Source organism: Delphinus delphis, chromosome 11, assembly GCF_949987515.2.
Source record: "Delphinus delphis chromosome 11, mDelDel1.2, whole genome shotgun sequence".
NCBI lineage: Eukaryota > Metazoa > Chordata > Mammalia > Artiodactyla > Delphinidae > Delphinus > Delphinus delphis.
In genome coordinates, this window is record NC_082693.1 from 18,366,672 (window position 1) to 18,496,026 (window position 129,355).

At 36.6% G+C, this 129,355-nt stretch overlaps 1 protein-coding gene and 1 pseudogene across 1 annotated transcript; one reads left to right on the forward strand and one right to left on the reverse strand.

Annotated features, from left to right (window-relative positions):
- Window positions 1–30,894: 30,894 nt before the first annotated feature.
- On the reverse strand, window positions 30,895–31,870 carry LOC132434464 (S-phase kinase-associated protein 1-like; annotated as a pseudogene).
- A 3,738-nt stretch (window positions 31,871–35,608) lies between these two features.
- ETNK1 (ethanolamine kinase 1) lies at window positions 35,609–104,449 on the forward strand. The gene is made up of 8 exons (XM_060024434.1): window positions 35,609–36,024; window positions 59,351–59,610; window positions 68,895–69,035; window positions 73,452–73,594; window positions 82,585–82,668; window positions 84,455–84,615; window positions 98,335–98,408; window positions 98,738–104,449. The coding sequence occupies exons 1-8, from the start codon at window positions 35,869–35,871 to the stop codon at window positions 98,808–98,810; spliced, it is 1,092 nt and encodes a 363-aa protein (XP_059880417.1). The 5' UTR covers window positions 35,609–35,868; the 3' UTR covers window positions 98,811–104,449.
- Window positions 104,450–129,355: the final 24,906 nt, after the last annotated feature.

Genomic DNA, 129,355 nt, shown 5'->3' on the forward strand with positions numbered 1-129,355 from the left:
TTATAAAAACAAGTTTGACAGTAGCAGAAGGACCCTTTTCATTTCTGAGCAAAACTGCATTTCGTTATATATACTCTCTCCTAAAATGAATAAACCGGTCACTTAAGAATGCTCTGTTTATTTCCTCTATTATACTACAACATTCTCCATGCCTTTGGAAAAAAAAAATATTGTGCAGGAACTGTGGGATAAGCATGCATGTGGATGGAGCAGCACAATTGCACTGGTTCTTACAACTCACTTCTAGATAAGGAGAAAGTGTTATTCATTAGTATGGCCCAGTCTTAGCCAATATTCAGTTTGGAAAGACACTGGGGTAAGATCAGAATAATCTGAAATTCCAAGTTCTAGAATTGATGATTTTACATGCCATTGTATTAGTCAGGCTTCTTTTCCTTTTTTAATTTTTATTGGAGTATAGTTCATCCACAATGTTGTGTTAGTTTCTACTGTACAGCAAAGTGAATTGGTCACACATACACATATATCTACTCTTCTTTACATTCCCCTCCCATACAGGTCATTAGAGAGTATTGAGAAGAGCTCCCCAAGCTACACAGCAGGTTCCTATTAGTTATCTACCCTTCCATACAGTAGTATGTATATGTCAATCCCAATGTCCCAATCCATCTCCCCCCACTGCCCCTTCCCCGCCTGCCCCCCCCACTAGCAACCACAAGTTTGCCCTCCACATCTGTGACTCTACCTCTGCTCTGCAAACAAGCTCTAGTCAGACTTCTTCAGTCATTAATTACAACTCAATTCAAATAGGCTGGAACATATACACACTACTATACATAAACTAGATAACTAACAAGGACCTACAGTGCAGCACAGGGAACTATACTCAACATTTTGTAATAATCTATCTATATATATATATATCACTTTGCTGTGTACCTGAAACTAACACAACATTGTAAATCAACTATACTTCAATTAAAAAACTCAAAAAAACCCTAAAAAATAGGCTGAAGAACAATTTTTATTTATTAAGACTTAATAATGATATATAACAATGAAAATAATAATCAAGAACTAATAATGTATCAAGAAAAAGGACTGTTACTGACTGATACACATGACTGAAAAGCCCAAGTATGGCTAGATTCCAAGACTCAGATGATGCTATCAGGATTCTGCTTCCCTCCATCCCTCGATTTGGCTCTATTCCCTCTAGGATTCACTTTCATGCAGACTCTCCACATACGTGGTAATAAAAGTGGCATTCAGCAGCTCTAAGCTTAAATCTACCAGCAGTAACTCTGAGACAAATAGCTTCTCTTTTTAAAGGGTTCCAGTACATTGACTAATTGGCCTGACCCGGTTCATGCACCAACCTCGGAATCAGTCTCTCTGGGCAGGGAAAGTGTGATGCATCGAACCTGGGCAGGGTCACGTCCCACGGTAACCACACTGCCGATTTATAAAGGATTCATTTCCCCTAAGAAAATTTCAGATACTGTTGCCAGTTGAATAGGGTAGATTCTGGGAAGAAAACAGTAGCAGATATTCATTACTCTTACCTTAAGACCATAACCACTTAACCATATTTCTCAGATAAAGGGGTTTACTGAAACAGCTATGTGTGTGGTAGTTAAACTATTACTTTAAAAAGGGACATCGAGTGATTAAGTCTGCACCAATGTATTCATGCAGGTAGTCTCAAATGCCCACAAACAATACTGAACACAAGAACAAGTGCTCAACTTTGGCTTGTCACAATAATAATGACAATAAAAAATATACAAAGGACCAAGAGCAGAGATTTGAGGCCTAAAATCCATATCTGTACTATAATTTAAAAGTAGAAACCTCTTAAGGCCACCTGTGCTTGGATGTTCTAGAATCTCAGTTCTTTTTTTTTGAAGTATATTTGAATTACAATATTGTGTTAGTTTCAGGTATACAGTAAAGTGATTCAATTATATATATGTATTTTTTCAGATTATTTTCCTTTATAGTTTATTACGAGATTTGAGTATATTTCCCTGTGCTACAAAGTAAATGAGTATTGCTTATCTATTTTATGTATAGTAGTTTGTATCTGTTAATCCTATACTCCCAATTTATCCTTCCTCTCCCCCTCTTTTCCCTTTGGTAACCACAAGTTTGTTTTCTATGTCTGTGAGTCTGTTTCTGTTTTGTATATAGATTCATTTGTATTATATTTTAGATTCCACATATGTGATATCATATATTTGTCTTTTGCTGACTTACTTCACTTAGTATGTTCTTTAGGTCCATCCATGTTGCTGAAATGGCATTATTTCATTCTTTTTTATGAATGTGTAATATTTCATTGTATATATAGTCCACATATTCTTAAACCAATCGTCTGTTGATGGGCACTTGGGTTGTTTCCACATCTTGGCTATTTTAAATAGCGCTGCTGTGCACGTATCTTTTTGAATTAGTGTTTTTGTTTTTTCTGGATATGTACCCAGGAGTGGAATTGCTAGATCATATGGTAGTCTTATTTTTAGTTTTTAAAGGAAACTCCATACTGTTTTCCACAGTGGCTGCACCAATTTACATTCCCACCAACAGTGCAGGAGGGTTTCCTTTTCTCCACATCCTCTCCAGCATTTATTATTTGTAGACTTTCTTATGATGGCCATTCTGACAGGTGTGAGGTGACACCTCATTGTGGTTTTGATCTGCATTTCTCTAATAACTTAGAACATCACTTCTAATACATTCTATAGGTCCATGTAAATTGTAATCCAACCCATCCAATCCAATCCCCTTTTTTAACTCTCACTTTTCTCTTGTAATACCTTATCATATGTTGTTGTCAGTAGAAACCAATTGGCACTTTCAGTGTTCTGCCTGGAAAACTCCATAAAGAAATTTATAGGTTCACCGAGTACTTCTTCTCTTCCAAGTGACTACAGCTATCATGTTTGCTAATTGTTCTGCCACCACGTACTTCGACTTCCTCTTTCCTAGTCCCCAGTAGTAATTTCCTCATTGCCTTTCCAGTCTCCACGAAGTGTTATTCTTGCAATTTCTCCAGCCTTTATTGACAGCTTCTTCCCTGATTCTCCAGCCTCCCCCAACAGTCTCCTTGCATCGTTCCCTCCTCTGTCCACCACCCAATCCCAAAACCAATGCTGTGTATCTTAAGGTATTTGTTGTGACTGGACTCCACGCCCAGTACCAATTTCTCTTTGAGTTATCTATTACTGAGTACCAAACTATCCCAAAACTTAATGGCTTAAAACAATATAATTTCTCATGATTCTGTGACTCCACTAGGTTCAGCTGAATGGTAACTCTGCAAACCTGGTGTTGACTAGGGTTTCCCTTATAGCTACAGCCAGTTGGGAGCTCAGCTAGGGCTGAAAAGTTCAAGATCACTCCTTGAAGAAAAGGTCCATAACTGCCCGGTAAAACTGTACAATATACCTTCTGCCATATTTCATTGGTCAAAACAAGTCATAAGGCAGTTTGAATGAGAGGAGCAGCATGTGTTGTACAGGATGGACAGGAATTGCTGGCAGTCATTTTTGGAGATTATCTCTCAAACCCCTCACAACTTATTTGCTTTCGTTGACTGTACTATTCAAGAAGTCACATAGGCTTGTGTACATAAGTATCTTACATTCTTCCATCTCCTTTAAACCTAATCCAATTATTGACTATCCTAATTTATGTAAAATAGTTCAAAATATATTTTACAATTTCTATTCTCTTAGTTTCTATCCTAGTTTAGATCATGCATACCTCTAATTATGAGCAAAAAATCAGATTGCATGCCAAAAATATATAAATACTCATTCTATAAATTTTCTACTATAACTAAAATAACACAATTTGACGTATTCAATGTTTGTGATCATTACTGTACATAAGGATTGTGAATCATAAAGGCTAAGCGGCTCACACAAATAGCTGTAATTCATCATACACAATCAAAAATAAATTTTTTTTCCCTCTTATTTCTGGATTCTTCCTCTCTCTCCCCAGCATCAGTGTCTATGACTTTTTGTGATACCTATAGCATCATCATCATTTCATCACTATTATCATCATACGCCACATCATAGGTCTTCCACATTAATTCTTGATATTTGATGTCTGGGGAGCTGTTTCTCCTTCTCCATCTCTAATGTTGGGACCCAGGGTAGGCTGTCCCCAAATATGTCTCAATGGCATATTGATTATTTTAAATTAAAGTTTCTTAAGAAACTGTCAATGAAAGAGGGAAACCCTGGCCCTCCTTTCTGTCAAGCAAAAAATAAATGTCTCATGTGCAAGGTGCATTCCCAGTCTCTGGAGGAGGACACCCTTATTGACAGAGGTAGGAAATTAAGGCTGAAAAGCCTCTATAAACCAACCTTGTTACTACTTTTTTTCCTTTTTTATTTTATTTATTTATTTTTTTGCAGTAAACGGGCCTCTCACTGTTGTGGCCTCTCCCGTTGCGGAGGACAGGCTCCGGACGCGCAGGCTCAGCGGCCATGGCTCACGGGCCCAGCCGCTCCGCGGCATGTGGGATCTTCCCGGACCGGGGCACGAACCCGTGTCCCCTGCATCAGCAGGCAGACTCTCAACCACTGCGCCACCAGGGAAGCCCGTCCTTTTTTAAATTATTCCAGTTCTATTGAGATATAATTGAAAACCCTGTTACTTATTTAATTAATTACCACAGGACTAAACTCTATTTAGATTCTTCACCAATTAAGCACCCCAAACATAAGTTTCTTTGTCTTGTCAATTCCTCACAGTTTTACTGTTTCTTTGTCTAAAAAGTATAAAACCTGCCTCCCCTGTCCACTTCTTAGGTCACATTTCTATGAGACCTCTGTGAATCAACATTTGTTCCTTTTACTCCTGTTAATCTGACTTTTGTCAGTTTTACTCTTAGTCCAGCCACGAGAACCCAAGAAAGCTAGAGGGGTAAATCTCCCCCTTCCCGACACCAATCATGGCCAGAGCTAAGCTTCTCTGTGTCCTGCCCTTTGAAGCCTATCCTTTCTATCCTCTTCTGTGTCCATATTCCTGGAAATCTTAGTGTAATAGATAAAATAAATGTTTCACAAATATTCACTCTACCCCTCTTCCAACTTGGAGTGGACTCTATTTTCCTGCTCCACTGATTTGGGGCTTGGCTATGTGATTTGCTTTGGCCAACAGAATATAATATGATAGGAAATTGTGTGAGCACATGCTTTATGTGTGCTTACAGTTTGTCTTGTCTTCTTGTGCTTTGGTGATTTGACCTGGGTAGCTGCTGTAGAAACACATAGAGTACACCTGCACCCAACCTGCAACCTGGAGCATTTGCCTTTCCATCTCCATGTCAGTTGCCTTCCTCCTCTTTGAAGTCCCAAACCACCACCCCCAACATCCTCTTTCGTCTTTAGCTGAAAATGGTATCTCTGCTGAGGATGTCAGCCATTTTTGTGAGTTACTCAGTTTTTCTGGGGCTCTCCCATTTATGCATGCTATTAAATTTTTGTTTGATTTTCTCCTGTTAATCCATCCCATGCCAATTTAATTCTTGGAGCAGGCAGAAGAACTTAGAAGGACAGAGGAAAATTTCTTCCTCCCAGACATCTGTGACTAATATTCAATTTGTTTAGAAAAAAAAATATATATATATAATATAATATATACATATAATATTAAATAAAGAAAGAAGGATAAGGCAAATGTTAACAATTAACAATTATTGAATCTAGATGGAGGGTATACAGGTATTCATTTGCACTATTTTTTCAACTTTTCTGTACGTTTGAAAATTTTCAAAATAAAATATTGGAAATTAAGATTGAAAGATGAGATTCATAAAATGGGAGAGAAGTGGAGAGGGTATTTGAAAAAAATGGATAAGAATGAGAATGTTATCATGACTGAAATAAATCTTACCTAATTCACCACTTTGTGGTGAGCTAATCCCCTGGTTCTACCCTAACTTAGGTTATTTGCTATAGGTTTGCAATGTGAAACTATATTTCATCTAACTAAACTATACAAAAGTACTTATGAAGTTTATGCATCAAAGAAATGATCAGCTAAACCCACTTTCTCATTTATCTGTTCTATAAGTCAAAATTTGTAAAAACTATTTTTTCTTACAAGAGTGTGGAGGAGATTGCTAGCTGCTTACTAAAATTCATGTAACATAGTTATATTTGGACATGCAGCTACCCAGCTGAAGACTACATTTCCTACCTTCTGTTGTAGCTAAATGTGGCCACTGACTAAGTCCTTTTGAGCAGAAGTAATATATGCCACATCCAGAGTAGAACTTTAAAACACTGAGTGTGAACTTACTTATTTGTACGCTTCCCCTTTCTGTAAGTGACAACACTGAGCTGCCTAGGACTCAGCTTCAAGCCAAAGAGATACCCTAGAGCAGGGGTTCTTAATCTTAGGTTCATGAACATGAATGGGAAAATATTACATCCTTGTCTTAACTAGCCATTAGCTAAAATTAATATTTTCAGTTATGAGTATATACCACAAACCACAGTGTGATATTGATTCCTATGAATTGGCCACCCAAAAGAATATTTTCATATCACATTATCATTTTTTCAGATTTTCCTAAATAGTATTTAAATATCATAACTCAGTCCTACTTCATAGTTATGGTTGTGATTAGACCCATTGATCACGTTGGGTTAATGAATTAACAAGTATATGTTTTTGGAAATTCCCTGGTGGTCGGGGGATTAGGGCTCTGCGCTTTCACTGCTGAGGATCTGTGTTCAATCCCTGGTTGGGAAACTAAGAACCTGCAAGCCGCATAGCCAAAAAAAAAAAAAAGAAGAAGAAGAGTATGTTTTATTGTATCACAATTTAGGACGCTATTTAGTTAACCATAATCCAGTATAATTGGTTTCCTTTGAATCCAAGTGCATTTCATTTTACACACTAAAAAACATTATTCTGGGACTTCCCTGGAGGTCCAGTGGTTAAGACTCCACGCCTCCACTGCAGGGGGTGCAGATTCGATCCCTGGTTGAGGAACTAAGATCCTGCGTGCCTTGTGCCTGGCCAAGAAATAAAAAACAAAAGAAGGGCTTCCCTGGTGGCGCAGTGGTTGAGAGTCCGCTTGCCGATGCAGGGCACACGGGTTCGTGCCCCGGTCCGGGAAGATCCCACATGCCGCGGAGCGGCTGGGCCCGTGAGCCACGGCCGCTGAGCCTGCGCGTCCGGAGCTTATGCTCCACAACGGAAGAGGCCACAACAGTGAGAGGCCCGCGTACTGCAAAAAAAACAAAAACAAAAACAAAAAACATTATTCTGAGAGAAAGTCCATACGCTTGAGTAGAGTGCCAAAGGAGTTCACGGCACAAAAAATGATTAAGAACTCTCACCCTAGGCAATGTTGGAGATGCAGGCTGAGGGAAACAGGTTCATTTAATGACTTGTTGTGGAGCAGAACCGTCCAGAAAACATGGCCCAATCACCCCAGGGTTTTTACATATGAGAGCACTAAATAATGACATTTTAAAGCCACTGTATATCGGGGTGTCTTTTTTTTTTTTTAACAAAAGCTTACCTTAAGAAAAACACAGGGCATAGGTTTTGCTACTAACTGAAATGATACTTTTGCAATTTTGATATCTATGTAATTAAGAGGCATAATCAGTAAGCAATAAGAGGAGTTTCAAAAAAAGAGATGGCATGGTGGGAACTAGTATTTGAAGAGATAATAAATAAGATACTCCAGACATAAAGAAAGCCATAAATCTTGAAAATCAGGGAGTATACCAAAGCCCAAAATAAAATATTATAAAATAAAATAATCTACACATAGACCAATCATAATGAAAGCAAACTTAGATCATCTTAAAAGTAAAAAAGGAATTCAATGTATCTGTTAAAAAAAAAAAGTTCTGTTAACATAGGACAATCTCCAAGATATATCATTAATGAAAAGTCAAGGTCAAAATAGTACATAAAAATGCTACCATTTGTGTAGTATGTGTGTGTGTAATTGTATTTAACGACCAGCCAACAGATTTCATAGAAGTTAACAAATGGCTCTTCTGGGCCAGTATAAATTGTCTCCAGCATACCATTAATTATAACCTTTAAAATAAAATACAAATCCACAATGATGGCAAATACATGGTGTCTTTCCCATCATCACTTGTCCAACTCTACAACATCAACCAGGTGGCTACAATTCAACAATTCAGTTTGGACAGTAACTACCTAGTACTAATATTAGACTCCTCAGATTTAAGGGCTCAGTCCCACAAGACTGCCCTCACTGCAGATGTCAGTCACAAGTTACACCCAGGTTATCCACAGTTCTGTCCAATTTGGCCACAAAGTCAGTTTCTTTAAACCTTTCCTCAGTTTCAATAATTTGCTAGAACAACTTGCAGAACTCAAGAAATTGCTATACTTACTATTACAGTTTATTATAAAGGATACAAATAAGTAGCTAGATGAAGAAGTACATAAGACAAGGTCCAGAAGGGTCCTGAACCCAGGAGACTGTGGAGCTGGGGTGCGCCACCCTCTTGGCACGTGGATATATTCACCAACTTGGGGGCTCCCTGGGCCCTGTCATTTGGGAGACTTAATGGAAGTTTCACTGTGTAGGCATGATTTTGGCCACTGGTGACTAGCTCAGTCTTTAGCCCCTCTTCTCTCACCTGAGGTTAGTGATGGGTGGGGCTGAACATTCCAAGCTTCTAATCAAAGTTTGGTCTTTCTGAGGACCAGCTGTCATCCTGAAACTATGGGCCTGCCGAAACTCGGTGTATTAGAACAAAAGATGCTCACAACACCCTTATCACTCAGGAAATTCCAGGGGTTTTAGGTGCGCTGTGCCAGGAACTGGGGACAAAGAACAAATACCTTTCTTCTTATTCCACAAGTGGAGAGGGAAAGCTCTTCTTTACCGGAGAACTTTAATTAACAAATGTAGAAAGCATAGTGCAAATAGAAAATAACAACGTGGCAAACACCATGGTAATAATTGTTTCAGACAAGTGTCATCGATGGATGTAGGCAAATGTATATTGAGAAACAGGATATTTACAGTCTTAGAGTACCTTTCCATAAGATACATATTAATTACAAAAGGAAAAATAGAAATTTTACAGTGGAGAAAGCTAGCAGACATTATCTTAACCTAGTGATTACAATCAACATCACTAGTGAGATATCAATATTATGCACTTCCTGATAGGATGCACTGAGATGGACAAAACATCACTTATGTTGTATTCTTGTCAAAAATACATAACCTGAATGTCATCATGAGGAAAAATGAGATCCAAGTTGAGGACATTCTATGAAACAACTGTACAGTACTCCTCAAAATTGTCAAGGTGATAAAATACCAGAAAACTGAAAAATTTTCAGAATTGAAGAAAGTTAATGTTCTAGATTGAATCCTGGGCTTAAAAATGACAGTGGGTAATTGGCAAAATTTAAATAAACTCTACTGCTTAGTTAGTAGTATTGTGTCAGGGTTAATTCTCTGATTTTGATAATTGTATTGTGATTTTTCAAAATGTAAACAGTTAAGGGTTTTGTGAAGGGTATATAAAAATTCTTTGTACTAGATTTTCAACTTTTTGCAAGTCCAAAATAATTTCAAAATAAAAATTCATAGAAATACAGTTATATGCTGATAACAAAACAACATGAAAAGGCTGAAAATAAAATGATGGAAAAAGTTAAACAAGGAAAAATTAAGCAAGGAAAATACTATGCAAAAGACAGTTGATATAGAAATATTAACAGCAGACAAAAACTTAAGGCAAAAAATTTAATACTGTTACAAATGAATGCTGCATCATGAGAAATAATTGACACATGAAAAGTTATAATAATGAAGATATTGGTATATGTATTTCTAGCAATACATTTCAAGAAAAAACTGTCAATGCTATTGGAAACTGAAGAATCAAACAAATGTAATTCTAAAGGATATAGAACATTTGAGTAATACAAGTGAAAGAGTTTGATTCATTTTTTAATAGACCTACTACACACAATAATCAGAAAAATGTATATTTTTAAGCACACATGGAATACTTACAAAGAGAATAATAAAGCAATGACAAAGAAAGTAGAAATAATAATGAGTAGAAAATAATGAGAAAAAAGAGACAATAGGTAAATGGAGAAGCTTATTCTTTGAAGAAATTAATAAAGTAGTATATCTCTAGCAAAAATAAAAAATAAAGAGAATGGGCTTCCCTGGTGGCGCAGTGGTTGAGAGTCTGCCTGCCGATGCAAGGAACACGGGTTCGTGCCCCGGTCTGGGAAGATCCCACATGCTGCGGAGCGGTTAGGCCCGTGAGCCATGGCCACTGAGCCTGCGCGTCTGGAGCCTGTGCTCCGCAACGGGAGAGGACACAACAGTGAGAGGCCACAACAGTGAGAGGCCCGCGTACCGCAAAATAAATAAATAAATAAAATAAATACATAAAGAGAAGCCATAAATAAATAATATTTGGATGAAAAGAGAATATAACTATAGATACAGTTTAGACTGTTAAATGTATAAGAAAAATATTGTGAATCACCTCATCAATAAATATAAAAATATTGTTAAATGGGTAATGTTCTGGAAAAGCTAACTTTCCAATATTTATTGAAAAAGTATTCAAAACATATCAACAAAACAAAGGTACTCCAGTGATTTTAAAATGTGAAATGAGTTCTGTTGTAATCAAACTTTTAGAAATAGTAATAGAAGGGAAGTTGCCCAAATCATTTTTTAAAATTTATTTATTTATTTTTGGCTGTGTTGCATCTTCGTAGCCGCGAGAGGGCTTTCTCTAGTTGCAGCGAGCGGGGGCTACTCTTTGCTGTGGTGCGCGGGCTTCTCATTGCGGTGGCTTCTCTTGTTGCGGAGCATGGGCTCTAGGTACACGGGCTTCAGTAGTTGTGGCTCACAGGGTCTAGAGCGCAGGCTCAGTAGTTGTGGCGCATGGGCTTAGTTGCTGCGCAGCATGTGGGATCTTCCCAGATCAGGGCTTGAACCCATGTCCCCTGCACTGGCAGGTGGATTCTTAACCACTGTGCCACCACGAAGGTCCCCAAATCATTTTATGAAGCTGTGTAACCTTGGTACCAAAATTAAGTGTTCTACAAGAAAATAACATCATAGACAAACCACATATGAACTAGAGCCAAAGATCATAAACAAAATGTGTTTCTAATCTAGTAACTGAAAAAAAGTTATGCCCAAATAAGATTTATTTCATGAATATAAGCATGGTCCAACCCCAGAAAATCTGTAACAATTTATCATATTAACGTTTTTTTCATGTTCAAATATATACGCTAAAGGGATTCTCACACATGTTCTCATGTAAAAGTTATTCACTGTGGCTTTTTTTGGTATAATTTCCAAAAAATTGGAAATAATCTAAATGCTTTTCGATAAGTAAGCAAATTGTATGTTATTCACTCTATGGAATCCTATGCAGCAATTAAAACGAATCTATTAAATAGATCTGCAGGCATCAATCTCAAATACAGGTATGCCCCGCTTTCCAAACGTTTGCTTTATGCCACTTCCCTTTCACCAAAGACCTACATTAGTATGTGTTTACACTAATCTAATGAAATCCAAAGAGGACTTTTACCTTTAGGAAAATGGCAAAAAGTGAAAATCGCCTTCAGCATTTGTTTTGCAGCCAACGATTATAGAAGCAGTGTGTGCCAGAGCAGTGAGAATGGCACGCCAAGCTGCTTCCCTGGGAATTCCACTCAGCATCAAGCCGCCATAGCTTTGATCTGTGTGAGTATCGTGCTTTATCTCGACTTAATTTGTGCACCCCGTTAGCAGGATGTGTCCTGAGGAAACTGTTTCTTCGCTTTACAGAATTTTGACTTAGGAAAGTTTTCACAGGAACGGTCTATGGACTTTCAGACAGCGGGGGAAACCCGTGCATAATTTTTAATGAAAAAGCAGTTTGCAGGATACAGTGCATTATATAATATTTGTGTAACATTTGTGCATTTGTAAACATGCAGAATAATACTACATAGCATATAATGGATATATACATACTCTAAAAAGTATAAAAACATGTATAAGAAGAATATACATTTCAACTTCAGGATAGCTGTTCTTCTGGGGAAAGAGGAAAGAAAACCAGGTAAGAGGGCTTCAACTCAATAATTTTTATTTCTTAGGAAAAATGGCTAAATGCTAATGTTTGCTAAATCTGGCTTATGTGAACATGGTTGGTTGTAATATCGTTCTTGGTACTCCTCTATATGTCCTCATTATTTCATTTTTAAAATGCTAGAGATGTTTGTTTGATGTGACTGAAGTAAAACGTTTGACTATAGAGAGGGCAATAATGGCTCCTCCTGTGGCCAGAAAGCCACGGTTCATTATACAGTAGTTCTAATATTGACATATGATTCCAATTTGTTGGAACTGTGCTCTGTTTTAGGACTACCTCCTTTGTTTCATTCATTACCATATCAAAAGGGTATGTCTTCAGAGTTTGTATCCTTGGGAACCCTCCTGGTTGCTAGGTAAGCCAATAAAAGCCCTAAGATTCACATTCGATTGTCCGTGCTGGTTACTAAGCTAAAAGGAACCAAAGAGGGGTAGGGGAAGAACGCATGTGTTCTGACCAAAGCAGAGTTTTAGTCTAATGTTCAGCCTATGTACAAAACATCACATTCAACCCCTTGAGAGCTCAGAGAGATCTAGAAAGCAGTCACTGCTCTCAGAAAAGTTCCATTTCAGTTCAGATACTTAAATGTAACAATAGAGAAGAGTATGAACGTAAGTGGTAAATGTGATAGGAATTTGGAGGCAGAAACACATCTCTGTGAAGGGAGATGCTTGGTGAGATTTCAAGGCAAAAATGGGACTTGTGGGGGGAAATCAAGAGTGAGATCTATTCAGAACTATTCAGATAAGGAAACAAGATTGGAATTAAGTCAGGTTTTAGGATGAGGAAATCTGTGGCTGTGGACAGGCGGTATGGATTTAAATACCTCTTGCTTTGTCCACTGTAACTGCTCTAAGTTAATTTCCTTTAATTTTAAAATACAAGCAACACTATTTTATACACAGGTCATTTTCCTAAGAAAGTAGAGTTATGGTGTAAAACAATAATTGAGAGCTAAATTTCCAGAGGTACAAGAGCAAGAAGAGGGGTGATGTGGGAAGTGGGAGAGAGCTAGTGAAGAATCTTGGAATCAAGGAGCAGTTTGATTTTTCACTTGTAATAAAAAATGCATTGGTGTTACTGTTAATGTCAAAATATATTAAATCTGATATTTATGGTATACATGGTTTTTTTTCTATCCTTGGATGGTTACAACATTTTCAGATATATGAAATTTTCAATGCTATTCTGCATAAATCAAAAAAATCTTCATCGATAGAATGTGAAATCTGATTCTTTAAAGCTAAGAGCTTGAAATTGCCTTCAATGTAACTACTGATTTTAATCCTATTATGAAAAATTACAAACACTCACAAAGGTGGAGTGGCTAGTATAATGAACCCTAAGACATGCAACACAGAGATTTTAAAACTTATCAGTATTAGCCATCCTGGCTTTATCCACCCTCCTTTTCTTTCTTTTTATTGCTGAAGTATTTTAAAGTAAATCCAAGACCTCATGAGACTTCATCCCACCTACTTACAATTTTACTGAGTTTTAATTGAATTATTGATTAAGTAGTTAACAGAAAACAGGATATTACAGGAAGTATCTAGTGTGGTGCAAAGTACAGCAATTAATCTTTTCTCATTTAATCAAAGAGAGCAGCAGGGCTCTAGTGATATCAATTATGTTTAGAAATGGAAATTTTTTAAAAAATCAAAAACAAGGAAGCAATTTAAAGTATTTTTAAGTCCATACTTCTGTTTTACTTCCTCTTGACATATTCCCTATTAACAACTGGCTACTTCTCAGCACTCTGACCTCTCAGTGTACCTAGGATATATGTAAATCATACTTATGTGACAAAGCAAGGGAATGGCAGGATCCTAGGACATAGTTCCAATAAAAGTTTTCATTTGTACCACAAAATCCTTGCCCTTTCGGCGGGGAGAACTTTCTAGTGCTTTATATTTTAGTTCTTCCATTTATGTTACTATTCTTGTAACTGTGCATTTATCAGTATTTGAAAATAATTTTTTCTAGTTTCACATGAAAAAAGAGACAAAGAAATAAAATACCCAATGTTGATAAAGGCTTATACGATGGATTTCTAGTGCAAGTATTTATAAGTTGATACATTTAAACAAACAAAAAAAACAGTTTGATAATCATACTTGAATACCAAGTTTCAATATTTGGAACTTGATAACAAGTTTCAATATTTGATATCTTAAATTCTGTTAGCATGTTCATAATTGAACAGGATAAAAAAATCTTAGTGTGGAAATGACACTCCCTCTGCTAAAAAAGAAAATGCTGACTTTGTTTTTGTTTTGCTTTGTTTTGTTTTGTCCTAGCGCCCTGTCTTTTCCTCCAGAGAAAAGGTCACTCTGCTAGGCTGTATTGATGGACTTTTGAGATGCACAGTTCAAGATTAGTAAGGGGCGGGAAGAAGAGAAAAGCTAATTGATGTAGGGTAATTTAAAAATAAGTGACAGGGACTTCCCTGGTGGTGCAGTGGTTGGGAATATGCCTGCCAATGCAGGGGACACGGATTCGATCCCTGGTCTGGGAAGATCCCACATGCTGCAGAGCAAGTAAGCCCGTGCACCACAACTGCTGAGCCTGCGCTCTAGAGCCCGCGAGCCACAACTACTGAGTCCTCATGCCACAACTACTGAAGCCCACTCACCTAGAGCCTGTGCTCCGCAACAAGAGGAGCCATGTCAATGAGAAGGCTGCACACCGCAGCTAAGCGTAGCCCCCGCTCGCCACAACTAGAGAAAGCCCACAAGCAGCAACAAGACCCAATGCAGCCAAAAACAAAAAAAACCAAAAAAAGTGACAAAGAGGCATGAACAGAAACGCAAGACAGTTGAGAAAAGGGGAAGTGTGTTGGAGAGTGGCTTGTAAATAAGAGGATCCAGAGTAATATGGTTTACAGAAAATTGAAAAGGAGCGAAAAAGAGATATAGGAAGTGTTACTGGGGTGTATCAAAGGGTAGTTATTAACAATTTTAGAGGAGAGCCAAGGAAATTATTAGAATTCCTTAAAAAATATTTGGCTGCTTGAACTGTATTTCTTTGAGAGTGTTTCCCTTTATCAACAAACATTTTTCTATACTGGTACACATTATTTGAAACATCTTTTCAATGAGAGCATAAGGTTCTATCCAATGAATATACTGTGGTTAATGCATCATTATTCTACAATTGGATTGATATTATTTCTATTTTTCTACTATTTAAAAACCACTATGATGAATATATTGGTACTCACTGCTTCTTTCTTATTGAACATTTCCCCAGGACAGATGCACAGAAACAGAACTGAAACCTAGTCCACCTAAAACCGAGCTCTCCTGCTAAGTTTATGACTAACCTCTCTGTCCAAAACTTTATTCCCTTTCTTGTCCTACACCTTTTCCCCTCAGAACCCATGTCTCATCATGGTTCTCTTTCATAGCATTTGTGAAGGTTAATGATATTCACAAAGTGTGCAGACCACTGGCTGGCATGGAGTAATGGTCAATAAATGTTAGTTCTATATTAGTAACTACCGTTATTACTTTAGCTCCCAGGGAGCACAGATATAATTAGCCTAGATTTTCTGGTTATGTTTATCCACATACTCATTAAAAGAGTATTATTCTTTTGTCTTTATATTAATGGCATTATAAATTAATAACAATCCTATAAAAGTCTGATTTGCACTCAGTTCAGTGGAACTATTACTTTCCTTGTTCAAGTTACCCATCTATGTGCGGAAAACATAGTTATGTACCAAAAAGAAAGAAAATCCTTTAATTGCAGCTCAGTTTAAGTACTCTTAAATTGTAAAATAATTAATTCAGAGTTTGGTTTTTTTTTGACAGAAAAACAAAAGATGAACAAGACAGGAATAAATGTCTAGACTGTTGCTAAACTTGGTTTTCACTTAGTACTACTTTGAAAATATTTCTCCTTTATTTGAGAAAGTTTTATATTTACATTAGACACATTACCCAAGTCAACAGAGATGAAGATACCTGTAGCCAGACTTGTAAAACTAAGAAAATAGCCATATTAATACCAATGTCACTTTTAGTTAGAATCTAAAAGATATACAACCATATATAAGAATCTGCACAAAACAATATTAAATTAGCTTTTTTAATAGAATATTTTTTAAATTCATCACTGTGTCACCATGTTTATTTCTTTGAAGAATTATTTCCGTGCACATATTTGAGTATGTGCCAAGTTGAAAGTTCCCTGTTATGAGAAATGAGTCACAAAACAAAGTTCAGATGAAGCCTTTACAACCCTAACTGCACCACATTTGAAGTTTGGATAGTTACACACACAGTGAAAAATGTGAGGGAATATCTCAGTGAATGAAAGTCAACTCAAGCTGTGTAGCACTATAACAGTGTAAAATTGTGAAGGATTTCCCATTTCCAGAAACGTTTATTAGTCTGCTTAGTTCTTTCAGAATCATCATGCCCTTTCTATTTGCAAGGCAAATAGTTAATGAGTTACTTGAAGAAGTTAAACACCCGTGTAGAATTGCAAGCCTTAGGTCATATTCCACCATTGAGCTCACTCTCACGTTACTGGGAAATTAAGATCTCTTAGAACTGTTCGTTGACTTAGTAATAAGTTCGCCACAGCCCGAAGTAAACAGAGCAACCTTTAAAAAGCCAACACAATTTAGATGCTTTTTATAATTTTAGCAGCTGTGTTAGTGTCAGCAATTTGGTGGGTGATAAAGTCAATTATCAGCTCTGTTAGGTAAATCTCCTGTAATCTTATGAAAAAAGGTCTTAATAACCTAGCACATTCAGCACTTCATGATCACAAACATCGATTACTTTCCCAAAATGTGCTAGTTATCCAAAACTTAACTTCAACTTTTCAATGATGAGAAATACATGTGACTTAATTCAGTAATTACCTCAGTCATTTCTTAAATGCCTACTATTTGAGGCAGTGGGCTAGGTAAGGAATACAAAACAAATAAATTGCAGTTCCTGGGCTTCCCTGGTGGCGCAGTGGTTGGGAGTCCGCCTGCCGATGCGGGGGCCTCGGGTTCGTGCCCCGGTCCGAGAGAATCCCACGTGCCGCGGAGCGGCTGGGCCCGTGAGCCATGGCTGCTGAGCCTGTGCGTCCGGAGCCTGTGCTCCGTAGCTGGAGAGGCCACAGCGGTGAGAGGCCCGCGTACAACAACAACAACAAAAAAAAAAAAAAAAAAAGCAGTTCCTCTCCTTAAGAACATAATCCAGTTAGGGAAGTAGAAGCATAAACAGATAATTGTAATACAATATGATATGAAGGCCTATTAGTTATAACTTTACCAAAGGTGACATTTTTACTGGTGTTTTTCTTTCTTTTTTTTATTGACATGAAATTGACATAACATAAAATTAACCATTTAAAACTGAACAGTTCAGTGGCATTCAGTACATTCACAATGTAATGTAATGTGTAAATGCACAACCCCCATCTCTATCTAGTTCCAAAACAATCGTTTCTTTTTTGTTTTTAGCTTTATTGAGATATAATTGACATATGACACTATGTAAGTTTAAGATGTACAATATGATGATTTGACGTAAGTATATATTGTGAAATGAAGTTAATTAACCCAACCATCACCTCACACAGTTAGCATTTTTGTGTGTGTGATATGAATTTTTAGGTTTCACTTTCAGCAACTTTCAAGTATACAGTACAGTACCATTCACTATACGCCCATGCTGTACACTAGATCCCCAGAACTTATAACTGAAAGCTTGTACTCTTTGACTATCTTCACTCATTCCTTTCTCTCACCAAACCCCACAACCAATCTGCTCTGTTTCTATGAGTTTGGGTTTTTTTAGATTCCACATTTAAGTGAGGTCATACAATATTTGTCTTTGACTTATTTCACTTAGCATAATGCCCTCCGGCCTCATTCATGTTGCAGCAAATGACATGATTTGTTTCTTTTTTTATGATATATGATATATAAATGTCTGTGTATATATATATATATATATATATATATACACACACACACCCACACACACACACACACACCCCAAATTTTCTTTAGCCATGCATCCATCAATGGACACTTACGTTACTTCCATATCTTGGCTACTGTTAAGTAATGCTGCAGTAAACATGGGGATTCATATCTCTTTTTGAGTTAGTGTTTTCATTTTGTTCAGATAAATACCCAGAAGTGGCATTGCTGGATCATATGGTAGTCTATTTTTAATTTTTGAGACCGCTCCATACTGTTTTCCATGGTAGCTGCACCAATTTACATTTCCACCACCAGTGCCCAAGTGTTCCCTTTTCTCCACACACTCATTAGCACTTATTTGTCACTTGTCTTTTTGATAATAGTGACTCTAACAGGTGTGAGGTGATAGCTCAGTGTGTGTGTATGTGTGTGTTTTTAATAAAATTTATTTATTTATTTATTTGCTGCATTGGTTCTTCATTGCTGTGCAGGGGCTACTCTTCGTTGCGGTGCGCGGGCTTCTCACTGTGGTGGTTTCTATTGTTGTGGAGCACGGGCTCTAGGCATGCGGGCTTCAGTAGTTGTGGTGCATGGGCTCAGTAGTTGTAGTGCACGGGCTTACTTGCTCTGCGGCACGTGGGATCTTCCTGGACTAGGTCTCGAACCCGTGTCCCCTGCATTGGCAGGCAGATTCTTAACCTCTGCGCCACCAGGGAAGCCCCTCATTGTGGTTTTGATTTGCATTTTCCTGGTGATTCATGATGCTGAGTACCATTTCTTGTACTGTTGACCATGTGTATGCCTTCTTTGGAAAAATGTCTATTCAGGTCCTTTGCCCATTTTAAAACCAGATTATTTCTTGTTTTGCTATTAAGCTGTATGAGTTCCTTACATTTTTTTTTTTTTTTTTTTTTTTTTGGCGGTACGCGGGCCTCTCGCTGTTGTGGCCTCTCCTGTTTCGGAGCACAAGCTCCGGACGTGCAGGCTCAGCGGCCGTGGCTCACGGGCCCAGCCGCTCCACGGCATGTGGGATCTTCCCAGGCCGGGGCACGAACCTGTGTCCCCTGCATCGGCAGGCAGACTCTCAACCACTGCGCCACCAGGGAAGCCCCCTTACATATTTTGAATAGTAATCACTTGTCAGATATTTGGTTTGCAAATATTTTCTCCCATTCCGTAAGTTGCCTTTTCATTTTGTTTATCTGTACTGGTCTTGAAATATAAGTAGGAGCTTTTTTCAGGCACAAACTGAAGGGACATAACTTCGGGTGTTCTACTGTTTTTGGCTTTCTTTTTCCAAAACAGGCTATTTATTTGCTCCCAATAAATTGACCGGCAGTGATTAAGTGATCAATGTGGCCTGGGTAGGTGAGTTGCTCTCGGGGAAAGAAAGCTCTACTGCTTTTATTATAAATCATTAATCACAATTCACAAGTGGTATTTCTAGCATGATAAAATTAAGTGAAACAAATAATGTAACAGTTCTGGTACACAATGTATTTGTTACTAATGTTACTACCAGGTGATTCATATATATTATAAATTATTTTCTTCTGAAGTATCTTATGGGTTCTTAAACTCTCTACAGGCTCAAAGTTTTTCAAAGCCCTTTTGTCAGAAAAATACACATAGCTAGTTTTAGATAGTGTCCCCTCAATATAGTATAAACATAAAGCTTATATTTTTCTAAATGACTTGAACTCATATCAAATCCCCCTGCCTAATCTCTTAAGGACATCCCAGGCAGAACCCAGAGCTTTCCAATCATATTTAAAATTCAGCCTCATTTGACCCACTTCTGCTCACCAAGTGCCCCTCTTCCCCCATCTTGGCCAGTTTGTAGCCTGAGGGACTGAAATGGAAAGCAAAGCTCTGTTCTTTTATTCTTTGTTAGATGTCTTGCCAGACAAGTATGGCAGGATCTTCAGCACAACTCTAATGAAATATAGACTGTGGACTCTACTCTTTATTTGTAGGAAGCCAATGAACCCATTAACATTTTTATTATCTACCATCATATCTCATCATTTCACAATTTGAAGCATGTGGCTGCCTCTTTATAACTTTACAACCCTGTTCATTCAAGAAATATTTATTGATTACCCACTCTGTGTTAAATACTGTTCTACAGGTCAAACCATAGCACAAGCAAAACTTTTGGTTTCATTTGGATTTCATTTGATTTCATATTTCTTTAAGGTGTCTTCCTAGGTAGTCCAAACAGATATTTTACTTTTTTATTGATGCAAATTCTAAGTTGCTTTGAAGTATTTCAAGGTCCCCATTGAGACTGACAGTTCAGGTTGACTTAAAGTGACCAACATTTATAACAACAGCACAGGTATATTGAGTAGGTACTATGTGCCACTGTGTTAAGTCATTTACTTGTTTTATTTAATCTGGATAGTAATCAGGTAAGCTAGCTAATCATATTATTCTCATTTTACAATGAGAAAACTGAGTGTGAGTGGTAATTAAACTAGCCCGATTTTATTGCTAAGTTAGCCTTGCACTCTGATTCAAAAGCCAGCTGAGCTAGTCCAGCTGTCTAATTGGAGCCATGATATGAATTTCGGCTCCACCCCTTGTAAATTACTTCACCTTTGTGTGTGTCAGTTTTCTCATCTGTAAAATGGAAATAACCCCTATATCTTTCTCATAAGTATTTTTAAGATAAATTAAGGTAAAATAAATATAGCCCTTAGAATAATCTGGCACACAGTACACATTATTTAAAAATCTTAACAATTACAAGTATGTAATCCCTTACCAGAAAACCATGAGGTTTGATATGTTTCGGAATTCAGAATTCTTCAGATTTTACAAAAGTAAAGGAGAGCATTTACCAAAATTTATATAACATTTTCAGCAGAGTCTGGGAACCTCCCCATAAGCAAAGAAATGAATATATCTGACTTAAACTTGTTAATTCACATGGAGTGGAACAAATGAGGACTCTATGTAGTTTGATTTCACTTCAGGTCTGAATTTGGTACCCAACTAGTTTGGGCCAAATGTAAAAAAAAAAAAAAATATATATATATATATATATATATATATATATATATATATTTGGTTTTTAGAGACTTTGGGTTTTGAGAATTTTAGTAAAGGACCTATTATTAACAACTAAGTTATATTACCTATACCAAAATAGTCAGAATCATCTTTACTTCAGGCTCTAGAATTTCAAATGGGATTCAAAGGAACATTTATCATGTAAATTCTCCCTACTTGGCAGAATTTAACCCTCAGTGATATTATTTGACATAACCAATTTCATTTCATCTGCTTCACAAAATGTCTCTTGACTTTCCATTTCAGAGTTCCCAATAGACATTTGAAATCGTTATAAAATTTCTGCTAGTTCCCCAATACAAAGCTTTTGATTCAATTTAGATTTTATCTTATGCTGTGAAGTTTCAAAAAACATAAAAAGTCTTCCCAAACCTTAATCATTTTGGTGCTGTAATCTAAACCTTTTCTAAAGTCATAAGTAACATTCAGGATACACTGGGTTTTACTGCAGCTAACATACAGTCCCCCAGATCTCCATGACTTAAACAATAAGGGCAGATGGGCATGCACTTGGCTTATAGAAAGTTAGTCTGAAAAAGACTTTTGGGAAAGCAATATGACATCATGAATCAAATCTTAAACATAGCTATAGCTTTTGGAACAGTCATCTTATTTTTTGAATCTATCATAAGGAAGTAATCAGAAATGAAAGTAAAGATACATGCACAAAGATGTTACTCAAAATGTTAATTATAATAGAGGACAATTGGGAAAAACAAAACATCTACTGAAATAGAATGATTCAATGAATTATGACACACTGCTAAAACAAATTAGACACAAATAAATCAAAAGACATCCTGCGTTCATGGATTGGAAGAATGAATACTGTTAAAATGTCCATACTACCCAAAGCAAGCTACAGATTCAGTGCAGTTCCTATCAAAATGTCAATGGCTGTATCTAATCATCGTGTTGTACCCTTAAAATATTTTACAATTTTATTTGTCTATTATATTTCAATAGAAATTAATTTTAAAAATCTTTGCCAAGGTCTAGCGAGGTGAGAAAATTACACAAAATAGCATGTGCTGTAATTATATTTTGTTTCTGTCATTTAGGGAGACCTAAATAGTCCTTCCTTTTAGACTCAATAAATTCAATTTATTTAGTAAAATTGAAGAGAATCAAAATTCACATGGAACCATAAAGGACTCTATATTGCCAAAACAATCTTGATAAAGAAAAATAAAGCTGGAGACCCCACACTCCCTGATTTCAAAACATATTACAAAGGTACAGTAATCAAAACAGCATGGTACTGGTGTAAACACAGGCATATAGACCAATTGAATAGAATAGAGAACCCAGAAATAAACCCATACATATACATTGAAATGATCTTTGACGGGGTGCCAAGATGTATTGTATACAATGGGGAAAGGATAGTCTCTTCAAAAAATGATAATGGGAAAACTGAATATCCACATGAAAAAAATGCAACTGGTCGCTTACACCAACACACTTAAGCATAAGACCTGAAACTAAGTAAAATTCCTGGAAGAAAGCTTAGCGGAAAAACTTCATAACATTTGTCTTGGCAATGATTTCTTGCATATGGCACCAAAGCACAGACAATGAAAGGAAAAATAGACTAATGGGAGTATGTCAAATTAAAAAGCTTCTGTGCAGCAAACAATCAACAGAGTGAAACACAACCTATGGACTGAGAGAAAATATTTGCAAACCATATATCTGAAAAAGAAATAGTATCTAAAATATAGAAGAAACTCCTACAGCTCAATAGCAAAAATCCAAATAATCCAACTTAAAAATGGGTTAAGGACTTAATACATAGATATTTCTTTTTTTTTCTTTCTTTTTTTTTTTTTGTGGTACACGGGCCTCTCACTGCTGTGGCCTCTCCCGTTGCGGAGCACAGGCTCCGGACGCGCAGGCTCAGCAGCCATGGCTCACGGGCCCAGCCGCTCTGCGGCATGTGGGATCTTCCCGGACTGGGGCACGAACCCGTGTCCCCTGAACGGCAGGCAGACCCTCAACCACTGCGCCACAAGGGAAGCCCTATACATAGATATTTCTTTAAAGAGAACGTACAAATGGCCGATGGGTATATAAAAATATGTTCAGCATCACTAATCATCAAGGAAATGCCATCAAAATTACAATGAGATATCATCTTACACTTGCTAGTATGGCCATTATAAAAAGAAAAGTGTTGGTAAAGGTGTGGGGAACTAAAAGATCCCGCATGCCACAATTACGACCCAGCACAGCCAAATAAATAAATAAATATTTTGAAAGAAGGGAAGAAAGAAAGAAAGAAAGAAAGAAAGGAAGAAAGAAAGAAAGACAGGGAAAGAAAGAAAAAGCAATCATGACCTCTGTTAAGGCAGTGGCATCTATCTTCCTAATTTCTTTTCTGCTCCCACAAAGACACACACACACAATGTTTTAAATTGAAAAGATATTATATACATTTTATTTTGTTTTCATTTCAAAATGTACAATTTTGCAACCACATTTTAATTTATTGATTGCATAAATTTGTGCTACACAGGCATATCACAAATCATCTAGTTTTGAATATTTAGATTACTTTCAAACTTCACTATTTTAAATAGCTCAGAGCAGCTGTAAATACTTGGGAAGAAAAGCAAAAATAATCTGAAAAAATTCTGAAACAGACAAAAATTTTAAACGATGTATGAAGAAATTGCTAAATGGGGCATCACGTGTGTGAAATTTAAAATTACTGGAAATATGTTTTGATCACTTTGTCATTTTGCTCACTTGTGATTTTTTGGTTTTTTTTTTCTGGTCGCTTGGCTTGTGGGATCTTAGTTCCCAGACCAGGGATTGAAACCTTGTCCTCAGTTGTGAAAGCACCGAGTCCTAACTACTGGACCACCATGGAATTCCTCATTTGCTATAGTGATTAAATTACTTTAAACCAAATCATCTGGAGCTAATGTTATTGATAATTATTGCTGAGTTAAAAAAAAATACAGGATATTTCTTTATACATGTTAATATTTTACAGTTTAAAAAAATGAGTGTGTACTATAGGAGAAACATTCTTACACATCTCTATTCCTGGGTAATTTATTCTTTTGGACGCCATTGCCAATACGATTAAAACAATTTTTTTCTCCCAAACTAGTTATTGGCAGTACATAAGAATCCCATTTATGTTTGCATATTCTATAACAGCTAAGATAGCCTTGGCTAAGTTGAAAGAGAGATTAATTTTATGGGGCTTGTGCCCACCACCCCCTTTCCCCTCCTTGGGGTATTTTTTTTCAATGAAAAATACAGTGCTTATTTTCTCTTTTTTAATTTTGATGATAAACACAAAATCATAAATTAACCTACAAGTGTGAGTTCTGATTTAGCAGAGGCCTATCTTGTGATACTGTTTTCATATCAATTATTTACCAAATATTTTTACTGTATTTTTAATTTCCTTTTTGCCTCAGTTTTTATTTAGAAGAATATTCATTTGATCTTCCCTGGTGGCACAGTGGTTAGGAATTCTCCTGCCAATGCAGGGGACATGGGTTTGAGACCTGGTCTGGGAAGATCCCACATGCCATGGAGCAACTAGGTCCACAAGCCACAACTACTGAGCCCGTGTGCTACAACTACTGAAGCCCGTGCTCCGCAACCAAGAGAAGCCACCGCAATGAGAAGTCCGTGCACCACAACAAAGAGTAGCCCCCGCTCGCTGCAACTAGAGAAATCCCACACGCAGCAACGAAGACACAATGCAGCCAAAAATAAGTACATAAATAAATAAATTTATTTAAAAAACAGAGCATTTCTATCACCCCTGAAAGTTTCTAAAAGAAAAGGAATATTCATTTGCCTCTTAATGTTGTGCCCTTCAATTTAACATCAGATTAATAATTTTGCTTTCGTATGATTTGTCATGTGTCCTGTTGTTTTGTTTTGTTTTAATTTTTTTTCTATTTCTTTTTCTTTTTTTTTTTTTTTTTTTGGTCTGTGCTGCCAGGGAATTCCGGTATGTGTCCTGTTTTAACATTTATTATTTTGTGAGATACAATTAATATGGGCTTCCCTGGTGGCGCAGTGGTTGAGAGTCTGCCTGCCGATGCAGGGGATGGGCGTTCGTGCCCCGGACTGGGAGGATCCCACATGCCGCGGAGCGGCTGGGCCCGTGAGCCATGGCCGCTGAGCCTGCACGTCTGGAGCCTGTGCTCCGCAACGGGAGAGGCCACAATAGTGAGAGGCCCGCGTACCACAAAAAAAAAAAAGATACAATTAATATTAAAAGAATAATTTGTATCTATAGAAATACATGTTTTGTATTCTTTTTATGGCTAATTAGAACACTTTACATTATTTGAACTTTTTTTTTTACCACTCTGCCTCTTCCTCTTTTCTCCTCAACCCAACTTTTTATTTTTTCCATATGTCTGTGTATTAGCCACCTCTTATATATTTGTTTCTGACATATGGTTTTGGGTTAAGAATGTGTACCTTGGTTGGGCTATTTTTATCGCTGAGCACTGACTCAGGGGTGCTGGAGTGGGTAGAAACTCCTGCTGGTTTTCTACAATGTCTCATACTTGTCACGTATAAGTATATTAAAAAACCCTAGAACTGATCCTTAAGTAACCCCATCTGGCACATTTCGGCATCCATGGTACTTTTAACCATTTGGATAAGATATTCAGTCAGTTTTCTTTCTAATTTATAATACTGGATCCTAGGCCATATGGTCCTAATGTGTTGAAAAGAAGAAAGAATCACATCTCACCAAAGTCCAAACACATGAAATACGATGTTTTCTCATTATCGCTAATGGCCTGACACCATCATAAAAGTTAATTAATTAGTATAGTAGGCTTTGTTCTCTTTAAACCATCAGAATTTTGCCTTACTGTATTTAAATCTCTTCTGGGTGGTTACTGTTGGTTGGCTTAAATAATCTGTTACAGTATATAGTAGTTACCTAGGCAATCCTGGTTTATCTCACCAGTTTATGATTAATAGGGCAACATTCTGCCCATCTTCCTTGAAAAACTAGTATTTCTCTTAACTCTTTAGCAATCTTCAGAGTTTTCATTATCTATAATCCTCCAAAATAATGGCCTGTCTCCTCGCATCTGCTCTGGTTTTAGGTACCTTGCAGACATTATCACTGAGCTGCCAGTTACTGCCTCATTCCTCATTCCCTGCTATTGTGCTCTCTTTCCGGGTCGTGTTACTCAGAGCAGCTTTAAAATATACAAAGGGAAGAAAAGGAGAGTAACACGAGCTGACCTAGTGGATCACAAAGGGCCAGAGAAAGTAGGTCCTTGATATTTTCCTTACCCTTCCCCCAGAATATTCTCCTCTAGTCTCTGATACACCTCTCCCAAGGAAAGAAGAGAGAAGCTTCCTTCGTTACGCAGACCCCCAAACCATAACTTAGTTCTAGATTTTGAAATTCCTTTGCTGAACTAAGGTTTAAGCATTGGAACAATACCCCTGAACGAAGTTAAGGAAGACTTTTACCTTTTATTATCTAATAATAATACACCACCTCATTTAATAATAGCTAATTATTATGTACCATTTCATTTAATCCAGATGAAAACTTAATAATAATATTTGAGCCTTTACTAGGACCAGGCATTATCCTGACGATTTGACAATCATCTATTTAAATCTCCGCAGACCTGTTATTAGCACTATTTTGCAGATGGGGAAACTGAGGTTAAAGGAGATTAAATAAATTGCTCAAATTCTACAGCAGGATTGTCTACTTACAAAGCTCAAATTCTTTTCATCCCCTTCATTCTCTCTCCAGTCTCTGTATAATATGCTTTAATGAGCTAGAAAGTAAAGTTTCATCCTTTGGAACAAGGTAGAGTCGAGTCTGAAGTTGGAGAAAGTGGCCCTTACTTGTGTATTTTTCATGCACTGTAGGCACACAAGTAGTAGGCATTAGCCCTTTGTAGTTTGTGTGCATACACAATTGCTCTGAAATCCTTACTTCCAACTATCAAAATACAGTTTCAAACACTTCTTATGGAGGACCGAATAGTAATGAGAATAGAGATATTAAATGTTTAACTTGGGAATTGGTGTTTAAGCTATTGGGTACATTTGGGAGAAAGTTGGAATGGTAGTAAAACAATATAGAGTGATTCAGTATACATTAGGAGTCTGAAAAAATTGCTTTAAAGTATAATGCAGAACATATTTAGTCTGTCACCCATTTTATTATTCAACAAATAATTATTAAGTGCCTATTAAATGACAATCATCAGCTAAGTCCTGGAAAAATGAATTTAAAAAACCACAGGATTTTTTTGTTGTTGTTGGCCATGCTACATGGCTTGTGAGATCTTAGTTCCCTGACCAGGGATTGAACCTGGACCCATAGCAGTGAAACACTGGACCAACAGGGAATTCCCTGTTTCTTCATTTTTAAAATGATGTTTTTTGCCACTGATTTATATAGAATTAAGATGAAATATTGATCAGCACTTGTGAACTTTTAATTAATACCACTTAAATAAAAATAATAAGGAATTCCCTGGCTGTCCAGTGGTTAGGACTCCATGCTTTCACTGCTGAGGGCCCCGGTTCAATCCCTGGTCAGGGAACTAAAATCCTGCAAGCCGCTGCACTGCATGGCCAAAAAAAACACCAAAAAAGATAGGAAAAAAATAAATAACAATAATAAAAACTGCTAAATCAATTTTAACAAATACTGTGAAAATATGATTTCAACATTTTTTAATTAATCTGCTTTTCCTCACTGATTTAAACTATTAATCTTTATTACGTATAGAATACCCATTTATACATGGATTTTTCTTTTTTGGGATCTGTTTATTTCTGTGCCAGCCTCTCAACTTATGCCTTTATAATATGATTCAATATTTGGTAAGGTGTATTCCCTCTCATTACCCATATATCTTTAAAAACATTTTTTCCCCTTACATATTTTAGATTCTTATAATTAGGAAACATTTGAAATATTTCTGTTCTACTAAATCCACAATTGTAATTTACGATATGCAAGATACTGTCTTGAGACCATGGAGGCTATAAAGAGAAAAATGATAGGATCTTGCTACTAAGGAATTAGTCTATTATATGAAATAGAGTTATAATCTGATTCTAGGAACATGAAGAAGAGGCAAGCTAGAACAAGCACTGGTAGACATGTTTTATAGAGTTAAATATTTATTAGCTCTTATTAATATAGCTAAGCATACATGTGTTTGTTATAGTAGCTTTATAGATGGCCAGCTCCCTTAGGCTCTCTTAAAGTTGTGAAGAGCAGAACACGTGTAGCTTCATTTTTATGTAACATCTGAAAATCCAAACACCTAGAGTCTCTTTCTTTTTCTTTTTCTTTTTTTTAGAGGGGGAGCAGTGGAGCAGAGCATGCACATCCTTGAACACCAGGGATCACAGGGGTTCTGGATTTCTGAATCTTCAGTTCAGTCTACAATGACATTAACTAACCCTGATTCTCTGTTAGGCGTACAAGAGTGACTTCATTTTAAACTTGTGTTCAGTTTGGGGGATGATCTAGCTATTAAACACGTCCATATAATCTCGTTTCACATAATATTTTCTTCTGCAAATTCTTTATGCTATTACTCTGCTAACTAAAGTTAACTCCATTGTCATTAAAATATTTATGACTAGAGCCTTTGGATGTATATTCAGTGATCCTTTTATTCCCTCATACAAAATGCTTATTATGTAGTAAGTTATAAACATTTTACTAGTCTTTTATATGTGGCGCAATCTTTATGATTTAAATCTACAGTGTGGGTGGCACAATTTTTTAGGTGTTCTAACAGATGCATAAAAGAAGTAAATTTAGATTAGGAAAATCCACATAAGCTCCGTGAAGATGATTGCTGGAGGTTAAGCTCTGAAGAGTGAGTGCGATTTCAAGAAGCAGAGAATGAGACAAAAACAGGTGGAGAGAGAAGAAACAGAGAAGTCAGCTATTTGCAAACTAACCAGAGGTATGGTTGCTGTTGGGTCCTCAAAGCTACTGTTTGATTTCTGACTTCTAGGGCCCCTGTTGTCTCCTGAATGTATGTATAAGTAGATAGATGTATTCCACCTACCATCATTAGTCCGTTGTAGGATATTTCTTATCTATTTATCCATCTATCTGTTATCTATCAATCATCTATCTAATTATTTGCTTACTGAGGGACAGCTGGGTTGTTGCCAGTTATAAGCCATTAGGACTAATACTGCAGTGTACATTCTTGTACACACTTCCTCATGTACATATGTGGGATTTTTGTATATACCTGGAATTGAAATTGGTAGATGGTAAAGAATGTCTATCTTCAACTTGATTAAATACTGCAAAATTTCTCTCCATAGTTTTATTTTTTTTAAATAAATGTATCTTCCCATCAGTAATGTACACTTGGCCCTGTCAGAATTCAAAAACTTTTCCAATCTAATGGATGGGTATAAAATGCTGTCTGTTGTTGTTTTAATTTGCATTGCCTTGATTATTAGTTATAGAAGTATTATTTTTGTAAGCTTATTTGCTGTTTGGATTTCTTCTGAAAATTAATATTCTTTTCCCATTTTTCTCTTGGGTGGTTTGGTTTCTTATTGATTAGTGGTATTCTGAATACCAATCCTTTTTTCATCATATATGTCACAATTATCTTTTATCTTTTTTATGACTTAATTTCATGAAGTTTTAAATTTTATTGTTTTCAAATTTGTCAGTCCTTTTCCTTCAGGGTGTTTGCTTTATGAGACTTCTTTATAAAATCTTTCCTTAACTTGCAGTCATGGAGACTTGATCCTATATTTCTATATTTTCTTTTTCTTTTTTTTTTTATGTGACTTACTTTTTATTGAAAGTATCTTGCATTCATGACTGATGCTTTCTGGGTTATGCCATACATTTTAACATTAAAGATTAAATTATTTTTTACATGCAAGTAGTGTTTATGGTTTTTCCCACATAGTATTACTGATTATAAAAAGATGACACACCACATGGGTTAAGTGTCTTTTTTAATTGAAAAGCCAGCAAACTGCCTAATTCTGTTTCCTCCCAAAACACAAACTGAATAGTAACTGAACCTCTAGCCAACATATTCAAAGCTGAGAGGATTAAAAATGCAAAAACAAGTCCTCAGATCCAATTAATGGAGCCCTGCTACATACAGGCTAATCAATACCAGTGGTACTCTGACTCCAGGAAGCTGGAAGACATTCTGATAACCCCACTCTGATAACATTTACCTCAAGTAGCCTTTTTCCAGTTTCCAACTCATGAATAAAGATAATACATTGTTAATTCTATTTCAGAAAACTTTTGCAAGTTGTTTTACTTACAATGCCAACTTTTAAAGCATTTTTATTTATTTATTTATTTAATTTATTTATTTTTGGCTGCATTGGGTCTTTGTTGCTGCACATGGGCTTTCTCTAGTTGAGGTGAGCAGGGGCTTCTCTTGTTGCAGAGCACAGGCTCTAGGGGCCCGGCCTTCAGTAGTTGTGACTCGTGGGCTCTAGAGCGCAGGCTCAGTAGTTGTGGCGCACGGGCTCAGCTGCTCTGTGGCATGTGGGATCCTCCCAGACCGGGGATCAAACCCATGTCCCCCGCATTGGCAGGCGGATTCTTAACCACTGCACCACCAGGGAAGTCTACAATATCAACTTTTAAAAGTCACTAAACTAAAGTTAACCGGACAATAAACTAGGCAGAAATTGCTTTACAAAAAGAGGGAGAGCCCAAAATGCTACTTTCTATGGAGAACCCACAGTTCAATTTTATTCAGAGCAAAGAAAAAAGAACTTTTGATCATACTAGAAGAAACTGAGCCATAAGTTTGGAATCAGTACTGAAACTACACATGCAATGAGGGCAACATTCTGCTAATACAACTGATTTGCTGCTGCATTTGTGGACTGTTTTTCTGATATTAACAACTATAAACAAAGCAGTGCAACTAGTATTTGGAACAATCCTTACAGTGTTACAGCATCAGACACAAAATGTCACTTCTCACACCACTGGTTTTCTTTGTGTACCTGGGCTTCCTCTTCTTCAGTAAAATCTTTTTTTTTTTTTTTTTTTTTTTTTTGTGGTACGTGGGCCTCTCACTGCTGTGGCCTCTCCCATTGTGGAGGACAGGCTCCGGACGCGCAGGCCCAGCGGCCATGGCTCACGGGCCCAGCCGCTCCGCGGCATGTGGGATCTTCCCAGACCGGGGCACGAACCCATGTCCCCTGCATCGGCAGGCGGACTCTCAACCACTGCGCCACCAGGGAAGCCCCAGTAAAATCATTTTTGATATTGAATGTCTTTCGAATCTCCTCAGGAATTTTCCCCTTGATCATATTGGCAACAGTCCTGCAGGTAACATCAAGCAAACCTTTGATGTCTAAGTAGTTTGCTGCCAATATAAGCTCAAAAAGTGTTCCTTGGTCAACTTTCAGGAATTCTTGATCCCAAACAGGGATATCATCTGTTCACTCTTCTTTGTCCTCACCATCTTCAGGAGGAGGCAGATCATCCTTGTGGTGGGTGCACCCCTGAATGACCTTTTTTAATATTGCTGCATTAACATTTGGCAAGGGGACTGGACCAACATCTCCTTCATCATCCATTCCCAAATCTTCCAACATGGTCTTAATAGTCACAGATTGTTTCACAATTTCAACATCAACTTCAAATATCTCTCCACCAGAACTCTGCAACTTAATTGAAGGCATGGTGTTAGGGCTCAAGGAGATGGCGGGCCAGCGGCTGATGAGAGCAGGGTGGCATCTGCAAAAAGAAAAACAGAAAAGTGGAAAACAAGGCCAACCAATCCTATATTTTCTTATACACTTTTTTCATTCATTCATTCACATTTTGAAAATAACTACTGCCTTGTCAAAGACATAAGTATGAACTAAAGCCTCTAGTTTACATGAGGGTTCACTCTTTGTGTTGTACATTTCTATGGGTTTTGTAAAATTCATGTCATCTATCTGCCATTACAGTATCATACAGAGTAGTTTCACAGCTCTAAAATTCCCTGTGCCCCATCTATTCATCCTTCCTTCCCTCTGGCTAGACACTTGGCAACCACTGATGTTTTTATTGTGTCTAATATTGTTTTGCTTTTTCCAGAATGTAATACAGTTGGAATCATTTTATAGCCTTTTCAGATTGGCTGCCTTGACTTAACAATATGCATTTAAGGTTCCTTTTTTTTTTTGGTGGATTGATCCCTCATTCCTTATTATTGCTGAATAATATTCCATTGAATAGATGTACCAGTAGTTTTTGTTGTTTTAGTTTTTTTTATTCTTACTCACCTATTCACAAATATCTTGGTTGTTTCCAAGTTTTGGCAATTATGAATGAAGATTCTATAAATATTCATGTGCAGGTTTTTTGTGTGGATGTACGTTTTCAAGTCATTTGGGTAAATATCAAGGAGAATGATTATGGATCACATGGTAAGACTATGTTTAGCTTTGTAAGAATCTTCCAGACTCTTCCAAAGTGGCTGTACCATTTTGCATCCCACCAGTGATGAATGAGAGGTCCTGTTTCTGTACATCTTCACCAGCATGTGTTGTATTTCGGATTTCAGCCATTCTAATAGGTGTGTAGTGTTATCTCGTAGTTTTAAGTTGCAATTCCCTAATGACATGATGTTGAACATGTTTTCATATGCTTGTTTGCTGTCTGTATTTCATCTTGGGGTGAGGTGGCTGTTCTGATCCTTTGGCCATTTTTAAACTGGGTTGTTTTCCAATTGTTACGTTTTCAGAGTTATTTGCATATTTCAGATACAAATCTTTCATCAGATATCTGTTGTTGCAAATATTTTCTCCCAGTCTGTGTCTTGGATTTGCATTCCCTTAACACAGAGAAGTTTTTCACAGAGCAGAAGTTTTAAATTTTAATTAAGTCTGTAAGCAGATAGGCTAGGGGGTCCCCAGAGAAAGAAAACCAGGCATGGCTTTCTTGACATAAGAGAAGCCATTTTTGGCCTAAGCCATTTTGTGATCTAAGCTTGGCTGCAATGCTTGCCCTTGAACAGGTCTCAGTAATTAATGATCTTAAGGGAACAAAGGAATGTAGCAACAGTGGAAAAGCAGTCAAGCAGCAGCAGTTCAGCTATAAAACAGTCCTAGTTCCTCCTCAGTGGATATACGTAATCTGATACATATCTTTGAGTTGTTCTACAGGAACTAAGCAACCCCCCCCCCCCTTTAGTCCAAGACTAAAGCTTGGACTCTGTTGACCTTTGCCCCAATAATATGCTGAATTCTCCTTAACTCAAGCATATTCATGAATATGCATGTTCCCTTAGCTTAAAACTTCTCCAATTTTGCTGTTCGAGGAGACGTTGCTTTGGGAAAGATCCCTGGTGTTCTCACTTGCTGCAAGTAATAAATACTACCTTCTCCAGCTCTTTGCCTTGGTTGTGTCTTTTGGCTTGACACCCACGAAGAGGTAAACCCTGTTTTTGGGTAACAGTGGGATCAAAAAAATTTTCCCATACAAATAGCAGTTATTCCAGTACTGTTTCTCCATCCTTTCCTAATTTTCAATGTCACTTTTATCATATTCAAAGATCTCACACGTGTGTAGGTCTTTTTCTGGAATCTTTATCATGCTCCACTTGTCTATTTGCCCATTCTTAAACCGTTATATCATAAATCCTGGTAGGATGTGTTCTCCCAACTTATTCTCTAACCCTCCCGCCCCGACAAAGAATTATAGCAGCTTCTCTTCGACCTTAAGTTTTGGTGTGAATTTTAATGCCACTTTAACAAGTTCTGTGAAATACGCAATTGAGATTTAATTGTAACTGCACTATACTTATTGATTTGTTCAGTGAAAACAGATCTTTTTAATAAGTATCTTTTCTTATTCATGGATATGGTTCATTTCTCCATTAATATAATTTCATCCATAAGGGTCTTACACATCTTTTGTTAGTTTTATACTTAGGTACCTAATAGTTTTTTTGTTTTTTTTTTTAGGTCTTTCTAGTTATTAATGGATACTTCATTAAAATTACAAACTTGTATAATCCCCCAAATAATTTTTGTAATTTGCTATTAAATCATTTCACAATTCAAACCATAGCTTCAAAATTCTTAAAATGCCAACTGTTTAATAATAAAAAATACAAATTATACAAAGATACAATAGAGGGAATTCCCTGGTGATCCAGTGGTTAGGACTTCACGATTTCACTGCCGAAGGCCTGGTTGGATGGGGAGCTAGGATCCAATGGTGCCGCCCAAAAAATTAAAAACCAAAAAAACCCAACAACAACAGATACTACCTGAAATGTGAAATTAGTATATTGATTATTTCTCCCCAAATTGAAAGGAATGCATAATTTAGAGTTTCTCCTAGTATACGATTTAAAAAAGAGACTAAGTCTGGAAAATGTTGAATCAACTGTCTTGCTGTCTATAAAACTCTCTTCTCCTTCTTTTTAATTTATGAAGTTTAACTTTATTGATAGTGAGCTATTTATTTTGTGATTTACAAAGGTAAGTAGGTTCTTTCTGAACAATCAGAATGTAAACTGATGTTAATGAGATAAACATTTTGACTGTTAATTAAGCTGAGTCCAGTTAGCGACTTAATTTACCACTAACAAACGTATTCACCATTTACCAAATGCTGCAGGCAAGACATTAAGAGGTCAAATCTCAACCCATTTTCCTGAAATCACTGGGAAAATTAGGAGGTCCCAATAAATTACTTGTGGATTACCCAGTTTCCAATATTCCCCTAGCAGGGGAATTAGGTGCTATAAGACAATGAGACTAAATGTTTGAAGGTAGCCCTTTCAAGGCCCACTCAGGGATACCCTGAAACAGGCATCTAGCGGCTGAGCCCCAAAACTCCATTCCTTCCATCTTCATCCTACACTATAACCTGTTTTGGCTGACTCTGAATAACTCTCGGTATGATCAAACATCTGGCCTTAAAAACACATCTTGAAGTGCAGTCGCTTTCTTACCCAAATATCTTAACTGTCCCAAATACCATGATCTCCGTACACTGCTGATGGGAATTTAGTTGCCAACCCAACCATGTGGTTAGTCCTCAGCACACAGCGGCTCCGAGATCAAGGAGACCCAGTTAACCCAGCTTGCCCAGACTCAGGCCAAATTCAGAAGCTGATCCTGGAGTTATTTCAGGGCACTTCCCTGGCTTCCCAGAAAAACTCAGCCCTACCTCAAACCCAGACCCCAAGACCCTCCCGATCAGGTGAGCTAAAGCTTCAGAGCCTTTCGTTCGGGGCTTGGCAGGGCTCAGGATTATTCCAAGCGGGAGCCCCACGTTTTAAAGACTAGCAGCACGCACCGCACTGTCCGATAACGGCCGAGGAACCTAACTCCAAGCACTAGGCCCATTGTGCCCGCGGCTAGAAACTCCGCCTTGATCTTAACGCAGCCGAGGCCCCGCCCCGCGCGTGACGCCAGCGTCAGGCCAGTCCCGGCATGCTCCGCGCCCGCCGGCGGCCGAGCGCAGACGAGACGGATATTCCCCGTGAGCAGTCGCTGGTCAGTTCAGCCGCTATCCAGACCTGGGTCGGCGAGAGTGCCGCCACCAGCTGTTCTCCTACCGCTCTGCCGTTATTCTGAACGCCCCCAGCCCTCCCGCGAGGGCGCCCCGGGACGGAAGGATCCAGCAGCCTGTCGGCGCCCGCCGTTCTCGTGGTCGCCGTCGCCGTCGTAGTTGTGGTAGTCTCTGCCGTAGCCTGGGCCATGGCCAATTACATCCACGTCCCGCCCGGCTCCCCGGAGGTCCCCAAGCTGGACGTCACGGTGCAGGATCAGGAGGAGCAGCGCTGCCGGGAGGGGGCCCTGAGCCTCCTGCGACACCTGCGGCCGCACTGGGACCCTCAGGAGGTGACCCTGCAGGTAACGCCCACACCTCAGCCCCGGGTCTCAGCCGACCTTGACGCGGCCCCGGGGGGCCGGGGGGCGGGGGCGGTCTCACCATCCCTTCTAGTCCCCAGTGAGCCGGCAGGACCTCTGGGAACGTCGTCTCCCCCCGTTCTTTGGGAAGTGATCCTGTATTTCCTCCGTCACACCTAGGAAGGTCACTCCCCCTTTTCCTTCACCATTGCTTATTGAGGTCGTCCTGAGGGCGGCTTTTCTCTTTCCAGAGGCGGCTACGTTCGTGACGCACCCCTTCCACCTCGGGAAGGTTCCTGTTGATCGTTGCCCCTCCTCCCACTCCCCTGTCCCTTCTAAGTGCGAAAAGAACGTTTTCCACTCCCTTGCGAGGGGTCCTCGCTTATCGGCCCAAGCCACCATCTCCTCGCCTTTCACAAATAATGTGGTAATTAATCTCTGATCTTTTCATTTCCCTTCCCTCCCCTCCCCCGTCGGTGTACTCCCATTGATGCTCACCCTAAGTCTTACCTTCTCAAGTCCTGGGATTGGCGACAGTACTCGATTCCAAAGTAATGACCGAGGTCCTCATGGGTTCTTCGGTAGCCCTGCACATGTTATTTTATTTGTATCGGTACTTCTGAAAATGTTTTAGTCATCTTAGTAAAACTAACAATATCTGATGTTAGAAGGATCAGCGGCTTGTGAATATTTCTTTTTCCTGAGCCACAGTATTCATAGATAGACAAAAATTGGGAGAAAAAGTCCTTAAGAACCTATGCATTTTTAAATAGCTTATTTCTAATAAGTTACGATTAAGCATACATGAAATTTATTTTGAATACTAATTTGTATTTAACTTTTGGAGTTTCAGATACTATATACGAAAATGAACCTCCTTTTCCCTTGCAAACACAGAGTAATTTTAAAGGCTGGCATATTTTAGGTTTGTTTCAAATCTGAGCAATAATGTAAGAGTATTCATTTGAAGTAGCCACATCATCTGCCTTATTTTGTTGACTGATTTGTTTCAGCAATGTTAATTGACTTAACAGTATCTCAGATTCTTTGGTAAAGTAGTCACCTATACAAAAATGAATAAAACATGAACAGTGCCCTAGGGCCCAGAACAGTTCTCAACACTTCAGCTTTCATGAATGTTGGCTTCAGTTCTTACTGCCTAGAAGAGTTAGGAGCAGATTAAAAGGACCCATATGTTTTGGAAAAAAGTTAAGACAAAAATTTTGAAAATTTAAGGGAATGTTTGTTAGCCAAGTATGTAGGACATAGTGAATCCAAAATGATTTTCATGTGTAATTAAAAAAAAATAGTATATTTTCTTTAAGGAAAATTAGTTTAATTGAAACTTACAATTTGAAACTCTAGACTTCTTTAGTTTATTATTCATTAACTTATTTGTAGTTTATTATAGAAGATCTTTATATTTATTAAAATGAGTTATATTCTGGCAGTCAATTATAAATTAAACAGATATTAATTAAAAACATTGCTACTTCGTGGTAAACTCTGGTACTGGCAAACCATATTACTTTTTAAGCAGAGACTTAAGAGTTTGAAGCTTTGAAGACTGGAATTTCAGTTGATGTATTTGTCTGTAGAACAGCAGGAATAGCTACCCAGAGGTACATTAGGTGTGTTTTTAATCATTTAATCCCCCGAACAACCATTTTAGATAGGTACTATCTTTTTAGGTGAAACTCAGTGAAGTAAAGCCAGGATATCGGTTTAAAAAAAAAAAAAGGATAAAATATGCTAACATCAAACTGTTTTTTGATTGTTGTACTTGGGATTGAATCTTAATCTGATACCCATGTAGCAGCTTTTGACTTTAAGACCTTTGGACTCATTGTCCAAACTTCTAATATACTTATTTGTAAGTGAAGGTAAATACTACCATTTTTTTTTTGCCCTTAGGGTGATTGTTATTTAGAAATATAATCCCTCCATTTGCAAGTAAAGCTATTGATCCAGAAGCTGGAACAACTGCTAAGCAGAGTAGATGGTTATTCATTTCTCAGTATGGTAGATCTGACTCCCACATTCTAGGTCATTATAAACTCTGCTTTTATGATGCTTCAGGATTTCTTTAGTAAATATCAATGGGAATATTTTCTTTTGAGATTTGCTTTTATATCCTTTGAGGTATAAAGATAAACATCATACCTAACATAATAGTCAACAGATTAAAACAGGTATCAGTAATGTAGCCCATATTTTAAAAAGATTTTTTCTAAAATTCTTATGTGAATAAAATGCTTTAAACATACCTTAGAAGCTTACTCTAGTAATACTTATTTTACCTGGCACTTACTCCTACAGCTGAACTATTGAGAGCATTTTGGAAAATCCAGAAGCAAACAGAAAAAGACTTCAATGCATTCAGAATAATAGACGGCCCAGTCTTTGCTCACAACTTATGGACACAGGGGATAATATATCTCATTTTAGATAGAGTCTTAAAAAGTTTAATTATTTTTTCCCTATCTGTGCAAAATTAAAAGAATACAATATAAAAGGAGTGGTGAGCTTTGTGGAGTGTAGTATCTTATAATGGGCAGAGTGGTTCTAAAACAATACCAGTCACAATGTTTTTTATTTAATAATATTTTACTATTTATAAAGAAAGCACTTTCACATACATTCTCCCAATGACCCTGTGAGATAGATGTAGACTGTTAATATGTATTTTATAGTTAAATGAAAGTGAACTTGGGAGTTTGTAATGGTAGATCTGAGATGAGAACTCATCTTATGAATTATTGCTCTTTGAGAAAAGTTTATGTTTGTATATTATGATTAAGACAGGGAAGCCATTTCTGTGTGAAATCAGTAATTTTTTAAAAATTAAATCTTTGGCCCATAGAAAGATTTTGCTTTAAGTTCCTTAAACATAAATTTGCATTACTTTTCCACATGTGACATTATTTTGGAAACGGGATTCACTTCAGCTTTCTTTTAAGATAGTTACTATCTAATAGTAAAGTATTTGAGTGGGTGGTAGGACCTAAGACTATTTGACTATGGCTAAGAGAGATGTGTTGTTTGATAGGTTCCTATATATGTGGATAACATGTGGCCAAAAAGTCAGGAGCCTACTGTACTAGTTTATTTTCAGGTATTAATAGCTGTGTGACTTGGACTGAGCAAACCACTTCACCTCTCTGGGACCTCAGCGTAGTGTAGTGGAAAGAAGATGGGTTTTTTTTGTTTTTGTTTTTGCTTTTGCGGTATGCGGGCCTCTTACTGTTGCGGCCTCTCCCATTGCGGAGCACAGGCTCCAGACGCGCAGGCTCAGCGGCCATGGCTTACGGTCCCAGCCGCTCCGCAGCATGTGGGATCTTCCTGGACCGGGGCACGAACCCGTGTCCCCTGCATCGGCAGGCGGACTCTCAACCACTGCGCCACCAGGGAAACCCAAGAAGATGGTTTTTGAGTCCTGATTCCAGCCTTTTGTCACCTTTGGCAAATTTTAAAATCTCTATAAAAAGGACTTACTCTCTACCTTGGAAAATAGTAGCATAGTAGAAAATAGTAGAATTTAACAACTATAGTACTCATAGTCATTTTACTACTAGTACTAATTTTACTACTTTACTACTAAGAGTATCAGGAGAATTAAATGAAATACGTAAAATTATACATAGTATGTTTTAGTACTCCAACTTCCCCCAGGCTCTCCCCCCACCATTTGTAAGTGGAAAGTTGTTATGAAAGAATTGTAAGCTCCTAAAATTCAGTAATTTTAACATGTATTTTTTTGTACTGGCATAATGCTACTTCTCAGCAGCATTCCTTGTAGCAGAAGGTAGCCATGGGAGAATGGAGGAGGGAAGGCTTAATAGAAGATGGGGTACCTGAACTGAGCTTGGAAGGAAAGATAGGAGATGGAATGGGGAAGTATTTCTGGGCAAAGAAAAACTGCTTTCACAAAAGCTAGACTATGAGTATCTTGGACAGAATGGTGTATGAACAAGAATAGAAGTGGGAGTGATTTTCAAATAAGGGAGTGCTTAGATACGAAGGTTTTATGCCTCTTTAAGGAGGTGGTATTTTATTATCTAGGACGTGATGGGAAGCTGGTGAATGTTTTTAAGCAGGTAAGTTATATCATATATATTTTAGAGAAGTGGCAGATTACAATTTAGGCAGCATTCATTGAAGATTTGAAATGCTTTGAATTGGGGATTAAGTGATCACTTACAAAGGACATTGGTGGTTTTGAAACTGATGGTTATTGCACACTAAGGATGCTAAATCAGTATAGTGGGTTGAAACCACTTCAGTTTAAAAAGATGAGTTAAAATAAGATGTGATAGGATAGATCAGAGTGCATTGCAAGTAATAAGGTAAGTATTATCTTGTGAAGCTTTTAGTTTTATATAAAAGTATATATGTACTGAATTAGAGGATAAATACATTTCTTTCTGTGTATTGCATTAAAAAATGTTTGTGAAAGACTACCTAGGAGAGACTTATTTTAGTACAGACAAGCGGTGCTGGGATCCAAATTAGGATAGTGGCCTTGAAGATGGAAATAAGGGACAGATTTGACATTTCAGAAAATAAATGTTCAGGACTTGTTAATTGCTTGCAGGTGAGGGAGGAAGTGGGAAGCTTAAGGTTTTTTTTTTTTTGTGGGTGACAAAAATAAGGGAAGTAATGAAAAGTATATTTAAGGAATCAGGTTGTATTTTTCAGAATTTTATCTTTTTTTTTTTTTTCTTTTAATCTTTTGGCCACTCTGCGTGGCACGTGGGATCTTAGTTCCCTGACCAGGGGTTGAATTCACGCCCCCCTGCAGTGGAAACACAGAGTCTTAATCACTGGACTGCCAGGGAAAGTCCCCAGGATTTTGTCTTATAAGGAGTTATTTTTCTCTGATATATCTGATGGACTATAAATAGGTAAATTTTTATCACCCTTTTAAAAACTGTGAGACACAACAAACAAACAGAAAAATGAATGAAACATAAATTGTTGTAGAATAAATACCTTCGTAACCCCAGCCCAGGGAAAGAGAAAATATTACCAGCAGCCCAGAATATCTCCCCTTTCTCTTCCTGCTCCTAACTTTTCCCTCCCTCTAGTGGTAATCACAATAGCAGTTTAAAAAAAAATTGTTAACAAACAGAATATTTTGAATTAGTCATTTTTTCCAGTACTCTGAGAAAATATACTGTGTATGAATTTTTTAAATAAGAGACTATATGATCATGAAGTAATTTAGTTTTACTGAAAAGATATATCACAATATTAAAACTTTGAGTAGAAAACTACCCACTTCCTATTCATAGTTTATTAAAAAAATCAACTGTTTTGTTTTGTTTATTACCTTCAATTTCTCCCTTAAATATTTTACATAGTTGTTATTGAACCTTATGTACAATTTTTAAAAATTAATTTTTATTGGAGTATAGTTGCTTTACAATGTTGTGTTAGCTTCTACTGCGCAGCAAAGTGAATCAGCCATACATATACATATATTCCCTCCCTTTTGGATTTCCCTCCCATTTAGGACACCACAGTGCATTAAGTAGAGTTACCTGTGCTATACAGTATGTTCCCATCAGTTGTCTGTTTTATACATAGTATCAATAGTGTATATGTGTCAATCCCAATCTCCCAATTCCTTCCACCCCACCCCTTTCCCGCTTGGAATCCGTACATTTGTTCTCTATGTCTGTGTTTCTATTTCTGCTTGGCATATAGGGTCATCTATACCATTTTTCTAGATTCCACATACATGCGTTAATATACGATATTTGTTTTTCTCTTTCTGGACTTACTTCACTGTATAACACTCTCTAGGTCCATCCACATCTCTACAAATGACCCAATTTCGTTCCTTTTTATGGCTGAATAATATTCCATTGTATATATGTACCGCATTTTCATTATCCATTCCTCTGTTGATGGACATTTAGGTTGTTTTCATGACCTGGCTATTGTAAATAGTGCTGCTATGAACATTGGAGTGCATGTCTTTTTTTATTTTTATTTTTTTTTGCGGTACGCGGGCCTCTCACTGTTGTGGCCTCTCCCGTTGCGGAGCATAGGCTCCGGACGCGAAGGCTCACTGGCCATGGCTCATGGGCCCAGCCGCTCCGCGGCATGTGGGATCTTCCCGGACCGGGGCACGAACCCTTGTCCCCTGCATCGGCAGGCAGACTCTCAACCACTGCGCCACCAGGGAAGCCCTGCGTGTCTTTTTTAAAATAAATTTATTTATTTATTTTTGGCTGCATTGGGTCTTCGTTGCTGCGTGCGAGCTTTCTGTACTTGCTGTGAGCGGGGCTACTACTCTTCATAGCAGTGCACAGGCTTCTCATTGTGGTGGCTTCTCTTGTTGCGGAGCATGGGCTCTAGGCGCACAGGGCTTCAGTAGTGTGGCACACAGGCTGTTGTGACTCACGGATTATAGAGCGCAGGCTCAGTAGTTGTGGTGCACAGGCTTAGTTGCTCTGCTGCTTGTGGGATCTTCCCGGACCAGGGATCAAACCCATGTCCCCTGCATCGGCAGGCGGATTCTTAACAGCTGCACCACCAGGGAAGCCTCATGTGTCTTTTTGAATTATGGATTTCTCTGGGTATATGCCCAGTATTCTGGCTCATATGGTAGTTCTATTTTTAGTTTTTTAAGAAACTTCCATATTGTTTTCCATAGTGACTGTATCAATTTACATTCCCACCAACAGTGCAAGATTGTTTCCTTTTCTCCAGACCTTCTCCAGCGTTTGTTTGTAGATTTTTTTGATGATGGCCATTCTGATGGGTGTGAGGTGATATCTCATTGTAGTTTTGATTTGCATTTCTCTAATAATTAGTGATGTTGAGCTTCTTTTCATGTGTTTGGCCATCTATATGTACAATTTGTATTCCGTTTTTTCATGTAGCCTTTCATAAATATTTTCCCATGTTGGTATGGTATTGACCACAATTTTTGATAGCTACAGACATAATATTTGGTCATGTTAAACATCATGTGACTTAATTACTTTTAAAGTGAGGTTTTAAAAAAAATTGTAAAGAGTATAAAGAGGAAAATTAGAAAGGCTCATATTCTAACCCTGTTGATTTTGTTTAAAAAATACAAATGATACACATGCCCTTAAAAAACAAGGCTATAAAATGAAAAGTAAAAAATCTAGCCCCCCCAACACTGAGTCATTCTCCCCAAAGATAATTTTGTGAACAATTTCTTTTGAACTTATAAAAAATTATCAAATTATAGATTTACCAGCGTACATTATCTACCTATGTTTATAAATATAGTAAATATAACTATATTCTTTTTTGTATACATAAGTAAGTTATTCTGTATCTTGATTTTAAAAATAATATATCTTAGACATCTCCATGTCAGTATATATAACCTGCCCCATGTTTTTAAAAAAAAATTGAGTTGTTTTTATTTTTTAGGTATTAAAAAAAGTATTGCAGTGATCTGCTTTTATACATATATTTTGGATAACTTTTCTAAGTATATCCATAGAGTAAATTCTTATTAGTGGAATTAAAAGGTTAAAAGTAAAAGAAAAAAAATCATAATCTTCAAGGAATTGGCTCACACAAGTGTGGAGGCTGGTAAATCTGAAATTTGTAGGGCATTCTCTGGTAAGCTGGAAGCTCTCAGGCAGGAGTTGATGTTGTAGTCTTAAGGCAGCATATGTTCAGGAAAACTGAAGTTTTGCTTTTACAACTCTTCACCTGATTGAATGAGGCTCATTCATGGGGACTAATCTCTTTTACTTGAAGTTATCTGGTTAATACGTCTGCAAAATACCTTCAGAGCTGCATCTAAATTAGTGTTTGAATAACTGGGTATTGTAGTTAATCCAAGTCGACACAAAACTGTTATGCTATTTCTCAGTTTCATATAATTTATACTCCTCAAAACAGTGTTGGAAAGTATCCTTTTCTCTATACCTTGTCCAACCTCTGATATTAAATTAAAAAAATTTTTGCCGGTTAGATACATGAAAATGGTATTTTGTTTTGTTTTTACATTACTTTTAATTTTGTTATTTTCGAAGATGGTGGAATCCAATAGTTACTTCCACAAAACGGTTAACTGACATGCATTAATTCCATCTTTCTAGGCTTATGGGCTGGTCCAGTAGCCATTGTCTTAAAGAATAATTGAAGCTTGTCTTTCCCGTTGTATTGGCCTGTGCAAGCTCATTCATTTGAATTCAGTAGTTAATCGGTCATTTTAGACCATAAATAAATATCGAAACTCTGCTTGGTATCTTAATCATCTTTAAGGACTAAAGAAATTTCATAGTAGCTAAGGTAGAGTTTAATATTTTTATCATCTCAGGGTTTGTAGTTGCAGGGCAGTGTCACGTACTGAAAGGTATTGGATTATGTTTTGGGCTTCTCAAGATGACCTTCAAGTTCACTGATAATCACTTTAACTTCTAAGGTGTCATTAAAACTGTAATTTCTTTTTGTCCACCGGGTATTCTGTATTGCTTCAAAGAGCAACCTCTGCAGGTTTGGGCAATTCTTTAAGTTCTTAATTGATATGGTCAATTAGTCCTGGCTGAAGGGTGAATTTATGTCTTCTGTTACAGTACTAAAATAGGGGAAGTGTTACTATAGAACATATTTATCTCAGTATTACATTCTGGCAAAGGAGACAGAACCACCTCTCATAATACCTGTTCCAGCACTCCACTTTGCATACAAATATTCACCATCAACAGTGGCATCCTCATGTCCTCGCAGGGTAACTTGCTCCTTTAAGAGTCTCTCACATAGGTTTTGGATTCAGTGCATTGGGCTTCCCTGTCAAAAGGTTTCTTCTCTACCTCTAGGCCATTTTACCCACTTATGTGAATTTGGCCTTGGGTTCCCAGCTGCTGAGGGTTGGGCCAAGATCTTGGCCTCACAGTCAGTTTGCTTATTTCCAAATTGGTGGCAGACTCTTAATATCATCTTTGTACCCTGGCTTTTTAAAATCTCCCAAGCTAGAGTAAATATGGTGGATTTGTTCGGGGCACTCAATGCTGGGAGACCACTAGCAGGTCCCATCAGTCCATCCAATCTGATAATGCTTCATTAAAAAGTTTTGCTTCAACCCCATCAATGTCTGCTTTATTCATCCAGTTTTTTGATAACCATGAAAAACTTTCACTCTATTGGGACAAGTCATTTGCCATCTCCCTTATCTTTTCTGCTTACTTGTAATTTAGTTTTCTTACTATCTTCCCTAAGACCTGTAAAGGGAAGCTTGAGACAGCAAATCAGATCCAGCATCCTGAACAGTTTATGTTGGTAACAGGAGAGTTACATGGGGGACCCATGTAGAAGGAGAAACCTTTATCATGGTATTCACCATGACCTAGGGATGGGGCATATTAAGTGGTTGAATATCCTGGTCGCTGTAAGGCCAGTCTTGTATGGCCTGCATATGCAGTATATCAGCCACTTCATCTGGAGTGATCGATCCACTTTGCATGCAGAGGAAGGACCGCACAATTCCCCTTCTCAGGAAACCGACTTAGTAGCCACTTCTATCCATTCTTCCAGTCTAGCAGTGTTGCTGGGATTAGGTTGCTGTATGTTTGGGTTAGTTGCAGCCATTCAGGACTGTTCAGTAGTAAGCTGTGGGTCCTGCATTAGCCTAAACATGCCATGGACTTCAAACCATAGATTGCTCCTAACTTGACCATTCTGATGATGAGACAACTTTACACTATATCCTCAGGTTTCAGTAGTTTCCTTATTTTGTGCCCTTCCCACCTGAATCATTTTGGTAAACAGAGGATGAGTTACAGAGGTCAAAGAAGAGTTATCTGCTGTGGAGCACGAACTCTTTTGTGACAGTTCTGTGCTTAGCAGCCTGATGTTGTATCGGACCATCTGGAACCCGGGTTGGTGCAACATCAAGATCTACCCTAAAACGGTCTTTATCTTTCTGTCGTAGGTAGTATGGCTAACAGCAGCCAAGGAATCACACATTTAGCCAATTTCTCATTATTTTGCACTTTATTGTGGATTCAGGGACAGCTGTTCTGGGGTTGGAGCTATCATTTTTAGGTTTCACTTACTTTTACCTCTTGTAATAGATGACAGCATGCCTGCTGTTTCATACTGTGGGGAATCTGGCAAACACCTAGGCATCAGGGATTGATCATCCACTGCCCCTTCCTTATTCGTTTTTCAGATAATACTTAACAATGTTACAGTGAGTCTAGGGTCATGCTAGCGAACCCATAAACTTGAGGGTGTATCCCTGAAACAGATTAAGAGTCATGACATCAGGTTTTTATCCTGTTTTGCCATTGTATGACTTTGGAAAAATATGAGAACTTACCTAGGTCATAGTTTTTTCATTCTACAAATCGATCATTCAGTCTATATATATAAAAGCAAACATTTATTGAATATCTCTGTGTTCTATGTTCCACTCTTTCTCAACGTTTTAGTAATTACTCTCTGAAGAGAAGGTTAAATTATGTTAATTTTTACCTAACAGGAGAAATTAAATACTAAAGAATAGGATTTTGCAGGTAGGGTCGAGCTTTAGAGAGCCACAAACCATTGTAACATCTCTAGATTTTTTTCTTCCCTCAGTAACCAACTTTTGCTCCTTTGGTGGTGATATCATCTCTGTTGAAAATGTAATACATGAAAGAAATTTTATTTTATTTTATATATATATGAGAGGATATGTATCTGTATGTATATCTGTATCTCCTCTTTAAGATAGTAAATTAAAATTAATTAAATTTAAACCAAAGTACTAAAGTACCTATGCATTTATTTTCAGTTTTAAAAACCTTATCGTTTTAGGAAATTTTCTCTAGGGTTACTGTGAGTTGAAGGTAATCAAAAGATTAACTGGCAGTACATTTTTTCTGATCTGAATATTACATTAACTCTTTTCTAGTTAAATTTGTTGTTGATGTGTGATATACATAATAAAAAGTGCACAAATCTTAAGTGTAGAACCTGATGAATTTTCCTACAAAGCAACCACACCCATGTAATAAGTATCCAAGTCAGGAAACAGATTTGGGAAATGGTACCCCAGAATCCTCTCTTACACTCTTTTGGAGTCACTATCCATCAACTCTCCCCAAGCAAGTGTTACTCCTATCCTGATTTTATATCGTAGCTTTCCTTCTCTATGAATTTTTTTTAATGGAATCGTATGGTATATACTTTTTTTTGGGGGGGTGGCATATGCTAAAGTTATGAGATTTATTTCTGTATATATAGTTAGTTCTTTCTTATTCTCATTGTAAGAATATACCTCAGTTTATTTATCTTCTGTTGGTGGACACTTGGGTTGTTTTCGGTTTTTGGCTATTACAAATTATGCTGCTGTGAACATAGCTGTATGTTTTTTGATGAGTGTGAATATCTGTTTCTGTTAGGCGGATACTTAGAAGTAGACTTGCTGGATCATCTGGTATGTATTTTTAGCTTTAGTAGATACTTTAAGTTTTCCAAAGTGGTTGTGTCAATTTATACCCCTAATGGCAATACTGTATGAGTGTTTCAGGGGTGCTGCATTTTTACCAACAATTGTTATTATCTGTCTTCATTGTTATCATTCGGGTAGGCATTAAGGGTATCTTATTATGGGTTTGATTTGCATTCTCTTAATAACTAGTGCCTCTTTTTTCTGTGGGTCGGATATTTGAATGTCTTCTATTTTGAGATGCCTGTTCAAGTTTTTTTGGCTAATTTTTCTCCTGGATTATTTTTTTCCTAATGATTTGTAGATGTTCTTTACATATTCTATATTTGAGTTCTTTTTAATTTTTTTTGGCCACGCTGCACGGCTTTGCAGTATCTTAGTAAGGATTGAACCCAGGCTCCCCAGCCGTGGAAGCGCGGAGTCCTAACCACTGGGCCGCCAGGGAATTCCCGAGTCCCTTTTTTTTTTTTTTTTTTTTTTTTTTTTTGCGGTACGCGTGCCTCTCACAGTTGTGGCCTCTCCCGCTGTGGAGCACAGGGTGCGGACGCGCAGGCTCAGCGGCCATGGCTCACGGACCCAGCTGCTCCGCGGCATGTTGGGATCTTCCCAGACTGGGGCACGAACCCGTGTCCCCTGCATTGGCAGGCGGACTCTCAACCACTGAGCCACCAGGTAAGCCCCCGAGTCCTTTTTTTAAAGAAATGTATTATAAATGTTTTCTGCCAGTTGGTGGCTTGTATTTTCACTCTTAATAGTGTCTTTTGATAGTCTTAACACCAGTTTTTCAATATTTTCTTTATGGGTAGCATGTTTTGTGTCTTGATCTCTTCCTATGCCAAAGTCCTGAAGATATTCCTCTATGTTTTATAGAAACTTTATTGTTTTGCTATTTTACATTTTGATCTGAAATTGTTTATGGTGAAGGTGGAGGAGGTCATGACTCATTTTTCTTCCGAATGGCTCTCAGTATCCAGTGATCCAGTATCACTTATTGAAAAGACCATTTTCTCCCCATTATAGTGTTTCCTGAAACCACCATTTTTCCACCATTATAGTGTTACCTTTGTCATAAACCAGGTGGCACTGTATGTGGGTCTCTTTATGAATTCTGTTCCTTTAGTCTGTTTTGTCTATTATTGTACCAGTATCACAGTGTCTTGACTACTCTCAGGTTTTGCTTCTAGGTCTTGGTATGGTATAGTTACTATAATCCTTGGTATGAGACACTAGCTTTTTTTTTTTTCTTCTTTAAAATTGCCTTGACTGTTCTTGGCTTTTTAAATTGCCATGTAAATTGTAGACTCAGCTTTTCAATTTCCTCAAAAGAAACTAGATGACATTTTGATTGATATTTTTGTGGAATCTATAGATATTTGAGGAGAAGTGAATTCATTAACAATATTGAGTCTTAGAATCTATAAATATGGTATATCCCATTTATTTATTTAGTTTCTCTCAAACTTTTGAAGTTTTCAATGTAGAGATCTTGCATTTTTCACATCATTTTCCCCCCAGAAATTTGATGCTTTCTGATATTATTTAAAGAATATCATTTTAAAAAAAGGTTTGCTGTTGGTATAGAGAAATTCAATTGATAATGTTAATACATTGAATTTTTCACACGTTCTAATTATTTCTTTTAATTTAGATACTTTGTGCATTCTCTGTTTCTGCAAATAATGACAGTTTTGTTTTTTGCTTTCCTATTCCTACTTCTGTTGTTGTCATGTCTTTTTTTCCCCCACATCTTTATTGGAGTATAAATGCTTTACAGTGTTGTGTTAGTTTCTGTACAACAAAGTGAATCAGCTATATGTATGCATATATCCCCATAGCCCCTTCCTCTTGAGCCTTCCTCCCACCCTCCCTATCCCATCCCTCTATCGTCACAAAGCACCAAGCTGATCTCTCTGTGCCATGCAGCAGCTTCCCACTAGCCTTACATTTGGTAGCGTATATGTCAGTGCTACTGTCTCACTTCATCCCAGCTTCCCCTTCCCCTACCCATGCCCTCAAGTCCGTTCTCTACGTCTGCCTCTTTATTCCTGCCCTGCCACTATGTTCGTCAGTACTACTTTTTAAAATTCCATATATATGAGTTAGCATACGATAATTCGTTTTTCTCTTTCTGACTTACTTCACTCTGTATGACAGATTCTAGGTCCATCCACTCCACTACAAATAACTCAATTTCGTTCCTTTTTATGGTTGATATTCTATTGTATATATGTGCCACATCTTCTTTATCCATTCATCTGCTGATGGACATCTAGGTTGTTTTCATGTCCTGGCTATTATAAATACTGCTGCAATGAATATTGTGGTACATGTCTATTTTTGAATTATGGTTTTCTCAGGGTGTATGCCCAGTAGTGGGATTGCTGGGTCATATGGTAGTTCTATTTTTAGTTTCTTAAGGAACCTCCATACTGTTCTCCATAGTGGCTGTATCAGTTTACATTCCCACCAACAGTGCAGGAGGGTTCCCTTTTCTCCACACCTTCTCCAGCATTTATTGTTTGTAGATTTTTTTTTTTTTTTTTTTTTTTTTTTTGCGGTTCGCGGGCCTCTCACTGCTGCGGTCTCTCCCACCGCGGAGCACAGGCTCCGGACGCGCAGGCTCAGTGGCCATGGCTTACGGGCCCAGCGGCTCTGCGGCACGCGGGATCATCCTGGACCGGGGCACGAACCCGCGTCCCCCGCATCGGCAAGCGGACTCTCAACCACTGCACCACCCGGGAAGCCCTGTTTGTAGATTTTTTGATGATGGCCATTCTAACCAGTGTGAGGTGATACCTTACTGTAGTTTTGATTTGCATTTCTCTAATGATTAGTGATGTTGAGCATCTTTTCATGTATTTGTTGGCCATCTGTGTCTTCTTTGGAGAAACGTCTATTTAGGTCTTCCACCCATTTTTGGATTGGGTTTGTTTTTTGATATTGAGCTACATGAGCTTCTTGTATATTTTGGAGATTAATCCTTTGTCAGTTGCTTCATTTGCAAATATTTTCTCCCATTCTGAGGGTTGTCTTTTCACTTGTTTATGCTTTCCTTTGCTGTGCAAAAGCTTTTAAGTTTCATTAGGTCCCATTTGTTTATTTTTGTTTTTATTTCCCTTACTCTAGGAGGTGGATCAAAAGGATCTTGCTGTGATTTATGTCATAGATTGTTCTGCCTGTGTTTTCCTCTAAGAGTTTTATAGTGTCTGGCCTTACATTTAGGTCCTTAATCCACTTTGAGTTTATTGTTGTGTATGGTGTTAGGGGGTGTTTTAATTTCATTCTTTTATGTGTAGGTGTCCATTTTTTCCAGCACCACTTATTGAAGAGTCTGTCTTTTCTCCATTGTATATTCCTGCCTCCTTTGTCAAAGATGAGGTGACCGTATGTGTGTGGGTTTATCTCTGGGCTTTCTGTCCTGTTCCATTGATCTATATTTCTGTGTTTGTGCGAATACCATACTGTCTTGATTACTGTAGCTTTGTAGTATAGTCTGAAGTCAGGGAGCCTGATTCCTCCAGCTATGTTTTTCTTTCTTAAGGTTGCTTTGGCTATTCGGGGTCTTTTGTGTTTCCATACAAATTGTAAAATTTCTTGTTCTAGTTCTGTGAAAACTGCCATTGGTAATTTGATAGGGATTGCATTGAATCTGCAGATTGCTTTGGGTAGTAGAGTCATTTTCACAATATTGATTCTTCCAGTCCAGGAGCATGGTATATCTCTCCATCTGTTTATGTTATTTTTGATTTCTTTCAGCAATGTTTTATAGTTTTCTGAGTACAGGTCTTTTGCTTCCTTAGGTAGATTTATTCTTAGGTATTTGATTCTTTTTTGTTGTGATGGTAAATGGGATTGTTTCCTTAATTTCTCTTTCTGATCTTTCATTGTTAGTGTATAGGAATACAAGAGATTTCTGTGCATTAATTTTGTATCCTGCAACCTTAAAATTCATTGATTAGTACTAGTAGTTTTCAGGTGGCATCTTTAGGATTTTCTATGTATAGTATCATGTCATCTGCAAACAGTGACAGTTTTAATTCTTCTTTTCCCATTTGTATTCCTTTTGTTTCTTTTTCTTTTCTGATTGCTGTGGCTACGACTTCCAATAGTGTGTTGAATAATAGTGGCAAGAGTGGGCATCCTTGTCTTGTTCCTAATCTTAGAGGAAATGCTTTCAGTGTTTCACCATTGAGAATGATGTTTGCTGTGGGTTTGTCATATATGACTTTTATTATTTTGAGGTAGCTTCCCTCTATACCCACTTTCTGGAGAGTTTTTATCATAAATGGGTGTTGAATTTTGTCAAAAGCTTTTTCTGCATCTATTGAGATGATCATGTGGTTTTTATTCTTTAATTTGTTAATATGGTGTATCACATTGATTGTTTTGCATATATGGAGGAATCCTTACATCCCTGGGATAAATCCCACTTGATCATGGTGTATGATCCTTTAAATGTGTTGTTGGATTCTGTTTGCTAGTATTTTGTTGAGGATTTTTACGTCTATGTTCATCAGTGATTTTGGCCTGTAATCTTTTTTGTGTGTGTGATATCTTTGTCTGGTTTTGATATCAGGGTGATTATGGCCTCATAGAAGGAGTTTGGGAGTGTTCCTCCCTCCACAATTTTTTTTTTTTTTTCCTCCGCAATTTTTTTTTTTTTGCAAGAGTTTGAGAAGGATGGGGTTAACTCTTCTCTAAATGTTTGATAAAATTCTCCTGTGAAACCATCTGGTCCTGGACTTATGTTTGCTGGAAGATTTTAAATTACAGTTTCAATTTAATTAACTGTGATTGGTCTGTTTATATTTTCTAATTCCTCCTGGTTCAGTCTTGGAAGTTTGTACTTTTCCAAGAATTTGATCATTTCTTTTGGGTTGTCCATTTTATTGGCATATAGTTGCTTGTAGTAGTCTCTTATGATCCTTTGTATTTCTGTGGTGTCAGTTGTAATCTCTCCTTTTTCATTTCTAATTTTATTGATTTGAGTCCTCTCTCCTTTTTTCTTGATGAGTCTGGCCAAAGGTTTATCAATTTTGTTTATCTTCTCAGGGAACCAGCTTTTAGTTTTATTGATCTTTGCTATTGTTTTCTTTGTTTCCATTTCATTTATTTCTGCTCTGATCTTTGTGGTTTCTTTCCTTCTACTAACTTTGGGTTTTGTTTGTTCTTCTTTTTCTACTTGCTTTAGGTGTAAGGTTAGATTGTTTATTTGAGATTTTTCTTGTTTTTTGTAGTGAGCTTGAATTGTTGTGAACTTCCCTCTTGGAACTGCTTTTGCTATGTCCCATAGGTATTAGATCGTTTTGTTTTCATTGTTATTTGTTTATAGGTATTTTTTGATTTCCTCTTTGATTTCTTCAGTGATCTTGGTTATTTAGCAGCACACTGTTTAGCCTCCGTGTGTTTGTGGCTTTTACTGTTTATTTCCTGTAATTGATTTCTAATCTCATAGCATTGTGTTCAGAAAAGATGCTTGATACGATTTCAGTTTTCTTACATTTTCCAAGGCTTGATTTGTGACCCAAGGTGTGATCTATTCTGGAGAATGTACTGTGTGCACTTGAGAAGAAGGTGTACTTCTGCCTTCGGGTGGAATGTCCTAAAAATATCAATTAAGTCTATCTAGTCTGTTGTGTCATTTAAAGCTTGTGTTTCCTTATTTATTTTCTGTCTGGATGATCTTTCTATTGGTGTGTAGTGAGGTATTAGAGTCCCCCACTATTATTGTGTTACTGTCGATTTTTCCTTTTATGACTGTTAGCATTTGCCTTATACATTGAGGTGCTTCTATGTTGGGTGCATAAATATTTATAATTGTTATGTTTTCTTCTTGGATTGATCCCTTGATCATTATGTAGTGTCCTTCTTTATCTCTTGTAACTGTCTTTATTTTAAGGTCTATTTTATCTGATATGAGTATTGCTACTCCACCTTTCTTGTGGTTTCTATTTGCATGGAATATCTTTTTCCATCCTCTCACTTTCAGTCTGTATGTGTCCCTAGGTCTGAAGGGGGTTTATTGTAGACGGCATATATACGAGTCTTGTTTTTGTATCCGTTCAGCCAGTCTGTGTCTTTTGGTTGGAGCATTTAATCCATTTACATTCAAGGTGATTATCAATATATATGTTCCTATTACCATTTTCTTAGTTGATTTGGGTTTGTTTTTGTGGGTCTTTTTCTTCTTTTGTGTTTCCCGCTTAGAGAAATTACGAGGATTCGCTTGTATGTTATTTGTTACTTTTCCCTTGCTGCTTTTAATATTTTTTCTTTGTATTTAATTTTTGATAGTTTGATTAATACGTGTCTCGGCATGTTTCTCTTTGGATTTATCCTATATGGGACTCTCTGTGCTTCCTGGACTTGATTGACTATTTCCTTTCCCATGTTAGGGATGTTTTTGACTATAATCTCTTCAAATATTTTCTCAGACCCTTTCTTTTTATCTTCTTCTTATGGGACCCCTATAATTTGAATGTTGGTCCGTTTAATATTGTCCCAGATGTCTCTGAGACTGTCCTCAATTCTTTCTGTTCTTTTTTCTTTATTCTGCTCCCTGGCAGTTATCTCCATCATTTTATCATCCAGCTCACTTATCTGTTCCTCTGCCTCAAGTAATTCTGCTATTGATTCCTTCTAGAGTATTTTTAATTTCAGTTATTATGTTGTTCATCACTGTTTCTTTGCTCTTCAGTTCTCCTAGATCCTTGTTAAATGTTTTATTTTCTCCATTTTATTTCCGAGATTTTGGATCATCTTTACTACCGTTACTCTGAATTTTTTTCAGGTAGCTTGCTTATCTCATCTTCATTTATTTGGTGTCGTAGATTTTTGCTTTGCTCCTTCTTCTGTAACTTTTCTTTTTTTCTTGCGGTACGTGGGCCTCTCACTGCTGTGGCCTCTCCCCTTGTGGAGCAAAGGCTCCAGATGCGCAGGCTCAGCGGCCATGGCCCACGGGCCCAGCTGCTCTGCGGCATGTGGGATCTTCCCGGATCGGGGCACGAACCCGTGTCCCCTGCATCGGCAGGTGGGCTCTCAACCACTGTGCCACCAGGGAAGCCCCATACTTAGTTTTTTAATTGGATTATTTAGTTCTTTTACATTTAATGTAACTACTTATATGGTTGAGTTTTTCACTGTACCATCATACTTTTTTTTCCTCTTTGACACATCTTTTATATTCCTGTTTTTCACCTTTATTTTTTCTTCTTTCTGTGTGTTCCAAATCTCAGAGGAACTCACAGTAAATATGGAGTGGCAAATATAATTAAGAAATTACAGTACATTGTTTTTGTTTTTGGCTGTGCTGTGCAACATGTGGGATCTTAGTTTCTCGACCAGGGATTGAACCTGTGCCCCCTGCATTAGGACTGTGGAGTCTTAACCACAGGACCGCCAGGGAAGTTCCTACAGTGCATTTTAGTAATGCTATATATAGGTCACTAGCAAGCACTGAGAAGTATTTATGTCTTATCTGAGTTTAGGAATTGTCTCCTGGAGGTTATAACTCCTGTGTTGGAATTTTGAAGGAAGTTAGAAGTTAGTGAGGCAAAGGAAAAGAAGGGTGAATTTGTCAGGTAGATCACTAGATAACTTGGGAGGTATTGTGGAACTTGTACACCCTAAGGAACTTAAACTTTATCCTCTAAACAGTGTGGAGTCAGTTGAAGATTGCCAGTCATCATGTTCATGTTTGTATTTTAGATGGATTATTTTGGTGGCAGTTAGTGAGTGAATTTTTTTGGAAGGTGGGAAGGTGGTTATACTGGCGTAAGAGAGACCAATGAGGTTATTAAAATACTGCAGATAGGAGATTGACAAGGGGATGGAGAAACAGGAGTGGATTTAAGAATTACCTAGGAAGAAAATATTTTATGTGGGGGATGGAGAGGGAGGGGTCAAGGTGACTGAAATGTGCCTGAGTGAATGGAAGATTAAAATGAATTGGTACCATTAAATGATTTATCTCTGGTTTTAAGCAATTTTATTATGAGGTGCCTTGGTGTAGTTTTCTTCATGTTTCTTTGGCTTGGGCTTGTTGAGCTTCTTGGATCTTGAGTTTATAGGTTTTCATCAAATTTGGAAAACTTTTGACTGTCATTTCTTTAAAAATGTTTCTGTTCTCTTTTTCCCTTTCTTTGAGGACTCAAATTTTATATGTAGTCTCTCAGCTAATGGATGCTCTTCTCTCTCTCTCTTTGATAATTCATGTTTCCCTCTGTATTTTGTTTTGCATAGTTTCTATTCCTATGTCTTCAAATTTGCTAAATTGTTTTTTCTACTACCTAACCTAGTGTTAAATCCCATCTAAGTGTGTTTTCCCTTCAGACATCTTGAGAAGTTTAATTTGGGTCTTTTTTATGTCTTCAGTGACTCTGCTTAATTTTTTGTTGTAAGAATACAACACACTTTTTTCTTGGAATACAGTTTTAACACCTGCTAATTCTAACATCTGTGTCAGTTCTGGTTGGTTTCAATTAATTGACCCCCCTCTCACCCTCCATTGTGGGTTGTATTTTTCTGCCCTTTTTGCATGCCTGATAATCTTTTTCTTTTTGGCCGCCTCACCCAGCTTGTGAGATCTTAGTTCCCCGAGCAGGGACTGAAACTGCGCCCTTGGCAATGAGAGCGCAGAGTCCTAACTGCTGGACCGCCAGGGATTTCCCCATGCCGAATAATCTTTAATTGGATATTAGACATTGTGAATTTTACCTTGTTAGGCACTCGATAGTTTTTGTAGTTCTTTGGGAATAGTTTGCATCTTTGGGTCTTGCTTTCAAGGTTTGCTAGGTGGTACCAGTGCAGCAGCATACAATCTAGGGTTAATCTATAACATAGATGTTGTCTTAATTATTAACTTTTATGATCTCATCATGAATTATTTTTCTGTCTTGTGTTCAAATTTAAATATGTAGTTATCTACATATTTGATAAGAGCTTAGTTTGTGTCAGGAACTGTTGTGCTTTTGTGTATATTAAGTCATTCTCATAAAAACCTATAAAGCAGATTCTAATGTGCTGATATTAAACATGAGATGAATGAAGCACATACAGGTAAGTGACTTGCCTAAAGTCACTCAGCTTACAGATGACACAGCTAGAATTTATAGTCAAGCAGTGTTGCTCTGTAGCTCATCCTCTGAACTGGTATTATCTTAAATGCTTGACAAACAGTGCAGGATAAACCATGTGAAAAGGAGCTCCATGAGATTTGTAGTAGTTTTGTCCCCCCTCCATTGAGGTGGAATTTTATATTTCTAGTATATATCTAGTATAGTACACATACCTAGCATATGCCTAGTATGTTTTTAAATGTGTGTTTCAGAAGGCTGAAGCACCTTGAATTAATTGTTGGTTTATATATGAGGTGGGAACCATCCAAGAGCAAAAAGCACTGTCCATACATCTTTAAAGTCAGAAATCTCCATCAAGAGATCATTAGGATAAGCCGAACAAATTGGGTTTATTACTCCTTCCTTAAGGAAGACTTATTCCATGGGGAATGGTGGGGCTCTCAGTATGTGGGTGTTAGAAAGGACTTCGTATAAGATTTGAATTTGGTGATTTGGGAGAGGGTTCAAGGAAGCAAGGCTTTCCTCTGGATTTGGGTGTTGTCAGGAAGGAAGTGGGGCAAGTCTACGACTGTGTGGGTAATTTATCTTACCTAGAGGACTGGAGGAATGAAGCAGGACCAAAGCTGTTCCTGGAAAAGGAACGGCAGTCCCTCACATTAGCCAGAATAGGGGAGTGCTTGGTCATTTTTGTGGTTTGGAAAAAATGCATAATTTTGTCTTTGTTCAGACATGATTACAGAGTGACTTTGTTTTTGTCTTGATGCATTATGGTCACAGAGTGGCCTCATCTGATATTGATGTTCTATGAAATTGCTTATGTTCAGCAGAATCTCCAGGCCTTGCTGTACGTGCCATGTCAGTTCCTAGCCCCTTTCGTTTTTCTCACTATTTTAATTTTTTCACATGTAAACTAGATTGATTACGGGAAAAAAAAAAGAAGTGAGAAAACATATATAAGCCAAACGAGAAAAGTTTAAACTACTTAGAGAGAAATAAGAAAACAGGAGACAAGATTTAAACTACCTAATATTTTATTGGCTATCTCTGCAGACATTTTTGTCCTTATTTATACATAAACTACTTTTGTAAATGAAGTTATTCATATATTTATTTTTTTGCTCCAGGGGTTTATTGTGACTATCATTTCATTGCAAATATGTGGCTGTTTTGTGCAACAGAGTATGTTAGGGTTAGTGTCATTGGAGTTGTGACTCTATGTTATACTTATAAATGTCTATATAGTATTCAATAATCTTATCCCGTAATGTTATCCATTTCTAGCCTTTTTAAGTGCATATGTCTTTGTATGTACGTTTCTGCATGTACACATAAATGTACAATATAGCGTGCACAATTAAAGAAATTTATTATTATAGGCAAGAGTGAAAGAATGAATTTGTTATAAGCTAGATCAAGAAGACAAGCTAGTGTTTAAGTATTAAGTCCTTACTATTTGTTAGGAGGATGTAGAAAACATAGATTTCACTCCTGGCTTTTGAGGAGTGTAGAATGTCTTTCATTACAAGCATTTCAGAATGTTAGCTTCTCAAACTTCATTACAATAATTGAAATACTTCATCTCTACATGACATGTGGAGGAGTTACAGAATAATATGTGTGAGTTGTTATGGCATTTTAATAGGAAACAACATGCTTTCAACATAGATTTTAATAAAATGATGGAATTTAGTTTAAGGACATATGCTTCTTGTCAGTGTCTCCCTACATACCATCTTTTTGAAATCTACGTGGAAAGCAAAGTTTGTATGTCTCTGCATACCCAAAAAACATAGATATTCAAAGGTGAATAAGGATACATAAATATTTTCTTTCAAATTTCAGCTTAAGATCTAAAGCCTTTTCAGATGTCATTTATCATTACAACAATCTTATCAAAACAGAAACGTTTACCTTCTTTCTCAGGCATTAGTTTAATGTGTATACATTTAAAACTTATTCTTTGTCCATTATTCCTGTTCTTTCCCAGCTGTCTTTGGAAAAATGTCCTTAATGCTTACTTTCACTTTTACCTTTTATCCCTTTATTCCACTGAGAGCCTCCAAAAGCTCTGAGTTATAATTGGGTAAATAGAAAATTAGTTTTAGTGTCAAAGTAGTGTAGAGGAAAATGAAAGCTACAATTTTGAATAGACTTAGAGAACTAATATTGCTAATCATCTGTTTACTTTTTAATATACCATTGTACTCAAATCTAAAAAGGACTTTAAGTACTTAAGACTCTTGAAGAGTCCTCAAACTCCCTTTTAGAAAATACCTGAGAAATCTCTATCTTCCTCTAATTAAGGTTGTGCTTCTTTTTTTTTTTTTAGCTGTAGCATTCAAGTTTAAATTATTATAACCCGAATACTTAAAACAATTTTTTATACATATTATGTTAAGTAATCTTTGGAAATAACATTTAAAGTTGAGTTTTTTATAAATTGGAGATTTACCATAATATAAATTATGGTATATTATATTTGTATATTTAAACTTATGAACATTATTAAAGACTTTTTTATATCATATACTATGCTAGCAAGAGAGCCACTTTCCCTGTCTTCAGAGACTTTCCAATCTATTTAGATATAGGAGAGAGAACGTGTTTGTTGTACAACACAACATAGTAAACAGTGGTATTCTGTTTTGTTTAAATCTACAATTAAAATTATAGACATGTTAGGCAAAATTGTATTCAAAAGTTATATTAAGTAGATATTTTCTTTCAATTAGTATTTAATGATTTTCAAGTTATCTCCTATTCCTTCATTAAAAGTAAATAATTGTTTTTCCCCCATTTTTTCTTTTTTTTTGGGCAGCTTTTCACAGATGGAATCACAAACAAACTTATTGGCTGTTACGTGGGTAATACAATGGAGGATGTAGTCCTGGTGCGAATTTATGGCAATAAGACTGAGTTGTTAGTTGATCGAGATGAGGAAGTGAAGAGTTTCCGAGTGTTGCAGGCTCACGGCTGTGCACCACAACTCTACTGTACCTTCAATAATGGACTGTGCTATGAATTTATACAGGGAGAAGCATTGGATCCAAAGCATGTCTGCAACCCTGCCATTTTCAGGTACATTTCTTTTCCTAAATAATTTGTCCTTTTGAAAAATAAGAGTATTAAGTGCACTAAGGAAATGTTTTTTAAAACTGCCTTTTCTTTCTTTAGGCAACTATTTGGTTAATTTAGAAACTTTCTTTTGTTCGGGTTTTGTTTTATTTTTGCTAAAGAAAAAACATTCCTTTTTTCTGAATTCTCATAGTTAACTCTTTGCAAAAGAAAGGACTGCGAGAGGTTTTGGATTAGCCTTTCGCAGAAGGTCAAGGCTTCTCAATTTTTTAAAGTAGTGCTTGAATCAAAGCATTACACATTTCTTATTACTAAGTTTCGTTACTCAGCTGCTCATAGCTTCAGAGTTCTTGCTTACTATGAGTCTTAATTCTGTTAACACGCCTTTGTTACTTTTTAAACTTAAAAATTATTTAATTCAAAGTATTATGTTTTCTATAAGAATAATGTCTTGCATATGCTTGATCATTTTTCTAAAATTGCTAAAATTTTCTTTTGGGCTTGATTTGAAAACAGCAAGTTCATTGATAGTTTAAATCAAAAGTGCTCAAACATTTCGGTCTCAAGACCCTTTTACAACTCTTAAAAGGTTATTGAGGACCCAAAGAGCTTTTGTTTATGTGAATTATATTTATCAGCGTTTACTATGTTAGAAATTAGAACACAAAGTTTTTAGAATGAAAGATTATCAAGTGCATGTCCTTTTAGCTGTCGGTCAACATGATGATATCATCACACCACTTCACGTAGCTTCTCAAAACTGTACTGTACACTTGTTAGAAAATGAGAGTGAAAAAGGTAAATAATACTTTATGAAAATAGTTTTAACCTCACAAACTTCCTGAAAGGGTCTTGAGCCATAGATCAAAGTTCACAGTATTCTCTTGCTTTGGCTTCTTCAGACATAGCTACTTGCCTATATTATGATTATAATAAAGAGTATCTACTTTGAATATAAAAGGCATTGGAATGTATTTATGTTTAATGTAGTCTAGGGGAGGAAAAATGATTCAGTCAGCTGCTCTACTAGTAATTTACAGTCTGTGACAGATAATAACCTTGGGGAAAAAATAAGGTAAATAGTATACACAGAGGAACAGAAAAGGTTTTCAAAAAAAGTACAAATAATTTACTGTGGTATAGTTGGGAAATTAGGCAGTGTTTAACTGAGGTAACATTTGAATTGGATTTTAAAGGATGAGGCAGAGCATGGAGGAGTCTGAGGGAGATGATAGGTAAAGACGAATAGCATCAAGCTAATGCTTAACTAGTAATTCAACTTATGGAAGTTTATCATGATATTTTTAATTTGAACTTTTGTGTAGCAATCAAGTATTGCAGAGATCTTCAAAATTTTTTTAATTCAAATTAAGGTGTTTAGGAATTTTCTTATCAAGTATTTCTCTAAAACTTGCCTCTTGCTGGAAATACTGGCTGAAGTATAATTAAAGCCACTCAGCAACAGACATAATGGGAGAAATGCAATTTAAAATGAGTTATTGCTCACTTATCAAGAAGCATAACTAAAAAACACCAACTTCCAGTGCTGAGGGTATTGTAGTGGAACTGATACACTGTGAGTTGCAAGTAAAATTGGTAATGTTGTCTTTCGGAAATTAATAGGACATTATATAGTAAGTCATAAAAGAAAGTCATATGCTTGATTGTGTCATAACAACCCATATTGTCTGAAACATACAAGATGTCTGATGCAGGACTAAGAGGAAAAATATCAGCTTACTAGTTGAACTGTGGCTACAATAAGGAAATAATTTGCTTATGTGAAAACTCAAAGGGAGTTTGTAAAAAAGAAATAAATTCTGTTGGGATGGTAGGATTAGGGATTTTTTTTTTCCCAGTTTCAAAAAAATGCCTGTTATTATAATTTTTAAAAAGCTTCCAAGAGAGGAGCAATTAGTGAGTATTAGTGGGTGTTTGAGGAGATTCTCTGCAGCCTTGAGATTTTCAAACATTTGGCTTTATTGAGTATAGAATTTAAAGTAGCATTTGCCTTGATGTTAGTGCAGTAAAACCTTATCTTACTGAGACTAGGTAGAAGGACCAATCTATGATAGTGAAAATCAGAAATCTTAGTTTTTTATTACCTAGTTTTTTCTCTGTTGTACATAAAATTTACTAATAGAAAACAATTGAATTGCTCTAATACAGTTCTTTTTAAGAACTGTATTCTTTCTTATGACCATTTAATTAATTTAGTTAACATTTTTTATTTTTAATTGTGATAAAATACACATAACAAAATTTCCCATCTTAATCATTTTTTAAGTATACAGTTCCATAGTGTTAAGTACATTCACATTGCTGTGCAGCCAGTCTCCACAGTTCTTTTCGTCTTGCAAAACTAAAATTTTATATCCATTGAACAACAACTTCCCATTCTCCCCTACCCCCAGCCTTGGCAACGATCTTACTTTCTGTCTGCATGAATTTGACTGCTCTAGGTACCTTATGTAAGTGGAATCATACCTTTTTGTCTTTTTGTGACTGGCTTATTTCACTTAGCATAATGTCTTCAGGGTTCATCCACGTTGTAGCGTGTCAGAATTTCCTTCCTTTTTAAGGCTGAGTAATATTCCATTTTATATGTAGGCCATGTTTTGTTTACTCATTAATCCATGGATGGACATTTGGGTCACTTCTGTTGATACTTTTTCACTGTTGTGAATAATACTGTTATGAACATGGGTGTGCAAATATCTTTTTGAGACCCTGTTTTCAATTCCTTTGGGTATATAATCAGAAGTGGAATTGCTGGATCATATGGTCATTCTATTTTTAATATTTTTAGGAACTGCCTTACTGTTTCCCATAGTGGCTGCACCAATTTACATTCCCACCAACAGTGCACAAGGGTTCCAGTTTCTCCAAGTCCTTGCCAACACTTATTATTTTGTTTTTTTGATAGTAGCCATCCTAATTGCAAGGAGGTGGTATCTCATTGTGGTTTTGATTTCTATTTCCCTAATGATTAGTCACGTTTAGCGTCTTTTCTTATGCTTCTCGGCCATTTGTGTATCTTCTTGGGGGAAATGTCATTTCAAGTCCTCTTCCAATTTTCTAATGGGACTTTTTTTTTGTTGTCTAGATGTAAGAGTACTTTATGTATTCTGGATATTAACTCCTTATCACATATATGACTTCAGACTTCAAATACTTAATTCCATGGGTTGCCTTTTCACTCTGTTGATTTTGTCCGTTGATGCACAGTTCTAAATTTTGATGTATGTAGTCCAGTTTATCTGTTTTTACTTTTATTGTCTGTGCTATTGGTGTCATATCCAAGAAATTGTTACCAAGTTCTGTGTCATGAAGCTTTTCTCCTATGTTTTCTTCTAAGGGTTTTATAGTTTTTTTAGCTCTTACATTTAGATTTTTGATCCACTTTGAGTTAATTTTTATGTATGATTTAAGGAAAGGATTAAGGAACGTCTTTCTTTTACATGTGGATATCCTGTTTTTCCAGCACCAGCTGTGGAAAAGACTATCCTTTGCCATTGAATGGTTTTGGCATCCTTATTGAAAATCATTTGATCATAAATTGGAGGGTTTATTTTGGAGCTGTCTATTCCATTTGTCTGTATGTCTGAGGCTATGCAAGTGCTGCTCTGTTCTGATAACTGTAGCTTTGTAATAAGTTTTGAAATCAGGAAGTGTGAGACTTCCAACTTTATTCTTCTTTCTCCAGCTTGTTTTAGCTATCTGGGGTTCCTTAAAATTACATTTGAATTTTAGGGTGGATTTTTTTCTGTTTATGCAAAAAATGATGTTGGGATTTTGATAGGGATTGTATTGAATTTAAAGATCACTTTGGGTAGTATTGACATCTTAGCAATGTTAAGTCTTCCAGTCCACAAACATGGAATGTCTTTCCATTTATTTCTGTATTTAATTTTTTTCAGGAACATTTTGTAGTTTTAAGTATAGAAATCTTTTACCTCATTGGTTAACTTTATTCCTAAGTATTTTATTCTTTTTGTTGCTATTGTAAATGGAATTGTTTTCTTAATTTCCTTTTTGGATTGTTCATCAATAATGTAGAACTGCAATGTATTTTATGTGTTGATTTTGTGTTCTGCAACTTTGGTGAATTCATTTACTAGTAAAAACCATAAATTTTCCTAACAAAGCCATCCTTCACAAATTGCGTGTTTTGTTCAACACCAATTTATCAAAAATTTTAGATGAGTATGGAACTTGTAAGTAGGACTTATTTAATTTTAAAAATCTCTTAGCAAAGCCTAGTTTTTAAGTATGTAGCTGCTATGCTTGCAGTTGAACTATACTTGTTATTTCCACGAGGATATTTGTATAATAGATTTTCTTCCTTTCCTTGTTAATTTTGCTACAGAAAAGATACACTGGTAGTTCTGAGACCTGTAGAAATTGACTTGAATCCTAGATTTTGCAAAAAAGGCTTATTAGACAAGATGTCTTGTTAAAGGACAGGCAGTATTTCAAATGGATGGTCATTTTGTTTTTCTGTAGCTAGGCATTAATTTTGGCACAGTTCTTATTATATGAGATTTTTAAAAATCCAGGATAAATTTTAATCCACCAGAGAAAAACTCTAATAGTGGTAGAATCCTATGGTAAGTTTCTAAATGTATCCTGAGTCTGTTGCCAAGATGATGATTCTTATTCATCAGATATCTGTTAAGTACCTCCTTTTAGTGCTGAATGCTAGGATAGAAGAATAAGGCATGGTCTTTGCCCCTTGTATGATAACTTAGTGATAGTATTTATCAGTAGTATTGATAAAGCAATGTCAACTATACTATTATTATTTGCTGCTATTTTTTTTAATTACATAGGAAAATGTTACAAAACATTTTAAACACTCTTCTGAATATATTTTTACCTATTATGTAAGCATGATGTTATCATTTAACATTAACTTTGTCCCTTATATAATCGAATTCTATTTTAACAGTGCACCTGTAGATAAGGTAAATATCTATAGTTTACTTTAGAAGATATTAATCATTAGCTCTTAAGTTTTGGTATAGTTTTTTTGCAAATATTAATTTTGCTATTGTATGGTGGTTGTTAATAATTTAGTTTGTTTTCCATTTGAGTAGGTTTATATCATGTTATGCAGAAATGTTTTTAAAATTGCATATAAAATAATTTTTATAATTTCACTTGTAATTTCAGAAATTTGTTCAAAGGAGAATATATTTGATAATTTTTGATAAAAATCAAATTTGGAAAATTTGCCTTTCACTCCATAGTTTATATATATTTAACATTTCTATTAAACCTAGTAGGAAATTGGTATGAAATGGGAAGTTAGTCTACAGGATCTTTGTATATGAATATGAATGTGAAATTCCTGTTGTCATTATTGAACTTAAATCTCCAAATTGAGTAAATGTTTATGTAAATTTTTTTCTGGTATTCAGGGGCATATCACGTCAGATTTGAAGGAGAGCTTTAAGATTACGCCAGTAATTTGATTTTCCTTGTAAGAAATCTGAGACTCAGAGAAATGAAATGATTTGCTTAAGTTTAGACTTAAAATACAAGGGAAAAGTCAGAAGAAAACCCAACTAATTCTGTGCAGTGTTACTGCAGTATATTATAGTGGAAAGGCCTTGGCCTTTGCATCATATGATCAGTTCAAATCCTGGCTCAGCTCCACTTAGCCACCTTTCTGCCAAAAGAGTCAAGACAATCAAAATTAGTAGGTGCTTTTTCTTGTAGCAGCTATTCATGTTCAACAGATTCCATTAACGTGTAAGAACCCCTTGGAGTTGTGGCCATTTTGAAGTATTTACCTTAGAATTGTCATTCCAGTCACTCCTAGCTAAATAACTTATATTTGGACAACTTCTGAGACTGCATTTTGTGTTTTGCAAATCAGGGTCTCATACAAACTCTGGGGTAAAACTATAAAAAATAGGCATTATTATTTATTTTTAAAACAGCAAATAAAATTTTCTGGTATTAAATACCTGTTCTAATATGTGACCCTTCTTCTGAATCACTGGTCTCATTTGTTGAGTAAACATTTCTAGGTCATAATGTTCTGTTGATATAGATTGCCCCTTGAGTTTTATGTAACATGGATTACGTTTCTTCAGGCCTTTTGTTCCAATTCCCCTCCTTAAAGTTTTAAAACCAGGTTTTAGTGGCTTCAAATAGATATGTGTCACACACACATACACATCTATGTATGTATATGTGTGTTTGCATGTATATATGTGTATATTTGTACTCTCCTTTGTTTTGATTTTATTATCACTTTTATTATCATGAAGGTTCCTGATGCTTAAAGTACTACATGTTCATTTGGGCCTAGCTTTTTATGCAAATACTCTATGAGAGGTTGATATGAAAATAGATTTTTTTCCTATATTCTTGTAGAGTATATGGTCTTGGGGAAGATCATTTAAGCAATAATTATTTAATTTATATAAAAATGTTTATTTGGTAATTTCAGAGGTATGGACCAAAACACACATACCTAAAAAGATCACAGATTTTAATATTTTGGTAATGCATTAGGATTCTTTTTTTCCCCCCAAAATAAGATTTATTCTTCACATGGTTGCATACTCAATTATATTTTATTCTCAAATCCGCCAAATTTTCCATTTTAGACAAGAATGCAGTGCCTTAAAGGTGAAAGATATTCTCAGATATATCTATGTCTCTCCTTTCACATAACTTCAGCATCCATAGAATCCTAACTTAATCATCAAAATAAAGGCCGAAAGCAAATTTTACTCAATTACAGTGAAACCTCATCATACTTATTTTCCACGGTAGAAAACAAGGAGAAAATATTGAATGCATCAGACACTACACTTGGCAGCAGTTTTAGGCTGAGGAGCTTGCTGAATGTGATCTACATGTAAACTTTAAGCTTCAGAATAACAATATAAGCAGGTTTCTCTTTAAAAATTTAGGTGGGTTAAAGAACAGCATTACAAATATTTTATTACTTATTTTAAATTCAGTAATAAAATCCAGTGGTACTCTGAAGACAAGAGAAACTCACCAATTTCTGTACCTGGGTACATGAGAGAATCAGTAGGGTAACAGCTAATTCAGTTACAGCTTTGGGTATCAAAGATTTGCAAGGGCTATGTCCTATAGACTCTTTTTCGTTGCATCAAGTACTGTCAGACCAATAGCAATTTTCTGCTCCTAATAGGCATTGAGCATTTTCCCCTACTGTGAAATATTTTTTAGATCATCAAACATCAAATGAGATGTGGTCAGCTGAATTACAGTCATCCAAACTGAAAGATGAAGAATATTAGTCAATCTATTGGTTCTTTAATGCTGTGTCCTTTCAAACAAAACATCAAATATTTCTTGTAGTAGAACTGAAACTCACTTGCAGTAATGCCTAAACACTTCTGAGATGCATTAGGACTTATTGAGAATAATAATTTGAAAATTCAGACTGACTCAAAGAAGGAGGAATTTGTCGATTCATATATCTGAGAATACTAAGTTCAAGCATGGGTGGATCCAGGGGCTCTAATAGTGCCATTAGGAATATCACTGTCTGTTTTGTTGTGTTACCTTTTTTATTCTGGCAGACTTTTCTAAGGAGTGACAATTATGATTCTTAGCAGTTACAGGTTTATCTAATCAATTTGCAGTGTGGGGAGTGTGTCCCTCCTTTTCTGATCGCCTCAACCAAAGTCAGTAGCTTCAACCAAAGTCTTGGAATCAAACCTTTTTGGCCTAGCTTGGGTAATATGCCCTGAACCGATCACTCTGGCCTGAAGGATGGAATGCTCTGGGCAAGTCTGTGTCATCTCTTTGCTCCTAAAGTTAGTGGTGCCGGTGGGATAGGGAGTTAGGATTGAGATGAGCTCTGACTGAACCAAAAGTGAACTAAAAGTGAGGGGGATGGAAGTTTCTCCAAAGGAAAGTCAGGACTCTTATTAAATAATAAAACTAGATAGATGAGAATATTCACTGTAGTATAAAAATATAATAAAAGTGTGTTATTTAATCACAGATTGGTGAAGGATTACTACAATGCTAGATTCCCTGTGTACTTAGTTAAGTGGTTTTTGTGTATTAGTCATCTGGGAAGCTTTTAAAATATCTTGACGCCATGGCTGCACCCCAAACCAATTAATTTCTCAGGGTAATACCCAGGCCTCTGTATTATTTTCTTTCTTTCTTTTTTTTTTTAAGTTTCCAAAGATTGATTTTAGTACATAGCCAAGCTAATGTTTGTTCAGAGACCTTGTTAACACAGTTATAGGAATTAACTCACTGAACCTATTTATCTGCCCGCTTACCTTTTTACTTTAGTCCCTTTTGCCCTTTAGCCTCAGTGACTTCAGAAGCAGAATTGGAGCATTATATTAGTGCCTCTCAAATTATACAGTGAATTAGGATCACCTGGAAATCTTGTTTAAAATGCAGTGCTGGGGCCTACCCATAGAGATTATCCGAGGTGGAACCTTAGAAATTCCTAAGTGGTGCTATGTTGTAGGTCCTAGGACTGTACTTTGAGGAACGTTACATTAGATTGTTAGCATCTTGAAAATTTGCCAGTTTGAAGTTCTTTTATTTGTAGATTATTGTTAAGTCATGTTTCTACCTACTATTCTATGGACTATGTGGTAATTTAGTTCTTATTTCTATTTGGTATGCTTATTCCTCCATTAGCATTTGCTGTACTAGGTTCTGCAGATACAAAGATGGTGTGGACACAAATATACTACACAGCTTCAAACTATTTTGTTGTTATATCAATATTGATTCTGACATCATAAAATCCTAACGTTTATTCAGAGTATTGTTAACAACACACAGAAATTAACTCATAAAACCTATTTATCTGTGCATTTACCTTTTTACTTTAGCCCCTTTTGCCCTTTAACTTCAGTGACTTCAAAAGCTCAAAATTAAAATGACTCAGTGTAATTTAAATGCATCAGTGATTAATATCTAATACGTGCCTTGAAATCATTTATAGTCGTGTATTGTTCTGCTGGTCACAAACATTGTATATTCAAAATAGGCTGCCTATATCCAGACACTCAGTCCCTTTTGGACACAATATTTAATTACTGTATTAATTTTAGGTGTTTTTCCTACTTATGCTTTAAACATTTGTTTGCCTCTCCTTGTGAGAGTTGACTTGCCATATTATTTTGAATCTTGTATATGGTAAAAATAAATCATGTTATAAGATAAAGGCACCCTAGTTATTTTAGTTTACCTATGAGTAGATATGAACTGTATGGTTCTTAACACTTTCTTTTTTATGCTGTTTTGTTTTTAAACAGGCTTATAGCACGTCAGCTTGCTAAAATCCATGCTATTCATGCACACAATGGCTGGATTCCCAAATCTAACCTATGGCTAAAGATGGGAAAATATTTCTCTCTCATTCCCACAGGATTTGCAGATGAAGATATTAATAAAAGGTAAAATTACTTTTACATTTTAAATTATGTTTTACATTGCTTTGCTCATATATTGGGTTTCAAAGATAACTGTAAGGTTTTTGTGTATAAAATCTGGTTTGGTTTATCTCTTTGCATTTAAGTAAAATAAGCATTAATTCATTTGACTCTCAAAAGGCACTACAGAAATTTCCTTCCCTTCCTACAGCTGACTCAAAAAAAAAAGAAGAAAAATAATCAACCCCTATAAAAGTGGGGAAGTGGTGAGCCAAGAAACAAATATGGAGTGTTTATTTGGCAGTAAACATAATATAAAGATTACTATGAATGGGTACATTTTTCGTAGTGTGAGTTGACAATAGAGACCTTTTAAAAAAAATTCCTTCTGTCCAAAGGAAGGCTGTTCTGAAGGGGCCTAGAGATCTATACTGGGACATACTTGGAGTATGAAAAAGTTTGGGTTTTAGTTTACTGTGACTATTTAAGTCTCATGATGTTGAAAATTAATTTACTGGAGTCTCAGCTTTTGTAGGACTTCAGGTTCAGAGTGACTAAGGTATTTCATTTCCTATATAGAAAAATGTATAAATCAATATTTAGAATCCAAATAATATAAACATGTTTCTTTTCTTCCAGTTTTATTGAGATATAATTGACATACAGCACTGTGTAAGTTTGTGTACAGCATAATGATTTGACTTATATGCATTATGAAGTGCTTACTACAGTAAGTTTAGTGAACATCCATCATAAATAAACAATTAAAGACATAGAAAAAATTATTTTTCCTTGTGATGAGAACCCTTAGGATTTACTCTCTTAACAACTTTCATATACAACATGCAGCAGGGTTAAGGGGGCTAGTGCTGGCCTTCTGGTGGGCAGAACTGGGTCTGGGGGAGCAGGTTGTGGGACCAGAGGTCCCGGATGTAGTGTCGGCCTGCTGGTGGAAAGGGCCCAGATCCCAGAGGGTCCTGGGCCTAGTGCTGGTCTGCTGCTGGGTGGAGCCAGGTCCCAGCGTTTCTGGCTGCAGGGCCCTGGGGTTCCCCAGAGTTGGTATTAGACCCCCAGTGGGCAAAGTTGGTTCCTGGCACAACTGGCTTTGGTGTCCAGCATGTCCTGGAAATTGGTGTCAGCTTGCTGGTGGGTGGGGCAAGATCCCTGGATGCTGCCTGAGGGACCCAAGGGGTCCTAAAACTTGGCCTGCTAGGGCGGGCCTGGGTCCTGGTGCCAGTAAGCTAGAGGGAGGGTTCCAGAATGGCACTTACCAGGGCGAGTGTCCTCCTGGTAGAGTGAGCTCCCCAAAATGGCTGCTGCCGGTGTCTCTTAGCCCAGGGTGGGCTCCATTTGCCTCCTGCCTCTCCAGGAGGCTCTTGAAGATCAACGGGTAGGTCTGACTCAGGCTCCTTTCAAATTACTGCTTCTGCCCTGGATGCCAGAGTGTCTGAGATTTTGTATATGCCCTTTAAGCGTGGAGTCTCTGTTTCCCACAGCCCTCTGGTTCTCCTGAAAGTGTGCCCTTAAAAAGCCAAATGTCTTCCCAGTGCAGGAGTCCCCAGGCTAGGGATCCTGCTGTGGGGCTTGTCCTCTCTCCTGTGGAGAACCTCTGCAATTGTAATTATCCTCCCGTTTGTGGGTTGCCCACCCAGGGGTACGGGTCTTGACTGTGCTGCATCTCTGCCCCTTCTACTCGTCTTCTTGTGGCTTCTTCTTTATACCTTTAAAAAATCTTTTGTGCCAGTCTTCTGGTCTTTCTCGTCAAGAGTAAGCAGCTCTGTAAGTAGTTGTCGTTTTGATGGCGCCAGTGGGAGCCGGTGAGCTGAGTCCTCCTCCTCCTCCATCGCAGCCACTCTTGACAGACATGCAGAGCACAGTCCTGCTGGGACCTTCTGAAATATTCGGCGGCACATGCCTCAGAAACCACACCAGACGTGTTTTTCCATAGTGTGATTAATACTAGTGCAAAAATTGGAAATTTTATTTTGTCTTTATACCTAAAGTGTACATGAAGATTTCAGCTTTTGTATTCAGGAAGTCTTTGCTTTAAGAATAACAGAAGTAAGCAGGACCTGTGGATTTTTTTTTTCTCGTTTCTTTTAATTTTTTATAACTCATTAGCGAAAAATAGCTGTATTGTTTTGAGCTTGATTATTTCAAAGATTAGTTTGACTCACTCTGTGTGTGCTTTGTTTACAAAGTTTGTCAAACTTTGAATGGATAGGGATATTATACCCCTTTAACTGGGATAGGCAGACACCTGGAAGTGTGTCAGGTGTATTGGATATTCAGAAAGTGATAACATAAAAACAAAAAAAATTCTCTTTTGAAATAGCTATTTTATTGAAAGATTTTGGGAAAAATCACTTTAGAATAAGTAGATGGCAGTGGTGCAGAGTTGAGAGGCAGTATGGTACTGTATGGATTAAGAGTACAAGACTGGAGCCAGACTGCCTGGGATCAAATCTCAGTTCTGCTGTGTAACCTTGGACAAATTACCTATTTATTCTTCTGTAAAACATAAATAACAAAGGTAGTATATTTACCTTTTAGGGGTTCTGTGAGGATTAATTGAGTTGGTATATACAAATTTCTTAGAACCGTGCTTGGCCATATAAGTGCTAAATAAATGTTAGCTGCTATTTTTAAAATTATTATTAGTCAGAGAAGGTTACGTCAAATGCTTGAGGTTAGTGATACTTGGGTAAAGCTGGAGATGCAGTGTGGTAAATAATGAAAGAACCTCCCCCCAACAGAAAATATACAACTAAAACATTAAAAACAGTTAAAATATTAAAAATGTTTCATATTTTCTTCCATTCCTTTTTGTCTGTACATGATTGTAATTATGTTAATAATCCTTTGAATCCTATTATTTCCATTCAACTCAGTACTTTTAAAATAAATTCTTGAATAATTTCACCATTTTAAAAAGCGCATATAAGGATCTCTGTTGGAAGGTATGTGTAGAAGAGAATGCAGGAGTGGGGAGAACAATGAATAGGCAAATTCATTAAAGTAAACTCAGTGATACAGAATTTTTTTGTGTTATAAAATGGAAATGTAAGGGGTAATTTGAGAGACGATATAGAGAAAGAATGAAGAGAACTTATTTTGTAAGCCTGATGGTGCTATTGAAGAATTAGTAGTAGCACCTTATTTTTGTTCCGTTGTATTTTTATCAAATTATTACAAATACAGCACAATAAATAGTACAGAAAAGAGTGTAGGATAAAAAGCCATGATCACTAATCCTTCTTGCCATACCAACACTCACCCTTCCCAGTCTGACTACTGAGGCAGTTCTCTGTAAAGATGAGTATTCTGTGATGTGGTTACCATATGATAGTATCATAATTTTATATGATTAATGATTGTATGATTATCATATAATAATGAGTTGATTTATCAATAGTAGATAATATCTATTGACTATCAAATGTGACTTTAGCTGGTTTATACTACATTCACCCTTCCAAGCTTGAAATAGATGTTTTAGTTCTTTAATGGACTATCTTTGTAACTTTACATAATATACTTAAACTTTTTATTTAACTCTTTGTGTCTTGGTTTCCCCCATCTATAAAATGGACATAAACATAAGACATTTAGAATAGTGGTAGTAATTGTTAGCTGTTAGATATATATATTATTCCCTCACCCCATTTTGTACTGATACATTTTTTACTTTTCTGCCCTGCATTTTAACTGTTGATCTGTTTCTTTTTATTCATGTTTAAGTTCTTTTTAATGGTTTTTCTGTATTCTAATCTTTAGAATAATTGGCTTGCTTTAATTCAGAAGTCTGTGCATTTAAATGGAAAGGACTTATTAAAAATAGATTTTCTTTGGTATGTATAGAAATATCGAATTACTGTGTCATGCACCAGAAAGTAACATAGTGCTGCAGGTCATTTATATTTGAAAAACAAACAAACTCAGAGAAAAAGAGATCAGATCTGTGGTTACCAGAGGTGGGGTATGGGGAAGGGGGAATTGGATGAAAGTAGGCAAAAGGTTCAAACTTATAGTTACAAAATAAATAAGTGCTAGGGATGTAATATAAAACATGATAAATTAACACTGCTGTACGTTATATATGAAAGTTGTTAAGAGAGTAAATCATGAGTTCTCATTACAAGAAAACTATAATTTTTTTCTTTTTCTTTTATTTTGTATCTTTGTGAGATGATGGCTGCTCATTAACCTTATTATAGTAATCATTCCGTGATATATGTAAGTCAAATTATGCTGTACACCTTAAACTTACACAGTGCTGTGTGTGTCAATTATATCTTAATAAAACTAGAAGGAAAAAAATCAGTTCTATATGACAAAAAGAAAAGAAAAGAAGATTTTATTCCTTAATGAAACTTTAAAAAATGTTGCCATTAATATAAACAAGATATAACTCTTTTTTTTTTTTTTTTAAACTGAAAGGTTCCTAAGTGATATCCCAAGCTCTCAGATTCTTCAGGAAGAAATGACTTGGATGAAGAAGATTCTTTCTAACCTGGGCTCACCTGTTGTGCTTTGCCATAATGATCTGTTGTGTAAGAATATAATCTACAATGAGAAACAAGGTAGGTGTTTGACTTTAGCAGTGAGTAAGGTTTTTTTCTTCATGTTCTTAACAATCCTTTGATCTTTGTGTCAGTAAATTTAATTCAAACGCAAGGGTTAAAAACATGTGTGCAGTCTTCAACATTTTCTTTTCGTTACAAAGTCATGGTAACTGTGCTAAATTAGGAATGTATATTCTCTTTATAGTTGTATAAAATATGTTTCTTAGAATTGGTTTATTAGAAACAGTTTTTGGTTTCTGTTAAGAGTTTTAAATGAAAAATGATAAAATGACTTGGTTTATGAATTTAATTGTAAATATTTGGTAGTTCATGGTTTGAAAATGCACCTGCTTGTAATGGGAGTAATTGAAAAACCAGCTGACATTGTACTATTTTATAAATATAGAAATTTTTTGAGTGTCGGGGGGGACAGCAGTATTAGAAGCAAATATGTCTCTAGGTTTCCTATTACCTGTTTATTATACTGATTTGTTAGATATTTTGATGCTAAGGAGGGAGCCACAGATGGAGGAAATTTTATTTGTAGTTGCTGAAATTTTATCTACTAAAGTAATAATCAAGACAATTTAGTAAATTGTTTTAACATTTTTTGAGATGGTCAGTGAACTTTTTGGTGAAATGTTTTTTGGGATTGTTCCTATCTTGCTGTATTCAAATTCTCTGTGTTTTTATAGTTAAGAAACACTTGGTTGTATTATATTATTGGATAAAGTGGTTTGAGGTTTGGTTGCTAAAGCGGTAGGTGCCCTTCAATACTACATTGGCATTTTTAAAACATAATTTTGGTTGAAAGATTAGTATTAATTCAAAAAGTCTATTTGAAACTTTGAAGCTATTGCATTTTGTAGGAAACCAGTTTTGAACATAGGTATCATAGTTGGAAGATTATTTTGAATTAAAAGTGTGCTGTTGTGAAGATATTGAAGCCAAAGAATTCTGATTAAGTGGTCATATTATGTTAAATTACTATTTATGACCATTCTTATCAGATTGTAAGCTGAGACTGTGCTAATGCAAAAGCTTTTAATATTTGTAACTGACTTTAATTTGAAGAAAACGAACCAAAGAACACTGTCAAGGGTGGTAGACTGAAGCACATATTTTCAAAAACACACTTAAGTACCTTTTATATTTGATATTTTAATTTGGATTAGAGATTCTATTTTTAAAAAATTTTCTGAGCTAACATCTTTATTTTGAATGTCTTGAAGTCTGTGTGGAGTCGTTTTTTGAAAACTTCAGGTGTACCCCAAAACATTAAGTACTTGACAGTGTCCTTTAATTTATTATTATCCATTTATTATATATAATTGTCATAGTATATATGTACTACATTGTATACTAGTAACCAAATCTCAATGCCATTTGTGAGACTAGAGTATTAGTTATGCATTAAAGCGATGTATATTAGCTTTTAAGTTCAGTGCAAGATCTAATAAACACATTATTTTATATAACGGAATTTCAAGTGAGGGTCTTCATCTTACATTTGAAGTGGACACTCAGCTTTATTTTTAACTGCAAGTTAATTAAGAGAATCTGTTATTTCCTTTGGAATATCATTTTAACTTTTCATATTTTAATTTTATAAGTTTCTTTTGAATATTCATTTCACTGAACAAACTTGTTTATAATCTAAAACATAAGGGACCAAAAAAATCAGATTACTATGTCTTAGGTAAAAAAATTAATTTTTACTTTTTTATTTAACCAGTTGCCTATCTAAACTACTGATTAGTGATATGAAAAGTTCTCATATTTTCAAATAAAATATTTATGCTTCAGTCTGGCTTTAAGAGTTCAAGGTTGTCATTGTTTACTTTACCACGAGTTACCTAAATCATACTTTTGTGTCTAATTTTTCTTCCCTACACAGAAGAATAAAACTCACAGTTCAACAAGTGTAAATATGTTGATACAGGTTTTAGAGTTTGCCCTTCTTCACAGAAGTCTGTTATGTACCATTTGTTTCTTCTTGTCTTTGTGGTTGTGTTTGTGTGTTAGTTGTGGAGATATTCTGTTATTTTTTTCTTACCAATGGCTTTATACTGTCCGTTAGGAAGGCTACTTTGGACTTTGTGGCATCCATTAAAATCAATTCCTATGTGATTAGTTGATACATAAGCATTAAGAAAACATGGTTGGAATATTGTTCAGGTAAAATCTGAAACTCATGACAATGGCAAGAAGCTTGTTCTTTTTATTATTATCTTACTCTGTTTCAAATTAGGAGCTAATGGTTTTGAAGTAATGTGACTATGACATATTTGTCTTTAGTTATAAGGAGAAGTAACATGCCTCATACTTTATAAAAGGTAAATTATATAAATTTAGTAAGTTTAATAAGCAGAAAATATATATATTTGAGCTGTAGCATAGCATTAGTACTTATAATTGCAATATCAAGGAGGATCATGAAAATTAGAAATGTGCACTGCAAAGTTCTTTACCTGAACTTGTTAATTGATTATAGCATCTAAAAGCCAAGTGTCAAGTCTTTTCAAATTAAAATGGTTTCTACAAAGAATAAATGATTAAGCTATATATTATGTTCACAAATGTGTTTGATTTGTTATCACTTGTTAAATCATTCATGTGATTTGAGGTCAGGACTTCACCATTTTGTATCCACCTATGATACATATAAAAATAACAAGATGAAAGCCACGGGACTAGCCTTTGCATCATCAATCTCAGTATCTCTCTGTAGTGTGTTTCAGACCCTTAATTTCTTGGAAGTACAAATTTTAGTTAAACTTCATGAATTTATATTGGATCATCTTGAAGTCTCTGCATGTACTTTTCAAACGTAGTGTTAGATTTTTTTATATGTTGTAACTAGATTAAAAATCTCTAAGTAACTCTTACAAGCAGATATATTACTCTTAAAAGAGCAATCAAACTCTTAACTCTTAAGTAACTTAAAAGAGAAGTCAAAAAGAATATAGATTTTGGAACCAAGCACACTCGTGTTCAAATCCCTGCTTAATCACATATGGAAGTAGGTGGTATTAGACAATTCATTTTATCTCTTCATTAAGTGTTTATATTTGATCCTTTACTATCTGCACCAGAATCACCTAGGGTACTTGGGAAACATGTAGGTTTCTGGGCTCCATCCAAGACCATCTGAACAAGAATTTCTACTGATGGGCTTAGGACTCTGCATGTTTAGCAGATTTCTAGGAAGTGCTTACACTGCTGATAGTCTAGAACTTTTATTTGCTTTATTTGAAACTTAGGAGATGATATCTACTTCAGATGGTTCCTGGCAAGATTTTAGATGATGCATGTAATGTAAATAGCACCAGACTAGGTGCTTAGCAGCTCTCAGTTGCAGTTATTATACCGTGATAGGAGTTGGCAAACGTTTTCTGTAAGGGACTATGTAGTACATACTTTAGACTTTTCGTCCCATGTTATAGTCTCTGTTTCCACTATTCAGATCTGTGTTGTGGCACAAACACAGCCATATACTGTTCATATAATTCATGAACAAATATGTGTGGCTGTGTTCCAATGAAACTTTGTTTACAGAAACAGGCACTGAGGTGGATTTGACTTGAGAACACATTGTTTGCCAACCCCTGTATTATGTTTATAGGAGATGCATTATACAAAATGTATCTGATTCTGAAAAAGTGAAAATGGTTACTATCAGTATAAGCCAGAAGGATTTATGGCTCATTGGTATGCGGTGACAATTCAGATTATCTTTAAGTGCAATTTACAAATTCTATCTTAACTATAACTTGAGTGATTAAAGTTTAAAAATGTATATATGTATATGTATATATACGTACTCATATATACACACACACAAGACTGTGAGCACCCTGCAGTTTATAGGCATTTTCACCTGCGAATGTTACAGAACTGGTAGGCATCACAGAAGAAATACTGCTTCTACTTGTTTTCATCATGTCAGTTGACAGGACTCAGGAATATGGGAGAAGAGTAAGCTTCCTTTCTGAAGTTGATGGTAGCTGTCAAGATTTTTGAAAAGTTAGTCAGTGCCAGGAATTAGGTGGTTGGTAAGACAGCAGCCCATTCCTTGGCTTCAGTGAAATGACATCTTAAAAAGGTAAGAAAAGTATACTTAATGATATGATGATAGAATTTGTTATATAATAGTAAAACCAAAAGCAGTGGTTCTCGCTCCAGAATTGTAAGATAAGACTTACATCAGTCATCTTTTAAATTAATCAGCAATTAATTAAAAAGAATTTATACTAAGTAGAACAAATTTCAGTATTGCTTATTGACTGACTTCAAATCTAATATTTTAATTTCAACTAATCCTTTAACTGCTGACATGTTAGAAGTAATTGCTAAAGCTTTTGAGTTTGTTGTCTCATGTCTTGATGCTCTGTCAGAATGTTTATTGGTGGCTGTTTTGTTTCTCCTTTTCCCCCATTCATAAAAGCTTCATAAAAAGTTCACTTGAAGACCTAATTGTAACTTAAAATGGCTGCCATTGATTATTTTCTCTGTCAGCAAATGCGAGAAGCTGATTCACAGCTACTTAAGGAAATAAAAAATGAGTGGAAGAAAAAGGAAGCTTTTCTGGGAATTACAGAGTAAGCCAGGTTTTTCTTTAGCGTTTTAAATAAAACAATATAAATAGAAAATGGGTGAGTCACCATTCTTAGTCACTTGATTGACTCTAAATCTTATCCACTTTATTGTTATTCATGAAAAGGCATTGATATGGTTGTTATTTTATTGATATTTAAACAAGTTTTTTGTTTTATTTTAAAATTTAAATTATATTTTTATTTGCTAACCTATATTTTCCAGGGTGGAATTTTTATGAAGGATAATCTTAACCTTGTTTTCACTTGTAGTCTGGATCACTATTTAGTATAAAATAAAATAACCCTAAATCAGGTAATAAAAAACTTTAAATGGACTATAAAAACCTGAACTATCAAGGAAGAGCTACCTTAAATAGTTACTAGTTCAGTGTTTTTTCTTTACTCATACATTCATTCCCACTGTATGTTCAGTCATATACTGGAATAAGAATGTCAGAAATGCCATATTTTGTTCCTCAATATTTCATGCTATCCCCCGCTTCCATTTAAATATGTGTTATCATTGTGTCTGAGCATTTTCTGCAAAACTTCCATTTATTTCACTAGCATTTGAATACTTCCTGTGTGCTAGGATTTGCTCTGTGGATTGCATAAGGAAAAGTGGAAGGGACCTACTGCCTCTCCAGGAAGCCATGTGCCATGTAGTGGACGAGTCAGTCACAATACAGAAGTTTACATTCAGAATGATGAGTGCTGTGTGGTGAAGGTGTACACGTCCAGGGTAAAGTTACTGGACGCTAGAGTAAGGGATGAAGCGAAAGTTTCCCAGAACAGAATACTTCCTTTTTCTGTGTATTAGAGAGCATTTTGCCAACATTAGTGTAATCATGGTTACTTTTTCTCTCCGTTCTCTTTCTGCCTTACATAACACTGTAGAGCAAGTAGAGTGAGTTGGAAACATTTTCAGGTTCTCATATTGGTTATTTTGCTTTTCATCTTTATCCATTTCTCTGTAACAACAATAAATAAAAGGAGTCCAAATGAATGTATCATGTGAATTATATAGCCTTAGTTAATAAGCTAATTTTTTTGGTTTTAAAGTACTTCAAATATTATTTAAACTGTACTGAAATTTGAACAATTTAACTCAGTAGAGTGTGGATTTCATTACTGCGAAGATACGTAAGAAACGAAAAAAGAAAAATGTAGCATTTGAACATTCAGATTATAGTTTTATTCAGTAATCTTATGCTTTACCCACTGTGTGCTAATTATATACAGATAAAATATAGTCTTAGCTCTTAAAGCAATGCTTTACTTTTTAGAGGTCAAGGATCCCTTGAGAATCTGGAAAATTGAGAATCCCCTCAGAATCTGCCTATATAAAATTTTGTGTAAAATTTTCGGGAGTATTCTCATTTTCTTTCCACCCTTGAATCCCCAATTAAAAATTCATATCTTAAAGAATTAACAAGATAGTCATGCCATATGAGCTATTAATTATTATAGTGATGTGGATGTTCCTCTAAATACTTGGAAAATTTAGAATTCAGAAGTTAAATTTGTAGAAGAAAAAAGTTCAGTGCATTTTTTTGGTAGGAAAGCATTTTCCAGTAATTTGATTTTTCTGGCACCCGAAATAAGGGAAGCAGGCCTCTTTAATTTTACTTTGTTGCAGAAGATTAAATTTAAGGTTGAGTTCCACTTTGTTTGCAGTTGTTTGAAAAGAATAGTTAATGCAGATTAAAAAAAATTTTTTTTCCTTTTAAGCTTTGTGTCTTGTAAAATGTGAGTTTGCCAAATTTTCTTCATCTGCTACAGATTAGGTATGCCATTGTTGCTGCCATGTGGCGGCGCACCCGTGCTTCTTAAACGCACTGACTGGAGGTTTATCGCATCACTTGTTCACATGCACGGAGCCTGGTAACAGCCTCATCTGTATCTTGTTAGCTTCATTTTCTTATTTTTAAAATTTCATTATTTATAAACTCAACATAGCATTTAAAAATAAAGGCTAGTTTTAATGAATTAATGCTACTACAAAAAGTCATTGCTAAAATTTTCATACTGAAACAGATTTTAACTTTTGTTAAAATGATCTATGCTTTATTTAAATTGTATTTATAAGCAGGCATGTTTTACCTGCCATTTTATTTATGTTTGCCAAATTCTAAATATAATTTTGAAAATTGAAATTGAAGCTTTTGTTTATGTGGCAAAAGTAAGCTTCAGGACTGGGCTGTGTATTTTTATTGGCATGTAACAGTTAATATGAGCTCTACAAGAATTTGTGTTTAAAAGAGCTAAAGCAATCAACAGCTGCAATTTAAAACATTGTTTATTAAAACTATTTGGTTGGCTCAGTAATACAACTTGGTAAATCCTCTGGAATCCTGATTTCTTGAAGGCTGGGTGGTTAGGTATTTCTCAAATCGTGTTTAGCCTCTTATTCATCTTAATCTTTTTAAACTGTCATTTTTTTTTTCCTCCTAAAAGTAGTGTTTATTGCAAAGAATAAAGGAAGAAAGGTCACTTGTCTACCATCTGAAATGAAACTAGTAGAAACATTTTGTTTTGGTTTATTTCCATTCATCTTTTTTCTCCTATGCATTATATTTTTTTTTCTTTTTTCCTCTCTTCAGGCATAATATTTTAATAATTTGGATCAGTGTGTTTACTATTTTATGTCTTTTTTCATATAACATTTGTAATTCTCCTGGTCATTTAATAATTTTTGAAAATGAAATTTTTATCATGGCTGCAAAGTATTTTGTCATGATGGTGGTCTTTACTCTCTCATTCCCAAGGGTACCTAGAAAAAAATTTTTAAATATGTTCTGACTTTTCATTTCGGAGCTTATTAGTAAAGTGATTTGGTTAAAGCTTGTTCTGTCTTCCCATCCTGCAAGTTTAGTGAAGTGATTTGGTTAACGCTAAGACTTTCTGTGGAATAGTTTTTGTGAATTCAGGAATTTAAACTGGTTGAGTTGTAGTGGTTTATGTAGTTACCAACTTTTAAAAACCTTATATTATTTTGTCAATATGCATATAGATTTTGGTAACTGGGCTTTTATACTTTGGTAATCTCACTTATTTTACTCTAGACTTGACTATTATAAAAATTTTGAATTAAATATTAAATACAATTACATTAAATTTTTTGGCTTTTGTCTAAAATACTCCACTTGCCATTACATTTTTCTGTCATATAATTCTTTTTCTGAGTTTGAATATGATCAACATACATCCCCAGATTAAACATATAAATCTGTATGACACATGACAGTTCAAAAGCTCTTTTATCTGGGAAAAGCCAGTGTGTATAAACCAGAAGTTTGTTTTGTTACCTCAGCTTGATGTTTTAAAAGACAATGTAACTAGACATATGCTGTGCATTTTCTCAATATCAGCAGCTTAGAAACTATTCTTATAGCCATCTCTGTTCATGTATCCATTTTAACTGTTGAGCCCTGTTAGCCTTTGAGTTTGTGATCCCTTGATGTGGACAGTGACCCATTTTGATTTTTTTTTTTAAATGTTTCACTCTGTCTCTCTTTCTCTCTCTCTTTTTCTCGTCTTTTAAAAAATAGGACCTATATCTCTGTTGAGCCAAACCCTCTCTAATACTCAGTACTCGAAAATGAAGTGTTTATAAGCAGGAGTTTGTCCCCTGGGCAGGCGGAACAGGATAGTCTTTGGAGAATTATAATGAAATACGCATATCTGTATCTGTATTTAGCACTAATTTAGAATAGGAATCTCTTTAGTTTATGTAAAAATTTCTCAAATTAAAAAAATATTTAAAAGCAACTATACCTTTGCTCTTTTTAAATGATAAAACAACCACCTTAAGGCTGCTCAAATATGCTATTGGAAACCTTAATTATGTAGCATTCCAGGAATATGTAAGAGTTTGATAGCAACTAACTTCTTAAATTAGGCATGGTGTTATGTTGATCAGCAAGTGCAGGGTTCTCAGAATTTAAGTCTTTGAAAGTCTGTATTTTATTTCCGTATATAGATTAGCTTGTCAATTCACTGTTGGAGTATCATAGATTAATTTTTTGTTAAAGTTGCGTAGATTATTAAGTTTCCAAAGATAGTTTTCATTTCTAACCAAACTTGAATTTTTAAGTAACTGATGCCCCCATGTGGTTAAAGACATATTTTGCTTTTGTTTGAACTTGGAGAATGACTGTATTTTGACTTTTCTGTAGTGTAGTGGACATTAATGTTCACAAAGAAGCTGTTGACCCAGATAAATAATTTGAATTTTGTAAAGCTCATTGCCATAAAATTCACAGCCTTACCCTGTATTGTCTCAGAAGTGCATGTAACCAAGCACGTACAATGAGACAAAATATTGGAAGCTATTTAATTATAAATAGCATAGGGATTTTCTGATCCTATATGTGATTTCTTATGTCTCTGTTTTTGTGTCTCACATAGGTGATGTACAGTTCATTGATTATGAATATTCTGGATACAACTACCTGGCATATGATATTGGAAATCATTTCAATGAATTTGCAGGTAAAATCTAGAGGAACATGTTCCTCTAATGGAGTAGCATATATAATTTTGAAAGGATGCTTTTTGAATTGTTTTTTCTTTTCTTTAAAGAAGATCAGCTGGGGGTAGGAGCAACAATTTTTATTTTCTTCCTGACCTTTTTGGTTTTTCTTTATTATTGGAGGAAAGAGATGATGACCTCTTCCTTAATTTCTTAAGGAAAATAATGATTGTGGCTTTTTGTGTGTGTGGCTTTTGTTAAGAATTGACACAGTTGCTTCGTAAATCTCATCTCATCTGATTTTTTCTACACAACAATAAGTTGGGTAATATTCCCAGTTTACAAATGAGTAAAGTAACTCACCAAGGTCACAGTAAAATGCAAAGAACTAAGATTTGAAAACAACTTTTTAATCATTTAAAAGCCTTTGCTGTTTCTATTGTGTAGTAGGGCTTTTGGAATGTTGTTTAACTAAAAAGCTCAAGAATTTTTTTTTTTTTTTTTTTTTTTGGTCATTGGCTATGAATAATTGAAAAGCTGGTCATTTTTACCCCTGAAAATAATCTTTTATTACCATCAAAGGTAAAAGTTTAAGTTTTTTAATGTAAGTATAATTAATTTAAAATACATTTTATGGCTATATTTAGAAACATGAAATGCTCTAAAATAGTGAAGATTAGGGAATTCCCCTGGATGGTTTATACCTAGCAGGAACTTTTCATTGCTGAATTTGTATTTTTATATATTTATGTATTCATGTATTTTCACATACTTCTAAGTTACCAGACTGGGTAAAGAGAGTTGGGGGAAAGTTTTAGTTTACATGTTCTCAGTTATTTCCCTCCACCAAGCCTATATACATTGCCGTATCCCCAGATACATGTTGTACATAAATATCTATAGGAAGGGAAAGCAGTTGTGCATATAATGAGATATCACCGTGTTAGTAATATGGATAGTCGCTGCTGTGGATACCAAAGAGTGATCTTAATATGATTTTGTGTAGAAAAAAATTGAAAAAGTTAGAGTTTGGTTGTGCAGATAGAAGAGAAAGAGAGGGCACTGCAGGAAGAAGGAAGAAATCTTCAAGATGAGTATACCTATTTCTGTAGGATATAAAATCCATGAAGGAGAATAGAGTGTCATAAGACCAGAGAAGTAAGTTTGGATCAACTTAGGAAGAACCTTGAACACTGGGCAAAATACTATGAACTAAGATTAGTATTTTTCAAACTATACATCATGAGATCAGGTATGTGGGGTAATTAAAGCAAGGAATGGAAAAGAAATAGAAAGTATCAGAATTGGAAGGTGTAGTTAGGGTAAATATTGTTCTGTGAAACTTAGTATCAGGTGTGTGTATAAGGTTTCAATATAAAAATATATTTCTTACTCTGTGAGAAATGATTAAAGAAGCTTTAGAGCTACAGTTCTAGGAAATGCTCTAGATATTAGTGTGCATAAGAATCTCATAAGAATCTCCTGAGGTACTTATTAAAATCGAAGATTTGTGGCTTCTGATGCAGGTGATTCAAGCTTCATACTTTGAGGAAAAATTGAGGCAATGAGAATTGATTATGGTGATCAACTGTATTGTACACTAGAATTTAATTTGGAATACATTATGATTGGTTTATTATTCTAATAAATGCTATTTACTTAATAATATCTAGTATTTCAGCCCCAAATGGAAACATTTAATAATTTTTTTCTGAAAAAATATGTAGATGGTAGGGATTATTAAAGTTTGCACAAGATGTGTAATGTGTTCTTAAAAATCTCAGTGTACTTTCTTTTCTATTTTAGGTGTGAGTGATGTAGACTATAGTCTTTATCCAGATAGAGAACTGCAAGGCCAGTGGCTGCGTTCTTACCTTGAAGCGTACAAAGAATATAAGGGTTTTGGGTCTGAAGTTACTGAAAAGGAAGTAGAAATACTCTTCATTCAAGTCAATCAGTTTGCATTGGTAAGTTTAAATTTAAACAATTAATGAAAGATTCTTGATATAATGTTAAAAACTAAAAATTTTCATCATTTTTTAAACAGTTGCCCATTTTGAGTTTTGTGAACTTGTTATTTGTTTAAAATAATGACAAAATGAGATTGTTTAAAATTCCCCCACTATAATGCTTTTGAAGACAAAAATTTTGTTTCATTCACTGCTATATCCCCAGCCTCTAGAACAACAATGCCTAGCCACATGGTTAAGTGCTCAGTGAAATTATTTGTTTAATGAATGGATTCTAGTTAGAGTTAGGATTAATGGGCCTCTCACTGCTGCGGCCCCTCCCGTCGTGGAGCACAGGCTCTGGACGCGCAGGCTCAGCGGCCATGGCCCACGGGCCCAGCCGCTCTGCGGCATGTGGGATCCTCCCAGACAGGGGCACGAACCCGTGTCCCCTGCATCGGCAGGCGGACTCCAAACCACTGCGCCACCAGGGAAGCCCTCTTTCTTTATGTTATAAAAAACATAATCAAGGACAGATTTATGGGTAGTAAGGTTTTTCCACAATATATTTAATCATCACATGTTAACATGTTAACATATCATGTTAACATGATAAAAGTAGATTGGAAGGACTGGTAGAATTATGTTTTCATAACCACCAGTATTTTGTCTTACTGAGCTTCTTTTGATAAGCAGTTATTTCCTGCCTCTTTGATATTGTAATGCTTTATTATTTTCAAGACCCACTTCTCTTTACTCTGAATGCATTTATGTTTTCAAATTTTAGTTCATTTAAATTACCTTTTGAGAATGACGTGATGCCATTAGAATAAGCTTTCAGCTAAGGTGTTGAGACTAATTAAATTGAATACTGGGTTGAAGTTATTTTAGCTACTACTTCTTTTTAGTTTTAATATAATTCTCTGCAGTTGACATGGGGAATATTAGCTATGTAGTCTTCACAAATAGACCCTATTGGTGGCTCACAGGTGTACTGTTTCCATAGTATTAAGAGCAGCATTCCCCCAGAGCCGTACAGAATACATCTTAAGTAAGAGGGTGTGCTGAAATGTGACTTCTTTAACTGCTGTTTTGATGTCTATTTTGAGTCGAACTGTTGGTTAAATTAATGACATGCTCTCCAGTTGGTCCTAGGATGCCTGCTGTTTCTATTTATTCTATTTAAGCATGATCTTAAAGTAGAGAATATAGGGTTTTCTTAACAATAATGACATAATTGCTAAATCCAGTTAAAACTCTTCAGTCTTTATCTTACTTGATCTGTCCATAGCATTTGACATTATTTTCCATTGATTGCAGTTTTTCCTTTCGTTAATTTTTGTGGTCCCATTCTTCCTTGGTTTTCCTCTTTTGTGCCCTCCTGCTTGTCTCCTTCTCTGGCTCCTCTTTCTTCTTACTCTTCCTCCAACCCTCTTACATGCTAGTGTTTCCTAGTGTTCGGATTTTGGGCTTCCCTCCTTTCATTTTATGTATATTATATACTTTTTTTTTTGGCCGTGCCACACGGCTCGTGGGATCTTAGTTCCCTGACCAGGGATTGAACCCAGACCCTCAGCAGTGAGAGCATGGAGTCCTAACCACTGGACTGCTGGGGAGTTCCCCACTTTATATACTTCTATTGGGTGATCTAGTCCCATGACTTTTATTGCCCTTTCTGTTAATGATCCCACTGACAGGCTCCAGATCAGTACTGACTGTATCTATCCAGGGTCCCATTAGTATTTGACCACAAGGTGTCCAAACTTGAATTTTATTTTCTGCATCCTATCCTCTGTCCCATTCTTTATTCTTTATTGTACTATCTTGACTTAATTAAAATGCTGTCCATTCTGTTGCTGTATTCTGAAACCAGGAAAGAAGGAATTTTTTTTCATGTGTTCCTCTTCTTCTCACATTTTTTCTATTTTCAGATTCTATTCTAAAATTCTGTCAATTCCAACCCTTTCTCCTTAATTGCATGACCTTTGATTAAGGCCTTTGTCTCTCACCTATGTTAGTCTTTACTGGTCTCTTTACCTGCAGGTTTTTTCTGTCTGTAATTCACACTGTATATTTTAAAAGTGCTCTTTCTAATAACTAGAATCTAATTTATGAATCTGATTGTGTCACTTTCCTACTTTATGACTCCCTGTGACTTACAGAATGAAATCCAAATGATAGCATCTACAAATTGTCTTATTTCCCACTAAATTTCTCACCTACCACCTCCTCTCTGGCAGAGTCATCTTGTTTTCTAAACACTCCAGGGTGTTTTAAGCCTGTATGCTTTTGTATAGATTATTCCTTTCTACCTAGAATGCCCTTTTCCCTGTATTCTCTGGCAAGTTCCTCTTGTTCCTTATGGATGTGTCTTAAATACTGTTTCCTCCTCTTTCCTTGATCACTTGTCATGAAGAAGACAGCACATACATACATTATAAAGCTGTTTTGATAAGGGAGGAAAAGAGGTTTGAATAAGATCAAGGTGTAGCTGTTCTAAATAAATAAATGTTTGGTAAATGTTTATTGTTTGGTAAATAAATGTTTGGTAAATGGTTGGTAATGTTCTAAATAAATAAATGTTCAGTAAATGGTATGATCAGACTTCCTCAGTATTAAAAGATTTCACTTCTAATTAATTGTTTACTGTAATTAATTAATGTTGAGGAGATGACAAACAAAAGTAGGTATTTGCATTACAAAACCAAATAGGGAATACAGGGGTTTTTTAAGCTTTGAGGAGTTTTTAGACACATTGTTGGCAGACTTCAGATTCTTTCTAAGTAAAATATTAAAGTTATATTGAGGTTTTCAGGAAACAGTTTGAGGATTCATTTTAGTTATTTGTTCACCATATAAAGCTTTTAATTTTTCTTTGCAACAGATGTGGGTAGCCTAGGAATTAAAATACCCTTTGATAGACTTACATATCCATAACTTCCAAATCTGAGAGAAGTAGTATTAGTAAATCATAGAATCACAGATTATTATATTATTTGTACTTAAATATTCTCTCTTTGCCATTTTGGAGAATGCAAAATGACAAATGGGCTATTTCCTCACTTCCCCTTTTATCTGTTCATGAGTCTAATGTTACATATAAATTTTTAATTTTTCACCCTATAAAAGGTGTTACCTACCAAAAAAGTGAAGTTTTATGTATAATGCTTCTCTAGTTTAGAATTATTTAGTTATTTTCCATTACTATATGAATAAAATTGAGAAATACATTTGCCAGCACTGCTATTTTTAGGTGTAGAATGTTATGTTATTTTTAGGTGTAGAATGTCCCCTGATTTTAGTCTTTTCTACTACAGAACCCACCTAATAGGAAGAGATTATGATACCACTTGCAGATGATTTTTATATCATTAGAATATGCTGAGGTGATTAAGACTAGTGGTTCTCAAACTTTTTGGTCTCAGTACCTTATTTTACTCTTCAAAAACTTTTTTGAAGACCTCTACGAGATTTTGTTTATATGGTTTAATTATCAGTATTTACCATCTTGGAAATTAAAACAAATTCAAAATATTTATTAAATACATGTTTTTTTAAAAAACTCATGTTAACATAAACAGCATTTTAAAAATGAAAAATAGCTATTTTCCAAATCAAAAAACACTTCAGTGAGAAGGATGACATAATTTTTTACTTTTGCAAACCTCTGTAATGTCTGGCATAACAAAAGCTGTATTCTCATGTTTGCTCCTGCATTTCATCTCTTACAATGTATTGTTTTGGTTGAAGTATATGAAGATAGTCCTGTTTCGCACACATAGGGTTGTTGGAAAAGAGGAGTGTTTTGCCTTTTCAGGGAATTGTGGATATTCTTTTTTGATGCTTCACCAAAACTCAGCAAGTGATAGTTTCTTAAAGGTTAATTGTAATGTTCAATCTGAACACATAAGTTAACTTTTGTATTCTATTACATGAAACTCCATTAGTATATCTTGCACTTTGAATGGTTCTTTTACCAATGTGTGATTTTGTAATTTGAATGTCATTCATTAGTTATTTGGAAAATATGGATTTATTGAGCTGTATAGATCTTCTAAAAGTTGATACATCTCATTATATGATATTTAAAAAATCACATTTATTGATATTACCACCAGTATCAGAAGAGTTTTAGTACTTTATTGAGAAGCTGATAAGCTCACAGAGTTGAATACAGATTTTCCAAAGTTCTAATTTTATGTTGAATAGTCAAAGTCTGTCATTGGCAATAAATACTGTCATTTATTCTCATTGAAATGACAAGTTCTCTTTTTTATATTTGAGAAATGTCTGCCAAATACCCAAGTCTAATAACTCTAGTTCATATGTCAGTTGTTCTTCAAGTAAAAATGAGGTTCCATTAAAAATGTGCAAGTTTAGGTCACAACTCAGTCATATGTGGTTTTCCTTGAGACAGCCTTCATGCTTTGGGTATGCATCAGACATGCTTTATTTGTACTTCCTATATCATCCCACAGAATATCAGAATATCATGTACTCAGGGGTGGAGATTTAATAAAATTAGTAGTTAAAGGACTTTAACTATTAAAGGACATTCTTTAGTGAGACTGGATTTGTACTGTGAGTGTGTGGTGGTGGTGAAGAATAAGACTACTATACTAATTCATTTTGGTACCACTGCCTTGACTTATGTTAAGGTACCAGGAGCTTCACCCAGTATTGCTTTTTCATCATTGCAAATGTAAACATAGTCGAAAAGACAAGTAACATATTAGTATTATTATGAAAATAGTTTTGGGCCTCAGAGTCTTCCATGGATTCATGGACCACTTTGAGAACCACTGATTTAGACTTTCAAAAGAAGAAGGCATCTCATCTCATAAATCACTTTTCAATACCTGAGACACTTCCTTAGACAGAAAGAAGACCATTTTAAAAAATCTTCATCATTTTTGTCATTCTGGTTTCATATAATTAATAATTAACATTTTATTGAACGTTTGTTGTATGCCAGCTGCTCCGATGTGATTTTTTTTCCACACACCAATCAGTTCTCTAGTTCTCAGTAGGCAGTGATTGGGTGTCCTACAAATTTAACTCAGGTCTGACACTATCTACCTGGAGATAAGTGTCAGATTCCATAGGTTAAAGGTTCAGTCCCACAAGACTGCCCCCTTGCCCCTTTAGATGCCACTCGCAAGTCCACTGGCTTTAAATGGGAGGCTTCCACAACTCCCTCCTTGGGGCCTATTAATTTGCTAGAGTGGCTCACAGAACTCAAAGAAACGTTTACATTTGTTTACCAGTTTATCATAAAGGATATTATAGGGATACAAAAGAACAGTTGGATGAAGAGGTATAGTACGGTGAGGTCTGGAAGTGTCCTGGGTGTAGGAACTTACGTTCCTGTGGAGTTTCGGGTGTACCACCCTCCCAACATGTGCGTAGGTCATCTGGTTCATGAAATATGGAAGCTCTCCAAACTCCTTCCTTTTAGGTTTTAGTGGACGCTTCATTACCAAAGCAAGATTGATTAAACCACTGGCCATCTCAGTTTTCATTCCCTCTTCCCTCCCTGGAAGTCTGGAGGTGGTGGGGCGGAAAGTTCCAACCTTCTAATCACGTGGTTAGTTCCCCTGGCAACCAGCCCTCAAGTTTAGGGGCTTTCCAAAAGATACCTCATTAACATGTGGTTGAAAGGGGCTTGTTAAGAATAACAAAGACATTCCTTTCACATTATAGCTGTGGAACTATTTCAGGAACCAATGACAAAAGACCAAATATTGTAACAAAAGATGCTTCCAGTTGCTCTATGCTTAGGAAAGTCCAAGGAGCTATGAGCCAGGAACAGTGAATGAAGATCAAATGTCTATATCTTATTATAAATTATAATATCTCACTTGCATTTTACAGATGAGAGAACAGACGTACAGAGGAGTTAATTAAGTTGCTTACAACCACACACCTAGTAATTTTTTTCTAGTTATATTATTTCTAGTTAGAATAGAGTATTTCTTGGGAAGTGAAGTCTTAGTGTTATCAGAAACTTTTTTTTTTTTTAGATTATCAAATATTTAACTCTGTTTAATGCAGTGTTGTGTAGTCCTAGCCTAGAAAAGCTAAGGAGTACAATGCAATGGTAAAACTTAGTAGAATCTGACCACTATAGGAAGATATGAAAATTAAAGCTGGATATATAGTAAGGTACGATTCCAGTAGGGAAAAATATAGATCAATCCATTTTCAATATATGAGAACAGATAGTCTAAATATTTGGATGTGGATTATAGCTAATCAAAAGATGCATAGGTAGAGATAAATGTAAGCCAAGTATCTATCTATGTAAATGTTAAAAAAGTACACGTGCAACTATTTTATTTTTGCTTGTATGTACAATATAATTTATACCACTTTTCTGTTTAATGCTTTCAAAGAGAAAGCCAATTGGAAGTCTCATAAATATGTAGCAGAAAAAACTGAAACACAGAACAAAATAGGTTTTCTAATAAGATGTAATAAGTAGGGATATAAAAAGAATGATGACTAAAAAAGTAAAATACCAACTGCTTTAAAAATCTGTCATTAAACAAGATAAATTGAAGACAGTAAAGTAGACAGAAAATAATGGGAAAAAGCAAGCTGGAGATAACTTTTCCTAAGTAATCAGAATGAAAGAAATGCATCTGAACCACAAAAGGCATAAAAACTAGGAGCCAGCATATGCTTGGCAGTCTTTTCTGTGTAGCTTTACTGAACTGACCAAAACACTGCCAGATTTTCTTTTTAATTGTACATAATTTTTTATTGAATGAAAGATTTAAAAAATTTTGTAGTGCTTTACAATTTCCAAAAGTTTCACACACGTGACTTCATATAACCCTATGATAACCCTTTTTTCCCCCACCCCTATATTGCCCATCCCCACAAGTGGTAACCACTAGTTTGTTCCTTTTATCTGTGAGTCTGCTTCTTTTTCTTCTTTTAATTTAATTTAATTTATTTTTTTATACAGCAGGTTCCTGTTAGTTATCCATTTTATACACATCAGTGTATACATGTCAATCCCAATCGCCCAATTCATCACACCACCATCCCCCCCACGCCACTTTCCCCACTTGGTGTCCATATGTTTGTTCTCTACATCTGTGTCTCAACTTCTGCCCTGCAAACCGGTTCATCTGTACCATTTTTTTACATTCCACATATATGCGTTAATATACGATATTTGTTTTTCTCTTTCTGACTTACTTCACTCTGTATGACAGTCTCTAGATCCATCCATGTCTTAACAAATGACTCAGTTTCGTTCCTCTTTATGGCTGAGTAATATTCCATTGTATATGTGTACCACAACTTCTTTATCTATTCGTTTGTCAGTGGGCATTTAGGTTGCTTCCCTGACCTGGCTATTGTAAATAGTGCTGCAATGAACATTGGGGTGCATGTGTCTTTTTGTTTTTGTTTTTTTTTTGCAGTACGCGGGCCTCTCAATGTTGTGGCCTCTCCCTGTTGTGGCCTCTACCATTGCGGAGCACAGGCTCCAGACGCGCAGGCTCAGCGGCCATGGCTCACGGGCCTACCTGCTCCGCGGCATGTGGGATCTTCCCGGACCGGGGCACGAACCCGTGTCCCCTGCATCAGCAGGAGGACTCTAAACCACTGCACCACCAGGGAAGCCCGCATGTGCCTTTTTGAATTGTGGTTTTCTCTGGATATATGCCCAGTAGTGGGATTGCTGGATCATATGGTAATTCTATTTTTAGTTTTTTAATGAACCTCCATACTGTTCTCCATAGTGGTTGTATCAATTTACATTCCCATCAACATTCTTGCACCAACAGTGCAAGAGGGTTCCCTTTTCTCCACACCCTCTCCAGCATTCGTTGTTTGTAGATTTTCTCATGATGCCCTTTCTAACTGGTGTGAGGTGATACCTCATTGTAGTTTTGATTTGCATTTCTCTAATAATTAGTGACGTTGAGCAGCTTTTCATGTGCTTCTCGGCCATCTGTATGTCTTCTTTGGAGGAATGTCTATTTAGGTCTTCTGCCCATTTTTGGATTGGGTTGACTGTTTCTTTAATATTGAGCTGAATGAGCTGTTTATATATTTCGGAGATTAATCCTTTGTCCATTGATTCATTTGCAAATATTTTCTCCCATTCTGAGGGTTGTCTTTTCGTCTTGTTTATGGTTTCCTTTGCTGTGCAAAAGCTTTGAAGTTTCATTAGGTTCCATTTGTTCATTTTTGTTTTTATTTCCATTACTCTAGGAGGTGGATCAGAAAAGATCTTGCTGTCATTTGTGTCAAAGAGTGTTCTTCCTATGTTTTCCTCTAAGAGTTTTATAGTGTCTGGTCTTACATTTAGGTCCTGAATCCATTTTGAGTTTATTTTTGTGTATCGTGTCAGGGAGTGTTCTAATTTCATTCTTTTACATGTAGCTGTCCAGTTTTCCCAGCACCACTTATTGAAGAGACTGTCTTTTCTCCATTGTATATCCTTGCCTCCTTTGTCATCGATTAGTTGACCATAGGTGCGTGGGTTTATCTCTGAGCTTTCTATCTTGTTCCATTGATCTTTGTTTCTGTTTTTGTGCCAGTACCATATTGTCTTGATTACTGTAGCTTTGTAGTATAGTCTGAAGTTAGGGAGTCTGATTCCTCCAGCTCCGCTTTTTTCCCTCAAGACTGCTTTGGCTATTCGGGGTCTTTTGTGTCTCCATACAAATTTTAAGATTTTTTGTTCTAGTTCTGTAAAAAATGCCATTGGTAATTTGATAGGGATTGCATTGAATCTGTAGATTGCTTTGGGTAGTAGAGTCATTTTCACAATGTTGATTCTTCCAATCCAAGAACATGGTATATCTCTCCATCTATTTGTATCATCTTTAATTTCTTTCATCAGTGTCTTATAGTTTTATACATACAGGTCTTTTGTCTCCTTAGGTAGGTTTATTCCTAGGTATTTCATTCTTTTTGTTGCAATGGTAAATGGGAGTGTTTCCTTAATTTTTCTTTCAGATTTTTCATCATTAGTGTATAAGAATGCAGGAGATTTCTGTGCATTAATTTTGTATCCTGCAGCTTTACCAAATTCATTGATTAGCTCTAGTAGTTTTCTGGTGGCATTTTTAGGATTCTCTATAGTATCATGTAATCTATTAACAGTGACAGTTTTACTTCTTCTTTTCCAATTTGTATCCCTTTTATTTCTTTTTCTTCTCTGATTGCTGTGGCTAGGATGTCCAAAACTATGTTGAATAATAGTGTCGAGAGTGGACATCCTTGTCCAGTTCCTGATCTTAGAGAAAATGCTTTCAGTTTTTCACCATTGAGAATGATGTTTGTGGTGGGTTTGTCGTATATGGCCTTTATTATGTTGAGGTAGGTTCCCCCTATGCCCACTTTCTGGAGAGTTTTTATCATAAATGGGTGTTGAATTTTGTCAAAAGCTTTTTCTGCATTTGTTGAGATGATCATATGGTTTTTATTCTTCAGTTTGTAAATATAGTGTATCATATTGATTGATTTGCATATATTGAAGAATCCTTGCATCCCTGGGATAAATTCCACTTGATCATGGTGTATGATCCTTTTAATGTGTTGTTGGATTCTGTTTGCTAGTATTTTGCTGAGGATTTTTGCATCTATATTCATCAGTGATATTGGTCTGTAATTTTCCTTTTTTGTAGTATCTTTGTCTGGTTTTCATATCAGGGGGTGGCCCCATAGAATGAGTTTGGGAGTGTTTCTTCCTCTGCAGTTTTTTGGGAGAGCTTGAGAAGGATGGGTGTTTGCTGTTCTCTAAATGTTTGATAGAATTCAGCTGTGAAGCCATCTGGTCCTGGACTTTTGTTGTTGGAAGATTTTTAATCACAGTTTCAATTTCATTACTTGTGATTGGTTGGCTCATATTTTCTATTTCTTCCTGGTTCAGTCTTGGAAGGTTATACCTTTCTAAGAATTCATCTATTTCTTCCAGGTTGTCCATTTTATTGGCATAGAGTTGCCTTTAGTAATCTCTTAGGATGCTTTGTATTTCTGTGGTGTCTGTTGTAACTTCTTTTTCATTTCTGATTTTATTGATTTGAGTCCTCTCCCTCTTTTTCTTGATGAGTCTGGCTAATGGTTTATCAATTTTGTTTAACTTCTCAAAGAACCAGCTTTTAGTTTTATTGATCTTTCCTATGTTTTCTTTGTTTGTATTTCATTTATGTCTGCTCTGATCTTTATGATTTCTTTCCTTCTGCTAACTTCGGGTTTTGTTTGTTCTTCTTTCTCTAGTTCCTTTAGGTGTAAGGTTAGATTGTTTATTTGATATTTTTCTTGTTTCTTGAGGTAGGCTTGTATAGCTATAAACTTCCCTCTTAGAACTGCTTTTGCTGCATCCCAAAGGTTTTGGATCGCTGTGTTTTCATTGTCATTTGTCTCTAGGTATTTTTTATTTCCTCTTTGATTTCTTCAGTTATATCTTGATTATTTAGTAACATATTGTTTAGCCTCCATGTGTTTGCATTTTTTATGTGTTTTTCCCTGTAATTCATTTCTAATCTCATAGTGTTGTGGTCAGAAAAGATGCTTGATATGATGTCAATTTTCTTAAATTTACTAAGGCTTGATTTGTGACCCAGGATGTGATCTATCCTGGAGAACGTTCCCTGGGCACTTGAGAAGAAAGTGTAATCTGCTGTTTTTGGATGGAATGTCCTATAAATATCAGTTAAATCTATCTGGTCTGTTGTGTCATTTAAAGCTTCTGTTTCCTTATTTATTTTCATTTTGGATGATGTGTCCATTGTTGTAAGTGAGGTGTTAAAGTCCCCCACTATTATTGTGTTACTGTCGATTTTCTCTTTTAGAGCTGTTAGCAGTTGCCTTATATATTGAGGTGCTCCTATGTTGGGTGCATATATATTTATAATTGTTATATCTTCTTCTTTGATTGATTCTTTGATCATTATGTAGTGTCCTTCCTTGTCTCTTGTAACATTATTTTAAAGTCTATTTTGTCTGATATGAGTATTGCTACTCCAGCTTTCTTTTGATTTCCATTTGCATGGAATATCTTTTTCCATTCCCTTGCTTTCAGTCTGGATGTGTCCCTAGGTCTGAAGTGGGTCTCTTGTAGACAGCATATATATGGGTCTTGTTTTTGTATTCATTCAGCAAGCCTGTGTCTTTTGGTTGGAGCATTTAATCCATTTATGTTTAAGGTAATTATCGATATGTATGTTCCTAGGACCATTTTCTTAATTGTTTTGGGTTTGTTTCTGTAGGTCTTTTTCTCCTCTTGTGTTTCCCACTTAGAGAAGTTCCTTTAGCATTTGTTGTAGAGCTGGTTTGGTGGTGCTGAATTCTCTTAGCTTTTGCTTATCTGTAAAGCTTTTGATTTCTCCATGGAATCTGAATGAGATCCTTGCTGGCTAGAGTAATCTTCGTTGTAGGCTCTTCCCTTTCATCCATTTAAGTATATCATGCCACTCCCTTCTGGCTTGTAGAGTTTCTGCTGAGAAATCAGCTATTAACCTTATGGGAGTTCCCTTGTATGTTATTTGTCATTTTTCCCTTGCTGCTTTAAATAATTTTCCTTTGTCTTGAATTTTTGCCAATTTGATTACAATGTGTCTTGGCATGTTTCTCCTTGGGTTTATCCTGTATGGGACTCGCTGCACTTCCTGGACTTGGGTGGCTATTTCCCTTCCCATGTTAGGGAAGTTTTCGACTATAATGTCTTCAAATATTATCTTGGGTCCTTTCTCTCTCTCTTCTCCTTCTGGGACCCCTATAATGCGAATGTTGTTGTGTTTAATGTTGTCCCAGGGGTCTCTTAGGCTGTCTTCATTTCTTTTCATTCTTTTTTCTTTATTCTGTTCCGCAGCAGTGAATTCCAGCATTCTGTCTTCCAGGTCGCCTATCCGTTCTTCTGCCTCAGTTATTCTGCTATTGATTCCTTCTAGTGTAGTTTTCATTTCACTTATTGTATTGTTCATCTCTGTTTGTTTGTTCTTTAATTCTTCTAGGTCTTTGTTAAACATTTCTTGCATCTTCTCGATCTTTGCCTCCATTCTTTTTCTGAGGTCATGGATCATCTACACTATCATTCTGAATTGTTTTTCTGGAAGGTTTCCTATCTCCACTTCATTTAGTTGTTTTACTGGGGTTTTATCTTGTTTCTTCGTCTGGTACATAGTCCTGTGCCTTTTCATCTTGTCTATCTTTTTGTGAATGTGGCTTTTGTTCCACAGGCTGCAGGATTGTAGTTCTTCTTTCTTCTGCTGTCTACCCTCTGGTGGATGAGGCTGTCTAAGAGCCTTGTGTAAGTCTGATGGGAGGGACTGGTGGTGGGTAGAGCTGACTGTTGCTCTGGTGGGCAGAGCTCAGTAAAACTTTAATCTGCTTGACTGCTGATGGGTGGGTGGGGCTGGGTTCCCTCCCTGCTGGTTGTTTGGCCTGAGGCAACCCAATACTGGGACCTACCTGGGCTCTTTGGTGGGGCTTAATGACAGACTCTGGGAGGGCACACACCAAGGAGTTCTTTCAGAACTTCTGCTGCCATTGTCCCCATCCCCCAGTGAAACAGAGCCACCCCCCGCCTCTGCAGGAGACCCTCCAACACTAGCAGGTAGGTCTGGTTCAGTCTCCCCTGGGGTCACTGCTCCTTCCCCTGGGTCCCGAGGCGCACACTACTTTGTGTGTGCCCTCCAAGAGTGGAGTCTCTGTTTCCCCCGGTCCTGTTGAAGTCCTGCAATCAAATCCCTCTAGCCTTCTAAAGTCTGATACTCTAAGAGTTCTTCCTCCCATTGCTGGACCCCTAGGTTGGGAAGCCTGACGTGGGGCTCAGAACCTTCATGCCAGTGGGTGGACTTCTGTGGTATAAGTGTTCTCCAGTCTGTGAGTCACCCACCGTGCAGTTATGGGATTTGATTTTACTGTGATTGCACCCCTCCTACCGTCTCATTGTGGCTTCTCCTTTGTCTTTGGATATGGGGTATCTTTTTTGGTGAGTTCCAGTTTCTTCCTGTCAGTGATTGTCCAGCAGCTAGTTGTGATTCTGGTGTTCTCACAAGAGGGAGTGAGAGCATGTCATTCTACTGCACCATCTTGGTTCCTCCCTCAGAATCTTAAAATATCGTGTTTAAATGAAAATAGATTGTAAAGCACACATACAAAATTATTGTGCAGCTCCTAATTATACAGTCATCTGTTTACTCTTTAAGTCCTAAGACTCATTTTTCTCCAACATAAGTCAAGTTGTGTAACTTTATATCATCGTTGATTGCGCAGAATTGTTGGGTCAATAAAAATTGATTTCAGAAATTTGTCACCCCCTGAACATCTTCAGGTTTCAGTATATGTTTTATTTTTGAGATTTGGATTTTCCTTTTTGTATATATTTTAAGAAACAAAATCCTTTGGTAATGTATTTTATAGGAAATCCTGTTAGCAATTATGACCCATTAAAAACACTTAACTAACAACATGTATCAGTGCTGGTGCCAAACTCTGCCCACACAAAGCAGGATACAGGAACTGGGCTCTATTTATTTTTTAGTGATTATAATTTATTATAACCTCTTTTATGGACAAAAGTGGTCTATAGCCATCCAGATAACTGTACACTTCAGTATTACCTGTGTTTTAGATACTTTGTGTTAAAAAAGCATCAAGAAAGTATTGTTCATGGAGTTGATGAAAAAGGAAGAAACTTACAATTCAATATTTGTTTTACAAAGAAATGCATTATCATAATTCTTGATTTTTCTTCCCTTTTTTTAGGCTTCACATTTCTTTTGGGGATTGTGGGCTTTGATTCAAGCCAAATACTCCACTATTGAGTTTGATTTCCTTGGGTAAGTTTAATTTTACTGTATGCATTACATTTGTCTCTACTCTTGGGATTTACATTTAGAATTTATAGGGGACATTGTAGTTATTATTTTTAGTCAAATGTTGCAGAGGTTGCATACATTTAATAAATTGGTCTGCAAGGAAATCTGGTATAATCTGTTAAATGATTTCAGTATTAGAAAAGTGTCCAGTAGGTGGTGCAATAAACTAAAAATATGTCCCTTGAAAATTTAAAAACTTAAAAAAAATCAGTTTAGAACGGGTGGGTGGAAATAAACAAAGGATTAAGGTTTTTAGCTGTAATTACGTTGTTACTCTCTTTTCTCAATAGGTATGCAATTGTTCGTTTTAACCAATACTTTAAGATGAAGCCTGAGGTTACTGCATTAAAGGTGCCTGAGTAAAGAAGACATTTAATTATTCTTAAGTAGCTGAACAATGCTTGTGGATATTTTAAGAAATTCCAAAAAGCCAATATATGTTAAAACTCTTTTAATTTGGTTATCTTACTTTACAAATTATGCTTCTAAACAACCAATTTATTTTTTAAATAGAATGATGTTAAGAAATACACCTACTGCTCTCAGTATGTGGTGGGTTAGAAGTTTGTTAAATCAGCAAAAAGGTATAAAGATGTCAGTTTAATCCTTTGATAATTTAATCTATGTTATATGTTAATTATTTATTATAAATTTAACATGAATTCTGTGACTGTTTTCATCTGTTTCATCTGTTTGTTGAGTGTAAGCAACAAAAATTTTCCAGAGAAAATTTTCTTTTAAGTTTTACTTTAATAACATTAATTTTAGTAAACATTTTAGGTGTTTAGTGTAACCTTTTTATTTTGACACACTGTTAGTTAAATGAATCATTTACTCTTGGAATGCCAGACACTGGTTTAGATAAATTAAGATGTTCATAGAAAAATATCTGTTTAGGAGAGTGAAGTACATTCACTGTCTATGCTAGTGGTACATCTTTCTGGAGTACTGGAAAGCATTTTTTTGGGGGGAACATCTTAGAATTAAATTCCCCTCTTGCTACATAGTCTGGCAGTATAAATATTAATATTTACCATATAATCCTGGAATAGATATATGATGATTTTATGTTACCAAAATCTGTATTAAATAATGTTTTCACATACTATATATGGTCATTTAAGTTACAGTTTGTTTTTAAAATTTTACTATATCAAATTGTTTCTAACCAAAAATTTTGTTTTACTTATTGAGATGTTGTATATTTTGTTTGTTATTAAATAGTAGCTAGTACAGCAATTGTTAATTTTTGAAACAAAGACAGAATGCTTATCATACTTGGGAACAAGAAAATGTCATTTAGTTTAATTCTTTTTTACTTCTTCAGATTCATTCCTTACAGTGTGGTTTTAATGTTTTAGTCTGGCTCCATGTCTTTAGAATGATAGCAAATGATTACTTGATAAATGTATCAATAGTTTCAGAGAAATAAGTTGAGATGGTTAAAAGAATTAAATAAGGAACCTTTAGAACATGAATCTTGTACACTTAAAATCTGATATAACAATGTGAAGTAAGCAAAAATACTCCTGGTAGGAGGGCTTCTGTTTGGTTTGATTTCTTTTGATTTTGTTTGTTTGTTTTTGTCTGTTTGAGAGTGAGAGGATGGCAGTTATTATTTGGAAGGAACTTAGATCTTTGAGGTAGATAAGCAAGCATCCAGTTTTGAAGACTGCTGTGTAGAGTTGAGCAGTCATGGTTAACTTTACTTAGAAAATGAGTCTGACAAGCTTTGCACTTTGGTCACATAAGTGCCCATGTACAAAGTTGGCTTAATGGATCTGCATATTCAGAATATGCAACTACAAATTAATCCTCTGAGAAATCTTCTGGGGAGTCTGATGTATTATTCCAAGTGACTTGTATTCTCAGATAAGTGCTTTAAAATACTTGGATTATCTCAAGATGTTTAAAGCTAATAAAGTAAGTAGAAACACTTACAGGCCATTTAAAATGGTAAATTCTAGTTACATGAATAGAATCTTAAAATCTGTTTTGTGTCTATATTAACAGTGTTAGACCAAGATTTGTTTTCTACCTCCCCAATGTTACAAATGTTCACTTCTGTTTTTATAAACCATATTACTGTAGGATCAATAGAATTTTACCTAATTAACTAAATGAAAGGAACCAATTAAACAATGAATAGCTTTTTATATAATGTTAGAGTGAACTTGAAAAATTGTTTTTGGTGGAATTTCATCTGGGGCTGGAACATTTTCTTAGAACAATGAAGAATATGTAGTACTCTTGCTTTCCGACTTCTTAAAAGTGCAGATATATCTTGGAGAACTGTGGGAAGAGAGAAGATCATTTTTCTACCTTACTCCATATTCTTCAAACTATTTTGAATAGAGATTCACTGAGCCATTGCTGGTAGATTGTGCCTAGCTGCTAGCTGTGATACTCTTGTAAGTGGTTCAGAGAGATTCATATAGAAGTGAATGTAAAGGGGAATAAAGGCTCTCACTTTAGCCCTAGGCAATGAATCTTGGGAACAAAATAAGCTATTTAAGATATTTTCCCCACTTTTAGGCTAGATTTTGGGTTTTATGATGTTCCCACTTCCTGTACAGGTTTTTGGGATCATGCTTCAGCCTAATAATAGGGTTCAAAATTTGCTTCCCTTTTAATTGATCATTTAAGGGATTCTAAAGGGAAAACATCCCTCTAAAATTTGTCCTGTGGCTTGCTGAGATGTCTTTTGCCTTTTTATGTTAAGCTAAGGAACTTGAATGCCTTACCTAATAACTCAACTGATAGTAAGCTCATTTTGTAAATATGAAAATGGTTGTTAGAGAAGTGGCATTCATGTATACTCAGTGTTAGTCAATAGACCATAGTGGCCTGGATGCTTTAGCAAGCAAAATTCCACAGTTTGTTTTCCCTTTGTTCCTTACATACTTGTATGATCTTAACTGACCAGTAATACTTGATTTTTTCCCCTCCTGACCCCATGCTACCACCACTTTCTGGGAATTAAAGAGATGTGGTAGTAAATCATACTGTTCACATGATCATTTGAGATCAATATGAGCACAAAACTCATCAACTAGGTCTGCCTGGAATGTATATAAAACAGTGTAAATAAAAATTTGTAAATTAGTGTGACTTGTATGTTGCATATGAGATTGTGTATTGTTTTGCATTCTTTTCCCTTTTGTAGACATTTTTCTGTAAGGTCATGATCCAGCTCTTTGGTTTTAGACTGGAAATAGCCAACAAATCGGGCTGCACAGTGGGATAACAAGAGGAACTGGAAATAGGGTTTGTCAGTTTTTGTTAATGTCAGTACTTATTTATTTAGCCTCTCAGTGCCTAATATGACTTTTTTTCAAACTTTAGTTGACCACTAGTTTTTGGAGGTTAGATTCCTGCAAGCAGTAAATTAATACATTGTTAGAATTCCATTATTTGAGTCATGACTCTAAGCTAAAGCAAATTAAAAATATAATTTTATGATTGCAGACTGAAGTGTTATCCTTTTCTGTTTTCAAGGCTGTTAACCTTTTTCTACAAAAAAAAACCTTTGAGTTTTTATATATCTCAGTGTGAATCTTAAGTCCCACATATACAAGGGAGATGATAAGTAATAGCTCCTAGTTCAACTTAAGCATGTCTCAGTTGGCTTCTCTAAGTATAAAGTTGTTCATTATGGGATTGTAAAACACAGAAAAGGTATGTGCTCTTTTAATGACTGCTAATTCCATTTTTGCTGAACTAAAAATATTTAACTTCATAAATATATTTATTATGAAACCTTCCAGATTTAAAGGAAAAATTCCCCCCAAACACTCTCAATTAAGTTAAAAACCTCCACTTTTAAAGTTATATGGATATTTCTTTTTTACATTACACAAAGCTTTCTGTACCATTTTTGAATTCCTTCATAATGTAAATGAGAAAACTATCAGTTTGATTTCTGCTTTAAATTGCTTTTAATAAGCATTTTATACTGCATTCCAAAGTGATATAGACTTAAGCTTTTAATATTAGTCATTCAATTGATAGACAAAGTTAACAATGCTTTATGCTAGGAGAGTTTTGTTATTGGCAGCAACTTGCACTACTTTACACAAAAGGCAAATGCTAGTAGTTTTTATGCACAAAGGAAAGTGAATTATAAGTATGTGGTAAAGCAGCTTTATCTTTATTTCAAAATTGATTTGCTCTGAATTTTCTTCATTAGATTTTTAGAATGTCTTTGACTGGAAATTTAGTTACATATTAAGGCAATCTCTTTTGTTTTTGTTTCTTTTTTAAACGAAAGACATTAGTTATATGGAACCACCTTTTTTTTCTGCTACATACCACTTGTGAGATTACAGTGTTATGTCTTGGGTTTGATGTCTTCAGACAGAAAAGTGTAACGATTATTTTAAATGAATTTTTCCCCATCTTTGAAGTTTAGTCCATAAATGTATTGCTATAAAAGAAAATGCTTGAGTTTGCATTACTTGAATACTTGAAAACTGAAATTAATAAGATATATTACACAATGAATTAGACTTTTCTGAACAGTCTTTAACACTAAAATTTTCCTTTCTGGATCATAATTTGAAATGGACAGATTTAAACTCTTTGGATAGAAAAAATAATATAGTGCTTATAGAAAATACCCTTTTGACTTTGAGGCATTCAGAATTCAAGTTTTTAGTAGGTTTCTGTCCTGAAATCTGCTTTCTCTTCTTTCCTATACTTAATGCACTTACTATGCTACTGATGTTATCAAACAGCAAGTTAAAATCTGTGTTCGTTATGCATCCTATGGCTTTCTAGTTGCGAAAAAATTGCTCTGTAAAATACTCTTAATCCCTAAATGTAGGCATATTTTTGTCTACACCTTGCCCATTAATGGTATTAATACCATAAATCATTTTAACAAAACACAAGGTGTTTATACAAATTGAAAACATTACATGTTACATTTGAACTAGTTAGTGAAGGGTAAGAAAAAGGTGGCTGATTTGAATTGTTCCATTAGTTAAATTTCAAAAGGAACTTTGAGAGATTAAGAACTGATAGTATCTGTGTAAACTAGCTCCTGTGAACTGGGAAAGACCCCCAAAGCAGTGGAGGAAATGAGAGCACTTGCATGGTTGTACTGTGGTGCTACTTAAATTATGTAGTGACACCGTGTAATTTTTATTGTTCAACAATCTGAAGAAGTTTCCTGTTACTTACATGTACTAAAGTAATTATAAATTGGTAGAATCTGCAAAAAGGAAACTTTTAAACTCTACTGTATTTAGGAGCCTTTGTGTAGCTGGGTGAAGTTTCCATGATTTGAAGTATTTGGATTTTAAAATATACCATTATTTTAAGAAAGAAGACCTGGCATTATTACATATTCTTAAATGACAATGTCCTTATCAGTTTCAGAAGAAAAAACCAAAATGAATAATTGTCATTGCATTAGCTGTATGTTGAATTGGGAAATTGTGACATAAAGGTTAAATTTATGTTTCTCAAATGTGAACCATAGTAGTATAATGCTGCTCTGTAAATACTGTAAGTGCTACAAATAGTCTCAGCACTGAAAATGTATTGATACCTCTCAAATGAATGCAACGTTTGATGTAGGTGTTTTGATATGCCTCAGAAAGTATCTGAGTGTCTGCGAACTTGTTAATCTGTTTGGTAATGAAGATACTTCCTGTTTTTTGTTGCTTCTTTTCATGTTTAAAATTTAATTTTTACATTTTTACTACTGTTAATTTAAGTAAAATCTGTTCTCTGGTTAAAATGGGGTTACCAGTGAAGAAAATTAAAAACAGCCTCATTCATGTAACTGCTTAAATAAAAATGCAGTTTTGCTATGTGTTCATAAACTTTTAATGAATCTGTATTTCTGTTTAAATATAAGTGATGTTTAGGCTTTATTTCTGTTTAATAAGGCCTTTTATCATTGATTAAATAAAGGAATGTATCTTTTTGAAGAGATTTATATTCTGTAAATAAAAATTGGTTGTAACAATAAAGTTGAGTTCTAACTGCTTGTATCCATAAATCTTGTTACTTCAACTTATTTTTGTGGTTTTCCTATTGTAGAAAAAGCTTTTAAATGTTCGTGTATAACTATTTGTATATTTGAAGTGAGTCTTTAAATTTCTCATCTCTGGTTTTTTAATATAGTGTTTAAAAGTTTTGAAAAAAGTTTACTTTTGAAAATTTGGTTGAGATGAGAGTGTAGAATATTGTATAAATTATGAACAAATTTTGTTTACCTAGTTTAAAAATTCATTATTCTAGGCACTATACTTTGTGTTTTCACTGTGCTTGGGGCTGGAAGCAGGAATAGAGACACTGTTTGGGACTTAGCATCTTACAGTCTAGGCAAGGACTATCCATTCAACTAATGTTAGTTAAGCTCAGTTTCTAATTGTCAGGTAGTGTGATAGATGGTGGAGATACAAAGATAAGATATGATTTCTACCTTCAGATAATGTTTATCATGAAGATCAATTTTCCATAATGAAAATAGCCAGCAGTGTGTGTGTGTTTGTTTTATTAGAATGCCTTCCAATTTGGGTTTGTCTGGTGTTTTCTAATGATTAGATTGAGGTTATGTATCGCAGCCAAAATACTACAGAAGTGATTTGTCCTTGTTAGAGTATCACATGTGAGGAAATCAATGTTGATGTTAATTTTGATCACCTGGTCAAAGTATTGTTCTATGTCGTCACTGTATAGTTGTTTTCCCTGTGGTAACTAATAAGCAGTCTGTGGGGAGATACTTTAAGATTTAAGTATTTTGCTCCTCGGCAAACATCTCCTGTCCTCCTCCCCTGATTTAACAATACTTGATAATTATCTAAACCAGTCTTTATTGTGATGGCTGCAAAATAGTCACTTCTAGTGCTGCTGCATGCTTCACGTATATCAACCTTTTACTGTAAGGAATATCTTGTCTATCATCTATCTATCTCTGTTTACTGTAAGGAATCATCCTCTTGTGTCTGTTATCTTTCTCTGATCTGCCATGCATGGGACCGTATTTTAAGTATATACTCATGGGTTTCTGTTTTATTCAATGCATTATAATTTGTTACTACACCTACATATATTGATGTTAAATTGTCTGAGATTTGGCTTGGGGGAACCCCATCAAATCTGGTTCCTATGTCCTCTTGATATACCCCGAAATTTTTTGAGCACTTCCTTACCTTCTAGTAAAACAAGAAATTGCAGACTAATTTTGTACTTCCCTTCCTGACCCCTGGAATCAGGCATTTTCTCCAAGGAGCCTGGTTCCTTTTGGGGGTGTTAGTATTTAGAAATTTAGATCTGAGAACTAGGGATGCTCATTGCTCCTGGGATATTACTGATCTTAGGCCCTTTTAGCTGGCAGAGCAAGGGAACGCGCGCGCACGTGTGTGTGTGTGCGCATGCACACATGCTCATACTCATATATGTTTTAGAAATTGAGTCCACACTGACACCTCCAATTTCTGATTCAGCTTTCCAGAGTTCTTCCTTGCCTCTACCATTTCATATTTGTTTTTCTTATTTCCTTACTCTGATAATACAGATAGGTATTTTTGTCAAGACTACCATAGAAATAGGTCCTTTTCAGTGTATCATATGAGGTGTAAGATGTTAATACATATGTTACTAGTGGTTTTAACCTTAGTTACTTAATTGAAGTGTCTGCCAGGTTTCTCTCCCCACGTTTTACTTTTAATTGGTAATAGCTGGTGGAAGAGGATACTTGGAAGTTGTGTGGTTTCTTTGCTATTAATTTTAGCATCCACTGGCAGTTTTTTCCTGCAGCAATATTGTGATGTTTGCATGATGTTGATTTTCTATTTCTCTCTTTCCTTCTACATTCATAAATTGGAATTTTACTGTAAGGAAGAGCTGTACCTTTATTATTTACCTTTATTTATTTATCCAAGCAGTAAGGACACAAGGATATTCTGTGGGCTATAATTCTATTACAGTCATTCTGTTCCTCAGTTTATTTCTAGATTGGTGATTGAGAGCTCCTTCAAGTTGGCTGCTGTATTCTTTCAACATTGCCCACCTCATTTTTAGAGCACTTCCTTTTCTGGCAACATAAGGTGTTCCAGGCTAGGTTTGTACTTTCCCTGCCCCAACCCTCAATTCAGCTATTTCTTCACGGATCCCTGACATTTTTTTTTTTTTTTAGAGAATATTTAGAAATTAAGGCCTGGTTGCCTTAATTGTTCATTGTTGGGCATTACTGCTTCTAAATTCCATCAGTTGACAGAATTAGGAAATACTAGAAAAGTCAGAAGAATGCTTCAATGCACTCCCATATATCCTCTTCCAGATTCCCCCAGTAATATTTTACTTCCTTTGCTTTACCATTTTCTATTTCTTTTTGTGAATTACTTGAGCAATTTACACACATAAATCTTCTTTACCCCTTAATATTTCAATACTTGTATTTCCTAAGAACAGTTTTGACCTGTGATGAGTTGGTGATCATTCAAATGAATGTCCTCTGTTTGTAGTGTGGTATTTTGGGGTTTTTGTTTGTTTTTTTTTTTTTTTTTGGCTGCTTGCATGACCTGTATTTAATTGGTTTTTAGCAGTTTGATTATTTAGATGTGATTTCCTTTGTATTTATGATTCTGCTTGAATTTTGACCATTTTGAATCTGTAAATTTATGTCTTTTACCAAATTGGGGAAGTTTCAGCCATTATTTCTTCAAGTATTATATTCAGACTCGTTCTCTCTTCCCTTTATGGGTCCCTAATTACACATGGTTAGACTGAAGTTGTTCAGCAGGTCACTAAGGCTCTGTTCATTATTTTTCCAATGTCTGTTTCCTCTGTTTTCCAGATTGGATTATTCTGTTCATCTGTCTTCATACTTCGTTGACTTCTTTCCTCCCTTCTAATCTCCAAACTGCTGTTATGTCCATTCAGTGACTTTTTAAATTTTGGATATTATTTTCAGTTCTATAATTTCCATTTCATTGTTTTTTAGAGTTTCTATTTTTCTTTAAATTTTCTATTTATTCAATATAAGTATAGTCTTTGCATCCTTGAGCATGGTTGCTTTAAAATCCTTGTCCACGAATTTCAACAATGGATCATCCCAGGGACCATCTGTTGATTTGGTTTCTTTTGAGTATGGTTCATATCTTCCTGTTTCTTTGTATGTCTAGTAGTTTTGATTTGTTTCCTGGACTTGTGATTGATATGTTGTAGAGACTCTTGATTCTGCTATGATCCTCTGAAAAGTATTGATTTTGTTTGTTTTAGCAGGCATGTAACTTGGCTGTACTCAAACTCTGGCTCTCCTTGGTGGACAGCAGCTAAAATTTTTGATCAGTTTTTTTTTTTTTTTTTTTAGATTTAGTTGGGCTGTTTGGAATGTGCCCCACACCTGTGTAGTTTACAAGTCAGCCAGAGATTTGGTCGGTCTGTATGCAGATTTTAGTGTCATCTCTGGGTCTCTCTCAGAATTTCTTTCCATACTTTCCAGCTGTTGCGGTTACTTTGAACTCTGTCCTCTGGCTCGTCAAGTAAAGACTGCAGGTTTTTTGAGTTTTAGGTGCCCCACAAACCTCTGACTTGTGGCTTGCCCTCAGGTTAATAATATGGGAAACTCAGTGCCATTCTCTTTATCTAAATGTAAATCCTGATCTGGTTTCTTTTGCTATTTATTGCTTTCTAGTGCTCTTAGGTAGTTTTATATCCCAATTTTATAGTTATCTGTGAGAACTTTGGTCCAATAGGAGATATTCCTCCATCATTCAATGTGGAACCTCTTTAATGTAGCTTTTTCAGTTGGGAATTTAACTGATACGGTAAATTAGCACAGATGTTAACAAAAACCATATATTCTAACTTGCAGTGTTTTAATTATTATTCAGAAATTGTGTAATTTGTATATATTTTCCTTTTTACCCAAGTTTAATTTCTAGGTGGAAGAACCTTTTTAATTTTGGTTTTGTTCTTAATATCTTGATTTATTCCATTGTGATCAGAGAGTGTTTTTGTTTCTACTTTATGGTAATTATTGATATTTTGACCTAATATATGATTCACTTTGGGCGCTGTTAACCTGTGTTCTTGAAGAAGGCATATTCTCTATTGTCAGTGTGTAGTGTTACACGTGTATATATTTATGTGTGTATGTGTGAGTACACACACAGTTTATCCTCATTATCCATGAATTCCATATTTGTGAATTCGCCTACGTGCTAAAATTTATTTATTTTTTGGGAAAGTCAATTTTGGGGGCACTTTTGTGGTCATTTGTGGACTTGTGCCTGTGCAGAGTGATGAAAAATTTGAGTCCCTTGACACGTGAATTCCCAGCTGAGGTTGAACAAGCTGATGTTCTGTTCTGCCTTTTGTTTTAGCTCTCATACTGTAAATGTTCTTTTCATTACGTATTTAGTACCACGTTTTTTCCATTTTTGTGCTTTTTGTTGACGATTTCACTGTTTAAAATGGCTCTCCAAGCACAGTCTTCCTTGGTTTGGTCTCATCTCTTCTTTTCAGCTTCAGATTCTTCTCACCTACTGCCTTATATTTTCAGATAGAGCAACACCCATCTACTTATAGTTCTGGGACATGTCAATCTTGTTCAAAACTCTGTGCTTTTTTCCATGTTTCTTATCCTCTTGACCAGGTTAATTCTTGACTTTGTTAAAGCTTTTAAAAACTTTGTGCAAACTACTTTGGAAGTATCGCTTCCAGAAAGCCATCTCCGTGTTTGCGCCGTTGTCCCTTCTGGCCCTTTCCTCTGCTTCACTGCAGTGCCCAGGACACCTCTTATCAGTGAACGTATCCAGGATTGTCTGACTATAAGTTTGCCTCCCCAGGTATACTTTATGAGCCTTCACAACATGAGCCTTCTTTATCTTTATGGTATCATAACCTTACATAGCGCTAGTTATGTAATGGGACTTCACTTTATGTTTGTTAAATGAATGAATCAAAGTATTGAATAATTAGGAAATATTTCCAATCGAGCAAAAAGCAAGTAAAATCAAAAGGCAGTGGTTGATCTTGGAGACAGATGAGCCTCGGAAATGGCTATCCAGAATCACTTTTCCTGAGTTGATGTGATACCTGAAAAGTGATTTCATTAGGGGAGCTATACTTCACTACTTTGGAAGTTAGGAATCCATTCTACTTTTTTACATATACTTCTGCATGGCTTGATGTTAATTTATATAGTTGAGCCCAAATTTGGAAAAGTTTGAGATATTTTGTTAACTGTTGTTGATTTCCTGGAGATGACCAGAATTCAGTGTTCTTAGAATCTAGCATCCCAGCAGCTTTTCAAGCCCCCTCAACCAGTGTATATTTTTTAAAATGTATGTCTAACATTAAAACAAGCAGTGAAAGATTTTTTTCTCTCTAGATGAGTTTCAGTCAGAATCTATAATTGTTTTTCTCATAATATTGTATAAGTGTCAATAAAACCCAAGCCAAACATGATTGATTTATACCAGAACTTTATTTTTTGAAGTGGCCATCATTAATAACTTGTTATGCAGGTAACAATCTACTTTTTACTAAAGATTTGGCAGTTACATTGGACTGTCTCCTCTGCTCCCTTAACCCAACCAGAATATCACAAAAGAGGAATCAACCTAAAACTACTCCGACATATCAAGTATTTTTACTGTACTATTTTAATTCAACACAAGATTATGAATCAAACATTCTGGTTTCTACTGCAGTTTCTCTCACGGTTTCTCTCCACTCTTTGTATTGTGAATCTTTTTTTTTTTTTAATAATAAATATTTAGTTATTTGGGTGTGTTGGGTCTTTGTTGCTGTGTGCGAGCTTTCTCTAGTTGTGGCGGGGGCTACTCTTTGCTGCAGTGCGCGGGCTTCTTGTGGCGGCTTCTCTTGTTGCAGAGCATGGGCGCTAGGCGTGCGGGCTTCAGGAGTTGTGCCACACGGGGTTAGTTCCTCCGCGGCATGTGGGATCTTCCGGGACCAGAGATTGAACCTGTGTCCCCTGCATTGGCAGGCAGATTCTTAACCACTGCGCCACCAGGGAAGTCTCTGTATTGTGAATCTTAATAGTTGAAAATGATTTAGTCTCTTTTATTAAAAACTATATATATTTAGTAATAAGTTGATAAAGGATTGCCTTTTTATTCTCACCACATTTGACAAATCTAACTCAGACTGTTCTCTTTCTTCCTCTTTGTAACACTTTGAAAAGAATTTAAAATTTTATTGTGCTTCTTGCAGTTATTCTTTTTTTTTTTTTCACATGGAAGCAGAAGGCTGTGTAGGTGCCTTGTAAAAGGCTGTCTTTATGACATCCCTAACAACTTAAAGCAATCCTGCTAAAAAAGATTTCTGCTTTCCAGCTTTGAAATGGTCTAAAAAGAAAAATCAACAAGAAAAGTAACCACTTGGCTACCTTTGCCAGTGAGTGTCCTTCCTAGGTTAGAGGAGCAGCATTCTTTTCCTTTGTCCTTATGTTACCTGATACTATGTTGACAACAGCAGCTCTTTTATCTTTTGCAATAAAAAAATGAAAGCTTAGAGGGGGGTTGGTAATAGCACCAGTCTTTGTATAGGTTGAGTGGAGTTTAGTTTCTGTTCTTTTTCCTTGTCAACTCAGAACATCTTTTTGGAGACAGCCAGAAACTAGAGGTAAAGTGTCACATAGTAGAAAGATCCTTCTGTTCAGGTGGCAGGAACTCCCAGTAATGACCAGGAGTCCTGTGGACTTCATTTTCTCATTTGTAAAATGATCAGATTAAATGAGATTACCGCTAGAGTCCCTTCTAGTTCTAAAATGCTAGAATACAGTAACCAAAATACTTTTGAAAAGATTCCGTATAAAACTTGGGACTCTTCGGTATTATTCTGCACTTTGGTACATCCCTGCCCTTCCCTTGCTGTGCCCCCTACTTAAACGGCTGAGTCACGCAGCTGGTACATGAGCTGACCCTCCCCGTAGCTTCACCTTATCTGAACACTGGCTACTGCAGGGAGGTACCTTGTCTTTGGAGGTCTCAGGCTTTGAGTTTCACTTCTTTGAGTCTTTTATCTCTGAAATATTATGTAGGATCTTGCCAAATAAGGGTCATTTTTGCGTAGCTTTTGAATGGTTTTATGGACTGAATGTTTGTGTTCCCCCAAATTCATATGTTGAAGTCCTAACCCCCAGCATAGAAATGGGGCCTCTAAGGAAGTAATTCAGGTTAAATGCATTCTTAAGGCTGGGGCCCCGATCCGATAGGATTACTGTCCATATAAGAAGAGACACTAGAGAGCTTGCTCACTCTCTTCACGCGCTCATTCGCTGAGGCAAGGGCTTGTGAGCACACAGCGTTTACAACCCAGGAAGAGAGTTTCTCATTAGAAAGGAAGAAGGTTTCTCATTAGAAATCTAATCAACTGGCACCTTGATCTTGGATGTCCAGGCTCTAGAACTGTGAGAAAATAAATATTGTTTAAGGCACCTAATCCGGTGTTTTGTTATGGCAGCCCAAGCTGACTGATACAGATGGCAGGAACACAGACTATCTTAGGGTTTTTCTGTTGTACGTAGGGAAGGCAAGTAGGTAGTATGTGTGGGTGTGTTAGGGGGTGGGGTTTAAGGAAAGAGTGTATAAAAACATTAACTGTTTCACAAGGTATTTTCTTCTTTGCCTGAACTGAGAACAGCTTCTCTCCTGAGGATACCACTTAGTCAGAGTCCCCAGAGCAGAGGCTGCTCATGCTTTCTTTAATCTGTGTGCCTAGGGCCCAGAGCACTGTAGAATTTTTCTTAGCCTTCCACTACTGTTTCTTTCGAGCAGACACTTGCCTTAGGTGAAGTTCATGAACTATGCCATACTCAACCTGTTCTTCTTACTGTCATTTTCTGGTCAGGCCTCCTTGCCCACGAGGGGCTTCAGGATCTCAGTCACAGTCCTCTCTCATCCCCACTGCTGTCATCACCACGGACAACTTAGCTGTACCTGAGAATGTCTCTCCAGCAACCCAGGCTGGAAGTTCTTTACCCTCTTCAAATTTTAACATTTCCATTTCATATCAGCGTCCTATCTGGTTGATCATAGTCTATGCCTAGGTCGTCATCTGAAAATGCACCCCAGAAATATAAAACTGTTAGCTACACTTTCCTATTCATCTAACTTCTTCCATTTTCATTTTCTTCCACCTTACTTTTTCTCTTCCTTCATTAAAACCTCCAGAACTTGGACCTCTTCCTTTTCTGTCCAAACATCCCTCTTCTGGCCTGTCATTGTTATATAGCCTAGACTCTGGTGTGTCACCTCAGGCCCTCCTACCAGCATCCTCACCCACTGGCCACCTCTGTTTTTCTCCCATCATTGTCTAACCAATCCTTAGGCTTTGATATATCCAACCATATGCCTCATCCACTCTTGCCTCTGGGGCTGGCCCTGCTGGGGGCACAATTTTGCTAGTTGATGCTCCTACAGTTTCGTAGTCTCCAACGTAGCTTGGCCTTTAAGAGCACTTTAACAACCAGCTATCTCACAAGAAAGCCCTGAAGTGTTTGCCAGTTCCCATGGTATAAAAACTCTCACCGTGGCCAATTTCAGGCTACTAACTTGATGTCACTGATTGCAGAGTTGGGAAGAGATGCTAACAGTTGGCTCTCATGAGCTGGTATCAGCTAGCTACAGCACATCAACGGGTCATTCAAGACCACTGCCTGAAGAGTTCTCATGTGCTGCTTTTGAAATGACTCTTTCTCACGTATGACCAGAATGAGTAGGGTTCTGGGTTACCAATGGTCTACTGCTGACTCCTGGGATTGAACCACTTGTAGGCCCATGCATTGATTCTCTACTATATGTTTTGACCATGGTACTGGCTCTGGTCTACAGCACCCAAGGGCAGGGAGTGTGGTTTTTAGCATCCTTTACTCTGCATGCCCTTCTTCTGCTGGTACTCAGGGTGGTTACTGCACTCCTTAGGCTTGGGCAGTTCTCCCAGGGTGACTGCATTGCACCTCTCTTCTTTGAGGGCTTTCAAGACCATTGCTCTGTGATGCAAATGGGTACTTCTGATTGATGTCCTTTTTTGCCTCTGATTGACATGAGACACACTTAAGCCATGCCAGGATCAGAGAGAGTATTCATTTACACGGAAGGAAAAACAATATATATTTGTAATCTTATTCCAGGAAATGTTTAACTTTCTCATTCTCTGACATAATATAGTCCGAATAGATCTAGACCATCTGGACATCCCCTGGAACATCATATTGATCCATTACAGCAATGACATTCTGCTGATGAGGCAAGATAAACGGGGTCAGGGGTAGCTAGCGTGCTGGAGGCCTTGGTAAAACACATACATGATAAGCCCTAAGATGATTCATAGATCTACCTCTTAAGTAAAGTTTCTAGGAGTCCCGTGGTCAGAATATGGAATGATGTCCCCTCCCAAAGGAAATGAGAAAATGCTATATTGTGCATTTTTGACTATGAAGAAGGAATCACTGCATAATAGGTCTGTTTGGATTCCAGAGGCACCACATTCCACACCTAAGAATACTGCTTCCTCCCATATAGTGAGTGATATGGGAGACTGCCAGATTCGAGTGGGGCTTAGAACTGGTAACCTCGGCAACAAATGGAAACTTTGGTGTAAGTAGCTCAGCCACTTGGGCTGTATGGTTTCATAGACCTTACAGTGTTGGAGGTGTCAATGGTAGAGAAAGATTCAATGAGGAGTTTCTCCCAGTGGAAGAATCACAAACTGGCCCCTTGAGGTTTGGGAGTAAAGTCTTGCCATCTGCAGCAAAGAATTAATTGCCTTTTGAAAAATAGCTGTTAGTGTGCTACTGGTCCCCAGTAGAGATGGAACAGTTGAACATGGGACCCCAAGTAACCATGTGTCTTAAAATGGCCATCATGATCTGGATCCTGTTGGTCATACCAGGTTATAAAGTCAGGTGGGCTCAGTGGCAGTCCATTATAGGTTGGAAATAATACATCTGGACCAAGTATGAGCAGGACCAAAAGATTCAAGCAGAATGAATGAGCAGATAACCCACCCCCTACATTATCCATCATATTCGCACCACTGCCCCTCCAGTTCACACCTTTGGTCACGTGGGAGGGCCTGTAGGACCAGCTGAAGGAAGGCGGAAAATCCTCAGCTAGCTTGATAGACGGTTTGGCTTGTTTTGTAGATGTAAGCTTGGTGTGGGCAGCAGCTGAATTACTGCTCCACTCAGTGTGGTCTTGAAAAAATTACAGTGAAGGAAAATATTCCCAGTGGATGGTACACTAGGCTGTCCACTTCGTGTGGAAGGAAGTTACACTGTATGAGGACTAACAGCAGTGACAAGTTGGTCAGAGATAGAAGGAAAAAAGATCGGGAGACTGGTGACAAGATCTAAGAGACATATGGATGAGTATATGGGAGTGGACATGATGTGTAAAGATCATTCTTACATTAGCCATGCCCCAGATAGAATCCACCATGGGAGAGGCACTAAGCAAATAAGCAGTCAGAATGGCTTGGGCTTTGACGTTGCCAGCCTATATCAGTGGCCATGCTAGGGCTAGCACGATGGGCACATAGATGATGTGACCACATTAACAGTGATGAAGGCTATGATGAAGGCTATAATGTATGAGCTTAATAGCATGAATTCCTACCTACCAAGTCGGATCTGCTTCCTCTGAATGTCCAACAATAGAGAACAACCCTGAGCTTCTGGTACAGCATAATTCCTCTTTCACAGGTGTTACTTACTAGTGATCCTTTGTACCCCCGACTCTGTCCCAGTGTCTGCTTCCCAGAGAACACCACCTGTGATGAAGTATCTTTTCCAAGAAAACATTATCCAAAAATATATCATGCTCTTAAAACGACTATTCCACCCCCTGTACACTCCTTTCCCTCTAGCAGTTGATCTTGCCTCTAATTTCACAAAGAATCAAATAAAAAGTCCCACCACAGTACATCTTCAAAACTTCAAATGTTATGCATCTCCATAACTTACTTTTCTGCAACCTTGGAAGTAGAGATGCTCTAATGCTCTCCATCTCATTCGATCCCAAGGCCTCCCTCTGTGTCCTCTCCTTTATGTTCAATATTTCCCTTCTAATAGCTTTCCTCATGAGACACGAGAATGCAAAAGTCTCTTTTGCCTTAAAGCAAACAAAATAACAATGCATACCTCTCTTCACCTCCACCCTTCTCTCTCGACTTCACAGCCAAAAAGTTCTTTAAAATTAGTGTATGCTTGCTATCTCTACTTCATCTTTCTATTAGTTAGATTTCTCTAGAGAAACAGAACCAATAGGATATATACATATACATATGGCTGAGAAGTCCCATGGTCTGCTGTCTGCAAGCTGGAGACCCAGGAAAGCCGATGGTGTAGTTCAAAGGCCCGAGAGCTAGAGAGTCAATGGTGTAGTTTCCGGCCTGGGTCCGATGGCCTGAGAACCGGAAGCACTGAGGGCAGGAAAAGATTGATGGTCCAGGTGAAACAGTCAAGCTGAGGGCACAGCTTCCCTTCCTTCACCTCCCTCAATAGGTTGGATGATGCCCATCCACGCTGGGGAGGGCCATCCGGTTTACTCAGTCCACCAATTCAAATGCTAACCTCTTCTGGAAACACCCTCATAGACACACCCAGAAATATCGTTTAACCAGCCATCGAGGTATCGCTTGACACAGTCAGGTTGACACATACAATTAGTCATCACAACCTTCAACTCCCTCTTTCATCTAGTATGATTTTAGTGGGGTTTTTTTGTCAGAACAAAAGAATTTTCAAAATGAATATTTGATATCCATTCTAGTGAGACAGGAGATTTTCCCTATTGGTTTTCTTTGTAAATCAAACAGTATGAAATTTTTGATGAAACCTAAACTTAATAAATTTCCAAGCACTAAGCTCTGTCCACTGAGCTCTGGGTTAGGGGAGGGATGCCCAGGTCTGGTGAAGAAGATCCAGATAGTCTGGGCAGACACTTGGCCTAGATATTCTTTGTGCACTACTTCCACAGATATCCCTCCTGTTCTCCATGAATAAAGGAAGTTTCTAGGATTCTCCAAGTCCCTGTACTAAGGATGGAGGCGAGTGAAGGGGTGAGCTAGGGCAACCAAGGAAACAAGGGTTATGTGAACAGTCTGACCCATAATATTGACAGATATCACCTCCTCTTTCTAGCTCCCTCCTCTTCAAATCATTTCCATTCACTGACACTGACCTCAAGCACATATTGATCTGAGTACTTGACACTAAGGCACATATGACCAATTGGCTTAACCTTCTATAAAACTCCATTGGTTTTTGTGTTATTAAGATTCAGATGCTCTTTTAGATTCAGGCCAGCTTCCTAGGTTCTCTCTTGACGGCCTCAGGGACTCCGCCGCCTTTCCTTTCTTCTTCCTCTTATCTTAAAAAAAAAAACAAAAAACAAAAAAAAACCCACCCTTTATTTTTCCCCTTTTTATTTTAAAGGCAATACCTGTTCACTGGAGAAAAATCAGAAAGTACAGAGAAATATGTATAGCTGATTCACTTCATTATACAGCAGAAACTAACACACCATTGCAAAGCAATTATACTCCAATAAAGATGTTAAAAGATAAATAAATAAAATACAGGGGAAAAGAAAAGAAAGTACAGAGGAGCCAACAATTACATTATTTATAAACCTATTTCCATTTTGGTTATACATATTTCCCAAACTTTCACTATGCATGGGTATCTTATGTTTGTGTATAAGTGTATGTACGTACATAAGTCTATTGCATTGGTCCATGATAGAAATAAACACATGCATACACATGTGCGCACACACACACACACACACACACACACATGCATGCACTATTAAGTTGGCCACAGTTGTTTTATAACCAGCGTTTGTTTTTTGCTTTTCAAGAGAATAATTTTAAATTTCATGTTATATAATTTTTAATGACTGCCTAGAATTCCATCATATGGTTATACTGCAATTTGCTTTTTAAAGCTCCTATTCTCGACATTTTGGGTTCCCAGATTTTTTTTAGGCTGTATCAATACTGCTGTGACAAATATTCTTATATCAAGGTTTTTGTGCATATTGTCAAGTGACAAATATTCTTGTATCAAGCTTTTTGTGCATATTGTCAATTTCAGTTCCTACACGTGGAATTCTGGGTTTAATGATATACATATGTTTGATATATTTTGTTGTATTTACTTCTGCAAGACTTGAACACATTTTTACTTCCTCGCTGAAGTTTAAGAGAGAATCCTTGCTAACACTGGCTAAGTATCATTAAAAAATACCCAACCCAATCAGCTCCAAATGGTATCTCTTTTCTTCATTAAAGCTCTGGCCACCCACTCTATACTTTGGAGATCAGATTTCCACAAATAGCTGCAGAGGAGAAGGCAGCCAATCTTTATTGCATACCCACGCCTTGCGGGCCACTGTGCTAAGTTCTGGGAAAGCTTAAATAAGTACAGCACAGTTCCAGTTGTCTTCCATTTGAGTCTAAGGGGGCTAGAGGCAGGGCTGTAGAGAGACCTGTAAACACATCATCACAACACAATAAGTTAAGTGGAATAGCGTTAAGGTGCTATGGGAACACTCAGGTGGGAAGTGCGGTCAGCTGTGTTAGGTCTGAGTCTTAACTCAGTGTCTAAGTTAAGACAAACCAAGATTAGGAGTTAACCAGGCATAAGAATGGGTTTTCAGACGGAAATAACAATCTGTGCCAAGGCAAGGGAGTGTGACACATTCAGTGGCCTTCTTGGGAATAGCAAGCAGGCTGGCATGGCTGGAGCGGAGTGTGTACATTGGGGACACTGCAGTGGATAAGACTAGAAAGCAGGAATTGTGTTGGGAAGAGCTTGGCGGTCTGCATTTAGGATTTTTTTTCTCGTGGATGTTAGGAAATCCTGGAAGGTATTAAGCGGAGAATCACAGGATTGCTCTGCATCTTGGAGAAGTAACTAGATGCAGTGTGGAGGGTCAGGTGAGGGCACTACCGGATGGAAGCAAGGAGGCTAGCTTGGAGACTAGCATAGGCCATGCCAGGGAGTCCAGCAAGAGCTCACACAGGAGGAATGTGGATGGAGAGGAGGCGGAATTTAAAAGATAATACCGGGTGATAGCAATTGCATCGGGGCTATTTGGGCTGTTGAGTATGAGATGGAACGTTCTTCTTTGGGTCATCTGACTGAAGAGTGGGGCCACTTTAGCTATAGAATCCCTTTGGTTCCACATTTCCAATCCTTTCCTTTGTCTCGTGGGGGCACTCCCACACTGTATGAATACCGTAAGCTGCTCTGTCATATACTGCAATGAAAAGTAACTTCTGTGGAGTTGGACAAGGTTAGAGAAACGTGAGTAGACTGCACAAGGAGATGGAGGAATTGGAAATTAAGATTAGGCTGGAGTTAGAGTGGCAAGTAGATGATATAACAAATAGAGGTGATGAATAGGTTTATTACCTTGATTGTCCTGATGGTTTTGGCATATCTCCAAAGTCATCAAATTGTATGCATTAAATATGTCCAATTTTTTGGATATCAATTATATCTCGATAAAGCTGTTTTTTAAAAAATAAAATAAAATAAAATACACTAAGGGTTTGGATAAGGTGAACAAAGATTTGTTCACAAAGTCCTGAAATACCAAACTAGAAGCTAATCCTGAATATATAAAGTGGGACATTCAGGATGATAAAACTTAGTAAATATGGGAACCTTGTGAGAATGAGTGGAAGTACAGTCTGAAAATATTAGGAGAGTCAACTAAATTTCAGTCACAAATAATAAACCTCCAGACAGAAGCTTAGGTATGGCCATGACCTCAGTTACACCTGGTGCAAGTGTAGGCATGACATCCCCACAAATGCCTACAGGTGTGAAAAAACATCATGGCTGGAGTATTTAGGGGCAATATCCTAAAAGACCACAAGGTGGTAATGTCATTTCACAAGTCTGTCTTTCACTTGGTTGCTTCCTCTTTTTCTGTTTGTATTTATGCCTTTATTTCTCTGTGTTCCAGTCCTTTTCATCTTTCTGCCTTTTTCTGACTTGTGTATCCTCCCTTTAAAAATTTCCCCTCTCTTTCATTATCTCCCTAACTGGCCATGATTAGGAGTAATGCAATTTTTCCATTATTCACTGAATAGAATCTTGTTTTGTCCTTAAACAAAATCTGTTACAGAAAAATTGAAACCTATATGAAAGTGCATGGAATAGTATAATGAATCCCTACGTACCTATCACCCAGCTGCAGTTATCAATTCATAGCCAATTTTACTTTACCTATGTCCCCACCCACTTTCTCACTTCCCAGGTTTTTTTTTTTTTGGTGGGGGGGTACCCGGGCCTCTCACTGTTGTGGCCTCTCCCGTTGCGGAGCACAGGCTCCGGACGCGCAGGCTCAGCGGCCATGGCTCACGGGCCCAGCCGAGCTGCGGCATGTGGGATCTTCCCGGACCGGGGCACGAACCCGTGTCCCCTGCATTGGCAGGCGGACTCTCAACCACTGCGCCACCAGGGAAGCCCTTCCCAGATTATTTTGAAGCAAGCTCCAGCCCTGTACCAAGTTCATCTGTAAGTGTGTCTGTATCAATCTCTCAAACCTGAGGACTCTTAAGCAAAACCACAATGGCAATGTTACTCCAAAAATGTGAGTAATTCCTTAATAGCACAAAACCCAGTTAATGTTCACATTTCTAATGCCTGTCATGCCAATTTTTAAATATTATTTTATAATTTGTCTGCTGGAATCAGTATCCAAATATGTCCCCACATTGTGATGCGTTGCTCCTTCTCTTCATATTTTTTCAATGTACAGATTCCTGCTTTCTTTCTCTCTCTTTCAACTTATGATTTATTTGTTGAGGGAACTAAAATTATTTTTCCTATAGTTTCCTACAGTTTAGACTTTTGTGATTGCTGTCAATTTTTAAAATGGGTAGTAGAGCATTATGTAAATTTCTACAGAAATTTAAGATGAAGCTAACCACTTGCTTTCTTTGCTCCTGTTACTGAACTTCTGAACCCTGTTGGAAAAAATTACACACCTGTGCAATTTGTGGCACTAGGATCCAACCTCAGGTGAACTATCAATACAGATCAGATCACCCTTTTTCTAACCTTTAACAAGTTCTATCTTCCTCTGATTCAAACCTTCCCCATGCTCCTTAAACTCAAAGATGGATTGTTTCCATCTCCTGCCCTATTCTCCTTTACTTTTCTTTTCTCCGTTATCTTAGATTGATGACTCTATTGGTCCTTGCATTCTGGTCTCACTACCCTGAAATAATTCCTTGCCTAATTCCTAGCAAGGACCACCTCCTGGGAGTCGAGCAGGTTTTGTCCTTCACAAAGATCCTCGGCTCAAGGGGAAGTGTTGCTCTGCCTGCCAGTCCATGTGCTCTGGTGCAAGTTGTGGTTTTTTTTTTAATAAAGGAAAAGAAGTCCTATTTTCTATCTTCATTCAATTTTTTCTATTTACTTATTTATTTTTATTAAAAAAAATTTTATTGAAGTATAGTTGATTTCTATCTTCATTTGATTTTACTCAGATAAGGTTAATGGCACAACTCAACCCCAGGCTCTGCTTTTCAAGACTCTCCCCTCTGGTTTTTCCAGAACACCCTTCTCTCCCAGTTTTCCTCTTAGCTTTCTCACTGTTTCTTCTTTATTTCTGTTACAGGCTCTCCTATTGTCAACAAATTCAGGTCTGGCTGCTCACTGCTTGAAAGCCAATGCTCGAGAGATAAGTGTTGGTGGGAAAGGAAAGGTTGCTTTATTCAGGAGGCCAGCAACATGGGGAGAAGGTGGACTCATGTCCCAAAGAACCAACTCCCAACTGCCCCTCACAGGGCAGGAGCGTTTAAAGGGGAGTTTCAAGGGTGTATAGGCAGAGGAAGGGGGTTACATGCAGAACAGCACAGTCAGCTCCAACAATCATCTTGAAATTGGTCATGTGGTGGTCTGATCAGTGTCATCTTGATTGTTTTAGGTACAGTTAATCTTCAGTTCCAGGGCTGGTTCCTTCCCGTTTCCCTTGAGACCTGTTCTCGGAATTGTGTAAGATGGAGCAACTCATGTCATGGCTACAGTCTGGTCATCATGTAGTTAACTCCTTCCACCTGGTGGGGGTTTCAGAATCTGCAAAGCAGCTCGAAGGATATGGCTCCAAATATTATCTATAGCCCTTGAGGAGAAACTAAAGGTCCTTGACTTTGCTTAATGGTTGAACTATTATTATTTTGTCTTATTTGACTATTTGCCTTTGCTTTTTGCATTTTCTCATTTCTCTGTTTAAATTTATTTTTCTTTGGCTAAAGTTTTTCTACAGACAAGAGGCAGGCAGAGGGGACATGGGCAGGGGAGGTGGGGGGGTCTTTCCTGGGAAAGCCCCATAGAGTCCTTCTTGGTTATAATATCTCTTAAATTTTGTGGTTGCTCGTGGTTTCCTTACTTCTCTTCTCCTTCCCTCTCACAGGCTCTGCCTGGTTTTGTCCATTTCCATGACTTCAGGACTCTTTCTAACTCTATACTGATGACTCCAAAATCTCTAAAATCAGTCTCAACTTTTCCCTGGTGTTCCAGTTCCAAACATTAAACAGCCTTCAACATATATCAATCTGAATTCTGTAGACACTTTAAAACTGTCTTGTGGGTTCTTGAGCTCTATCACCATCCATTCAGTTTCCTTAGCTAGAAGTTTCAGTCATTTAACTCTCTCATCTCTTAAATCCAGTTTATCCCTCAATTCCTTTGAATTTACTTCACTTATTCTAAACATATTTATGGAGGTTCTGTGGGGCAGTGTTCTAGGCACTAAGGACTCAGCAAAAATCCTTGTAAGTTTTCATGGAACTTATAATCTAGTGAGAGACAGAAAATAAACAAATTATTAAGTAACTATATGGTATGAAAATGGTGGAGTAAGTCGTGTGGAGAAATTTTTTCCTGTGTCTTGTTCTGGCCTTTCCTTCCCACTGGTCTGCCTCAGGCCCTTTTTATGTCTTTTTTTTTAAAAGCATTTTTTTAAAAAATTAATTTTATTTTATTTATTTTTGGCTGTGTTGGGTCTTCTTTGCTGCACGCGGGCTTTCTCTAGTTGCAGCGAGTGGGGGCTACTCTTCTTTGCTGTGTGCAGGCTTCTCATTGCGGTGGCTTCTCTTGTTGCAGAGCACGGGCTCTAGGCGTGTGGGCTTCAGTAGTTGCAGCACTGCGGGCTCAGTAGTTGTGGCTCATGGACTCTAGAGTGCAGGCTCAGTAGTTGTGGTGCACGGGCTTAGTTGTTCCACGGCATGTGGGATTTTCCCAGACCAGGGCTCGAACCCGTGTCCCCTGCATTGGCAGGTGGATTCTTAACCACTGTGCCACCAGGGAAGCCGCCCTTCTTTATGTCTTGCTTTTGCTATTGTCTTGGCTTCCAAACAGGTGCCTTTTCTTCTGGTCTTTCTCTCTACTCCATTATCTGTACTTTAACTTGGCTAATATTCTTTAAAAAAAAAAAAAAAAAAAAAAGCAACCCAAGAGTTAACATTAATAATGTAATACTTTTGCTTAAAAGCAGTTGGCTCCCTTACCTGAAAACAATATGCAGACTTTTTAGCATCACAGTTAAGGCCTAACTTAACCTTTCAGTCTCTTGTCACTCTCATCCTCTTCCTCGCTCCATGGTCCCACGTGTCGTGCCATCATATCAAGCTTCTTGCCTTTCCTGGTACATCCCCTTTTATAACATTGTACTTTATAGTATATAGTCTGTTCTTCCTCAGATATTCTTTGTCACACTTGTGGCTTGAATGTCACTCCCCTGGGGAAGCTTTCTTCAATCCTCTAGGCTGAGTTAGTTATTCCATTTTCCATGCTGGACCACCACTCTGTTCTTAGCTCTGTAATAGATTTTAAGGTGTTTTTCTTGGAATTTATGCTCTGGGTGGATGTGGGGCAGAAATATTGTCTTCAGCATCCATGCACATGACTCTAGGACCTACTGCAGAGCTTCACCCAGGGTGAAGGGGAAGGCAGTCAGTGAGTATGGCTCAGGCTCTGGGGCCAGACTGACCAGGTCTGATTCCTGGTCTGGCCACCTGCTAGCTGAGTGACTTCGGACACATTAATACACTCCCTGTACCTCAGTCTCCTTATGTTTAAATGGATATTGGTAATTAAACATAACTTACAGAGTTATAAAGATTGGTAAAAATAATGCATATAAATTGCTTCACACAGTGCATGGTAACCATATATGCTCAGTAATGCTAGGTATACCAGATATATATAAAATGAATGACTTCAGCATAACCCGTGTGTTTCCCAGTTAAATGATTATATTGTAGGCTAGTAGCCCCTGAGGGAAAAAGAAAACATCACTCACCACCTGTTTAGGGGATTCAAAGGGAAAAACTCCCTAAGTGTAATTAAGGGAATCTGGGAATATTTTGATAGGACACGTACCATTTTATACCTCCATCCATGTCTAACCCGTACCCTTTAATGGGAAGCAAAGTCTCGGCACTTTATTTAGGGTGCTATCAGACCTGTTATGAATGGAGCCAAAGAGTTTGTTTTGAGGAATAAAGGACGTAGAGGATCTGAGGGAACCATTAATGAGCCCAGCTGCCATTTCACATGCAAGAAGGAGCAGGTTCACAGCACATGCTTCTCAGGGAGGGCAGGGAAAATGTCAAGGATTGTACTGGGAAGGTGTTGGAACATTTTGTGCGAATGTGGATATTTGGATGAAATGCCTCTAAGGCCCCAAGATAGCACCACAGGCTGTAAAGAGACGAGGAAGAAATAAGACAGAAGAGGAGTGTGCTTCTCCGTGGTGAGTATACATGCTGTATACAATTTGGACGGTACAGGGGTCAGTGGGATAAAAATGTTAGCTAATGCCATTAAAAAAAAAAAAACAAAACCAGCATCACAGAAAAGCTATGACTAATTCACTCTGGATTTGACTTTCATTCTGCTGCTGTTACTGTTGCTTCTAGAATGATTAAACGAGACTGAGTTAATGAATTCTGTTTTACAGCATCGAGGAGGTCTGATACACTTGAAAACACCTCTGGTACTAACGCAAAACAGAACTATGGATATTCTAATATCTTCTTCTTCCTCTTCTTCTTCTCCTTCTTCTTCTTCCTCCCCTTCTCCTTCTCCTTCTTCTTCTTTTTGTAATTTGTTATACAGTATTAGAAAATTAAAATTAATACAGAAGGAGAGAGAAGGGATGAAAGGAAGGAGGGAGGGAAGGATATTTGGTCATAATTTCCACTCCCTTGCTCTCTTTCCTAAGACAGAAAGACATACTTAGCTACAGTTCATAAATTTTGAAAGGCTAATAAAAAAGAACTTCATGAAGTCCTGTGTAGTTTTTAAGCTTCTAGATTATACTTCATGGATGCCTTACCAAATTTACTAAAGTAAAATATAAGCTAGTGCCACCTTTATTTTGGCTTATTTTCTTTAAAGTTGAGGGACATGAAAACGCTAAGGTTTTAAGAGAGTTTACTTATCTTTCTATCTCGATTAGCTTTTTAGATTTTTTACTTTCCTATTAGGTTTCTTAGCATCCTGCATTTGACCTAAAATCTTTAATTTGCGTATTATATCATATATAAAATAGTATGTATCCAGTTTTATAACTGTAAATAAAATAAACATTCATATATATCACCCAATTAAAAAAAATAGATCATTACTACTACACCTGTGGCTCCCGATATGCTCATTCCAAATTGTACCCTCATCCCTCCACTCCACACAATTTTTTAAAGTGTAAATTTCCCCACAAGGGGAGTTTTTTTGGTGACACTAGCTTATTTCCCTCCCCGAAGAACAAAGCAACCAAATGAAGTGAACATAACCCAAAATTCTATTGTCTTCATAACAGAACAAAAGATGAAGCTTAGATCTGGATCACTTGGCCCTTTCTCTTATCTCCTCCCAGTTCCAAAGCTTGCATCTCTAAATATCCAGGATTCTTTTAGATCTACATTTGGGCTCAATACGTTCAAGCCTTAGTGCAATCTTCTTTGTAGTTTTAGCCTTTTCCCAGAAAAAACAGCTTAGTCTATGCTTACCATAGTCGCTCTGATTCCTGTTATAATGCTGCTTTCCCTGGGCATACTGAGGATGCTTGCCCTTCTTGCACTGTCATTTTGGGGGGTTGGTGTTGCCACCCTTCTTACAGAAAGTCCAGTGGATTTTAAAAATGTTCACCATGTTTGCAAGAGTGTTATTGGCATGAGAAGAAAAACACTCCATAAATTTTAATAATGTTTTCCTTATCCTTTTAGTAACCCTAATATATATATATATATATATATATATATATATATATCTATCTTAATCTTCTCTGTTTTAAACTCTTTTTGCAAAAGGTTTTATTATATACTTTTTTGTGCCTTGATTAATTTAAAGATATTTAAAAGATATTCTCTTGATTTTTTTCCTGAGTTTTAAAGTTTTGTTGTTAACATTTTAATTATTTTTTATTTGCATACCAGTTTTCCTAGAACCATTTAATGAATGATCCACCCTTTCCCCAGTGATCTATAATGTCAGATCTGAAATAAATCAGGTTTTCATAAATGCCTGATTTCTATTATAGTCCATTGATTTGTTTTTCTGTTCCCATACCAATGCCACACTCTCTTAATTATTATAATTTTTATTCAAAATTTTCCTGTGTGGTAAAGCACCTGGCTCTTCCTTTTCAAGAGTGTCTGGGCTATTCTGAGCTGTTGACATTTCCATATGATTTTCCCCCAACATTTTATTATGAAAAGTTCCAAGAATGAAAAGAAGTTGAAAGAATTTTATAGCAAACAAACACCCATGAACCCACTACTTAGATTCTATAATTAACCTTTTGGCATATTGCTTTGTCACATAACTGTCCATCTCTCTATTTACCCATTAATCTACATATGATTAAAAAATTAGCTTTTAGTGTTCCATAAAACCTACTGAACTGTGATTAGAATTAAATTGAATATACAGAACATGTTAGGGATAACTGATATGGTTAGAATACATACATGTTCATGTAATCCATGAACATGGTATGTTTCTCATTTATTTAAGTCATCTTTCATGCCTTCCAGTGAAGTAATATATTTTTCTTCTTGGAGATCTTGCAAAGATTTTGTGAAACTTATTTATACAACTCTTTTTTTAATTTTTGATTTTTAAGGGGGGTATTTTTAAAAGTTGTGTATTGTAAATGTTCCTGGTGTGTAAATGTACAATCAACTTTTTAATATGGATTTAAAAACTAATAATCTTATATCTAGCTACCTTGTTAAAATGTCTTAATAGTGGGCTTCCCTGGTGGCGCAGTGGTGGAGAGTCCGCCTGCCAATGCAGGGGACACGGGTTCGTGCCCTGGTCCAGGAGGATCCCACATGCTGCGGAGCGGCTGGGCCCGTGAGCCATGGCCGCTGAGCCTGCGCGTCTGGAGCCTGTGCCCCGCAACGGGAGAGGCCACGACAGTGAGAGGCCCATGTACCGCAAAAAAAAAAAAAGTCTTAATAGTTCTAACACTTTACCTATATAATTTTTTTTTGAGTTTTCTATGTATACAAGCATAAAATGATGGCTGTTGACTTTTCCTGTTTAGTTCTCATGTTTTTGACTTATTTTCTTTTTCTTATTTTACTGGTTCAGATATCCTGTATAATGTGAATAGAAATGGTGATATCAGGCTTTTGCCTTTTTTCTAATTTTAAAGTTAATGCTCTAAAAGTTTCACTATTGTGTTGATGTTTGCTGTAGGTTTTATTTGAGGGTGGGGTAGATGTTTTTGTTTGTTAGCAAATTTGGAATTTATTTTTGAAGCAAATTAAGACTTTCCATGCAGTTTTGAATGTTTTGGGATTTTTTGTTGTTGTTGTTTTGTTTTGGGATTTGAAGCAATGATTTGAACCTATGAGAGTTACTTTTTTTAAAAAATTTTTATTTATTATTTTTGGCCATGTTGGGTCTTCGTTGCTGCGCGCAGGCTTTCTCTAGTTGTGGCGATTGGGGGCTACTCTTCATTGAGGTGCGTGGGCTTCTCATTGAGGTGGCTTCTCTTATTGCAGAGCACGGGCTCTAGGCACAAAGACTTCAGTAGTTGCAGCACTCGGTCTCAGTAGTTGCGGCACGCGGGCCCTAGAGCACACGGGCTTCAGTAGTTGTGGCTCATGGGCTCCAGAGCGCAAGCTCAGTAGTTGTGGTGCACAGGCTTAGGTGCTCCGTGGCATGTGAGATCTTCCTGGACCAGGGATTGAACCCATGACCCCTGCATTGGCAGGCAGATTCTTAACCACCGCGCCAACAAGGAAGTCCCAAGAGTTACTTTTTAATGAGGATAAAATTTCTTAAGGGAAGATCTCTCTTTCATACTTTTATTTTTAACCGCTCAGTAAGCAACCACTCCCCACTGCCATCTTTGCCCTCAGCTTAACGTTGCATGAGCACTCAATAAATACCCATTGATTAATGCCAAGGATTTATATGCTTCTAGTCCTGGGATTTGATGGTTCATTTTGCATGAAAAACTTTTGCCAATTTGCTTTATTCTTTTTCATTCTAAAGCTGATATGTTGCTTGAGTCAAACTGTAGATGTCCTTTTGCTTGTCTTTATCTCATGCACAGCAAAAACAAAAGCAAAAACAAAAAAAGGGAGGAGGAAATTTTTAGTTCTCTTAGTAATTCAGAATTTCTGTGAGTTTCATATAGAACTCTTTTCCCAATAAAATTCTTAACATCCAGCAGTGACCACAGGTTAGAGTCAAGGTATCTAAATTGAGATAAGTTGGTAGTATGGGAGAAAACTGGGAATATGACTATTCTGAACTCTATTTTGGTAGTGGTCATAGGCAAAAATTTTTTTTCTTTGTCTAAGTCTCCATGTTAGTCAGCTGTTGCCAAAATAATGCCACATCCCAATCTGCCCAGAACTCAGCAACTTACACAGCATTCATTTTCCTGGCTCATGGTCCTGCAAGTTTGTTGGGTCATATCTGCTTGAAGATGCTCGTTGGTTGACCTTGGCTCTAGGTTTCAGGTTGAGTTTAGGTCTGCTCCATATGTTTCTTCATTCCTCTTGAACCAACAACAATCTCAAGAATTCAGGATGACAAGTCAAATTACACAAACACATCTGTGTTACAGGTGCTAACAACCCATTAGTCGAAGTAAGTCACATGGCCAAGCCCAACATCAATGGGGTAGAGAAATATACTCTGCCCTCGATAACGTGCTGTGAGGTTGCATAGCAGAGAATGCGAATGAGTGAACACCCAAGAACAATAATCTAATCTACCACAGTCTTTCATATATGTGATGATTAAATGAGATAACATATAGAATGTGCTTAAGGCATAGTAAATGCTCAGTAGGGTTGCCTATTATTATTGTTATTATTTTATGTAAAACAAAGCAATCAAACTAGCTGATCTTCAGAGTACTTGATATATCTAAATTTTTGCTTTCCATTTACCACTTAAGATTCCTTCTTTTTCCTCACTTTGCCCCCCTGTTCTTTCCCTATTGTAGTAGAAATAACAATAATATGGCTTTAGTCAATAAATCTCTTTGGGGGCTTCCCTCGTGGTGCAGTGGTTAACAATCCGCCTGCCAATGCAGGGGACGTGGGTTTGAGCCCTGGTCGGGGAAGATCCCACATGCCACAGAGCAACTAAGCCCGTGCGCCACAACTACTGAGTCTGTGCTCTAGAGCCCGCGAGCCACAACTACTGAAGCCCGTGCACCTACAATCCATGCTCCGCAACAAGAGAAGCCACTGCAAGGAGAAGCCTGCGCACTGCAACAAAGAGTAGCCCCTGCTCGCCGCAACTAGAGAAAGCCCGAGTGCAGCAATAAAGACCCAACGCAGCCAAAGAGAAGTTAAAAAAAAAAAGTCTTTGGTATTTTTATGATTATAGTCTTGTAATGTTTAATACTCTCAGAATC

Coding starts and splice junctions, on each gene's coding strand:
- ETNK1 (XM_060024434.1), top strand. CDS start 35,869: ATGGCCAATTACATCCACGTCCCGCCCGGCTCCCCGGAGGTCCCCAAG. Junction 59,611..68,894: donor TGCAACCCTGCCATTTTCAG/GTACATTTCTTT, acceptor GTTTTTAAACAG/GCTTATAGCACGTCAGCTTG. Junction 98,409..98,737: donor ATTGAGTTTGATTTCCTTGG/GTAAGTTTAATT, acceptor TTTTCTCAATAG/GTATGCAATTGTTCGTTTTA.